Source organism: Pyrus communis, chromosome 16 (genome assembly GCF_963583255.1).
Source record: "Pyrus communis chromosome 16, drPyrComm1.1, whole genome shotgun sequence".
NCBI classification, from domain to species: domain Eukaryota; kingdom Viridiplantae; phylum Streptophyta; class Magnoliopsida; order Rosales; family Rosaceae; genus Pyrus; species Pyrus communis.
This window is the reverse complement of record NC_084818.1, coordinates 3,750,188-3,878,009: the sequence shown is the minus strand read 5'-3', so window position 1 is coordinate 3,878,009 and position 127,822 is coordinate 3,750,188. Positions and strand designations below refer to the sequence as shown.

The window sequence follows — 127,822 nt, the reverse complement described above, 5'->3', positions numbered from 1 at the left end:
ACTAATAACCAAAGCAAAACTTTAACGAAATGGATATCGAATAAACAGCATCAAAGGAGTATAAATCGTTTTCTGGTCCAATTGCCGGCTTATGTGAACGATTATAAAAGAACAGCACTTGATATGGCACTAAAAACTCTCTACCAGACAGTATAAATTGAAGCTTATCAACCATCAACAAGCATGCTCACTTCCAAATAAATTATCAAATTCAACGAGTCAAAATTACAAACAATAAAAACAACTCAGAGGCTTCTTAATTAAATTGGGCTGATTCTGATTTTCTCATACAGATCAAAGCACAACCCAGAATTCCAATTCGTAGACAATATATGTAGAGAGAGAGAGAGAGAGAGAGAGAGAGAGAGAGAGAGAGAGACCTCAGGGCCACCATGCTACTATCAGAGCTTAGGGTATACACAAAAATAATTTACGCTTTGCTACCATGCTGGTGCAATAGCAAGATCTTGCACACAGTTTAAATGATGGGATATGTATATTAAAAAGTTAATAACTTAAAAAATAAAAAATTTCACAACTTACATAAAAACACGTGGTGTACCATCCGTTTTCCCGTCACAACTAAAAATTTCACCATGAACTCAACCACCTGCACAACCCCGGGCAGTCCACCAATGACTCTAATTTACTCAGAGTTTTAATTTGCTAACGACTTAATTTATTTATTTATTAAAGGGTAATTAAAGAAAATCTAGTTGTGAAGTCCTTGTAGTTTGTATTGACCAGTATTGACGGATAAGAAGGGTAGTATGGTCAAAAAGGTGGCGCTGAAGTGAGGCAGTTAGTATATTTGGAAGTTAGTTAGAACTAGAAAAATTGCCCGTGCTTCGCTACGAGTTTTGGAACTATTATCCACAACAGGCATGAATAATTTGCGTAGAAAGGTGCACTACAAAGTATTAGTCAGCTCATGTAATACATACAAATTTTCAAGCTATTATCCACAACAGGCATGAATAAATTGCACAAAAAAATATTAGTCAGCTCATGCATAACATACAAATTTTCAAGCTTTGAATTGCCTTGTTCGCAAGTCAGTATTCTGTTCTGTTTACAACCATTGAACTTATTATGTGAATCCAAAGTGGAAAAGCCAGGAAGACATTCACAAACCCAAATCAAACTCACCAAATCTGACATTAAAGAATAAATTATATAAAGTGACATATTGAAAGAAACTCAAAAGAGATTAGAAAGAAAAAGAGATTGCACCGGAGGAAGTGGGAAAGCGAGGAGAGACGCAGGTGTAGAGGTCAATGGAGAAAGCCACTGCCAAGAAACCCAAGCTTAAAGAAGCCCTCTTTGATGCGACGGAGCAACATGCTAGGCAATACAGAAAACAAATGGAACAAAACTTTAACCAAACAAAAGGAATAAGCAATTATTAAAATATTAGATACATTAGATGAAACAATTTAATAAAACTCCAGGAATTATTTGTTAAGACACATGAAATTCCCTATTTAAGATTCTAGATAGAATGGAAAAAACGTAACTGAACTAACGATTAAGAATTGAAGTTACTTTTGTTAACATAATAACATTTATTTGCAGGGGATTGATATCGTTTATATTTTATTGCATCAATGTATATAGGGCTTGTCACTTTATAATGAGTTACACTACAGTCTCCTTCGATTTTACATGTATATATTTTGGTGAGAGATACAAATAAGGATAACTTGGTACGAAAACACAATACGACATCTTTTAACATAAAAAATTAAAAGCGAAAACAAAAATGGCAAAGATAAAAATCAAAATCCAATTAAATAATCGAAGAAAACAATAGAAATATCCATCAAGAATTTAAAAAAAATAAATTAAAAAAGGGGAATTATACCAAATCCTTGGACGAAGGCACAAATATAGCCCCGAAATCCTAGAAGAAGTAGATGGTTCGTTTTACCCCAAAAGCTCATAAGTGAAGAAAGAAGACGACGACCCAGTTATTCGTTGGTAGTGATTTGCATCTGACCCATTTAGAAGACGATATATGCGTCTCAATTGCTTCCCACCAATCCGACTCTTCAACTTCAAATTATTTAAGCATTTTTAAGCAAATCCAGAATGACACATCTTTCTCTAACAATAAAACGCAATTGCATTGTCTCTCTTTCTAGAAAATATAAAAAGTTTCAAATTCATGCACACAGAGAGAGTACTTTAATTTTTTTTTTATATAACATGAGATGTGGATAATATTATTTATCCAAAAAAATATGTACAATTTTCTTTGTTAAGTTCTTCGATTTAAAAATCTCAATTTCACAAACATGGCAGAATTTTAATGATCTACAATATACAGAAAAACAGTATTATCCAGCATAGAATAGAGCAGAAGAAACTATAAAAAAATATCTAGCATTACATCTTAGGTATATTTATGAAACACAGATTTGATGTGTGTGTAAGTAAATCTTTTAGGGTTGTCAATTGGCTAAAAAATATATTGGAAAATAATCAAAAGAAAACACTTTTAGTTGGTTATAAATATTTACCAAGGTCTGTTCACCAATGAAACTCAGTTCATGTGGAATTGGGGGAAAGAAAAGGTTCAAAACTCTAATCATCCAAATAGAACCTATTATGTTAAAATGGTTCTTGAATAAGGTCAGCAGTGGTATTTACAAAGAAACAACGATGTTAACTCTCAGTATCTAACTGGGCAATTTTCAAACTTTTTGTAATAATTTTTCAATTCTAACAGGTAATTCTCCACTTAATTGTTTAATCTTTTAATTGCTACAAGCCTACAAGTATATTGTCTTTCGAACATTCTAATTTTCCTTATGACCATAGCCCTTAATTATTGTTAAAAAAGTATTGAAGAGTCGTATTTTTTCTATGACTCTGGCTGTAATGAAGATTTTCCACAGTGATCAGGATGGTAAAGGGTTATAGATATCTAATTTTATTCATATGTGTATTCTTTCTCATTTGCTTTTCTACTCATATGAACTTAAACTTTAAACTAAACCAATTTTAGGGTTTTACAACATTTCAAGCACACTCCTACAGTCGGGAATTCTCCCTATGTCTCTCCTCCATTCTCTTCAATGTTTGATTGATATTTTACTGTTATTAGGTTTTCCATTTTGGTTTTTGCCTCAATCAGAGAGAGAGAGAGAGAGAGAGAGAGAGAAATGTCTTGCAAACAATCAATTGGTGTGCAATTTGTGAGGGAATTTGCTCCATTCTTTCTTTCGGTTATTTTACGTTTTTGGTAATTAAACTTTTTGTTTTACTTTGTCTTTTTTATTTTGTTATGTTCCTCTAATCCAGGAATTCGACCTATTAATATTTTTGTAAATTTTAATTATGTTTATAAGTGTTGGAAAGTGGATGCTACTTGCTATTGTTCATGGACTTTAGATAGGAACTTGCATTTAAAATCTCATGTTGTTTGACAATTGCATGAATAACATTTAAATCATTACTTTACGCAAAGTGAAAACGAAAAACATTACAACTTTTTAGAACATGCATGGTAAAGAAAAAGTTCATCGTTATACAATACATTTAAAATATATCTTGACAATTACAATAGAAGAAAAACTATCATAATACACCTTTAGGGATGTGTAGCGTCTGTGATGCAAAAATGCTTAACGTGCGTGCGGAGAGGCTAGTTCTTTATAAATTACTTTAGTCTAAAGTAAGATTTGAAATTGGCACTGTTTAAATGAACAGTGTTTGAATCCGAATTTTATTCTATTTAAGACCACGCCACTACTTTTCAGAGTGGCCTATGTGTTTGGGTCTGAATTTCAGTTTAATTACGATCATGCCAATGTCGGCTTCTGGTTTGGTATTGATGTGCTTTGGAAAAAAAAATTATTTCTGCTGTGCTGAGAGAATAAACTCGTTTTTGCTACTTTACGTTTTCAGTTTTTTTTTTATCCAAAACTGTGAAAATAAGCTTTTTTTAAGTGTTCATCAAACATATTTTTGAACTCAATTCTTTTTTATATTCACTTTTCATAAAAGGAGTTCAGTACCAAACCAGTAGGTTTGGATATTTCAGCTTTTTTACGAAGCTGCCATTGTTTCGAATGACGGGAATGCCCGTTTAGGGTTAACATTGCACGGATGGGGGTAAAAGTTGGGTGGGCATTGTTGTCAGTTTGGGTTTGGGACAAGTTAGGATTGTATTCGGTGCGATCGACCGGTCAGTGTGGGATTTGGTGAGGGGAAGGCATGCGGCTTACAGAGAGGAGGAGAGATAGAGGGGGAGGGAGAGAGCGTTCTCAGCACGCTAGCAGTTTTCGTTCAGATCCAGGTTTGTTTTTTTTCCCTTAAAATTTAGATTTTTTTTCGCCATTTTATGTTTCGTTCAGATCCGGGTCCGTTTGGTTGCCGAGAAATTCACTTGAAATTTTTCGTTTTGTTGGGTTTCAATTTGTTATTTGGGGTCGCGTCTGGGATGAATTGCTTGCCGGCATTTGAATTCGGCTTCTGGGATTGCGAAATTCTTCGATTCAAAGTATTGCTTGTCGGCATTTCATAGATCACATTATGCATTATGTTAGTGAATCGTGCTGAGAACATGTCAATCATATTTAGGTTCTGTGCAAGGAAGGGGACATATGAATCCTGCTCTTGATGATTCAATATGTCATCAAACATTACTTAGGCTTATAATTTCATACAGAAATCGAAAACCCATTTGGTGAGCCCTTGAGTCAGGGGCTACGCTAGAACATTTGGAATGAGAGTGGTCAAAGCCAATCATGTTTTTGTATTATTTTCGAGTTGAAAAATTAGGTTTTGCTTCATAAGAAGTTCAAATTACACTCTATTGGGTCTGAGACTTGGAAACTCAATATCTTTGTGATGTTAGATTAACATAGTTAAACTATATTTTCCTTTGATGGACATATCTAAATTTCTGTATTTGCACTGTAAGGATGTCTTATCTGGTGAAGTGTTCAATATCCTTCTGCTAACTGATTTAATAGGTTGAATTTGTATCCAAGGTTTTCTTCCAATATGGTCTGAACTATTTTGTTTAATTAACGAAAACAGGTCACTTCTCTCTATGGGGGTCCCTTAGAGTTTACGTTTATCTTGCAAAGCACAGAAGACTTTGCTTATCGGGCTGCATCTATGCTACTATCATGGTTTCTTTAATACGCAACAATAATCATGGTTTCTTTAATATAAGAAGAACATCCAGGACAAGCCATATATAATATACGCTTGGAAGCACAAGTTTAATGCATAACATTTTTTAGGTTACATGTGTTCCCAGAATGATCTGTTTTACGTTTAACTTCATTTCCTTGCAGGACGAGGTTGATGTTAAGATTGTTGTGGCTGGTATTTCAACAACCTGCAGTCAGAAAATTCACAACCAATTGGTATGTACCTGATTAAAATAATTTACGCTTTGCTACCATGCTGGTGCAATAGCAAGGTCTTGCACAGTTTAAGTGTTATCTTATCAAATCATTATGTACCTATAATTGTTCTATATGACGAGTTTCTTTTCTTTATGGAATACAGGAATATAAATTTATTACTAAGTCTTAATGGTGTAGGGTATATGTAAATGAATTGAATTAGAACTCACATTTTTGTTTTCTGTTTTGTAGCTGCCTTGATCATTAGTTGGTGATATTTGAGAGATTGGGTCATCTGGTTGTTTGGATTTAAGTGGGATTGAGGTTATATTTGCCGCTTTTTGTGATTTGGGTCTGGGTTATGGTTAAGTTATTGCTATTTATTCTTGGTATTTGCTGAAATTTGTGTTCAATTAGTTTGAGTTCTGTAATTGGTTTGTGTTCGTTCATATAACCTTCTGTTCTTGGAATGTGATTTAGTTGTGGCTCTTTCATTTGATTCTTAATTCTTTATGATTCAGCATTAAGTTGATATTGATGATGAATTTTTCCTGGCGATTAATGCTTTCATGTTTAAATCTTAATAACTATACTTGCTTCTCTTGGGTGTATGTTTTGCCGGTCATGAAAAACTTTCGGCCAGTCTTTTTGCACCACTCTTTCGCACTTTTTTCCGTGGCTATCATGTTTCTCTCTGACCTTATAACTTTTGCCTTCATTCACAGCAAAAAACCTTGCGGCGAGCAAACAGGCATAACCAATTCTGCCAGAATTGCTGGAGAATTCCACAACCAAGGTCATCGAGTACGGCCGGAAGCATGTTGAGGGTCGAGACGGCGATAGCACCGATGTTGGCAAGAGCGGCGATCCCTTTTCAAGGTACGGTCTTCACTGATTTGAAGTTTTAGTTTGTTTGTGATTTTTTTTTTCTTTTGGATTTGTAATTTATCCTTTTGTACCTGACAATTTGTGATCCAAAATTTTTTTCACGCGTTTTGATTTTCCTGTGAATTTGTATGGGTTTAGATTTTTATTGTTAATTTACTGATGTTGGGGGATCATTTTGGCTTCTAGATTGGTTTGAACATTTTTCTGTCTTTGTTTTTTCCTTTGTGTAGTTTTGTCAGATTGAAGTGTTCTTTGCAATTTGAGATTTAATTGAAGTGTTTAGGATTATCTACATATATATATAATCAATGTTGAAATTTTAAACTAAATCACTATGCTGCAATCGAACCCACAGATTGTTGGGTCCAAAAGAAGGAGTGAACAACATGAAATTGGCTTTGGGTAAGCTTCCACTCTCTTCTGTGTATGATCTCTTTGAGAAGTGATTTTGGTTTGTGCTTTCAAAAAAGATGATGGCAATTTCATATTTGGACAGAGAAAACAATAGGCATGTATAATGAAGTGGAATTTTTCGTGGTATTATCAACATGCATGTTATAAAGAATTCTTCATTTAATTTTTGGGTTGTGTGTTTTGTGCTGTTTCATTTGTGAGTTGTGTGTTTTGTTGTATCTGATTCCGGTATCTGATTTGAGTATACGTCATTGAAGAATGTTAATGAATCCAAACATAGGTTTTGGGGTGTTCTTGCTAGAAAAGCCAAAGACATTCTCGACGATGATGATAATGGAGTTCAGGATTATGATTCACCCCGAACAACAAGGACGGATATGCTGTCTATGCCAACAAGGGGGTAAGGTGAGATATAGTTTTCGTCATGTCTTTATAGTAGCTTGGCATTTTCCAAGGACTTTTAGTTGCTGCTGCATTGTTGAATACATTAAGAATGATCCGGTAAACCAGAGAGGGAGTCATCAGCTTATGGATCTGTTAACACATCCAATGTGTTGTAATCTTTTCGCTACTTAAACATGTTAAGACATCAACTCTAAAAAAAACTTTGGTCTGCTACTTTACTTATGGTGCTGTTGGTTTACTCCAACGAGAATACCTAGCTAGGATAGCCTTTTCTTTATGTCTTAATTATTGATAGTGCTATCATCATGGCAGGCTATGTTGGAGCAAAAACTGTGCAGGCAAAGACATAAGAGTGATGGATTTTGGAATGAAATGCAGAGGATATCATTTTGTGCTGCTTAAGTTAAAGTTTCCTCTTCTGTTATATTTGTGTGTTGGATATTGTAGAAAATTAATATAAGTTGTATATTCATGATAACTGGCTGATTAAGATTACTTACAAGGGGTCTATATGCACAGGAGAGCTCAGCATGAGGGTGCTGTTGGTTTACCTTGCCTGGAAGTGTTGCAGTGCGGGGTTGTTCAAGAAAAAAGGTTTTAAAGGATCCTTTGCAGATGCAAGATCTTCTGCTAAGGTATGGGAATTCCTATTGTTAAATGATAACATTGTAATCCGAGTGTAATTAGTTTAGGGATTTTTTTTTTTTTTTTCTCTGTGAAATGTTATTTACAATGTCAGAATGTTTCTTTGAATTCAGTTGCTAAGGTTTCTTTTTATAATTTTCCCTTTTAAGACATTTGCATTTTTGTCCAGATTGTGTGAACCGTTGCTTCAGCCAAAACAGGTGCTCTCTCCATTTTTCATCTCTTCCATACTCAAACCCTAGCCGCTCCACCTCTCTCTCCCACACATAAGCAAACTCCATCTGAAAGCCGAAGAATCCAAAGGTAAATCCCTTCGAACTCTTCGATTATCAACCAGATCTCAGACTGTTTTTGGGATATACACTACTATTTAATATAGTGTTAGTTCAGTAGTTTAATCCTAAGACCTAGCTCATGAGACATCGGAATTTCGATTGACTTAGCTTTTGTCCTATGCCTTTTTTGTAGGAACAACAGGGATTGTAGACTACACAAACTTAGAAGATATGAAGTACGCGGTAAGTCCTTTTACTTTCTCACTCCAGAGTCCAGACATTCATATTTTCTATAACCTGCTATGGAGCATGGGTACTAGGTTGTTGAATATTGCTTTTTCAATATGTCGATGTGTCTGAAGCGTCTTTAAGAATCTCAAACTTCATAAATAATTTCCATGCAGATCAAAAAGCTTGATGGCTCTGAGTTTTGAAATGCTTTTGACCGCCAATCTGTTCGCGTATGAATCTTACAAGCTGAAAATTTATTTTCTTTCCTCCTGTATTTTATCTTTTGCTCTGTTGGGTTTTTTTCCAATAACTCAAAGGGCCGAAAGGTATTCCCTTTCCATATTCTTCTCTCCCAATTTCTTTAGGGTTAATTTCAATTTTCTTATGCTATTTGCAGTGGTGCTGTTTAGGGTTTAACTATTTGATTTCACAGATTCATTTCAGACACGGTAAATAGTTACATTTTAAATTCGTATTTCATAACTTGGTTGCTTGATTCTAATGTCGATTCGTTACAACAGAAGTGAACTTTTTCTTTCAATAATTTAATCTGATGCAACTCTGTTTTTGTTCTCTCATGTCTAGGTTGGTCACGGACATGGGGAGAAGAGCACTTTGGAAATGGGTACGAAGGGAAATAAACTTGCTGAACTGCATTGGCATCTATTGTTCTGGTTTTTCTTTGACAAGTTAACTTGCTCTCTCTTTGCAGTAAGGTGCACAAATATGGAAAAAGCACGACAGGGGAAAGCTGGGATATTGTTGTGGATGAGGAGACCTATTACGAGTGAGTCTGGACTTGGTTCTGGTTCTGTCTACATATAGTATGTTGAAGCTCCATTTCTTGAAATAGCTTGCATATTGTAGGTTGATTCACATTCATTCTGTTTACGAGAAGGTCCATTTCTTGAAATAGCTTGCATCCTTATTGCTGGTCTGACCATCATTCTGTGGCTAATTGTGGTTGTCTCAGATTGCACGGGCTAATTGTGGTTGCATCCTAGCTAGCTACGAAGGGTCTTTAGTTTTAGCCACGACTTGTATGAAGGACTGTTCCCAGTTCCTGGTGGGGTTGTGAATATGACTCTACAGATGGACTGCAGATGGACTAGCTTCTAAAATGGCAGTATGTATAGTTCAACCCTTCTTATCATCTTTGAGTAAGAAAAATCAAAGCATTAATTATTCTGCATGAGTTTTCATGCATTCACCATCGTGTGAATACATCAGAGTTTTTGGCCAAATTTTCCACATAAAATTTAGAGAGTTTTAAAGAAATACTCCTGGTACTCGATCTTAGCTACGACTTGTATGAAGGACTGTTCCCGGTTCCTGGTGGGGTTGTCAATATGACTGGTCTTAAAGTTCTGTCCCTACAGATGGACTAGCTACTTAAATGGCCGTATGTACAGTTCAACCCTTCTTATCATCTTTGAGCAAGAAAAATCAAAGCTTTAATTATTCTGCGTGACTTTTCATGCATTCACCATCATGTGGAATATATCAGAGTTTTTGGCCAAATTTTCCACATAAAATTTAGAGAGTTTTAACGAAATACTCTTGGTACACGGTCTTAGCTACGACTTGTATGAAGGACTGATCCCAGTTTCAAATTATTCCACATGTAAATAGAAAAATTGCATGTAAATCGAACAATGTTTCATAATCTTTTGTATGGTGGTACGATTGTTGATCAAAGCCACAAGAACTTTGTTGGTCTAATCTTTTTTGCATGTAAATAGAAGTCTGATTTTTTGTGTGTATACAAGCAACAGTATCATTTAAATGCTTTTAATACCCGCAACATCGCGTGGGCAATTGTTGCTAGTTATAACCAAATGTATGAAATTGAAATGTTATAGAAATGTTGTACGAGGTTACAATTGGAGAGATTTTTCAATGTGACCGGAACATGGGATGATACATCACGTGTCACTATATAAATGATAGAACATGGGATGAAAAATTTTTCGTAACAATTGTACCAAAATTTAAAGAAGTAAATTGTAATTTACCCTTTTTACTTTCACTTGCACATTTACCTGTTTGACGCCCAGCTTAGGTGGGCGTATTATATCCCAATAAAAATATCACATCCATCAAAAAAATTAATTTTTCATGTATATTAATGCAATGTATTTGAAGGAGCGACGATTCCCAATTCCAAGTGGGGTCTTAAATTAACTTGTGTCTCTATAGATGTGGACTAGCTAGTCCTAAATAGCCGCTTAGTTTAATCCATCTTATCATCTATGAAACTTTTGTCCAAGATTCCAAGAGTCCGTCCGACGACTGCTACTCTCATTGATGTGCACCGATTTGAAAATGCGGTCTCATGCCGTAGAGGATGGTTTAGAAAATGCGGTCTCATGCCGTAGAGGATGGTTTAGAAAAGGTGAGGCTCCCTACTATATATAGGTAGCACTACTCTGGATCCTTCATTGCTCATACACATCACCTGCTTCATACACTTGAACTTTATGGAGAGAACCATGAGAGTTGTTTTACTACTAATCAGGTTTCTAGCCATTGCAACCATTACTTTCAGTATTGGTTTATGCAATGGAATTCCCGGTCGGCCTCCGCTTTGCAAAGAAAGCGAAAGACAGGCACTTCTGATGTTCAAGCAAGATCTCGAGGACCCTGCCAATCGGCTTGCATCGTGGGTTGCAGAAGAAGATTCAGACTGTTGCAGTTAGACAGGAGTTGTCTGTGATCACATGACCGGTCACATCCACGAGCTGCATCTTAATAATTCCGAACCTTATTTGGAGTCTTCCTTCCGTGGTAAGATAAATCCTTCTTTGCTCAGTTTAAAGCATCTCAACTACTTGGACTTGAGTCAAAATAATTTCAGTACAACACGAATTCCCAGTTTCTTTGGTTCTATGACAAGTTTAACACACCTTAATCTTGGATACTCATGGTTTGATGGAGTAATTCCTCATAAACTGGGAAATCTCTCCAGTCTACGCTATCTCGCTCTCAGTAGTTACACTCTGACGGTTGAGAACCTTCGGTGGATTTCTGGTCTTTCTCTGCTAAAACACTTGGACTTGAGCCATGTAGATCTTAGCAAAGCATCTGACTGGTTGCAAGTTACAAACATGCTTCCTTCTTTGGCAGAGTTAATTATGTTTGATTGTCAACTTGATCAAATTCCCCATCTACCCACCGCAAATTTGACTTCCCTGGTTGTCCTAGATCTTTCTAGAAACAGTTTTAATTCTTTGATGCTGAGGTGGGTTTTCAGTCTTAAAAATCTAGTTTCTCTTCATCTCAGTGATTGTGGTTTCCAAGGTCCAATTCCTAGCATTTCACAGAATATCACATCTTTGAGGGAAATTGATTTGTCATACAATTCTATTAGTCTTGATCCGATTCCCAATTCTATTCAGAATATGACTGGTCTTAAAGTCCTTAATCTTGAGGGGAACAACAATCTCGAGTCCTTGCTTCTTTCTTACAATTTATTACGCGGTGAAATATCGAGTTCCATTGGAAACATGACATCCCTTGTCAATCTTTACTTGGATAATAATCTGTTGGAGGGGAAAATCCCAAATTCTTTGGGACATCTTTGTAAGTTGAAAGTTCTTGATCTGTCAGAGAACCATTTTACGGTTCGAAGACCATTCAAAATCTTTGAAAGTTTGTCCAGATGTGGTCCGGATGGAATAAAGTCATTGTCGTTGAGTTATACTAATATATCAGGTCCCATTCCAATGTCACTAGGAAATCTGTCAAGCTTGGAAAAATTGGACATATCTAGAAATCAGTTTAATGGAACTTTCACAGAAGTTATTGGTCAACTCAAAATGCTAACGGATTTGGATATATCTTATAATTCGTTAGAAGGTGCAGTGTCGGAAGTTTCCTTTAGCAACCTTACAAAGTTGAAGCATTTCATTGCAGAAGGAAACTCATTAACTCTGAAAACTAGTCGAGATTGGGTTCCTCCTTTTCAACTTGAAATTTTGCAGCTGGATTCCTGGCATTTGGGGCCTGAATGGCCGATGTGGTTGCGGACACAAACGCAATTAAAAGAACTAAGCTTGTCTGGTACACAAATTTCAAGTACTATTCCAACTTGGTTTTGGAACTTAACTTCCCAAGTACAATCTCTGAATCTCTCTCACAATCAGTTGTATGGGCAGATTCCAAATATATTTGTTGCTCCATATTCAATGGTTGATCTTAGTTCTAACCATTTCACTGGTGCATTGCCTATTGTTCCCACCTCATTAGAATGGCTAGATCTTTCCAATTCATCATTTTCTGGATCTGTTTTCCACTTCTTCTGTGATAGGCCGGATGAAACAAAGCAACTTTATGTTCTTCATCTCGGGAACAATTTTCTCACTGGAAAAGTACCCGATTGTTGGATGAGTTGGCAATACTTGAGCTTCCTAAATTTAGAAAACAACAACCTAACTGGGAATGTCCCAATGGCCATGGGATACTTGCAACTTCTGGGATCCCTGCACTTGCGCAATAATCACCTGTACGGAGAATTGCCACATTCCCTGCAGAACTGTACCTCGTTGTCAGTTGTTGACCTTAGTGAAAATGGGTTTTCCGGAAGCGTACCAATATGGATAGGGAAAAGCCTTTCAGGATTGCATGTTCTTAACCTTCGTTCAAATAAGTTTGAAGGAGATATTCCTAATGAAGTTTGTTATTTGAAAAGTCTCCAGATATTGGACCTTGCGCATAACAAACTCTCAGGAATGATACCGAGATGCTTCCACAATTTGAGCGCATTGGCTAATTTTTCAGAATCATTTTCTCCAACTAGAATGTATGGGGCTAATTTTACAGAGAATGAAATCTTGGTAACGAAAGGGATAGAAATGGAATATAGCAAGATTCTGGGATTCGTAAAGGGCATGGACCTTTCATGCAACTTTATGTATGGAGAGATCCCTGAAGAACTTACCGGCCTCCTCGCATTGCAGTCCCTCAATTTATCGAATAATCGCTTCACTGGAAGAATTCCTTCAAAGATTGGTAATATGGCACAGTTAGAATCTCTCGATTTTTCCATGAACCAACTTGATGGTGAAATTCCTCCAAGCATGACGAATTTGACATTTCTGAGTCACTTAAACTTGGCCTACAACAATTTGACGGGACGAATTCCGGAAAGCACTCAACTGCAGAGCCTCGATCAGTCGAGCTTCGTCGGCAACGAACTATGCGGAGCTCCACTCAACAAGAATTGCAGCACGGATGGGGTGATACCGCCACCAACAGTTGAGCAAGACGGAGGAGGTGGATACCGTTTACTAGAAGATGGGTGGTTCTACGTGAGCTTAGGAGTTGGATTCTTCACGGGGTTTTGGATTGTGCTTGGTTCTTTGCTGGTAAACATGCCATGGAGCGTTCTTCTTTCACAGTTGCTGAATAGGATAGTGCTTAAAATGTATCATGTAATTGTTGAATATGTTTAGCTTTGTTTTGTACTTTGCGTAAGTTTGTTGGCATTTTCCTTGCTGTGACGAATATGCCAGTATGGTTGTGTTGTATGATTTTGTCAAATTTCGTCGTCTTGTTTCATTGTATTTTCTTTCAGGTTTGGCTTTAGAGGGATTAGGTTTCATGTCCCCCCTCCCTTGTATAATATTTATTTTCATTTCTAGAGGGGTAAGGTTTATGTCCCCCCTTCTTACTCAATGTTGTTTTTCTCCTTTTCTTGGCATTATGAGGGGTAAGGTTTATATTCTCCCCTGACTAAATGTAACTTATTTGTTTCGTTATTAATAAAATATCCCTCGTACCGTCGAGGTTTTCTTAAAAAGTAAAAAATATAAAAAAAAAATCCCATATAAAATTAAAAGACTTGTTTTCTGAACAAGTAACTCTTAATTCAGCAGAAGCAAATTGAATGACAAGAGAAATGTGTGAAAATGGTTTAGGGATAATTAATTATTAGCAAACTCATATTATTCACATTATTTCGTGGTTGTATTTTTAATTATTTTTCATTTACAATTTTACCCCTGGATCTTTCTTTTGTTCTCTCTCTTCTCTCTCCCCTTCTTCGTAGTACTTCTCTCTCTCTCTCTCTCTTCTTCGTACTAATTCACGTGACACTTCTCGCTCTTCTACGAGAAAACCCAATTGCTATGCAGCTTTGAAATGCTCGTGGAGCAAGCAAAATGATGACGACGGAGTTAGCAAGTTCCTATGTTATTTAGAGGCACTCTTTGTCACAAAGCATTCGTATTGATGCCAATATACGCAAAGTTTACAAACTTGAAACATGATACATTATGAAGCAACTTTGTTCCTAGAATAAATAAAATCGACTTGACATGTATCGATCTGTAGTTGCTTAACATCCTAAGCATAATGGTTAAGAACAGGGGTCTGTTTAAATTCCTGAAAAGAACTTAATAAGGGCATATATTGCATGCACAAAAGACCTGGAAACAAAGTTTTACGCCATGAAAGAAGAAAAAAGAAATGCCAGAAGTATAAGGATGGTACATCATCTCTGCGTGTGGATGAATGCATCATGTGTGCTACAACAACAGTGAAGGAAGAACAGAAAGTTCCGCAGAGTCCAACTCCAGTACTCTACATGAGTCTCCAGCATTAGCGAAACCTCATCTCATTTGGTTTGTTGCCCCTAATGCTGTGGTTGAGCCTGCATGTTTTACATAGGCTAACAAATATCCTGAATGGCGACGGGCAATGGCAGAAGAGTTTAATGCTCTTTTGCATACTGGCACATGGTCCTTGGTTCCATTTCTTCTATCCATGAATGTTCTTCCAAATAAATGGGTATATCGGATCAAATGGCATTCTGATGGTTCCATACAGCGATATAAGGCTTGACTAGTCGCAAATGGCTTTCACTAGCAAGAAGGTATAGATTACGGCGAGTCGTTCAGACTGGTTGTCACTCACGCAACAATCAGACTCATTTTCTCGATTGCACTTCACTACAATTGGCCTATCCGACAACTTGATGTTCAAAATGCTTTCGTACATGGTTCTTTGGCAGAAGAAGTTTATATGCGACAACCTTCAGGTTTTGTGGATCCTCAGTTTACATCACATGTTTGTAGACTGCAAAAATCATTATATGGTTTGAAACAAGCACTTCGTGCCTGGTTTCAATGTTTCTCCCAACATCTTGAAGAACTTGGGTTTCAGGCCTCAGTAGCAGATTCTTCGCTGTTCACCTTCTTTAATGGATCCACAGTTATCTACTTGTTGATATATGTCGACTACATCCTTGTTACGGGCAATAATCGATCACATATATTTCGGTTCATTCAACAGCTTGGCCAAAAGTTTTCTATGAAGGATCTAGGTCCTTTGCATTATTTTTTGGGAATGGAAATTACACGGACATCCACTGCCATGTATCTTTCTCAATCCAAGTACATCATGGACCTTCTAAAGAAGACCAAAATGTTTGATGAAAAACCTCTCACCACTCCTGCTGCAACTGGCCGTAAGTTGAGTATATATGACAGAGAACCTTTGTCAGATGGCACTAATTTTTAAAGTATAGTCGGTGCTTTCCAATATCTTCTCTTCACGAGACCTGATATTGTTTTTGCCGTCAATCAAGTCTGCCAATATATGCATTCCTATCTCAAGGTCACAGTTTGGATAACTCAAGGACTCTTCACCAAATAGAGAACCAATGCATTCCTATCTCTTCTTAGACTCTATCAGTTTATATTTGTAATTTGAATTCACTTGTAATCCGCTATTTATACTGTAACAGACTTTTCTTGTAATCTCTATATAATGAAGTCAAAACCTCACTCATCATCAATTGAGTTGAGCTTATGCAATCAGTCTTTACAAACCCATTTTAAATTCTTTCAATAGAGTATTGGAATCTTAATCAAGCGAATTATTAGAACTGGCGTGTTGAATTCACTTGTAAGGGAACTGGATCTGGCTCGCCTGATGACTACCCAAAACTCACCATGTGCCCACGAGTCTTCAACGTTGCCAGTGATCCCTGAAAACGATATCTATTGGTAAGAATTCGTAGTCCATAATAAATGTTATGTATCAGATAATGTCGAATGCCCTTAACTAACTGAGTTAGCAGTCACTTGTGTCGATTTTGGAGTTGGTCAAGCATATATATGCAGCAACATTTGAGTAAATCATGACACACTTACGGAGATTAAGAAAAGTAAAACTTATACCTCAAACGTATCCTTCCCTACGCCATCATAGACAACATCAACGCCATTGTCGAAAGTTATTTCTTTCACACAAGCGACAAAGTCCTCTTCCTTATAGATTATGACATGGCGGCATCCATCCTCCTTGGCTTGACCTGGCTTCTCTTGAGTTGATACGGTTCCTATGACAGTGGCACCAATGGCATTAGTTCACAGGCATAAATGGGATCCAACTCCACCGACAGTGTGAACAAGGACCATCTGTCCAGGTTTGACCAGTATAATTAACAACACTCGAGTCATATCTAATAACTTCAAGTAACAATTGCTTTTGAAAAGGAATGGCCAGTACGCGTGTTACAAATGCAATTGTAGAATGTAGTAATGTTATGATAATACGATTATTGACCCTTTAATTAAAATTTGTTGTTAAGAATAATTTTAAAATTGTTCTTGCCACATTTATTTTCAAGGAAGATTAAAACGAGCAAATGCAGCTGCACAAGTATAAAACTACCTTGAAACAACGGTGTAGTAGACACTAGACATTGAGCTGTGTCGGTCAAATTGCGTATATTTCAACTATGATCATGATCAAGAAGTATAGGTTAGCGCAAAGAGTTTTTATACTGTGATTTAGGTTTGTATGATGACGTTGAAAGTCAGAGTTTTTCACAGCCTTGCACTCTAGATCCGAAGACGCTTGTGTACAAGACCATGCAACCAACCTTGTTATGTATTTTCTTCTCATTTACTTGTCCTTTTTTCTTTTTTTTTTTTTTTTTTTTTTTTTTTGGGAGATTGAATGTTGGGATTTTCTATTTTCCCTTTTGATTCTATTTTTAAAAATTTTGACCTTTCTCTGCCACTTCGTTGAAAAGTGAAAAGCTTTTGAAAATGTTGGGATTTTCTATTCATTGAGTATGCTGCCGATTTTGCTCCTGCTTGGTTTGTATACTTTCATTTTGATATACGCGTGTTGCCCATGAGGGTATTCGAGAGATTTTTTAGTGTGATTGTCACACGAAGTGGTACACCACGTGTCGTTATATAAATGATAGAATATATGTGCTAAAAAGTCGATAACCTAAAAAATAAAAATTTCCACCACTTACATAAAAACACATGATATACCACCTGTGTTCCCGTCATAACTAAAAATTTGTCGAGGGTATTCCTCCTCTTCTTGACTCTTCAGCTTCACGGGTGGCACTCTTCGTCTTTCTACTTCTCCAGTTTTCTTTCTCAGAAAACTAAAACAACACTTCTCTCAAGTTCGAATCCCAAAACCAAAATTCATCCGGTATATATATCCCAAGACGCAAAAGGACCAATTGGCGATTAAATAAAATAGTTTCCAATAAGATGATAGACTAAATGAATAAATTTTCAGTATGATTGTTACACGGAGTGGTACAATACGTGTTTTTATATAAATGGTGGGATATGTGTATTAAAAAGTTAATAACTTAAAAAATAAAAATTTTCACCACTTACATAAAAAAGCGTGGTGTACCACCCGTGTTCCCGTCACAACTAAAAATTTCACCATGAACTCAACCACCTGCACAACCCCGGCCAGTCCACCAATGACTCTAATTTAGTCAGAGTTTTAATTAGCTAATGACTTAATTAATTTATTTATTAAAGGGTAATTAAAGAAAATCTAGTTGTGAAGTCCTTGTAGTTTGTATTGACCAGTATTGACGGATAAGAAGGGTAGTATGGTCAAAAAGGTGGTGCTGAAGTGAGGCAGTTAGTATATTTGGAAGTTGGTTAGAATTGGCGGTAAAATTAGTTAGAGCTGCTAGTACTAGTAGCTTAAGAGATAAGGCAGCCATTGAGCTATATAAGTGTGTAAGAATCTTGTAGTATTCATTCGAAGAAATATACAGAAACTCATAACCTCTGCTCTCTCTGCAATTCTCTTTCATTCTCTCTAAGTTTGCTCCATTTTCTGACAAATACGATATTTTAAACTACTGTAATCTAAGGAGAACGAATTCTTGGCCTAACCACGTCTGCAAGAGCAGTCTTACTTGACTGGTATATTTCAACAAATGGTTTTGGACTTGTACGGAATATGTAGGCAGTGGTTGCAATCACTACCACTACCAGACAACTTCAGGCAGGACCATAAGCGTTTGTCTGAACTCTGAAGAAAGTTAAGGGCCTGTTTGGCCGCTCTTCAGCTGCCATTGCCTGGTTTAACAAACCCTTTTGTACTTAATCACTCTTTTTTGCTGCTTTAATATCTGCTTTGCCGTTAATCGCAAGCACTTAAACTTGTCAACCGCTGCCACCCGTTGGTACCCTGCCGGAGCTACTTGGTATGTTAGTCCGGATGCCGCCGGAAGTGGCGGTGTAATGCATGATTAATGTATACATGTTTTGTAATTTTTGGTTTACAGATAATACAGTATTGCCATTTAATTATTAATATTAATAGCATATGCTAAACAAATTAATTATTGTCATATTATACAAAGTGATTTCAAAACTATTTTCATTTTTGGTAAGAGAGACTTGGAACTAATACAAAGAACAAAAATAAACAGAGAATGTGCAGAAGGAGAAAAAAATGTGTGCGGAAATCGTTTCCCGAATTATTTTCAAGTGAATGGCATGAAAGCGAAAAAAGAGAGACTACCAAAAACAATAGTGTGCGCCAGTCGGGCACCTTGGCATGCTTCCCATGTCACTCTAGTTACATTGGCACCCTACCACGTCTCTCTCACGTGATGAGAGAGACATACATTATGTGGTACATACCCTGCTGTTTCACAGAAACAGTTTTGCCTTTCAGCAGAAATGCGAAAAATACAATTGCCTTTTTTGCTTGCTTAACAAGTCTGTCTGTCACTAAAGTTGGAGATAACATCATTGCATTTTGCAAACCAACTCATATTAATCTGTTCACAAAGAACAGCAGTTGAGGCAGAAATTTTAGGGTATAAGCACAGCCGAGCCGGATGTTTTCCTGTTCTCGAGGTCTGCATGAGCTTGTGCTGCGTGAGACAATGCGTATTTGTGATTTACTCGAACGCGCAACACACCTGATGCAACATTAGCAAATACCTCTGCCACAACCTCTAACAATTTGTCTCGAGCTGCAGTGTACTGGAACAGGGCCGGCCTGGTCAGGGACCGGAACAATTGTACCTGATGCTTGTCCGAAACTCACCACGTATCCACGAGTCTTCAAGCATGCCAATGATCACTGCAAACAATGCCCCAATTAAGTACTAAATATAAAATTCACCATCAAGAAATTAGACTAGCTAATCTTCTGAACTGAAAAAATCAAAGGGTAACCAGCATTTGCTTTAACAGTTTCATAAAACTAGCTCGAACGGAACAGTATAGAGATTTGCTATACCTGGCCTAGCATTGAGAAACTTCAACGCTAGATTAGGTAATAAGCCACGGTAAAACAGAAGCAGTAATAGGCTGTGTTGATACTCAATGAAACCAAGAACATCAAAGGAACGGTGCAGAAGGAGAACCTAGAATCATTTCTGTAAGTTCAGTATAAAATTGAGGGATGAAAAGTAAGATTTACCTGAAAGGTATCCTTCCCTACAGAATCATAGACAACATCAACGCCATTGTCAGGTGTTATTTCTGTCACTCGAGCAACAAAATCCTCTTCCGTGTAGACTATGACATGGCGACATCCATCATCCTTGGCCTGAGCTGTCTTCTCTTTAGTTGATACAGTTCCAATGACAATTGCACCAAGCGCATTAGCCCACTGGCATAAAAGGGATCCAACTCCACCAGCTGCTGCGTGAACAAGGACTGTGTGTCCTGGTTCGACCTCCATAGCAGCACAAAATTCAGATCAAACAACAAAAGCAGCAGCATTGAAATTTATAAACAACTTCTAACACTGAATCAACCATGTTAAGATAATGAAATTTCACATTCAGGAAGCATTTAGTTACAACTTGACCACCAATATTTGTCAGTTGATTGTACTTTTTCGACACATAAATCACATAGTTAACAAAACAGAAAATCGTAACAACCTTGAAAGACTGGCGTAGTAGAACCTGAGCTGTCATACCCTTAAGCAATATGGATGCTGCAACAATAGGATCAATTGAAGGAGGAACGGGCACCACTTTGTTTTCAGGAAGAATCTGCTCTTCCGCATATGACCCCATCGGAGTGCCAACATAGGCCACCAGATCTCCAACTCGCCTGCCTGTTACTCCAGGTCCTACGGCTGTCACAACTCCACAAGCTTCCATACCTGAAATGAAAATTGATTTGTTAACGAATAGGGTTTATCCGTCAGCCTTCTGATCAGGAACTGGAAGGACAAAAGAAGGCTGGACTCCAAGTTATTGAAGAATAGTGACGTTGAGTTTTTCGACCATTTCTCTTAGGATTAGTCAGTTCTATTTCAAACAGCAGGAATGGCTAATCTGGTTTCATGCCCGACATTCTTTTAGGTTTGAAAAATCATTCTTGATCATATCTGAAAACTGTAATCTCACGCAAAATGTTTACGCAAGAAACTGTTAAGAAAAAACTAAACTTAGAAATTATGCCTTCAAAGAGTGGACTAGATGTCAATCCTTCCTACATTTTAGAACTTGGAGATGAAGCAAAACCTGGGGAGAAGGGCATTGTATCAGCTTTATAATAAAGTCCTTTGCGGAAGTATACATCGATGAAATTAACCCCTATATACATCGATGAAATTAACCCCTATCGCCTTGTTCTTCACACGAACCTCCCCCTCCTTCGGCTCTCCTATTTCCACATCTTCCCATTTCAAGACCTAGCAGCATTACATCACATAATTAAGTGAAATGGGGATAAAAGCATTGGAAATTTGGAATAATGACATGTAGCTGAACCAGATTGCAGATCAAAGAAAAATACAATAAAAGTTTACGAACTCAAATACTATAAAAGTTTACACTTGATATGAATACACTTGATATAGCCCTACATAAACCATAAATACAATAAAAGTTTACGAACTCAAATACTTCAAGGCCTTGCTGGATGTCTATGATTGAACTGGATTGAAAAATCGCTTAGATTCATTAAATGTATGTCAATGAAAGAAATTGGGAAGGCAGGAGAAAGATTAGTCACGAAGAACATTCCAATCGCCAAAGAAATGGTAGGATTGGAAGGGATAAGCTTACTTGATGACTAATCTTACTTCTACTTTCAACTTTGACAAAATTTAGAAGTTGACTTCCATTTCTTCCTTCAGCATTGAACCTGGTGAGCTATCGAATCCAATCAAATCCTCGACGACAAATGAAAACTAACCTTCTCCGGATTAGTCCGATGAATACAATGGCATAAGAAATCATGTACTCTTGGGTAAACGCAGAAAGGCTATCTCTTTCAGCCTGTTACCAGATTTCCCATCAACCAACTTGGATTTATTGTAAACAGAAATAGTTTACAAATGAAATCAGGCACATAAGATTGCAACTGACGAACAAGTCTTCATTTTGTGATCACCAATTCAAACATTCAAGTTACCCAAAAAAATACAGGAGAGAGAGAGAGAGAGAGAGAGAGAGAGAGAGAGAGAGAGACCTGAGGACCACCAAGTTCATGAACTCGAATGGCTTTCACCATCTTTGTTGGCAATACTGCTTGATTTCTGGGTATTTTCCGGTCAAAAGTGTGATTTCTAGGTGATATCCCTTAATAATTGGCCTAACTCTTGTCAATATAAATGAGAAAGTGAATAATATCATGTTTAACTTTTTAATGTAAAAATGTGTTTTTTCATTAAAGTAAACAGTATGGTGGGCTTTTCGTTAAAACTCCCTATTTTTTTAGTCTATGTTTCGTACACGGGATTTGGATCCTCGCCGGATCCCGTTCCTGGGGATCCTAGGGATCAAGGAACGCGGACCGTTAATCAAAAATCGTGCAGTTACAATTTTTTCATTTTTATATTTTTTACGAAAAACGAGACTTTTTTAATTTTAAAAATATAAAAAGTATTTAATTGGGGCCACACGATTTTTTACCGTGTGCGTTGATCCCTAAGATCCCCAAGAAGGAGATCTGTCGAGGATCCAAATCCTCGTACACGCACCTGAAATCATAAATTGTAATGATTTTAATACTCATTTCATGTTAAATAAACTCGTAATTATAAGCACATTAAAACTATAAATTTTGATTACAAACAACACAAATTGAATATCTAATGTTGTTTTTTTTTTCCCTCAACAAAGGATATTAATATTAAGGAAAGAGGGTGAGTTTATCATCTGGGCTAGGAATAATGTGATTTAAATTCGCTTTTGATGAGAATCAAACTTAAGACCTCTCACTTACAAGTAAAGATGAAATCATTAGACCGTAATATTAAGTGGCATTATCTAATGTTGTTAGATATGGATATTCTTTTGTTCAAAAAAAGATATGGATATTCTTTATTTATTTATTATTACATTGAGCAACAAATGTATATTTAATATAATATTTAAGCCCAAAATTTAAATATCTTATTTATATGTTACGTTATTTGAGTAACCACTATTAAATTTAAATATCTTTAAATTATTGATTATAAGTGTTTACAAATGAATTATAATAGATTTTGCACGGAAAAATATATTTGAAGAACATAAATATGATAATTTGTTGTTATGTTAAAAGAAATAAAAGAAACATTAGCAAAAAATATAAATAAATAAAAATTGAAAAGGGAGATCGGTATGATTTTAGCGATTCTTTCTTCAAGAAGTCGCTATCTGGACACCAACAAGGTTTGTGGATGATCGGTAGCTAAGTAACGATCATATCATTTTCTATTTTATTATTTATTTTCTGTTTTTTTCTTCCTACATTACTTTATTTAAATTCAAATATCTTTATATTTAATGTATATCCTCATTTTTTGGGCCCTGGCCCTCCTCGTTTTGTGTGCCTTATTTATCCGACACTGAGCTTACCTCAGTTTGCACGATGAATCCTGCCTCGTTTTCGATGCGTAGAGCCTACCTCGTTTATGGAGCCCTTCCTCACTTTCCATGCGCCAAGGTACGTCTTGTTTTGCGTTTGTCAAGCCCCCCTAACGCCCAAGTTTTTTTGTTAAAAATTCAAATTGTTTATTTTGGCAAAATATTTTCGGTGAGCATTAAGGAAAACTTTATAAGGCATATGGAAACAATATTACGGTTTATTGAGCAATAAATATAGTATAACATCTAAGCCGAAAACTAAGAAAATAAGTGACAAATATAATAATGAGGTCCAAAACATTGTTAAAATGGAGACTCCTAGAAACAATAAAAATGAGTGACATGAGAGAGAAGTCCTCTTCCACCATCTTCTTAATTCTCATGAAGAATATGAACATGAATTATGAGACCACCCTCCCAACCACTTATCTTCATTGGCATCTGGGAGGCTTATCTCCCATTTCAACTTGACCAATTCTAAAAATGTAAATTATAGTTACCTGACTAGAATTTATAGGGACTTGAGGGCACATAGTTTCAAAAAACCAGCTCTTGGAGCCCAAGGTTTTCATGGCAAGGATTGTGTGTTCGCACATGTGCATGCTTCCCACGTCACTTGGTTACATTGGCACCCTCGCATGAACTCCACGTACTAGAATTAGAGGGCTCATACATTAAAGTAATGTATTTTTTTTTTTTCCTGTTTTTTTCTTCCTTCACACACATGTTACCAAAATATCTCTCTCAACTCCCACGCTCTCCTCGCACAATTTTATCTAGCTTCTCTCTGTTCCATATATGTTTTCCCTCTTTTGAAATCTTTTATGTTTACGCACTGTGTGTGAGCTTCTCACTCAAAAAATAGTGTATGAGCTCATTAGTATTTATTACCTAAAAAAAAATTGGAGATGTAATATAGATACTCTAACGAACTGGTACTACGATTTAGTGGTTTTCCTTTTTACTTGTGAGCGAGATGTTTTAATTTAAGTTGAATTCGATGACTAGTTAGTGGTTGGTCCATTGTATGGCCTAACCAAATCCCCAATCCCTTAGAATTACGTTGTATAAAAGAAATACCAAAACTGCAAAAGTTGTTGTCCCTTACACGAAAGTTCAAATCCCTCTCACCTAGATTATAGTGATTTTCAAATCCCTCTCAAGAACAAGGATTTCAGTTCTTCAGCTGGATCTAAAAGAGTTTACATATGATGTTCCAAAAGTTTTAGCTCAAAACTACTTTTCAGATAATACTTAGAAATCAATAACGATGCAAAAAAGTTCAGCTCTTTTTATTGCTAGCTTAATGAGTTCATTTCTTGACGTGTACGGTAGGAGACATCCATCGCAGTCGGATATCCTCATCAACCTGAAGCCCTTATTCGCTTTAGACTTAGGGGGTAAGCACAACAGATCCAGATGTTTTCCTGTTCTCCAGGTCTGCGTGTGTCTGTGTTGCTTCGGACAGCGAGTAGGTGTGATTCACTCGAACCCGCAATGTACCCGATGCAACATTGGCAAATACCTCTCCTGTAGTCTCTAACAGTTCATCTCGAGTTACAGCGTAATGAAAGAGGCTAGGCCGAGTCAAGAAGAGGGATTTTGCTGTAATAGCCGATAAGGGAATCGGATTTGGCTCGACTGATGACTGCCCAAAACTCACCATGAGTCCACGAGTCTTTGAGGTTGCCAGCGATCCCTGAAAACAATATCTATTGGTAAGAATTCGTAGTCCAAAACAAATGTTATATATCAGATGAAGTCGAATGCCCTTGACCAACTAAGTTACAAGTCACTTGCGTCGATTATGGAGTTGATCAAGGATATGTATGCAACAACATTTGAGTAAATCATGACATAATTACGGAGATAAATAAGAAGAGTAAAACTTATACGTCAAAACGTATCCTTCCCTACGCCATCATAGACAACATCAACGCCATTGTCGAAAATTACTTCTTTCACACGAGCGACAAAGTCCTCTTCCTTACAGATTATGACATGGTGGCATCCATCCTCCTTGGCTTGAGCTGCTTTCTCTTGAGTTGATACGGTTCCTATGACAGTGGCACCGAGGGCATTAGCCCACTGGCATAAAAAGGATCCAACTCCACCAGCGGCTGCGTGAACAAGGACCATGTGTCCATGTTCGCTGCATAACGACCCTCAAGTCGTATCTAATAACGACAAGTAACAAAAGTTTCAAAATTTGAAAAGGGGATGGCCAGTGTTATAAATTCAATTGTAGAATGCAGCAATGTTAAGATTATTGAAGCCCTTTAATTAATTATATACTTTTCTGTTCAGATGAATTATAAAAATGTTCTGCATTGCCACATTTGTTTTCAAGGAAGATGAAAAATGAGTAAATGCAGTTGCACAAGTATTAAACTACCTTGAAACAACGGCGTAGCACACAGTGAGCTGTCATCCCCTTAACCAAGAGGGACGCTGTAACTTTAGGATCAATGGAAGGAGGAACGAGCACAGCTTTGTTTGCAGGAAGGACCTGCATAGGCTACAACATCTCCAACTCGCCTGCCTGTTGGCCCTGGTACTACAACTGTAACAACTCCACAAGCTTCCATACCTGAAATCAATTTCGGTGGCTACTGTTATCTGGTCTTCCCATTTCAAGACCTAGCAGCATTGCATCACAAAATTAACTGTACCAGATTGCATATCAAAGAAAAATAAGGAGCAAAGGAAACTTCTTTCAAGGAAAACAAACTGAAGTAAAACTCGAAAAGAAACGGGTTTTGAATAATCAGTTTCAAAGGTTGTGTATGAACACACTTGATATGGCTCGAGATAAACTATAAACACAATATAAACACTTTATATGCTTTTGGACTGAAAAATTGCTAGACTTAATGTATGTCAAAGAAAGATATTTGGAAGGCAGAAGAAGGATTAATCATGAAGAACATTCCAATCGCCAAAGAAATGGTAGGATTGGAAGGGATAAGCTTACTTGACTACTTCTCCTACTTTCAACTTATGGTTCGTCTGAAAGTGCTTTTAGAATGATCGCAAGCGTTTTTGATAAAATTGATTTTGGATTCCAAAAGCACTTGAAAGAAGCATCAAATATATGTTTCTTGCAGGAAGCACTTAAAACGTTTTTTTAAGATTCACTTATATTTTTAATAAGAATTGGTTTCCAAAATATTTTCACAAAAACCACTTTCTGTTATTTTAAAAATACTTCCAAATGGCCTTTAGTCAAAATTTAGAAGTTGACTTCCATTTCTTCTTTCGACATTGAATCATAGTGAGTTATTGAATCATAGTCAAAATTTATCAAATCCTTGACACCAAACAAGAACTAACCTCTTCCGGATTAGTCCGATGAATACAAGGGCACAAGAAATCATGCACTCTTGGCTAAAAGCAGAAAGGCTATCACTTTCAGCCCCATCAAACAACTTGGATTTATTGTGATCACCAATTCAAACATTCAAGTTACCCAAGAAAATACAGGGGAGAGAGGGAGACTTGAGGACCACCAAGTTCATGAACTCGAATGGCTTTCACCATCTTTGTTGGCAATACTGCTTGATTTTTGGGCACGAACCATTTTCCGGTCAAAAGTGTGATTTCTTGGTAATTATCCCTCAATAAATAGCCTAACTCTTGTTAATATTATAATGTTGGATTTACATCTTTTTTTAGTCTATGTCTCTCGTACACGCACCTGAAATCATAAATTGTTTTTTTTTTTTTTTTTTTTTTTGTCAAAAAATCATAAATTGTTAAGTCTATACTACTTATTAATAGATTATCTATATATATATATATATATATATATATATATATATATATATATATATATATATAAGGGAGAAGCCCAAATAGGTGAAGCATTTCAAAATGCCAAAAATGCCTCTATGTTTTCTTCACTATTAAACCTAAAAAATTTCAAAAAACTAGGACAAATTTGTAAAAAAAATAAAATAAAATAACTACATAGAAAACTTTAATCGAAAAACGCAAATTAATTTTTTTTTACTATATATGTAAAAAACGAATATAAATACAAAAAAAAAAAAAAAACAAATATGAAAACTTTAATGGAAAAACACAAATTAATTTTTTTTACTATATATGTAAAAAACGAATATAAATACAAAAACCTAAAATTAAAAAAGTTACAGTAAAAATTAAACATAAGAAAATTTAAAATAATGTTGAAATGAAAACAAAAAACTTGAAAGAAAAACATGAACGTTCTTAACCAACCCTCACAAACTGATACGCAGTAGTGGGCAATTTAAGAACACAAATTTAAAATAAATAAAAAAATCATCTTTACCAGATGTGTAAAAAACAAATTAAAAAAAAACACTGGAATTAAAAAAGTTACAGTATTGTTCAAAATAAAAGTTACAGTAAATATAAAAAAAGAAAATTAAAAAAAATTAGAAAAGAGATCGAACGTGCATAACCGTCACAAACTGTTGCAGTAGTGGGCAGTCTTCTCCTCCAAAGATTCCACGATATGAGTTTGGTGGGAGGTTCAACACTAATCATCCACATACCACCAGTATTTAGAGATGAATAAGAACAACATTAATCTCACTAATAACTTGCAGTTTCTTTTTCATCGGTTTATGTTCACACTCACAGAAAAAAAAAAAAATTGTTTTCTCTTTAACTCCAAAAGGCTCTTCCGCCTTCATTAGTCAATTTTCCCAAACAGATTAACAAAATTGCCATGGAAAATCATGTATCCAGAAAAACAGTTGCATGTATCATCAAATCTCTCACCTTCTTTTTCTCTTTTTGGTTTGATCTGAAATTTGGATTTATTTGTGAGTTCTTTTTTTTTTAAATTTTGAAAGGGAAATGCGGGATATGATAGAGATGTAAGCAAATTTCCAATCTTCATCTATCTACGTTTTGGTATGTAAATTTTTTATTTTGATACTCTATTATTTTTTATAGAGATTAGCTTGACAATTGTTTGATGTTCTTTTAGCATGGAACATGGTCAGTCAGGCAATGACTATGAGGAATATGAGGACGATGAGGATGGTGAAGAGTATGAAGAGGAAGAGTATGATTCCAAAGAGTTTCACCCCCACTACATTTGCATGTTGCAAATTTTTAATTTGATTGAAATCCTCCATCTCATCACTCTCTTTTTCAGTATCTAACTGGCCAATTTTAAAACTTTTTGTAATAATTTTTCAATTCTAACAGGTAATTCTCCACTTAATTGTTTAATCTTTTAATTGCTACAAGCCTACAAGTGTATTGTCTTTCGAACATTCTAATTTTCCTTATGACCATAGCCCTTAATTATTGTTAAAAAAGTATTGAAGAGTCGTATATCTTCTATGACTCTGGCTGTAATGAAGATTTTCCACAATGGTCAGGATGGTAAAGGTTTATAGATATCTAATTTTATTCATATGTGTATTCTTTCTCATTTGCTTTTCTACTCATATGAACTTAAACTTTAAACTAAACCAATTTTAGGGTTTTACAACATTTCAAAGCACACTATTACAGTGGAATTATCCCTATGTCTCCTCCTTTCTCTTCAATGTTTGATTGGTATTTTACTGTTATTAGGTTTTCCATTTTGGTTTTTGCCTCAATCAGAGAGAGAGAGGGAGAGAGAGGGAGAGGGAGAAATGTTCTTGCAAACAATCAATTGGTGTGCAATTTGTGAGGGAATTTGCTCCATTCTTTCTTTTGGTTATTTTACGTTTTTGGTAATTAAACTTTTTGTTTTACTTTGTCTTTTTTATTTTGTTATGTTCCTCTAATCCAGGAATTCGACCTATTAATATTTTTGTAAATTTTAATTATGTTTATAAGTGTTGGAAAGTGAATGCTACTTGCTATTGTTCATGGACTTTAGGTAGGAACTTGCATTTAAAATCTCATGTTGTTTGACAATTGAATGAATAACATTTAAATCATTACTTTACGCAAAGTGAAAACGAAAAACATGACAACTTTTTAAAATGTGCATGGTAAAGAAAAAATTCATCTTTACACAATACATTTAAAATATATCTTGACAATTACTATGGAAGAAAAACTATCATAATACACCTTAAGGGACGTGTAGTGTCCGTGATGCAAAAATGCTTAACGTGCGTGCGGAGAGGCTAGTTCTTTTATAAATTACTTTAGTCTAAAGTAAGATTAGAAATTGGCACTGTTTAAATGAACAGTGTTTGAACCTGAATTTTCTACTATTTAAGACCACGCCACTACTTTTCAAAGTGGCCTATGTGTTTGGGTCTGAATTTCAGTTTAATTACGATCATGCCATTGTCGGCTTCTGGTTTGGTATTGCTGTGTTTTGAAAAAAAAAAACTGTTTCTGCTGTGCTGAGAGAATAAACTCATTTTTGTTACTTCACGTTTTCAGTTTTTTTAATCCAAAACTATGAAAATAAGCTGTTTTTAAATGTTCATCAAACAAATTTTTGAACTCAATTTTTTTTATACTCACTTTTTATAAAAAAAAGTTCAGTACCAAACCGGTAGCCGGTAGGTTTGGATATTTCAGCTTTTTTACGAAGCTGCCATTGGTTCGAATGACGGGAATACCCGTTTAGGGTTTAACATTGCACGGTCGGGGGTAAAAGTTGGGTGGGCATTGTTGTCAGTTTGGGTTTGGGACAAGTTAGGATTGTATTCGGTGGGATCGACCGCTCAGTGTGGGATTTGGTGAGGGGAAGGCATGCGGCTTACAGAGAGGAGGAGAGAGAGAGGGGGAGGGAGAAAGCGTTCTGCAGCACGCTAGCAGTCTTCGTTCAGATCCAGGTTTGTTTTTTTTTCCCTTAAAATTTAGATTTTTTTTCGCCATTTTATGTTTCGTTCAGATCCGGGTCCGTTTGGTTGCCGAGAAATTCACCTGAAATTTTTCTTTTTGTTGGGTTTCAATTTGTTATTTGGGGTCGCGTCTGGGATGAATTGCTTTCCGGCATTTCAGTTCGGCTTCTGGGATTGCGAAATTCTTCGATTCGAAGTATTGCTCGTCGGCATTTCATAGATCACATTATGCATTATGTTAGTGAATCGTGCTGAGAACATGTCAATCATATTTAGGTTCTGTGCAAGGAAGGGGATATAGTTTTCGTCATGTCTTTATAGTAGCTTGGCATTTTCCAAGGACTTTTAATTGCTGCTGCATTGTTGAATACATTAAGAATGATCCGGTAAACCAGAGAGGGAGTCATCAGCTTATGGATCTGTTAACACATCCAATGTGTTGTAATCTTTTTGCTACTTAAACATGTTAAGACATCAACTCTAAAAAAATTTTTGGTCTGCTACTTTACTTATGGTGCTGTTGGTTTACTCCAACGATAATAGCTAGCTAGGATAGCCTTTTCTTTATGTCTTAATTATTGATATTGCTATCATCATGGCAGGCTATGTTGGAGCAAAAACTGTGCAGGCAAAGACATAAGAGTGATGGATTTTGGAATGAAATGCAGAGGATATCATTTTATGCTGCTTAAGTAAAAGTTTCCTCTTCTGTTATATTTGTGTGTTGGATATTGTAGAAAATTAATATAAGTTGTATATTCATGATAACTGACTGATTAAGATTACTTACAAGGGGTCTATATGCACAGGAGAGCTCAGCATGAGGGTGCTGTTGGTTTACCTTGCCTGGAAGTGTTGCAGTGCGGGGTTGTTCAAGAAAAAAGGTTTTAAAGGATCCTTTGCAGATGCAGGATCTTCTGCTGCGGTATGGGAATTCCTATTGTTAAATGATAACATTGTAATCCAAGTGTAATTAGTTTAGGTTTTTTTTTTTTTTTTTTTTTCCTGTGAAATGTTATTTACAATGTCAGAATGTTTCTTTGAATTCAGTTGCTGAGGTTTCTTTTTATAATTTCCCCTTTTAAGACATTTGCATTTTTGTCCAGATTGTGTGAGCCGTTGCTTCAGCCAAAACAGGTGCTCTCTCCATTTTTCATCTCTTCCATACTCAAACCCTAGCTGCTCCACCTCTCTCTCCCACACATAAGCAAACTCCATCTGAAAGCCGAAGAATCCAAAGGTAAATCCCTTCGAACTCTTCGATTATCAACCAGATTTCAGACTGTTTTTGGGATATACACTGCTATTTCATATAGTGTTAGTTCAATAGCTTAATCCTAAGACCTAGCTCATGAGACATCAGAATTTCGATTGACTTAGCTTTTGTCCAATGCCTTTTTTGTAGGAACAACAGGGATTGTAGACTACACAAACTTAGAAGATATGAAGTACGCGGTAAGTCCTTTTACTTTCTCACTCCAGAGTCCAGACATTCATATTTTCTGTAACCTTCTATGGAGCATGGGTACTAGGTTGTTGAATATTGCTTTTTCAATATGTCGATGTGTCTGAAGCATCTATAAGAATCTCAAACTTCATAAATCATTTCCATGCAGATCAAAAAGCTTGATGGCTCTGAGTTTTGAAATGCTTTTGACCGCCAATCTGTTCGCGTATGAATCTTACAAGTTGAAAATTTATTTTATCTTTTGCTCTGTTGGGTTTTTTTCCAATAACTCAAAAGGGCCGAAAGGTATTCCCTTTTCATATTCTTCTTTCCCAATTTCTTTAGGGTTAATTTCAATTTTCTTATGCTATTTGCAGTGGTGCTGTTTAGGGTTTAACTATTTGATTTCACAGATTCATTTCAGACACGGTAAATAGTTACATTTTAAATTCGTATTTCATAATTTGGTTGCTATATTCTAATGTCGATTCGTTACAACAGAAGTGAACTTTTTCTTTCAATAATTTAATCTGATGCAACTCTGTTTTTGTTCTCTCATGTCTAGGTTGGTGAAGGACATGGGGAGAAGAGCACTTTGGAAATGGGTACGAAAGGAAATAAACTTGCTGAACTGCATTGGCATCTATTGTTCCGGTTTTTCTTTGACAAGTTAACTTGCTCTCTCTTTGCAGTAAGGTGCACAAATATGGGAAAAGCACGACAGGGGAAAGCTGGGATATTGTTGTGGATGAGGAGACCTATTACGAGTGAGTCTGGACTTGGTTCTGGTTCTGTCTGCATATAGTATGTTGAAGCAGTCAAAAGGATTTCAGGGGAACCAAATATAAATAATTTAGATTACATCTTCTGGTATTGCTCTTACTGTAAAAGTAATTTTGATCTTTCACTTTTTGATGAAGGGCTGAGCTGTGAATTAAACCTCGAGAAAGGCCACCTGGCGTCTACCCTGCCCTTGATTTTGGATCGTCGTCGCTTTCAGTTGGTGAACCACCAGATGAATTTTCTCCAATATCGTGCGGCTCAAAAAAATTTGTATGTGTTTACGCATATTTTTGTGCTCTGAATAATTCTAATCAAATTCCATTGCTCCTAAGCTAAGTCTGAATTTGTAGCATATAAGGGAAGGTTAGCAGATACTTGCCAATTATCCAAAGCTGGATACTAAGGTCTTTAAGCTTAATATCTTTTTGTAGGTGTAGCATCTGCTTGGAAAAAGGTTTCAAGTTTAATGTCTGTATGTGTTATTACTCTTCACTGATTGTCAAGAACCAGGATTAAAGAAAAGCATCCTTTAAAGTTTAAACTGGAAGGGGGCAGGTTATAAATTACAGGTGAAATGAAACTAGAAATATATAGTCTTATGATTTGTGTCTAAAAACATAATAAATGATATTACATCCATCCATGTTAATAATAAGATTGTTATTTATGTGGTTATGAGTTTCTAGTCTCTTTGATTAAACATTTTCTTTCTCACTCAGGGGTTCACCATGAACCACCTCTTTTTGGATCAGCTATTATACTTGAATATGATTATCAAGTATAAACATTTTCTTCAGTCATCAAATTATGTAGCAGTAGCCAAATATAAACATTTGAAATAACGTTGCTTAAAAGAGCAGCTTTAATCCGAACTCAATTCTTTTCGGGGGCATATTGTGGGTTGATTCACATTCTGGGGTGTAATATAGTTGGTGTGTTGGGGCTGATTGTGGAGATTCTGATTACTCGAGAAGGTCCATTTCTTGAAATAGCTTGCATCCTTATTGCTGGTTTGACAATCATTCTGTGGCTAATTGTGGTCGTCTCAGAATGCACGGGCTAAATCCTTATGACCTAATACTTCTGCCGTCCATGATATTGGATTTATTGCCATGAATGCACATTTGCCTTCAGAAGGCAATTTGATGTTCCTTTCTATGCTACTTTGTTATTGCCAGTTTGCCACTATCTTGGGCTAAGATCTAACCTTTTCACTTCCCTTGAGTTAAGATCTAACTTTTTCACTCTAACGGAATGTTCCGTGCAGACTGGGGGTTATTACATAGCATTTTTACTCACTTAAAGAGATCTGTTTTACTTTCTGATCAGTTTGAGTGAATAATTCCTTGTGAACTTGGAAATCTCTCAAGTCTAAGTGTTGTGCACCTCGGTTGATATGAATTTTGAGATATTAGAAGAGCAAATGATTGTTAGAGTTGTGGATTAAATCATTTACTTGTTTGATAAGCCTAGCTAGCTACGAAGGGTCGTTAGTCTTAGCCACGACTTGTACAAAGGACTGTTCCCAGTTCCTGGTGTTGCTGGTGAAATGGTATGGAATTTGTTTATGGTATGGAACTTGATGATGTTGAAATGGTATGGATTTTGTTTATGGTTTTACCAATTACACAAACTGAGTCGTTTTTGCTCTTATCGGTTGGAGTTTTATGAGTTGTATCTGGTGTGCCTTGCCATGAATAGTGAAGGATCATTGACTCTGTACTTCTTAGCAGTAGCTGGATAGTCTTTCATATACAATGATAATGTTTTGAGGCATTTCAAATTATTCCACATGTAATAGTTTTGAATTCAGAGTTTAGTCTTTCAATTTCAAGCTGGCATATGATCTTTGAATATTATCATTCTAATTTTCTGAAGGTAAATAGAAAAATTGCATGTAAATCAAACAATGTTTCATAATCTTTTGTATGTTGGTACTATTGTTGATCTAAAGCCACAAGAACTTTGTTGGTCTAATCTTTTTTGCATGTAAATAGAAGTCTGATCTTTTGTGTGTATACAAGCAACAGTATCATTTAATTGCTTTTAAAACCCGCAGCATCGCGTGGGCAATTTTTACTAGTTATAACCAAATGTATGAAATTGAAATGTTATTATAGAAATGTTGTACGAGGTTACAATTGGAGAGATTTTTCAATGTGACTGGAACAGAGGATGGTACATCACGTGTCACTATATAAATAATAGAATACATGTTAAAAAAATAATAATTTAAAAAATAAAATTTTCACCACTTATATAAAAACACGTAGTGTACAACTCAGTTTTTAGATCACAATGAAAAAATTTTCGTTACAATTGTACCAAAATTTAAAGAAGTAAATTGTAATTTACCCTTTTTAGTTTCACTTGCACATTTACCTGTTTGACGCCCAACTTAGGTGGGCGTATTATATCCCAGTAAATCACATCCATCAAAAAAATTAATTTTTCATCTATATAAATACAATGTATTTGAAGGAGCGACGATTCTCAATTCCAAGTGGGTTCTTAAATTAACTTGTGTCTCTATAGATGTGGAGTAATAGCCGCTTAGTTTAATCAATCTTATCATCTATGAAACTTTTGTCCAAGATTCCAAGAGTCCGTCCGACGACTGCTACTCTCATTGATGTGCACCGATTGAAAAATCAAAGCATTAATTATTCTGCATGAGTTTTCATGCATTCACCATCGTGTGAATACATCCGAGTTTTTGGCCAAATTTTCCACATAAAATTTAATCCTCTCAACTTCCTAACATTATCAAACATTAATTTAATCCTCTGAAGATTAATTTATTCCACATGTAAATAGTTTTGAATTCAGAGTTTGGTCTTTCAATTTCAAGCTGGCATATGATCTTTGAATATTATCATTCTAACTTCCTAACATTATCGAACAATGTTTCATAATCTTTTGTATGTTGGTACTATTGTTGATCCAAAGCCACAAGAACTTTGTTGGTCTAATCTTTTTTGCATGTAAATAGAAGTCTGATCTTTTGTGTGTATACAAGCAACAGTATCATTTAAATGCTTTTAAAACCCGCAGCATCGCGTGGGCAATTTTTGCTAGTTATAACCAAATGTATGAAATTGAAATGTTATTATAGAAATGTTGTACGAGGTTACAATTGGAGAGATTTTTCAATGTGACCGGAACATGGGATGGTACATCATGTGTCACTATATAAATGATAGAACATGGGATGAAAAATTTTTCATTACAATTGTACCAAAATTTAAAGAAGTAAATTGTAATTTACCCTTTATTAATACAATGTATTTGAAGGAGCGACGATTCTCAATTCCAAGTGGGTTCTTAAATTAACTTGTGTCTCTATAGATGTGGACTAGCTAGTCCTAAATAGCCGCTTATTTTAATCCATCTTATCATCTATGAAACTTTTGTCCAAGATTCCAAGAGTCCGTCCGACGACTGCTACTCTCATTGATGTGCACCGATTTGAAAATGCGGTCTCATGCCGTAGAGGATGGTTTAGAAAAGGTGAGGCTCCCTAGTATATATAGGTAGCACTACTCTGGATCCTTCTTTGCACATACACATCACCTGCTTCATACACTTGAACTTTATGGAGAGAACCATGAGAGTTGTTTTACTACTAATCAGGTTTCTAGCCATTGCAACCATTACTTTCAGTATTGGTTTATGCAATGGAAATCCCGGTTGGCCTCCACTTTGCAAGGAAAGCGAAAGACAAGCACTTCTGATGTTCAAGCAACATCTCGAGGACCCTGCCAATCGGCTTTCGTCGTGGGCTGCAGAAGAAGGTTCAGACTGTTGCAGCTGGACAGGAGTTGTCTGTGATCACATGACCGGCCACATCCACGAGCTGCACCTTAATAATTCCGACTCTGATTGGGATTGCAACTCTTGTTTCGGTGGTAAGATGAATCCTTCTTTGCTCGGTTTAAAGCATCTCAACTTCTTGGACTTGAGTAGAAATAATTTCAGTACAACACGAATTCCCAGTTTCTTTGGTTCTATGACAAGTTTAACACACCTTAATCTTGGATACTCATGGTTTGATGGAATAATTCCTTATAAACTGGGAAATCTCTCCAGTCTACGCTATCTCAATCTCAGTTATAACGATCTGAAGGTAGAGAACCTTCAGTGGATTTCTAGTCTTTCTCTGCTGAAACACTTGGACTTGAGTTCTGTAAATCTTAGCAAAGCATCTGACTGGTTGCAAGTTACAAACATGCTCCCTTCTTTGGTAGAGTTAGATATGTCCTATTGTCAACTTGATCAAATTCCCCATCTACCCACCACAAATTTTACTTCCCTGGTTGTCCTTGATCTTTCTGAAAACTATTTTAATTCTTTGATGCCGAGGTGGGTTTTCAGTCTTAAAAATCTAGTTTCTCTTCGTCTCAGTGATTGTGGTTTCCAAGGTCCAATTCCTAGCATTTCACAGAATATCACATATTTGAGGGAAATTGATTTGTCATCCAATTCTATTAGTCTTGATCCGATTCCCAATTCTATTCAGAATATGACCGGTCTTAAAGTCCTTAATCTTGAGGAGAACAACTTCAATTCTACCATACCTGAATGGTTGTATAGCTTGAACAATCTCGAGTCCTTACTTCTTTCTTACAATGAATTACGCGGTGAAATATCGAGTTCCATTGGAAACATGACATCCCTTGTCAATCTTCACTTGGATGGTAATCGGTTGGAAGGGAAAATACCAAATTCTTTGGGGGCATCTTTGTAAGTTGAAAGTTCTTGATCTGTCAGAGAACCATTTCACGGTTCGAAGACCATCCGAAATCTTTGAAAGTTTGTCTAGATGTGGTCCAGATGGAATAAAGTCGTTGTCGTTGGGGAATACTAATATATCAGGTCCCATTCCAATGTCACTAGGAAATCTGTCAAGCTTGGAAAAATTGGACATATCTAGAAATCAGTTTAATGGAACTTTCACAGAAGTTATTGGTCAACTCAAAATGCTAACGGATTTGGATATATCTTATAATTCGTTAGAAGGTGCAGTGTCGGAAGTTTCCTTTAGCAACCTTGCAAAGTTGAAGCATTTCATTGCAGAAGGAAACTCATTAACTCTGAAAACTAGTCGAGATTGGGTTCCTCCTTTTCAACTTGAAATTTTGCAGCTGGATTCCTGGCATTTGGGGCCTGAATGGCCGATGTGGTTGCGGACACAAACGCAATTAAAAGAACTAAGCTTGTCTGGTACACAAATTTCAAGTACTATTCCAACTTGGTTTTGGAACTTAACTTCCCAAGTACAATCTCTGAATCTCTCTCACAATCAGTTGTATGGGCAGATTCCAAATATATTTGTTGCTCCATATTCAATGGTTGATCTTAGTTCTAACCATTTCACTAGTGCATTGCCTATTGTTCCCACCTCATTAGAATGGCTAGATCTTTCCAATTCATCATTTTCTGGATCTGTTTTCCACTTCTTCTGTGATAGGCCGGATGAAACAAAGAAACTTTTTGTTCTTCATCTCGGGAACAATTTTCTCACTGGAAAAGTACCCGATTGTTGGATGAGTTGGCAATCCTTGAGAATCCTAAATTTAGAAAACAACAACCTAACTGGGAATGTCCCAATGGCCATGGGATACTTACAAAATCTGAGATCGCTGCACTTGCGCAATAATCACCTGTACGGAGAATTGCCACATTCCCTGCAGAACTGTACCTGGTTGTCAATTGTTGACCTTAGTGAAAATGGGTTTTCTGGAAGCATACCAATATGGATAGGGAAAAGCCTTTCAGGGTTGCATGTTCTTAACCTTCGTTCAAATAAGTTTGAAGGAGATATTCCTAATGAAGTTTGTTATTTGAAAAGTCTCCAGATATTGGACCTTGCACATAACAAACTCTCAGGAATGATACCGAGATGCTTCCACAATTTGAGCTCCATGGCTACTTTTTCAGAATCATTTTTGTCACTGTTTAGCATTGGTTTGTCTGCTATTTTAGAATCATTTAAAGTTCAAGAGAATGCAATCTTGGTAACGAAAGGGATAGAAATGGAATATACCAAGATTCTGGGATTCGTAAAAGGCATGGACCTTTCATGCAACTTTATGTATGGAGAGATCCCTGAAGAACTTACCGGCCTCCTCGCATTGCAGTCACTCAATTTATCGAATAATCGCTTCACCGGAAGAATTCCTTCAAAGATTGGTAATATGGCACAGTTAGAATCTCTCGATTTTTCCATGAACCAACTTGATGGTGAAATTCCTCCAAGCATGACGAATTTGACATTTCTGAGTCACTTAAACTTGGCCTACAACAATTTGACGGGACGAATTCCGGAAAGCACTCAACTGCAGAGCCTCGATCAGTCGAGCTTCATCGGCAACGAATTATGCGGAGCTCCCCTCAACAAGAATTGCAGCACGAATGGGATGATACCGCCAGCAACAGTTGAGCAAGACGGAGGAGGTGGATACCGTTTACTAGAAGATGGGTGGTTCTACGTGAGCTTAGGAGTTGGATTCTTCACGGGGTTTTGGATTGTGCTTGGTTCTTTGCTGGTAAACATGCCATGGAGCATTCTTCTTTCACAGTTGCTGAATATGATAGTGCTTAAAATGTATCATGTAATTGTTGAATATGTTTAGCTTTGTTTTGTACTTTGCGTAAGTTTGTTGGCATTTTCCTTGCTGTGACGAATATGCCAGTATGGTTGTGTTGTATGATTTTGTCAAATTTCGTCCCTCTTGTTTCATTGTATTTTTCTTTCAAGTTTGGCTTTAGAGGGGTTAGGTTTCATGTCACCCCTTCCTTGTATCGTTTTTGTTTTCATTTTTAGAGGGGTAAGGTTTATGCCCCCCTTTCTTACTCAATGTTGTTTTTCTCCTTTTCTTGGCATTATGAGGGGTAAGGTTTATATTCTCCCCTGACTAAGTGTAACTTATTTGTTTCGTTATTAATAAAATATCCCTCGTACCATCGGGGTTTTCTTAAAAAATATAAAATATAAAAAAAAAATCCCATATAAAATTAAAAGACTTGTTTTCTGAACAAGTAACTCTTAATTCAGCAGAAGCAAATTGAATGACAAGAGAAATGTGTGAAAATGGTTTAGGGATTAGTTACCTATTAATTAAGGGGTGTGATATCCATACATCCCATTTTACTTCTCACACACCTTTTTAATTTTCGGCCGTCGGATCGGATGAATTGAAGAAGATCAACGGACAAAAATTATCAAGAGGTGTGTGAGAAGTAAAATAGGGTGTGTGGATAACTCACCCCATTAATTAATTATCAGCAAACTCACATTATTCACATTATTTCGTGGTTGTATTTTTAATTATTTTTCATTTACAATTTTACCTTTGGATCTTTCTTTTGTTCTCTCTCTTCTTCGTACTAATTCACATGACACCTTTTGCTCTTTTACGAGAAAACCCAATTGCTATGCAGCTTTGAAATGATTGTGGAGCAAGCAAAATGGTGATGATAGAGTTAGCATGTTCCTATGTTATTTAGAGGCACTCTATGTCACAAAGCATTCGTATTGATGCCAATATACGCAAAGTTTACAAACTTGAAACATGAAGCAACTTTGTTCCTAGAATAAATAAAATCGACTTGACTCGACTCAACATGTATCGATCTGTAGTTGCTTGACATCTTAAGCATAAGGGTTAAGAACAGGGGTCTGTTTAAATCTCCGAAAAGAAAATAATAAGGGCATATATTGCATGTACAAAATCCGAATCCTGTACTCTACATGAGTCTCCAGCATTAGCGAAACTTCATCTCATTTGGTTTGTTGCCCCTAATCCTGATGATCGGCGCTCCACTAGGGGCTATTGCATTTTCCTTGGAGATAATCTTGTCTCTTGGAGATCCAAGAAACAGCGAGGGGTGTCTTGCACAAGCACTGAGGCCGAGTCTAGACAACAGACCTATATGGCAGCCACTTTATCTTGGTTTTGCCATATCTTTCATGACCTGCACTTTTCTCTTTCTCCACCAAAGTTATGGTGCGACAATATTAGTGCACTTGCAGTAGCTTCTAATCCTGTTTATCAGGCAAAGATGAGACACATTGAAGTTGACTATCACTATGTGCGAGAAAAGGTTGTTCGCAAAGAAATTCAAGTTGGCTATGTCGCAACTACTGATCAGATTGCAGATCTTCTCACAAAGGGTTGTCCTCTGCTTGTTTCAGTTATCTCCTCTCCAAGCTTCCTGTTCGTAAACGCCCGCTTAGCTTGCGAGGGCGTGATAAACCTATTATTCCTACATGTACTTCAGGTCAGCAATCCACATCCCTGCATTTTGAATCACCTAAGTCCCGCTCACCAAGTCAAAGTTAGTTTGGATAACTCAAGGACTCTTCACCAAATAGAGAACCTAACGCAGTCCTATCTCTTCTTAGACTCTATCAGTTTATATTTGTAATTTGAATTCACTTGTAATCTACTATACGTTTATATTGTAACATACTTATCTTGTAATCTCTATATAATAAAGGCAAAACCTCACTCATCTTCAATTGAGTTGAGCCTATGCAATCAGTCTTTACAACCCTAGCTTAAATTCTTTCAAGTAAAGTATTGGAATCTTAATCAAGCGAATTATTAGAAATGGTGCATTGAATTCACTTGTAAAGGAACTGGATCTGGCTCGCCTGATGACTGCCCAAAACTCACCATGTGCCCACGAGTCTTCATCGCTGCCAGCGATCCTTGAAAACAATATCTATTTGTAAGAATTCGTAGTCCAAAATAAATGTTATATATCAGATAATGTCGAATGCTCTTGACCAACTGAGTTAGAAGTCACTTGCGTCAATTTTGGAGTTGGTTAGGCATATATATGCGGCAACATATGAGTAAATCATGACACACTTATGGAGATCATAAGAAAAGTAAAACTTAAACCTCAAACGTATCCTTCCCTACTCCATCATAGACAACATCAACGCCATTGTCGAAAGTTATTTCTTTCACACGAGCGACAAAGTCCTCTTTCTTCCACACAAATGCCATTGTATAATTTGAGTAGGCAGCTACCACCAGAATTGAACTTCTCATTTATTTTTTTCTGGGTAAAAAAAAAAAAAGGTGAAAAGGAAGGTGATTGGAAATCACTCCCAAAAAGCGAAAAACATTTGACTGAGGGGTAATTTGTTTGAGATCGTGAAATATTTTTTATATTAATAAATGTTTTGACTCCGGGATTTGAATTTACTCTCAGAAAACATAAAATGACATTTTTACCTTCACATCATCAAACAAGGCTTATTGCTCATACTTCACACAACTATTGGTCTCCAGTCGAATGAGGCAGGTGGTTTAACGGTAGCTGCTAACTATGATTCATGTGGACCTGTTAAGGGAGTAGACCATATGGGTAGGAACTACTATGTTATCTTGTTTTCTAAATTCGCTTTAGAGACAGACGGTGCACTCTTTCAAGGAACAAGTGAAGAGAAAAAAGCGTATTGGTGGAAAATTTTTAAATATCTCACAACGGCACGGATCCTATATACGGAGATATCCAAAACTTGCATATTCCTTGTTATTAACATATCAATGAGACCTACAAGGGATATGGGAGTACATATAACTCCTTCCATGCCAGTTTTTAAGCACAAGAATGGCTTGTAAGGGAAAGGTGTTTCTTGGAATGTCCATATGCTCCAGATGAATGGACGAGTAAGAGACCCATACAAGCACAATCTTTGGTGAAAGCTATAGGGTCCCCGTGCGCGGCGTACTTTAAGGTTTGTCTTTCTTGAATACTTTGAAAAGTCAAGGCAGTAGAACTAGCGCCAAAATTTCGGTTGGTCGAATGGATACATATAGACAGGTTGGTTGATCGAGTGGCTCAATTGCCTGTTCTGTGCTCAACCCTAGTTCCTCGACAGCACCTTGAGGTGCATTTAGTTGTCTTACATGAGACTAGGGATATTCTTCACTCCATGGCACCTCTCGCGCATTCATTCTTCCTGCCGTTCCAGACGTGACACCCTTTATCATTATCATCTACCACCGTTTCTTTCCTCTCGGCTATTCATGCATGAAGATCGTCATATATATGCTTGACTTCGGTTACCAGTGTTATAGGTAGGAGTACATTATGGCAGATCAATCACCCGGGTAAACCAACCCTCCTCCAAGAAGAATTGTTTTGGTGACTTATTGTTTTACTTCCTGATCAGTTTGAGTGAATACTTCATTGTGAACTTGGAAGTCTCTCAAGTCTACGTGTTGTGCACCTCGGTTGATATGAATTATGTAGATACTAAAAAAGCATATGATTGCTATGTTATCCTTTGAGGGTGTACAATTAAAACACTTATGTGGAGCCAAAAATAATCTCAAAAATCATGGAGGTGACACATGTACTTTTAGCAAAAAAAAAACAAGACTGCCCTTATTAAATAAGCTGGGAATCCCAAGCGCAGCTCAATATCCTAGGACTACTCAGAGCTCCACTGCACGTAGAAAAAGTCGAAGGTATTTAGTGATAGAATTATCCCTAAATCCTATCATAAATGCATTCCCAATTGAAGATAAACCCTATCAAGTAATTATCCCAATTATATTTAATTAGGGATAATTACCTTTAATTTCAAGATATTATTTACACAATATCTTGGGAACATTCTCACCAAAATCAACCCTAATTGCTGGCCAATTCTCCTATAAATACCCAATTTCTCCACAAAAAAATGGTATGCATTTTCTATGCACAGAAAACCTTAAGCACTCACTCTTATCATAGAGACTAACTTAGGCATTGAAGATCCATTGGCCAAAACCGCCTCCTCCCACTCTTCGTGGACTCATGAGGTTTTTGGTCTTTGATCAAAAGGGTTGATTGTTTTGCAGGAACATTTTCATCAAGACTGAAGACGTTGAAATTTGCATCGACAACTCATGCATGTAATTAATGCACGTAAAAAAATCAAACCTTAACCTAATGAAGCTTTAGCAGCAACCATAGAAAGTATTGCACTGAGAAGAAACACACTAAGTCTTCTATTAACTCTTAGCCGTATGACAATGCTCTATGGGAAGCTTTTGTGTTATGTGTTCTAGGGTTTATAGGGACCGATATTTATTAGTGTTCTAAAAAATGCTCTAGGCGCTAGACAGTGGTGCTCCGCCACGATTAACCCAAAATCGTTTACTAAATCGGGAAAGCTATTAGACAACGAAAGGCGAATGCCTAGGCGGCCTAAACGGATGCTGGGCAGGCTAGACGGAAGTTGGACGGTCTGGGGAAATATGACCGTCTACCCAGAAGCAAGCGGACGGTGGCCAATTTGGGTGCTCTGCACCTCACAGTCTTCTCTCCCCGAGTCTCGTCGTCTCCCTCTCGGTGTGACGATTGTATAAGATACGACAGAGAGAGTATGGATCTGCAATTACAGATGTGGTGATATGGCTGACAGCGGCAATGGTTTTTGCAGTAAGTAGCTTAGGGTTTTTTTGGAAAAAATGTGAGTTAATGATTGGGAATCGGGAGGCTGGTACAAGTATCTTGGTGTATTCTTTCATTCTAATAGGAAATATAGAATAATAAATGGATTAGATAGCTTTGGGTTTTTTGTTAGGGTCCATTGCGCCCATCTATAATGGACTGGACAATTCTATTCAAGGGTGAAACAAGGAATACAAGGCCCAACCTTACATTTTATTAATGAAAAAGGCCCAAAAAAATTTATAGGCTTAGAAAATGATACAAAAGGGCTAAAATTTTACATATTTTCTTACACATATTTTTCTTTAAAAAAAAAACATATTATTCAATGTTTATTTACATATTAGGTAGTAAGTTGAATTAATTTATATGATGGATAACAAAATTACTTAAATCCGCCTAATCTACCTAGGCCCCCACCTAAGCACCTAGGCGCTAGGCCCCAGCCCGCCGCTCGACTAGTATCTAGCATCTTTTAGAACCTTGATATTGATATAGGCTAAAAGCTAGGGCTTCCGTCCATAAAAGAAACCTAAACTTACTTTCTTAGCTTCCAAGTTAAGTATCATAATCATATCCAATTTAGGTTTCCAACAATCCTACTTCCAATATAAAACACCCCATTGATATCTCTAGAAATCAAATCACAATCAATATTATTCTCTAATTATACATTATAATTACATATATATAAAGGTTGATTTATGTTGGATAAATCCATCATATTAGAGTTGTGGATTAAATCATTTACTTACTTGATATGCCTAGCCAGGAGCCTACGACCCGTGTGAAGGACTGTTCACAGTTCCAGGTGGGGTTGTGAATATGACTGGTCCTCATGTTCTGTCTCTACAGATGGACTAGCTCCTTATCATCTTTGAGCAAGAAAAATCAAAGCTTTAATTATTCTGCATGAATTTTCATGCATTCATCGTATGGAATATATCAGAGTTTTTGGCCAAATTTTCCACATAAAATTTGATCTTCTCAACTTCTTAACATTGTCAAACATTCAACGAGAGTCAGACTGACTCATTCATAGGCATGGATTAAAAAACGCGTACGTTCTCCAGCCGTTGAGGATGGTTTAGAAAAAGGATGGTCAATAGCTTTGAATGTTCAGGGAGGAGTCTGGGGCATTGGTTGCTGCTGACCCAATAACATATAAAATTCTTTTTTTGAAATTTCATTTGACCTCTATATTAACTACGACAAATGAAGCAAGGAGATCTTTAATCAATATATTTTAAATTGACATCAACCAAAACTACATTAATTGTTTGTGTTTTGTTTCACTTAAAAAAATTAGCACGTTAATTCTCAAACAAGCTAAGGACTTATCAAACACGCAAACGCCTTCTCCACCAATATATATATCCTAATTCAAAGCTTCTGTGGTGTTTAAGTTCATTCAGTCACTGTTTATCGCATTTGGTTGTATCACAAAATCCCAATCATATCAGTATTTCTCTCAACTTGGATTTATTAGGATTTTTAAGGTTTTTGTATTGATTGATTGATTGGGAATGAGTTTTTTGCAGCAAAAAAATTTAAAAATTGGCAAAACAATTTTTTTTCCTTCAACCGGATTGAAAGCCCCATCAAGGTTTTTATCAAGGCCCATTGATGGACCCTATCCTCTTTTGTGTATGTATCTTTCTCATCTTAATGCATATCACACTCTTTTTATAAATAAAAAAAATAGTCATTATAAGTAAAAGTATGATCAATTTTTAGAAAATTATTTTATGAGCCCATTATAAATTTCTCGCTCCACCACTAAACTTGCAATCATATATGAGCCTCATATGGGAACTTCATGAGTCTCAATATATTTTAAAGAGTATTTTCAAAATACAAATAATGCTTGTTGAAATTCATGGTAACTTTTCCTTTCCCTTCAAAACCATTTATTAATTGAATTAAAATTCTAGTTAAAATGAGTATTTCAAAATACAAATAATGCTTGTTCAAATTCATGATAACTTTTCCTTTCCTTTCAAATCCATTTATTAATTGAATTAAAATTCTAGTAAAAAACGTTGGCTGGCACTATTGCAACCATTCCTCTCTTCATTTGATTTATTTTATTTTATTTTATTATTATTATGAGGATGAAAAGGATTCGAAATTATTACAATAATTAAAGGGAGGGGGAGTTTCGAACCCGACACGCAGGATTAAAAACCTAACACTAGAATATTAAACCACATGCTTCATATTATTATTATTGTGCCAATTATTTCGTTAATTCTCCAACTTTATATACATAGTAAATCTCCAAAGTTTATGATCTTTCTTTCCTACACCGAATGGAAGATCCACCCTTTTCTTTTCAAATTGATCCAATATTGATCGGAGTTCTTTTTGTATGCTATAATTATTCTCTCTCCATTACAAATTGACTAATTTAAATCTGGGGAAATTAAACTTTAAAAAAACGAAAATAATTAATCTACACAGATTTGTAATGATCTTCATTTCTTTCGGTAGGAAATAACTGGATATGATTCATTCAATTTCTATTACTTTATTCATATGCCAATTAGAAAATAAAAAAAAAGCAATAAATACAAGACAATGCAGGGAAGTTGAAAATGAGCGGCGGCAAGTTCAGCTTTCTGGGCATAACATTTGTGCCCATTGTTGAACATTGTTGGCAAAGGATTATACTGGTTTCTTGGTTACCTCCAACGTGTGGATACTGGTTTCTTGGCAAAGGATTATATAACGGATTCACCGTTATCGTGACATCTTTATTCATTAATAAATTGTTATATATATATATAACGTCTCAGGCTTGATGGACTCACTTTGCTAATGTTTCAGCCCAAATATTTTCATTAATTGGTTTAATTCCTGTTAATTTTGAATTACGCATTGTAGTGTTGGATTCACAAACTTTTTAATTCTCCACTTTCAATTGAATAAACAACGTGGTATGTATTTCAAACAAACAAGATTGAACATCTAATTAATGATTTGTTCATCTTCTTCTGGCAAGCAAGAAAAAACTAGTTATACGATGCGGCCATGTTTGAATTGCGCGACATAAACCAAATTTTCCAATTGCAAATTTGGTGATAAATAAATTAATTTCAATAAGTGAAAAACTCAAATAGATTACATAATTTGATTTTTTTTTTAAGGGGATTAGCTCGTGGGTAAGCTACAGTAGTCCACCTCTTCGGAGGTCGAGAAGACTTGCAGAGACAGTTCAGTCATCATCTGACTACCATTGTGTGATTCAATATCACTAAAAATCGAACCTATGACAAGGTGTGTGGAATGCGAATCTGAAAATGGTGAAGCATTTGTAATTTCAAAATTTCCCCCTCCATACATATTTATTTTTATCAAACCCTCCATACATATAACAATTGGAAAAATTAACTTAATTAATATGGGGTAAAACAGTGGTCTACGATTTTGGTCGCAATTAATTTGAAGAGTGAGATGGAGATCTTGGTGGTGTTGATTTAAAAAGGGGGTGTGATATCCACACACCCCTTTTACATTTCACACACCTTTTTAATTTTCGGCAGTCAGATCGGAGAAATGAAGAAGATCAACGGACAGAAATTAACAAGGGGTGTGTGAAAAGTAAAAATAGGTGTGTGGATAACACACCCCTTTAAAAAGGAGGCCTCCTCATTGGAGGTGTTGGTGAATAGCGCCATGCAGCAGTCAAAGGGTGTTGTGTGCAAACTCTGGTCATTTGGTACTTCTATTTATTACTTCTATTTATTAAAAAATTAAGACGAAAAAAAAGTGCAAGATAATTATTTTGAAGTGTCAGTAGCGATTATCTGAGAATGAAATTAAGAAATGTGGTCAAGTTCTTCATACTAGTTGAATTTGCTAAACCATCACCTGTTAAAAGAGAAAGAAAAGAAGTTATAAACATTACCAAAATTGTATCAATCTTAACGAAGACATCAAAAAACAAAAATTGGAAAAGAAAATGAAAATTGTTTGAAATCCAAATCAAAATCTCTAATTGGGTGGCATGAAAGGGAAAGGGGAGAGACTCTCAGCAACAATAAAAATGAGTAGCATGGGAGAGAATTCATGTTATGTCATCTTCTTAATTTTATGAAGAAGAGAAGATGGACATAGATTGTGAGATCGCCCTCCCTACCACTCATCTTCACTGACCTCTGAGAGATTTATCTCTCATTTCAACTTAGCCAGTTCTAAGAATGTATGTTGTGGTTACATGGCCTTAATTTATAGAAACTCAGGGGCACACAGATTCATAATTCATGAACTCCACGTCACTCTCATAATGCTACCAATCTCAAGAAAAACATGTGTATTCACGTGATAAGAGAGATGAAACGTCTAAATTTGACTTGACAATAAAGGAAAATAATCTAAGAGCCATAAGGGTTGGTGAGTAAGTTGTGAGTTTCCTTTTCCTTATGAGACCCATAAGGACTGGTGACTAGAGGCCTGGTTTGATGTACTTGGATCTGATATCTCGTAGTTGGATTCACCTTGCACATTTTCCAGCCCAAAAAATTTTCAACTAATGTCCGACCTTATCATAAGCATAGTTCAAAGCATGTGATATTTTATTGGATATCGTGCTGGATTTTTATTCATGCCTCGACGGTTTGATGTAGTATACTGTATATGCAATACAAGGAAAAAAATATTGTTCTCAATTCGTAAAGTTCTGAGTTTTGTTCATACAAATCACCTCTTTTTATGTCGATGGAAATTAATCGAGGTTCATTACATCGCATGTCTCTTGAAGTTTCGGAACCGGAAGGCGATGTTCCGTCCCTTATTCCTAATTTTCTTCACACATACCGCAAAGCTTTTGAAATGAACAAACCAACTCGTACATGTTCGCTTCCGACCTAGGGTATAAGAACAATAGATCCAGATGTTTTCCTGTTCTCAAGGTCTGCGTGTGCCTGTGCTGCTTCAGATAATGAGTAGGTGTGATTCACTCGAACCCGCAATATACCCGATGCAACATTAGCAAATACCTCTCCTGCAGCCTCTAACAATTCCTCTCAAGTTACAGCGTAATGAAAGAGGCTAGGCCGAGTCAAGAAAAGTGATTTCGCTGCAATAGCTGATAACGGAACTGGATCAGGCGCACCTGATGACTGCCCAAAACTCACCATGTATCCCCGAAGTTTTAAGACTTCCAGTGATCCCTGAAAACAATACCTCCCGATAAGAATTCATAGTCAAAAACATTACTTATCTATTAGATGATGTCAATGTTGGAGTTGAGTAGTTTGGATAAATCATAACACGCTTATGAATATAAGACAAGTATAACTTACCTCAAACGTATCCTTCCCAACAGAATCGTAGACAACTTCAACCCCATTGTTGGATGTTATTTCTTTCACACGAGTGACAAAGTCCTCTTCCTTATATATTATGACGTGGTGGCATCCATCCTCCTTGGCCTGAGCTGCCTTTTCTTTAGTTGATACAGTCCCAATGACAGTCGCACCAACGGCATTAGCCCACTGGCATAAAAGGGATCCAACTCCACCAGCTGCTGCATGAACAAGGACTGTGTGTCCAGGTTCAACCTATATAACAAAGGTCGAGTCAGATCTAATAACAAAAGCAACAAAGGTTTCAATTTTTCAAAACATTCATAAAATTAGGAAAAACGATGGCCATCATTAGGCATGCAATTGTAGAATGAAGATATGTTGAGATTAACAAAGCACTTCACTTTTCACACTTAGCTGAGATTAACTCCATCATAACGGAAACAAGAAGCGTACCACAAATGAAAAAGTGAAAGAGAAGGAATGGCAGTTTTCCCTTGTATCAGATATTTAAAGGAACAGATTAATAGAGAGAGAAAGCTTCTCAACTTCTATGAGTGCTCATGATTCGCACATGAAAGGGTTACACACAACTCAGCTTACGTTGCCGAAACAGGGACAATAGCTAAAATTGGTTTAGCAGTACACTGAATTTCATTTACTGATTTACATTTGCTGGCAGTGACCAGTATTATTAGTAACAAATATTCACCTTGACAGGAACAGTGTGTGTATGAAACAAAGAGCTCTACAAAAACATAATGCAATTCCACATTTATTTTCAAGAGAGATTAAAAAAAGCAGATGCGGGTACATGTGTAAAACTACCTTGAAACAGCGGCGTAGTAGAAACTGAGCTGTCGTACCCTTAAGCATGAGGGAGGCTGCAACTTTAGGATCAATGGAAGGAGGAACAGGCACAGCTCTGTTTGCAGGAAGGATCTGCTCTTCCGCATATGAGCCCATTTGCTGACCAGCATAGGCTACAAGATCTCCAACTTGCCTGCCCGTTAGACCTGGTCCCACAGCTGTCACGACTCCACAAGCCTCGACACCTGAAATCAGTTTTGGTTTATACATAAAGAGGGTAACTAGTAACTACATCTGCAGTGCCCGATAAAGTTTCAGATGTATATATACACAATCAAAATATCGGTGGGAACTGTTATCTGATTTCATGCTCTGCATTCTTGTTTTTAAGTTCATCCCAATCATTCCTAACCATTTGTCGAAATTTATACTCACCGGAGAAGTTACCCAACATTTTTAATAAAATTTGGATACAAGATAATCTTGGTTGAAATGCATCTCCATAATCTCAAAAATGAATTTTATTCAACTATTGGTGGGAACTGTTATCTGATTTCATGCTCTGCACTCTTGTTTTAAGTTCATCCAAATCATTCCTCGAAATTTATACTCACAGGAGAGGTTTACAGTTTACACAAAAACTGTCAAGAAACCCAAAATTTTTAATAGAACGTTGAAATGTATCTCCATAACCTCAAAAAATGAATTTTTATTCAATAAGTGAACTTGTTGAAATGAAGCAAAACCTGGGGTGTAGGGAAGCGTAGCAGCCTTATGAAGGCCTTTGCGGTAGTACACATCAATGAAATTAATCCCAATGGCCTCATTCTTGACACGAATCTCGCCATCCTTTGGCTCCCCTACTTCCACATCTTCCCATTTCAACACCTAACAAGATCACATTGCAAAAGTAAGAAAAACGATTGGGAATTATTGGCATAAACTAATAACCAAAGCAAAACTTTAACGACATGGATATCGAATGATCAGCATCAAAGGAGTATAAATCGTTTTCAGGTCCAATTGCCGGCTTATGTGAACGATTATATAAGAAAAGCACTTGATATGGCACTATAAACTCTCTACCAGACAGTATAAATTGAAGCTTATCATCTATCAACAAGCATGCTCACTTCCAAATAAATTATCATAGCACAGATTAGAAGCAATTCTCAAATTCAACGAGTCAAAATTACAAACAATAAAAACAACTCAGAGGCTTCTTAATTAAATTGGGCTGATTCTGTTTTTCTCATACAAATCAAAGCACAACCCAGAATTCCAATTCGTAAACAATATATGTAGAGAGAGAGAGAGAGAGAGAGAGAGAGAGAGACCTCAGGGCCACCATGCTACTATCAGAGCTTAGGGTATACACAAAAATAATTTACGCTTTGCTACCATGCTGGTGCAATAGCAAGATCTTTCACAGTTTAAGTGTTATCTTATCAAATCAATATATACCTATAATTGTTCTATATGACGAGTTTCTTTTCTTTATGGAATACAGGAATATAAATTTATCACTAAGTCTTAATGGTGTAGGGTATATGTAAATGAATTCAATTATAACTCACATTTTTGTTTTCTGTTTTGTAGCTGCCTTGATCATTAGTTGGTGATATTTGAGAGATTGGGTCATCTGGTTGTTTGGATTTAAGTGGGATTGAGGTTATTTGCCGCTTTTTGTGATTTGGGTCTGGGTTATGGTCAAGTTATTGCTGAAATTTGTGTTCAATTAGTGTGAGTTCTGTAATTGGTTTGTGTTCGTTCATATAACCTTCTGTTCTTGGAATGTGATTTAGTTCTGGCTCTTTCATTTGATTCTTAATTCTTTATGATTCAGCATTAAGTTGATATTGATGATGAATTTTTCCTGGCGATTAATGCTTTCATGTTTAAATCTTAATAACTATACTTGCTTCTCTTGGGTGTATGTTTTGCCGGTCATGAAAAACTATCGGCCAGTCTTTTTGCACCACTCTTTCGCACTCTTTTTCATGGCTATCATGTTTCTCTCTGACCTTATAAATTTTGCCTTCATTCACAGCAAAAAACCTTGCGGCGAGCAAACATGCATAACCAATTCTGCCAAAATTGCTGGAGAATTCCACAACCAAGGTCATCGAGTACGGCCGGAAGCGTGTTGAGGGTCGAGACAGCGATGGCACCGATGTTGGCAAGAGCGGCGACCCCTTTTCAAGGTACGGTCTTCACTGATTTGAAGTTTTAGTTTGTTTGTGATTTTTTCTTTTGGATTTGTAATTTATCCTTTTGTACTTGACAATTTGTGATCCAAAATTTTTTTCGCACGTTTTGATTTTCTTGTGAATTTATATGGGTTTAGATTTTTATTGTTAATTTACTGATGTTGGGGGATCATTTTGGCTTCTAGATTGGTTTGAACATTTTTCTGTCTTTGTTTTTTCCTTTGTGTAGTTTTAGTCAGATTGAAGTGTTCTTTGCAATTTGAGATTTAATTGAAGTGTTTAGGATTATCTACATATATATATATATATAGTCAATGTTGAAATTACTTTAGTCTAAAGTAGGAGGGGAAATCGCACTATTCATATGAACAGTGTTTTGGACGACATTTCAGTTTATTTACCTGATTGCCACTCAGATGCTTTAACCAGTTTTCTCTTAATTTACAAAATTGCCACTTAGGCTTAAGGACCAATTTCCAGCCGTTGGCTGCATCTCAGCTTTTGACTCGGCAGGAGAGAGGAGGGGGACATCACGGCTGACAAATTGGAGAGAGACGATCGCTCCCATTTTTGACTCGGAGACAGCTGGGTGTGCCTGTGGCGAGCGGAGAGAGGGGGACAGAGCGACTACAGAGGAGGGAGACACAGGGCCTGACAGATTGGAGAGAGATGGGAGCTACGGGTTTGGATTGAGTGAGAGAGATATTTAGGTGGGTGCTCTGACAGGATCCATGGGATTTTCTACCATTTTAGAGAGAGATGGACAGGGAGAGAGATACAGAGCGGAAAGCATAGGTGTGTGTATTCTTTGCGTCTTCCGAAAACGCTAGAAACCTAAAACATTCTCAGCTGCTCTGCAACGGGTTGGCGACTTCGATCATGCGTCCTACAGTCCGCATCGATCTCTTCCATCTATGCTTCGTGATCCCTTCGATCCCTTCAAGAGGTAATTAAATCTCACTTCTTTCTCTGATTCGTACCTTATTCTCACTGTTTTTCTCGAATTGTTTGTTTTTCTTGGATATTGTTGTGTTTCGATCCCAAATTTTTTCGTATTTGAAGGGATCTTATTTCTGGTATCTGATTTGTGGAGGGTTTTTTATACTTTTAAACGTGGGGTTGTGGGTGTTTTGTCCAGGGAGCAAAATTTATCTGGTTAGGCTTTTTCCCTTTGAAAATTAATAGATGTTCAAATTCGGAACCGTGAATTATTAATTTATTTGTTGTTGCGGTAATTTAGGCACTTGAAAGCGAGGCAATCATGGTTAGATTTCATGTGGTTCATGAAAGACTCGGTCAGGCTTTAGAAGGTTTGCCTGATGAACTTTACCTATCAGATGAAGTTGAGGAACAGGCATATACATATATGTCCCTTTTATCCATTTTCAAGCTAATGCTTCCCATGTGTTATTTCATTTTTTTTCACACAGACAGATCTTTTTTCAATTCAAACTATTCTCGCTTTGCTGCACACGTTTGATATAAGTCCGTCTGGGTTTGACGAGATTCAGAGTACTTCTTATCAAATTGTTTGCACGGACCACTACGAGGTAGACATCCTCCAAACCCTCTACATAGCATTGAGGTAAATCCCACTTCTGCTCTGCTTCACAAATTATTTGTTATTTTCCGTAATATATTTTGATTTCTAGAACTGTAATTTCAGATTATTGCCCTTTCGACTCCTCTCCCAGTGCCTCAAGCCAAAACCAAACCCAGCTCCAGTCCTCTACAAATCAAACCTCACAAAGTAAAGCACTCTGATTTCATTTTTTATTTCTGGTCCAGTAACCTTAGGTAAAACGAAGAACTGTATAAATCCTCATGCATGTGGTTTGTTCTTTTGCAGAATCCGAGATTGGAGGTGATAAGTAGCTGGTTTTAGCTTCTGAGGCAGACACTTGAAGAAGGAGCAAAGATGAATGCATTAGTGGCAACGAACAGACACTTTAAGTTTGCTGCTCGGCTTTTGGGATTGGACTCCAAGCTTGAGAAAAGTTTACTTATACCATTTAGGGAAATCAAGGTAATTTTGCATATAATCGCCCTTATGTATATCCCTTACTCTTAATTATAGGTAGATTGTGTGTATTGGTTTTGACCCCTTTTTTTCATTACCCTATTATTTGTTGTTGTCCTCACCCTGTGAATCAAATGCTGAGTTTTTTTTTTTTTTATCCTTCTAAAATACATTATGCATCTGGTTTTTGTTCATTCACATATGATGCACTGTTAATCGTTTCCTAACAAATCTGTTTATGTATGTTATTTTCTGTTTGGTTTGATTCACAGGGATAGCTTTTTTTATGGTTGTTGTTGTTAGAAATAGATTTAATTTTTTATGCCTTTGAACAAACCCTGTGAATCAAATGCTCTGTTTTTTCATGCTTTTTTATGGTGGTTGTTGTTGTTGTTGGTTTGTTCAAAACAATATGTTGTTGTTAGAAATAGATTTAATTTTTTATGGTTGTTATTTTCTGAGGATCATTCATGGTCACCATTGAAAACAAGTGTGATTTGTTCTTCGCCATCATATTTCAAATCAAAATTGGTTCTGTCATTAATAATTCAAATGATCAGTTCTTTTATTTCAGAGCAATATTTTTTCTTTATCGGTTTATGTAGATTGGTTAGCGTTCGATAGTTGATGGATTGATGCCTAGAATCCTACTACTAATTTTGGGCTACAGTCTTGACCATTATTTACAGCAGAGATGTTGTTTTGAGATTAAGAGACCTTAGGAAACTATCATACAAGACTATAGTTACAATTGAATATCGTTTTGGAGTTCATAAGAGGAATGTGTTTATGGAAGTAAATATCTTCTTTTTCAATAAAAACAACAAATATATTGATCTTCAAAACCAGGGTTTAGGGTAGACTGTCGTTCAATGTATAGAATTTTACCCCTTTTATTACTTTTTTAATATTTCAATCCTCTTTCAGAATACTAATCCGTAAACTTATTAAATTTATTCACCAGGTCATTTTTCTTTCAATCCCGAAGTTCGTATTTCAGGAACTTGGATGGTTGGACACAGCAATTCGCCCTTTGGCTTTTGAGGTATATTTATTTGCTGTTGTTATGGTGGAATGTGCAATCGTTATGTCTTAAGTTGAGCCTGGTTCTTTAATAAAAACAACCAAATGTATTGACTTTTGCATGTGTTTCGCGTGAGAACACCAAGTTGTGATGTGTTTGCATAGTGGTTTGAATCTGTGCTTAGGTTGGTTTGAAACTCAGGTTGGGTTATGGTTTTGTTCAATTTTAATTTCATTCTCTGGTTTTAGTTTCTAATGAATGAAGAGAATCATTCTCAATGACTACTAGAATGGCATCCTGTATAGCTGCTATTGCATTGTCATGCAAAACTTCACGCTTATTGGTGGTTAATTGTAGGTATATGTGACCATTGTCTTTTCAATTGGTAAAAAATCTTCTCTAACTTCTGAAAATTCATGGTCAGCATTGAAAAGAAGTGTGATTTGTTCTTGGCCATCATATTTTAAATCAAAATTGGTTCTGTCATGAATAATTTAAATGATCAGTTCTTTTATTTCAGAGCAATATTTTTTCTTTATCGGTTTATGTATATCGCGTAACGTTCGATAGTTGATGGATTGATGCCTAGAATCCTACTACTAATTTTGGGCTACAGGCTTCACCATTATTTACAGCAGAGATGTTGTTTTGAGATTAAGAGAATTTCACTTCTGCATGAACTTTGTGCACTTTGAAATCTTTATTTTGGGCTCATTCTTATAACATCTTTGGAAATATTTCAAAACTTGACTCCCTTTTTCTTAGTCATGATTGCTATTATCTTTTTAACCAGGTCATGAGAAAAGTTAGGGTAAGCATGTACGAGTATCAGCTGGAAAGCATGTTTGTTCACCACATGAGGCGGATAATTGTTCAGCTGTATATGGATTTGCTTTTGTTGGACTGTGCTGCTTTAAAGTTCTGGATTGGTGCTATCAGTGAAGATGCCCCCCTGTGCTGCGTTGGGGACTTTCTTGATTCAAGTATTATTCACTTGGTTTTCTTATTTTCTTACAAGTTTTCATTTGAAAAAAAAAATTGCTTCATTCATATGCATTCTATGTTGCTACTGAGGTTTACAATTTTTTTACTTTTTGCTTTTTATTTTTCCTCCTCAGGTAATATTTTCCTTTTACTGCATATTGTATCTTCTATTTGGGAATGCCTCTGTTTTTTTAACTTGCTGAGAATGCCTCTGTCAAAATTTTAAGGGCCTTTCTTTGTTTCATCCAATCATTTTCTTCATTTTCTATGTCCAACTATGAAGCATTTTTTTTTTATTGATATAAAGACCTTTTCTTTCTCCAATTATGCCTCTGTCAACTCTTTTTGATTTAAATGCACTCATTTAGCACTCACATTTTTCTGATAGAGTAGATGAAAAAGAGGGAAACATGGATTATATATGCGCCTTCACTTTGTTTTCTTATACGTCCTACTGTTATGAGATTAAATTTAACAGACATCCATACTAACAGCTTCGGTTTTCAAATTTGTAGAAACCAGCTGTGATATGTTGCAAGAAAGACTCAGAAAAGAAAATACCTCTACATACCGAAGATTATGTCCAACTTTAGCATGCTTGAAACCGGTATGCTATGCCATCAGCTGCTTCTAATTTTGTAAACAGTTAATACTATCTTAAAATTGAAATGCCAATGATTTGAAGCTCATGACTGAATTATTATAGTTCTGTAAGATTTATTGAATACTTTTTTTCAAATTGTCTCTTGCAGCGGAATCACCGCCACCAACAGCTATGGCTGCGCAGTTCGTCGTCGTCCAGTATTCCTCCGAAATTCAACTCTCTCTTTACTCTCTCCGACTCAGTGCGTCTCTATTCTTCCAGGTACACCCATATCTATATCCCAAACGACTCTTTATATGCATCTATTTGTTAGAGAAGGCTTTTGCCCTTTGGGTTCAATTTTATCTGCTGTCTGCGTTGGATTTGATGTCTTCTCAGTCCTTATTTTTTTATCCAGCAATGGAGCTTGCATTATCACTTGAGAAATTGGCAAATGAAAGCTGCTTCACTTGCAGAGTGTAAAACATTCATTGTTATTGTATGATGTCTTCTTAATATAAGATGATTAGGTGTAGGTGATTATATTTTGTACCAGTAACATGGGTTGGTTGGTGTTATGAATTAACAATTATGTGATCGTGAGACAATTGTGCAAAGATAAAGTATTGGATTGGTGTTTGGTGTGGGTGCAAGTTGTGCCGGATTAGTGCTTTGGAGCATCATTTTTGAAAAATCATATGGTCAAGTCAGAGAAAAATGTTAGTTACTTGCTTATATACTGTAAAGATGCTTGGGCTGGTATATGTATTTCCACATATTGTATTGGCAGCCACAAACATTTGTGTTTTATCCGGCAGTGTGATGCCATTTTTATCCCAACAGGTTCTGGAAGTGATCTCTGTTTCTGTTAACAAATGTGTGTAGTTTCCTATTTTTTTTCTTCTTTTGGCTGGAAAGTAATGGAGAAGATAAAATTTGAAAGACACAGTTGTGGTAATCCTTGAGATAAAAGTAGATGATCCAAGTTTTACTACATATATTTCAAGGAATTAATGTTGGATGCAAAGAACAATGTTATAGTTTCACCAGCATACGTCCAAATATTGTAAGTTTGGGACTTAACCTAAGGTGCAGTTAGCAAGACCACTTACAAGTTATAAATGTTTTTTTTTTTTTTTTTTTTTTTTTTGGGGGGAAGCAGTTGAAAAACTTGATATCACCTTTGCATTTGTATGTTATCAATGTAAAGATTATTCTTTTGATCAGTTAGATGTCAGTTTTATAATCAATGCTTTGGTTAACTATAAATCCACACACCGTTTTCATAAGATTTGTTTTTCTGCCAACATGTTAATTTTGCTCAATGATAATGCCATAATTGGAATATTTTTTATAGAAATGATGTAATGGGTTAATCTGAAATTTCGAACTGAACTCTTACATGACTGCTATTGCACATGCTCCTCTTTTTTGGTTGTTGGGTTTTATTTTTATTTCATTTTTTGGTAAATGCAATTGTTGGTTTTGCAAAGAACTGACTTCTATCTTATTTTTAGTTCTCTATGCATGTAGTTTCACCTTTTTTGATCTCGAGTATCTGGTTGGCTTTATTTATCAAGCCCAGGGTTGTGATTCTGGATGCTGACATGATTAACCACACTTGGTGCGGAGAAATGCAAGCATGTTGCAGCGTATTATGGGTATATTGCTACTACTTTTTTTTCCCCCTTTCTGTAAATGATACTAGATTTTAACCAAGACCAGATTGTATCAAACAAAAGCATTGTTTTCCAACTGGTATAAAACAAGATTCTTTTCCACCAAAAAAAGACTAGGTATCCATATTGTATCGTTATTTTCTTTATAGTATAAACCTGTTGAATCAACCATAGAATTGGTTTTGGAGTTTTCGTTTGATCAGAGAGTGTTTTTTTGGGTGAAAGTTTTAATCGGTGAGACTCGGATGAAAATGGAAGAATTTCTCTAAGAATCAGACCCTATGCATTCTTACTGTTTAATGCTGAGAGTTTCTATTCTGTTATATTATAATGGAACCAATGCAGGTTTACTTCGACTACATGAGGAGCTTCAGAGTTAAATTTGATGAGTTTTTTGAGGAAGGAATGATATCAGAAATTGAAGTTGGATTAGGTCCGTGTGGAGAGCTATGGTATCCGTCTTATCCTGAACGGCATGGTTGGAAATATCCTGGTATTGGTGAATTCCAGGTACCTTAACAAATGGTGATCCCTCCTTTCATTAGTGGCATGCATAATAGCTAGGGACTAAAGGTTATTTATAAATGTTTAAGTTAATAGCCCTTCATTCATCTGTGGTTATGACCTTAAGCCTGTAGCTCATTTGATTTTTTACTTCTATCTGAACTTTGAAGTAGTTCTCTGATTCAACCTGGTTTAGTCGATCCCCTTTTGTCGCGATGCCAATTTACGGTTCTTATCATGTAAATTGGTTGAATGTTGCTTCTATTTCTTATGAAAACAGAGAATATTTTGCAACCACGTCTTTTGTAATCAAGAACGTTCAATTTTGTCCTGTTAATTGTACAATGTCTTTTCATATCAGCTATGTTGAATGTATATAAAAACCAAGCTGCTTATCTTACTGACCCCTTTCACTCATCTATTCCTTTGTCCATTCATGGTTATGTTTAATTTATTCAGGTTAAATGTGTCTTATTCATGCAGTTTAGGCTGGTGCATTCAAGTCCTGCAGCAACGCGCTGGCATATTTTCTAGTTTTAAACTAAATCACTATGCTGCAATCAAACCCACGGATTGTTGGGTCCAAAAGAAGAAGAAGAAGAAGGAATGAACAACATGAAATTGGCTTTGGGTAAGCTTCCACTCTCTTCTGTGTATGATCTCTTTGAGAAGTGATTTTGGTTTGTGCTTTCAAAAATGATGATGGCAATTTCATATTTGGACAGAGAAAACAATAGGCATGTATAATGAAGTGGAATTTTTCGTGGTTTATCAACATGCATGTTATAAAGAATTCTTCATTTAATTTTTGGGTTGTGTGTTTTGTGCTGTTTCATTCGTGACTTGTGTGTTTTGTTGTATCTGATTCCGGTATCTGATTCGAGTATACGTCATTGAAGAATGTTAATGAATCCAAACATGGGTTTTGGGGTGTTCTTGCTAGAAAAGCCAAAGACATTCTCGACGATGATGATAATGGAGTTCAGGATTATGATTCACCCCGAACAACAAGGACGGATATGCTGCCTATGCCAACAAGGGGGTAAGGTGAGATATAGCTTTCGTCATGTCTTTATGGTAGCTTGTCATTTTCCAAGGACTTTTAATTGCTGCTGCGTTGTTGAATACATTAAGAATGATCCGGTAAACCAGAGAGGGAGTCATCAGCTTATGGATCTGTTAACACATCCAATGTGTTGTAATCTTTTCGCTACTTAAACATGTTAAGACATCAACTCTAAAAAAAACTTTGGTCTGCTACTTTACTTATGGTGCTGTTGGTTTACTCCAACGATAATACCTAGCTAGGATAGCCTTTTCTTTATGTCTTAATTATTGATAGTGCTATCATCATGGCAGGCTATGTTGGAGCAAAAACTATGCAGGCAAAGACATAAGAGTGATGGATTTTGGAATGTAATGCAGAGGATATCAATTTGTGCTGCTTAAGTAAAAGTTTCCTCTTCTGTTATATTTGTGTGTTGGATATTGTAGAAAATTAATATAAGTTGTATATTCATGATAACTGACTGAGTAAGATTACTTACAAGGGGTCTATATGCACAGGAGAGCTCAGCATGAGGGTGCTGTTGGTTTACCTTGCCTGGAAGTGTTGCAGTGCGGGATTGTTCAAGAAAAAAGGTTTTAAAGGATCCTTTGCAGATGCAGGATCTTCTGCTAAGGTATGGGAATTCCTATTGTTAAATGATAACATTGTAATCCGAGTGTAATTAGTTTAGGTTTTTTTTTATTTTTGTTTATTTTTGTTTCTGTGAAATGTTATTTACAATGTCAGAATGTTTCTTTGAATTCAGTTGCTAAGGTTTCTTTTTATAATTTCCCCTTTTAAGACATTTGCATTTTTGTCCAGATTGTGTGAGCTGTTGCTTCAGCCAAAACAGGTGCTCTCTCCATTTTTCATCTCTTCCATACTCAAACCCTAGCTGCTCCACCTCTCTCTCCCACACATAAGCAAACTCCATCTGAAAGCCGAAGAATCCAAAGGTAAATCCCTTCGAACTCTTCGATTATCAACCAGATTTCAGACTGTTTTTGGGATATACACTGCTATTTCATATAGTGTTAGTTCAATAGTTTAATCCTAAGACCTAGCTCATGAGACATCAGAATTTCGATTGAATTAGCTTTTGTCCAATGCCTTTTTTGTAGGAACAACAGGGATTGTGGACTACACAAACTTAGAAGATATGAAGTACGCGGTAAGTCCTTTTACTTTCTCACTCCAGAGTCCAGACATTCATATTTTCTGTAACCTTCTATGGAGCATGGGTACTAGGTCGGTGAATATTGCTTTTTCAATATGTCGATGTGTCTGAAGCGTCTATAAGAATCTCAAACTGCATAAATAGTTTCCATGCAGATCAAAAAGCTTGATGGCTCTGAGTTTTGAAATGCTTTTGACCGCCAATCTGTTCGCGTATGGATCTTACAAGTTGAAAATTTATTTTCTTTCCTCCTGTATTTTTGTTTATCTTTTGCTCTGTTGGGTTTTTTTCCAATAACTCAAAGGGCCGACAGGTATTCCCTTTTCATATTCTTCTCTCCCAATGTTAATTTCAATTTTCTTATGCTATTTGCAGTGGTGCTGTTTAGGGTTTAACTATTTGATTTCACAGATTCGTTTCAGACACGGTAAATAGTTACATTTTAAATTCGTATTTCATAACTTGGTTGCTTGATTCTAATGTCGATTCGTTACAACAGAAGTGAACTTTTTCTTTCAATAATTTAATCTGATGCAACTCTGTTTTTGTTCTCTCATGTCTAGGTTGGTCACGGACATGGGGAGAAGAGCACTTTGGAAATGGGTACGAAGGGAAATAAACTTGCTGAACTGCATTGGCATCTATTGTTCTGGTTTTTCTTTGACAAGTTAACTTGCTCTCTCTTTGCAGTAAGGTGCACAAATATGGAAAAAGCACGACAGGGGAAAGCTGGGATATTGTTGTGGATGAGGAGACCTATTACGAGTGAGTCTGGACTTGGTTCTGGTTCTGTCTACATATAGTATGTTGAAGCTCCATTTCTTGAAATAGCTTGCATATTGTAGGTTGATTCACATTCATTCTGTTTACTCGAGAAGGTCCATTTCTGACAATCATTTTGTGGCTAATTGTGGTTGTCTCAGAATGCACGGGCTAATTGTGGTTGCATCCTAGCTAGCTACGAAGGGTCTTTAGTCTTAGCCACGACTTGTACGAAGGACTGTTCCCAGTTCCTGGTGGGGTTGTGAATATGACTCTACAGATGGCCTACAGATGGACTAGCTTCTTAAATGGCAGTATGTATAGTTCAACCCTTCTTATCATCTTCGAGTAAGAAAAATCAAAGCATTAATTATTCTGCATGAGTTTTCATGCATTCACCCTCGTGTGAATACATCAGAATTTTTGGCCAAATTTTCCACATAAAATTTAGAGAGTTTTAACGAAATACTCCTGGTACTCGGTCTTAGCTACGACTTGTATGAAGGACTGTTCCCAGTTCCTCGTGGGGTTGTGAATATGACTGGTCTTAAAGTTCTGCCCCTACAGATGGACTAGCTACTTACATGGCCGTATGTACAGTTCAATCCTTGTTATCATCTTTGAGCAAGAAAAATCAAAGCTTTAATTATTCTGCATGACTTTTCATGCATTCACCATCGTATGGAATACATCAGAGTTTTTGGCCAAATTTTCCACATAAAATTTAATCCTCTCAACTTCCTAACATTATCAAACATTAATTTAATCCTCTGAACAAATTAAAGAAAGATAGTTTTAAAGTTGAATCTGATCTGGAGATAAAGTTGACAAGTATTATTACACGGCAACTTGATGATGTTGCTCTCATTGGTGATGTATCTTGATTGGCTGTGAAATGGTATGGAATTTGTTTATGGTTTTACCAACTACACAAACTGAGTCGTTTTTGCTCGTCTGTTGGAGTTTTATTAGTTGCCATGAATAGTGAAGGATCATTTACTCTCTACTTCTTAGCAGTAGCTGGATAGTCTTTCATATACAATTGGATCATGAGAATGTTTAGTCTTTCAATTTCAAGCTGGCATATGATCTTTGAGTATTATCATTCTAATTTTCTGAAGGTAAATAGAAAAATTGCATGTAAATCGAACAATGTTTCATAATCTTTTGTATGGTGGTACGATTGTTGATCCAACGCCACAAGAACTTTGTTGGTCTAATCTTTTTTGCATATAAATAGAAGTCTGATCTTTTGTGTGTATACAAGCAACAGTATCATTTAAATGCTTTTAAAACCCGCAACATCGCGTGGGCAATTGTTGCTAGTTATAACCAAATGTATGAAATTGAAATGTTATAGAAATGTTGTACGAGGTTACAATTGGAGAGATTTTTCAATGTGACCGGAACATGGGATGGGATATGACGTGTCACTATATAAATGATAGAACATGGGATGAAAAATTTTTCGTTACAATTGTACCAAAATTTAAAGAAGTAAATTGTAATTTACCCTTTTTACTTTCACTTGCACATTTACCTATTTGACGCCCAGCTTAGGTGGGCGTATTATATCCCAGTAAAATTATCACATCCATCAAAAAAATTAATTTTTCATCTATATTAATACAATGTATTTGAAGGGGCGAAGATTCCCAATACCAAGTGGGGTCTTAAATTAACTTGTGTCTCTATAGATGTGGACTAGCTAGTCCTAAATAGCCGCTTAGTTTAATCCATCTTATCATCTATGAAACTTTTGTCCAAGATTCCAAGAGTCCGTCCGACGACTGCTACTCTCATTGATGTGCACCGATTTGAAAATGTGGTCTCATGCCGTAGAGGATAGTTTAGAAAAGGTGAGGCTCCCTAGTATATATAGGTAGCACTACTCTGGATCCTTCATTGCTCATACACATCACCTGCTTCATACACTTGAACTTTATGGAGAGAACCATGAGAGTTGTTTTACTGCTAATCAGGTTTCTAGCCATTGCAACCATTACTTTCAGTATTGGTTTATGCAATGGAAATCCCAGTCGGCCTCCGCTTTGCAAAGAAAGCGAAAGACAGGCACTTCTGATGTTCAAGCAAGATCTCAAGGACCCTGCCAATCGGCTTGCGTCGTGGGTTGCAGAAGAAGATTCAGACTGTTGCAGTTGGATAGGAGTTGTCTGTGATCACATGACCGGCCACATCCACGAGCTGCACCTTAATAATCTCGATTCTGATTGGAAATGCAACTCTTGTTTCGGTGGTAAGATAAATCCTTCTTTGCTCAGTTTAAAGCATCTCAACTTCTTAGACTTGAGTAACAATGATTTCAATGGAACACAAATTCCTAGTTTCTTTGGTTCTATGGCAAGTTTAACACACCTTAATCTTGCATTCTCATCATTTGATGGAGTAATTCCTCACAAACTGGGAAATCTCTCCAGTCTACGCTATCTCAATCTCAGTAGTTCCCTTAATCTGAAGGTAGAGAACCTTCAGTGGATTTCTGGTCTTTCTCTGCTGAAACACTTGGACTTGAGTTATGTAAATCTTAGCAGAGCATCTGACTGGTTGCAAGTTACAAACATGCTTCCTTCTTTGGCAGAGTTAGATATGTCTAGTTGTGGACTTGATCAAATTCCCCATCTACCCACCGCAAATTTTACTTCCCTGGTCGTCCTTGATCGTTCTAGAAACAGTTTTAATTCTTTGATGCTGAGGTGGGTTTTCAGTATTAATAATCTAGTTTCTCTTCGTCTCAGTGGTTGTGGTTTCCAAGGTCCAATTCCTAGCATTTCACAGAATATCACATCTTTGAGGGAAATTGATTTGTCATACAATTCTATTAGTCTTGATCCGATTCCCAATTCTATTCAGAATATGACTGGTCTTAAAGTCCTTAATCTTGAGCGGAACAACTTCAATTCTACCATACCTGAATGGTTGTATAGTTTGAACAATCTTGAGTCCTTACTTCTTTCTTACAATGAATTACACAGAGAAATATCGAGTTCCATTGGAAACATGACAGCCCTTGTCAATCTTCACTTGGATGGTAATCGGTTGGAAGGGAAAATACCAAATTCTTTGGGGCATCTTTGTAAGTTGAAAGTTCTTGATCTGTCAGAGAACCATTTCACGGTTCGAAAACCATCCGAAATCTTTGAAAGTTTGTCTAGATGTGGTCCATATGGAATAAAGTCATTGTCGTTGAGGTATACTAATATATCAGGTCCCATTCCAATGTCATTAGGAAATCTGTCAAGCTTAGAAAAATTGGACATATCTGTAAATCAGTTTAATGGAACTTTCACAGAAGTTATTGGTCAACTCAAAATGCTAACGGAATTGGATATATCTTATAATTCGTTAGAAGGTGCAGTGTCGGAAGTTTCTTTTAGCAACCTTACAAAGTTGAAGCATTTCTTTGCAAAAGGAAACTCATTTACTCTGAAAACTAGTCGAGATTGGGTTCCTCCTTTTCAACTTGAAATTTTGCAGCTGGATTCCTGGCATTTGGGGCCTGAATGGCCGATGTGGTTGCGGACACAAACGCAATTAAAAGAACTAAGCTTGTCTGGTACAGGAATTTCAAGTACTATTCCAACTTGGTTTTGGAACTTAACGTCCCAAGTAGACTATTTGAATCTCTCTCACAATCAGTTGTATGGGCAGATTCAAAATATATTTGGTGCTAAATATTTAGTGGTTGATCTTAGTTCTAACCATTTCACTGGTGCATTGCCTATTGTTCCCACCTCATTGTGGTGGCTAGATCTTTCCAATTCATCATTTTCTGGATCTGTTTTCCACCTCTTCTGTGATAGGCCGGATGAAACAAAGCGACTTTATGTTGTTCATCTCGGGAACAATTTTCTCACTGGAAAAGTACCCGATTGTTGGATGAGTTGGAAATTCTTGAGCTTCCTAAATTTAGAAAATAACAACCTAACTGGGAATGTCCCAATGTCCATGGGATACTTACAATGGCTGGAATCACTGCACTTGCGCAATAATCACCTGTACGGAGAATTGCCACATTCCCTGCAGAACTGTACGGAGTTGTCATTTGTTGACCTTAGTGAAAATGGGTTTTCCGGAAGCATACCAATATGGATAGGGAAAAGCCTTTCAGAGTTGAATGTTCTTAATCTTCGTTCAAATAAGTTTGAAGGAGATATTCCTAATGAAGTTTGTTATTTGAAAAGTCTCCAGATATTGGACCTTGCGCATAACAAACTCTCAGGAATGATACCGAGATGCTTCCACAATTTGAGCGCATTGGCTAATTTTTCAGAATCATTTTCTCCAACTAGAATGTATGGGGCTAATTTTACAGAGAATGAAATCTTGGTAACGAAAGGGATAGAAATGGAATATAGCAAGATTCTGGGATTCGTAAAGGGCATGGACCTTTCATGCAACTTTATGTATGGAGAGATCCCTGAAGAACTTACCGGCCTCCTCGCATTGCAGTCCCTCAATTTATCGAATAATCGCTTCACTGGAAGAATTCCTTCAAAGATTGGTAATATGGCACAGTTAGAATCTCTCGATTTTTCCATGAACCAACTTGATGGTGAAATTCCTCCAAGCATGACGAATTTGACATTTCTGAGTCACTTAAACTTGGCCTACAACAATTTGACGGGACGAATTCCGGAAAGCACTCAACTGCAGAGCCTCGATCAGTCGAGCTTCGTCGGCAACGAACTATGCGGAGCTCCACTCAACAAGAATTGCAGCACGGATGGGGTGATACCGCCACCAACAGTTGAGCAAGACGGAGGAGGTGGATACCGTTTACTAGAAGATGGGTGGTTCTACGTGAGCTTAGGAGTTGGATTCTTCACGGGGTTTTGGATTGTGCTTGGTTCTTTGCTGGTAAACATGCCATGGAGCGTTCTTCTTTCACAGTTGCTGAATAGGATAGTGCTTAAAATGTATCATGTAATTGTTGAATATGTTTAGCTTTGTTTTGTACTTTGCGTAAGTTTGTTGGCATTTTCCTTGCTGTGACGAATATGCCAGTATGGTTGTGTTGTATGATTTTGTCAAATTTTGTCGTCTTGTTTCATTGTATTTTCTTTCAGGTTTGGCTTTAGAGGGATTAGGTTTCATGTCCCCCCTCCCTTGTATAATATTTATTTTCGTTTCTAGAGGGGTAAGGTTTATGTCCCCCCTTCTTACTCAATGTTGTTTTTCTCCTTTTCTTGGCATTATGAGGGGTAAGGTTTATATTCTCCCCTGACTAAATGTAACTTATTTGTTTCGTTATTAATAAAATATCCCTCGTACCGTCGAGGTTTTCTTAAAAAATAAAAAATATAAAAAAAAAATCCCATATAAAATTAAAAGACTTGTTTTCTGAACAAGTAACTCTTAATTCAGCAGAAGCAAATTGAATGACAAGAGAAATGTGTGAAAATGATTTAGGGATTAGTTACCTATTAATTAAGGGGTGTGATATCCACACATCCCATTTTACTTCTCACACCCTTTTTAATTTTTGGCCGCCGGATCGGATGAATTGAAGAAGATCAACAGACAAAAATTATCAAGAAGTGTGTGAGAAGTAAAATAGGGTGTGTGGATAACACACCCCATTAATTAATTATCAGCAAACTCACATTATTCACATTATTTCGTGGTTGTATTTTTAATTATTTTTCATTTACAATTTTACCTTTGGATCTTTCTTTTGTTATCTCTCTTCTGTCTCCCCTTCTTCTTTGTAGTACTTATCTCTCTCTTCTTTGTACTAATTCACATGACACCTCTCGCTCTTTTACGAGAAAACCCAATTGCTATGCAGCTTTGAAATGATTGTGGAGCAAGCAAAATGGTGACGATAGAGTTAGCATGTTCCTATGTTATTTAGAGGCACTCTCTGTCACAAAGCATTCGTATTGATGCCAATATACGCAAAGTTTACAAACTTGAAACATGAAGCAACTTTGTTCCTAGAATAAATAAAATCGACTCGACTCGACTCAACATGTATCGATCTGTAGTTGCTTGACATCCTAAGCATAAGGGTTAAGAACAGGGGTCTGTTTAAATCTCCGAAAATAAAATAATAAGGGCATATATTGCATGTACAAAATCCGAATCCTGTACTCTACATGAGTCTCCAGCATTAGCGAAACTTCATCTCATTTGGTTTGTTGCCCCTAATGTTGTGGTTGAGCCTACTTGTTTTACATAGGCTAACAAATATCCCGAATGGCGACAGGCAATGGCAGAAGAGTTTAATGCTCTTTTGTGTACTGGCACATGGTCCTTGGTTCCATTGCTTCCATCCATGAATGTTCTTCCAAATAAATGGGTATATCGGATCAAACGACATTCTGATGGTTCCATACAGCGGTATAAGGCTCGATTAGTCGCAAATGGCTTTCACCAGCAAGAAAGTATAGATTGCAGCTAGGCGTTCAGTCCGGTTGTCACTCATGCAACAATCAGACTCATTCTCTTCATTGCACTTCACTACAATTGGCCTATCTGACAACTTGATGTTCAGAATGCTTTCTTACATGGTTCTTTGGCAAAAGAAGTTTATATTCAACAAACCTTCAAGTTTTATGGATCCTCAGTTTCCATCACATATTTGTAGACTGCAAAAATCATTACATGGTTTGAAACAAGCACCTCGTGCCTGGTTTCAATGTTTCTCCCAACATCTTGAAGAACTTGGGTTTCAAGCCTCAGTAGCAGATTCTTCGCTATTCACCTTATTTAATGGATCTATAGTTATCTACTTGTTGACATATGTTGACGACATCCTTGTTACGGGCAATAATCCATCACATATATCTCGGTTCATTCAACAGCTTGGTCAAAAGTTTTCTATGAAGGATCTAGGTCCTTTGCATTATTTTTTGGGAATGGAAATTACACAGGCATCCATTGCCATGTATCTTTCTCAATCCAAGTACATCCTGGACCTTCTAAAGAAGACCAAAATGTCTGATGCAAAGCCTCTCACCACTCCCGCTGCAACTGGCCGTAAGTTGAGTATATATGATGAAGAACCTTTGTAAGATGGCACTAATTTTTGAAGTATAGCTGGTGCTCTCCAATATCTTCTTTTCACAAGACCTAATATTACTTTCACCGTCAATTAGGTCTGCCAATATATGCATTCACCCACTACTACTCATTGGGCTGCTGTTAAACGCATATTCTGATACTTGAAGGCCATTTATGATCAGGGCATTGTCTATAAACCTAGTCATCTCACACTCACTACATTTGCCAATGTGGACTACGATGGAGATCCTGATGATCGGCGCTCCACTAGGGGCTATTGCATTTTCCTTGGAGATAATCTTGTCTCTTGGAGCTCCAAGAAACAGGGAGGGGTGTCTTGCTTAAGCACTGAGGCCGAGTATAGACAACAGACCTATATGGCAGCCACTTTATCTTAGTTTTGCCGTATCTTTCATGACCTGCACTTTTCTCTTTCTCCACCAAAGTTATGGTGCAACAATATCAGTGCACTTGCAGTAGCTTCTAATCCTGTTTATCAGGCAAAGATGAGACACGTTGAAGTTGACTATCACTATGTGCGAGAAAAGGTTGTTCGCAAAGAAATTCAAGTTGGCTATGTCGCAACTACTGATCAGATTGCAGATCTTCTCACAAAAGGTTGTCCTCTTCTTGTTTCAGTTATCTCCTCTCCAAGCTTCCTGTTCGTAAACGCCCGCTTAGCTTGCGAGGGTGTGATAAACCTATTATTCCTACATGTACTCCAGGTCAGCAATCCACATCCCTGCATTTTGAATCACCTAAGTCCCGCTCACCAAGTCAAAGTTAGTTTGGATAACTCAAGGACTCTTTACCAAATACAGAACCCAACGCAGTCCTATCTCTTCTTAGACTCTATCAGTTTATATTTGTAATTTGAATTCACTTGTAATCTACTATACGTTTATATTGTAACATACTTATCTTGTAATCTCTATATAATAAAGGCAAAACCTCACTCATCTTCAATTGAGTTGAGCTTATGCAATCAGTCTTTACAACCCTAGCTTAAATTCTTTCAAGTAAAGTATTGGAATCTTAATCAAGCGAATTATTAGAAATGGTGCATTGAATTTACTTGTAAGGGAACTGGATCTGGCTTGCCTGATGACTGCCTAAAACTCACCATGTGCCCACGAGTCTTCATCGCTGCCAGCGATCCTTGAAAACAATATCTATTTGTAAGAATTCGTAGTCCAAAATAAATGTTATATATCAGATAATGTCGAATGCTCTTGACCAACTAAGTTAAAAGTCACTTGTGTCAATTTTGGAGTTGGTTAGGCATATATATGCAACAACATATGAGTAAATCATGACACACTTATGGAGATCATAAGAAAAGTAAAACTTAAACCTCAAACGTATCCTTCCCTACTCCATCATAGACAACATCAACGCCATTGTCGAAAGTTATTTCTTTCACACGAGCGACAAAGTCCTCTTTCTTTCACACAAACGCCATTGTATAATTTGAGTAGGCAGCTACCACCAGAATTGAATTTCTCATTTATTTTTTTTCTGGGTAAAAAAAAAAAAAAAGGTGAAAAGGAAGGTGATTGGAAATCACTCCCAAAAAGCGAAAAGCATTTGACTGAGGGGTAATTTGTTTGAGATCGTGAAATATTTTTTATATTAATAAATGTTTTGACTCCGGGATTTGAATTTACTCTCAGAAAACATAAAATGACATTTTTACCTTCACATCATCAAACAAGGCTTATTGCTCATACTTCACACAACTATTGGTCTCCAGTCGAATGAGGCAGGTGGTTTAACTGTAGCTGCTAACTATGATTCATGTGGACCTGTTAAGGGAGTGGACCATGTGGGTAGGAACTACTATGTTATCTTGTTTTCTAAATTCGCTTTAGAGACAGACGGTGCACTCTTTCAAGGAACAACTGAAGAGAAAAAAACGTATTGGTGGAAAATTTTTAAATATCTCACAACGGCACGGATCCTATATACGGAGATATCCAAAACTTGCATATTCCTTGTTATTAACATATCAATGAGACCTACAAGGGATATGGGAGTACATAAAACTCCTTCCATGCCAGCTTTTAAGCACAAGAATGGCTTGTAAGGGAAAGGTGTTTCTTGGAATGTCCATATGCTCTAGATGAATGGACGAGTAAGAGACCCGTACAAGCACAATCTTTGGTGAAAGCTATAGGGTCCCCGTGCGCGGCGTACTTTGAGGTTTGTCTTTCTTGAATACTTTGAAAAGTCAAGGCAGTAGAACTAGCGCCAAAATTTCGGTTGGTCGAATGGATACATATAGACAGGTTGGTTGATCGAGTGGCTCAATTGCCTGTTCTGTGCTCAACCCTAGTTCCTCGACAGCACCTCGAGGTGCATTTAGTTGTCTTACATGAGACTAGGGATATTCCTCACTCCATGGCACCTCTCGCGCATTCATTCTTCCTGCCCTTCCAGACGTGACACCCCTTATCATTATCATCTACCACTGTTTCTTTCATCTCAGCTATTCATGCATGAAGATCGTCATATATATACTTGACTTCGGTTACCAGTGCTATAGGTAGGATTACATTATGGTAGATCAATCACCCGGGTAAACCAACCCTCCTCCAAGAAGAATTGTTTTGGTGACTTATTGTTTTACTTCCTGATCAGTTTGAGTGAATACTTCATTGTGAACTTGGAAGTCTCTCAAGTCTACGTGTTGTGCACCTCGGTTGATATGAATTATGTAGATACTAAGAAAGCATATGATTGCTATGTTATCCTTTGAGGGTGTACAATTAAAACACTTATGTGGAGCCAAAAATAATCTCAAAAATCATGGAGGTGACACATGTACTTTTAGCCAAAAAAAAAACAAGACTACCCTTATTAAATGAGCTGGGCATCCCAAGCGCAGCTCAATATCCTAGGACTACTCAGAGCTCCACTGCATGTGGAAAAAGTCGAAGGTACTTAGTGATAGGATTATCCCTAAATCCTATCATATATGCATTCCCAATTGAAGATAAACCCTATCAAGTAATTATCCCAATTATATTTAATTAGGGATAATTACCTTTAATTTCAAGATATTATTTACACAATATCTTGGGAACATTCTCACCAAAATCAACCCTAATTGCTGGCCAATTCTCGTATAAATACCCAATTTCTCCACAAAAAAATGGTACGCATTTTCTATGCACAGAAAACCTTAAGCACTCACTCTTATCAGATAGACTAACTTAGGCATTGGAGATCCATTGGCCAAAACCGCCTCTTCCCACTCTTCGTGGACTCATGAGGTTTTTGGTCTTTGATCAAAATGGTTGATTGTTTTGCAGGAACATTTTCATCAAGATTGAAGACGTTGAAATTTGCATTGACAACTCATGCATGTAATTAATGCACGTAAAGAAATCAAACCTTAACCTAATGAAGCTTTAGCAGCAACCATAGAAAGTATTGCACTGAGAAGAAGCACACTAAGTCTTCTATTAACTCCTAGCCGTATGACAATGCTCTATGGGAAGCTTTTGTGTCATGTGTTCTAGGGTTTATAGGGACCGATATTTATTAGTGTTCTAAAAAATGCTCTAGGCGCTAGATAGTGGTGCTCCGCCACAATTAACCCAAAATCGTTTACTAAATCGGGAAAGCTATTAGACAGCGAAAGGCGAATGCCTAGGCGGCCTAAACGGATGCTGGGCAGGCTAGACAGAAGTTAGACGGTCTGGGAAAATATGACCGTCTACCCAGAAGCAAGCGGACGCTGGCCAATTTGGGTGCTCTGCACCTCCCAGTCTTCTCTCCCCGAGTCTCGTCGTCTCCCTCTCGGTGTGACGATTGTATACGATATGACAGAGAGAGTATGGATCTGCAATTACAGATGTGGTGATATGGCTGACGGTGGCAATGGTTTTTGCAGTAAGCAGCTTAGGGTTTTTTTTGGAAAAAATGTGAGTTAATGATTGGAATCGGGAGGCTGGTACAAGTATCTTGGTGTATTCTTTCATTCTAATAGGAAATATAGAATAATAAATGGATTAGATAGTTTTGGGTTTTTTGTTAGGGTCCATTGCGCCCATCTATAATGGACTGGACAATTCTATTCAAGGGTGAAACAAGGAATACAAGGCCCAACCTTACATTTTATTAATGAAAAAGGCCCAAAAAAATTTATAGGCTTAGAAAATGATACAAAAGGGCTAAAATTTTACATATTTTCTTACAAATATATTTTTCTTGAAAAAAAAACATATTGTTCAATGTTTATTTACATATTAGGTAGTAAGTTGAATTAATTTATATGATGGATAACAAAATTACTTAAATCTGCCTAATTTGCCTAGGCCCCCACCTAGGCGCCTAGGCGCTAGGCCCCAACCCGCCGCTCGACTAGCATCTAGCGTCTTTTAGAACCTTGGTATTGATATAGGCTAAAAGCTAGGGCTTCCATCCATAAAAGAAACCTAAACTTACTTTCTTAGCTTCCAAGTTAAGTATCATAATCATATCCAATTAAGGTTTCCAACAATCCTACTTCCAATATAAAACACCCCATTGATATCTCTAGAGATCAAATCACAATCAATATTATTCTCTAATTATACATTCTTATTACATATATATAAAGGTTGATTTATGTTGGATAAATCCATCATATTAGAGTTGTGGATTAAATCATTTACTTACTTGATATGCCTAGCCAGGAGCCTACGACCCGTATGAAGGACTGTTCACAGTTCCAGGTGGGGTTGTGAATATGACTGGTCCTTATGTTCTGTCTCTACAGATGGACTAGCTCCTTATCATCTTTGAGCAAGAAAAATCAAAGCTTTAATTATTCTGCATGAATTTTCATGCATTCATCGTATGGAATATATCAGAGTTTTTGGCCAAATTTTCCACATAAAATTTGATCTTCTCAACTTCTTAACATTGTCAAACATTCAACGAGAGTTGGACTGACTCGTTCATAGGCATGGATCAAAAAACGCGTACGTTCTCCGGCCGTTGAGGATGGTTTAGTCAATAGCTTTGAATGTTCAGGGAGGAGTCTGGGGCATTGTTTGCTGCTGACCCAATAACATATAAAATTCTTTTTTTGAAATTTCATTTGACCTCTATATTAACTACGACAAATGAAGCAAGGAGATCTTTAATCAATATTTTTTAAATTGACATAAACCAAAACTACATTAATTGTTTGTGTTCTATAATTAGCACGCTAATTCTCAAACAAGCTGAAGACTTATCAAACACGCAAACGCCTTCTCCATCCAAACAAAAAAAAAAAAATATATATATATATCCTAATTCAAAGCTTCTCCGGTGTTTAAGTTCATTCAGTCACTCTTTATCGCATTTGGTTGTATCACAAAATCCCAATCATATCAGTATTTCTCTCATATTGGATTTATTAGGATTTTTAGTGTTTTTGTATTGATTGATTGATTGATTGGGAATGAATTTTTTGCAGAAAAAATTTAAAATTTGGCAAGACAGTCTTTTTCCCTTCAACCGGACTGAAATCCCTGTCAAGGTTTTGATCAAGGCCCATTGATGCACCCTATCCTCCTTTGTGTACGTATCTTTCTCATGTTAATGAATATCATACTCTTTTTATAAATAAATAAAAAATAGTCGTTACAAGTAGAAGCATGATCAATTTTTAGAAAATTCTATTTTATGAGCCCATTATAAATTTCTCGCTCCACCACTAAACTTGCAGTCATATATGAGCCTGATATGGGAACTTCATTAGACTCAATATATTTTAATGAGTATTTCAAAATACAAATAATGCTTGTTGAAATTCATGATAACTTTTCCTTTCCTTTCAAATCCATTTATTAATTGAATTAAAAATCTAGTCAAAATGAGTATTTCAAAATACAAATAATGCTTGTTGAAATTCATGATAACTTTTCCTTTCCTTTCAAATCCATTTATTAATTGAATTAAAATTCTAGTAAAAAACGTTGGCTGACACTATTGCAACCATTCCTCTCTTCATTTGATTTTTTTTATTTTATTTTATTATTATTATGAGGATGAGAAGGATTCGAAAGTATTACTATATTAAAGGCGAAGGAGAGTTTCGAACCCAACACGCAGGATTAAAAACCTAACACTCTATACACTAGGATATTAAACCACATGCTTCATATTATTATTATTATTATTGTGCCAATTATTTCGTTAATTCTTCAACTTTATATACATAGTATATCACCAAAGTTTATGATCTTTCTTTCCAACACCGAATGGAAGATCCACCCTTTTCTTTTCAAATTGATCCAATATTGATCGGACTTCTTTTTGTATGCTATAATTATTCTCTCTCCATTGCAAATTGACTACTTTAAATCTGGGGAAATTAAACTTTAAAAAAACGAAAATAATTAATCTACACAGATTTGTAATGATTTTCATTTCTTTTGGTAGGAAATAACTGGATATGATTCATTCAGTTTCTATTACTTTATTCATTTGCCAATTAGAAAATAAATAAATAAAGCAACAAATACAAGACAATGCTGGGAATTTGACAATCCCGGTGGCAAGGTCAGCTTTCTGGGCATAACATTTGTGTAATGGTGAACATTGTTGGCAGAGGACTATACTGGTTTCTTGGTCGTGTGGATGCTGAACGGGTGAATAATCAATATTTATAACGAGTTCACCGTTATCGTGACATCTTTATTCATTAATGAATTATTACGTAAAGAAAAATTTACACATGACAACGCATCTAATTAAGCACATAAATTTTACATGATAGTAAACTCATTCTATATAACATATCAGGCTTGTTGGATTCACTTTGCTAATGTTTCAGCCCAAATATTTTCATTAATTGGTTTAATTCCTGTTAATTTTGAATTACGCATTGTAGTGTTGGATTCACAAACTTTTTAATTCTCCACTTTCAATTGAATAAACAAGTGTGGTATGTATTTCAAACAAACAAGATTGAACATCTAATTAATGATTAGTTTTCTGATAAAATGCACCAAACACTCATCTTCTTCTGGCGAGCAAGAAAAAATTAGTCATGCGATCCGGCATGTTTGAATTGCGCTGCATAAACCAAATTTTCCAATCGCAAATTTGGTGATAAATAAATTAATTTCAATAAGTGAAAAACTCAAATAGATTACATAATTTGATTTTTCTCTAAGGGGATTAGCTTGAGGGAAAGGTACGGTAGTCCACCTCTTCAGAGGTCGGGAAGACTTGTAAAGGCATTTCAGTCATCCTCTTACTATCATCGCGTGATTCACTATCATTAAAAATCGAACCTATGACAAGACGTGTGGAATGTGAATTTGAAATTGGTGAAGCATTTGTAATTTCTTTCATCAAGCCCTCCATACATATATAACAATTGGAAAAATTAACTTAATTAATATGGGGTAAAACAGTAAATTAATATATGCGAATTAAAACCACTCCACATTGGGGTAGTTACAAACTTTTTTTTAAGTACGCTTGTGACAAGAGATTAGTGTCTACATTGATTATGGTCGCAATTAATTTGAAGAGTGAGATGGAGATCTTGGTGGTGTTGATTTAAAGGAGGCCTCCTCATCGGACAATGTTAGTGAATAGCACCATGTAGCAGTCAATGGGCGTTGCGTGCAAACTCTAGTCATCTGGTACTTCTCTTTATTGAAAAAATTAAGACGCAAAAAAGTACAAGATAATTATTTTGAAGTGCTAGTAACAATTCTCGAGAAAAATGTGGTCAAGTTCTTAAAATCTAGTCGAATCTGCTAAACCATCAAGAGAAAGAAAAAAAAATTATAAACATTACCAAATTGTATCAATCTTAACGAAGACATCAAAAAACAAAAATTGGAAAAGAAGATGAAAATTGTTTGAAATCAAAATCAAAATCTCTAATTGGGGTGGCATGAAAGGGAAAAGGGAGAGACTCTCAGGAACAATAAAAATGAGTGGCATGGGAGAGAACTCATGTTATGTCATCTTCTTAAATTTATGAAGAAGAGAAGATGGACATAGATTGTGAGATCACCCTCCTTACCACTCATGCTTCCCACATCATTCGAGTAACGTTGGTAATCTCTCATGATTCATGGACTCCACGTCACTCAAGTAACGCGAGCAATCTCGAGACAAACGTGTGTGCATTCACGTGATAAGAGAGATGAAACGCCTAAATTTGACTTGACAATAAGGGAAAATAATCTAAGAGCCATAAGGGTTGGTGAGTAAGTTGTCAGTTTCCTTTTCCTTATGAGACCCATCAGGGTTTGTGACTAGAGGCCTGGTTTGGTGTACTTGGATCTGATATCTTGTCGTTGCGTTCACCTTGTACATTTTCCAGCCCAAAAAACTTTCAACTAATGTCCGACCTTATCATAAGCATATTTAAAAACATGTGGTCCAATATTTTATTGAATATCATGCTAGATTTCTAACCATGAGTCGTTGGTTCTACGTACCATATACAATACAGGGAAAAAAAAATATTGTTCTCAATTTGTAAAATTTTAAGTTTTGTTCATACAAATCACCCCTTTTTATGTTGATGGAAATTAATTGAGGTTCACTACATCACAAATCTCTTTTTAAGGTTTACTTTATTTATAAGAAAAACTAATGAAAATTACTTGAAAACTTTGAGTTTTAACGATAAGGACAAAATAAAAGGTAAAATGAATAGTATTAGGATTGACTTTTTAGTGTAAAAATATAATTTTTGTTAAAATAAACAGTACCGTAAATTTTTCATTAAAACTTTCTTATGTATAACACAACATATTACAAAAAAGAAGGTCCAAATACAATAAACACACAAACAAAAAGATGGACCTCGATAGTAACCCCAACAGCCTAAAACATAGTTTAGAGCCCTAAACAGGAAAAACACCAAAGCAAACCCTAGCAGGTTTCTACCTCTGCCATCAACCCGCTCGCCGAACGAACAACCCTTGCACCCATCAAGAAATCAAAATTACCAAAGCCCAAAGCTGGATGAAAACAGAGCTACAACAGGACCCCAAAACAGAGCCCCAAACTCCTCCACAGCACACCACAGCAGTAAACCGCCACAAATCGAAGGAAGCTAGCGGGAAAAAACCCACTAGCAACAGTGCCAAAAAGGTAAACTAATTGAAGGAGATGGTGTGAACACCCGAGCCAAAACTCTACTCAGCTTCTGGGAGAAGCACGATAAATCGCATTGAAAAAAGGTGGGAGCCAAGCCGGACTGTGAGATCGAAGAAGGATGAAGCCGATCCGGATAGGGGAACGTGGGGGGAAGGAGGGGGAAATGGTGGAAAGAAGGAGAAAAGGTGGAAAAGGTGGAAGGAAGACGAAAGGAAACAAAGGGGAAAAGTGGAAGAAAGGAAGAAATGGGAGAAGTTGGAAAAGGGACTGAGCTCAAAGAAAACAGATGCAAACAGGCCACTAGGCGGGGGTACATGGAAGATGAAGGAGAAGGAAAAGGAAAGAAAAGGAAAAAGGAGAAATGAGAAGAGAAGGACTGCCACCGACCCTAGCTAGGGTCGGCGGCTGCAGGAAGAACAAAGTGGAGGACACTCACACACACAACACGTATAACAAGTTTCGGAACCGGAAGGCGACGTTCCGTTCCTTATTCGTAATTTTTTTCACACATACCACAACTCGTATATGTTCGCTTCAGACCTAGGGGACAAGAACGATAGATCCAGATGTTTTCCTGTTCTCAAGGTCTGCGTGTGCCTGCGCTGCTTCAGATAATGAGTAGGTGTGATTCACTCGAACCCGCAATATACCCGATGCAACATTAGCAAATACCTCTCCTGCAGCCTCTAACAATTCCTCTCGAGTTAAAGCGTAATGAAAGAGGCTAGGCCGAGTCAAGAAGAGTGATTTCGCTGCAATAGCTGATAATGGAACTGGATCAGGCGCACCTGATGACTGCCCAAAACTCACCATGTATCCCCGAAGTTTTAAGACTTCCAGTGATCCCTGAAAACAATACCTCCCGATAAGAATTCATAGTCGAAAACATTACTTATCTATTAGATGATGTCAATGTTGGAGTTGAGTAGTTTGGATAAATCATGACACGCTTATGAATATAAGACAAGTATAACTTACCTCAAACGTATCCTTCCCAACAGAATCGTAGACAACTTCAACCCCATTGTTGGATGTTATTTCTTTCACACGAGTGACAAAGTCCTCTTCCTTATATATTATGACGTGGTGGCATCCATCCTCCTTGGCCTGAGCTGCCTTTTCCTTAGTTGATACAGTCCCAATGACAGTCGCACCAAGGGCATTAGCCCACTGGCATAAAAGGGATCCAACTCCACCAGCTGCTGCATGAACAAGGACTGCGTGTCCAGGTTCGACCTGTATAACAAAGGTCGAGTCAGATCTAATAACAAAAGCAACAAAGGTTTCAATTTTTCAAAACATTCATAAAATTAGGAAAAACGATGGCCATCATTAGGCATGCAATTGTAGAATGAAGATATGTTGAGATTAACAAAGCACTTCACTTTTCACACTTAGCTGTGATGCTTTTCTCATTTCTGTAGACTGTCCATCGTAACGGAAACAAGTAGTGTACCACAAATGAAAAAGTGAAAGAGAAAAGGAATGGCAGTTTTCCCTTGTATCAGATATTTAAAGGAACAGATTAATAGAGAGAGAAAGCTTCTCAACTTCTATGAGTGCTCATGATTCGCACATGAAAGGGTTACACACAACTCAGCTTACGTTGCCGAAACAGAGACAATAGCTAAAATTGGTTTAGCGGTACACTGAATTTCATTTACTGATTTACATTTGCTGGCAGTGACCAGTATTATTAGTAACAAATATTCACCTTGACAGGAACAGTGTGTGTATGAAACAAAGAGCTCTACAAAAACATTCTGCAATTCCACATTTATTTTCAAGAGAGATTAAAAAAGCAGATGCGGGTACATGTGTAAAACTACCTTGAAACAGCGGCGTAGAAACTGAGCTGTCGTACCCTTAAGCATGAGGGAGGCTGCAACTTTAGGATCAATGGAAGGAGGAACAGGCACAGCTCTGTTTGCAGGAAGGATCTGCTCTTCCGCATATGAGCCCATTTGCTGACCAGCATAGGCTACAAGATCTCCAACTTGCCTGCCCGTTAGACCTGGTCCCACAGCTGTCACGACTCCACAAGCCTCGACACCTGAAATCAGTTTTGGTTTATACATAAATAGGGTAACTAGTAACTACATCTGCAGTGCCCGATAAAGTTTCAGATGTATATATACACAATCAAAATATCGGTGGGAACTGTTATCTGATTTCATGCTCTGCATTCTTGTTTTTAAGTTCATCCCAATCATTCCTAACCATTTGTCGAAATTTATACTCACCGAAGAGGTTACCCAAAATTTTTAATAAAATTTGGATACAAGATAATCTTGGTTGAAATGCATCTCCATAATCTCAAAAATGAATTTTATTCAACTAGTGAACTTAATGAAATGAAACAAAACCTGGGGTGTAGGGAAGCGTAGCAGCCTTATAAAGGCCTTTGCGGTAGTACACATCAATGAAATTAATCCCGATGGCCTCATTCTTCACACGAATCTCGCCCTCCTTTGGCTCCCCTACTTCCACATCTTCCCATTTCAACACCTAACATGATCACATTGCAAAAGTAAGAAAAACGATTGGGAATTATTGGCATAAACTAATAACCAAAGCAAAACTTTAACGAAATGGATATCGAATAATCAGCATCAAAGGAGTATAAATCGTTTTCGGGTCCAATTGCCGGCTTATGTGAACGATTATATAAGAAAAGCACTTGATATGGCACCATAAACTCTCTACCAGACAGTATAAATTGAAGCTTATCATCTATCAACAAGCATGCTCACTTCCAAATAAATTATCATAGCACAGATTAGAAGCAATTCTCAAATTCAACGAGTCAAAATTACAAACAATAAAAACAACTCAGAGGCTTCTTAATTAAATTGGGCTGATTCTGTTTTTCTCATACAAATCAAAGCACAACCCAGAATTCCAATTCGTAAACAATATATGTAGAGAGAGAGAGAGAGAGAGAGAGAGAGAGAGAGAGACCTCAGGGCCACCATGTTCGTGGATTCGAATGGCTTTGACCATCTTTGCTGCTGGTGGTGATGCTGCTGCTTCAGTGGCAACTGATCTAACTGCTACTGATGATCTCTGGGTCCTGAAAGGTAAACAATTGATGAAATTGTTGCCGGAAATCTGTGAAAAATGTGTGAATTTTGGAGCTGGCAGCAACTGGAAGTGGGGCGGTGGACTTGTGATTAAGAAATGGGTTAAACTTAAACCGCGGTTCTGGAAGCCAATTGGAAGTAAACCCATTTCGGTTTTGACGCTGCCGATTTGATTTGTCGTACATCGGAATTGTATCCAGTCTGAGATAGCGGCCAGATGAAGAAAGGCCACCTGCAGGGTTTTGTTTCAGCCCAAAAGAATGGCAGGCCCAATCATTTTGGAGGGAATGTCCCTTGAGGATGGACACGTGGGTGGCCATGATTTTGACACGTGGGTAGTTGAGGGAAGACGGATCAAATCTCGTGTGTACTGTGTGGAATGTGGATCACTCTCTCAACTATATTTCAAGAACAAGGAAAATAAATTGTACTTGGTATCAAATGTTTTTTTTAGTACATTGATATTTTTACATTAGAAAAAATAAGGAGTTCGGCTAAACAACACAATGAGCAGCCTAATTTGATATCGAATTCGACATCCACGATATTCGAACCTAAGACCTCTTACTTTTAAAAGAAAAAGAATATAAACAGACTATAATACTGAGTGGCTGAATGTACATTAATGTAAAGATGCAAACTTTCAATATGTGACAAATGTGAGTTGTGGCATTAAGCCATAGTACGTGACATTACAACATAAAACGTTACTTGATAAATTAGACGTACCAATTTATGTATAACGGGACCATCCACCTCAATATATCCGTATAAGAACAATCCTCTCTCTCTCTCTCTCTCTCTCTCTCCCCCCATTCCGTTACTCTCCCGCTAACAACTTTCATCCCATCACAACGCCTACGCGCCAAACCCAACGTCACCCCAAACAGATCCAACGGCCAAGAAATTCCAACCCCAACAACCAAGAAACACATCCGACGCTCCACGTTAAAAACTCAGTTAGGCAACCAATCAAAACGCCTATCATTCAAAGTCACTGTTCCTCCGGTCTCCCACGCGCCAAGACAAACGCGCGTGAAGAAGCCGCCGCGCGCGAGATTATCGGGTTCATGCAGCAGAACGCAAAGCTCAGCAGAGGCAAAACGACGTCGAGTGTCCGCAGCGATCACTGTATTTATGAGATTGCAGACAAACAAACCCGCATGAACGTCCGAATAATGCAGAATCGAATTTACCCAGCGGTAAATTCTGGAAGGTTGTTTGGGTAAATCGGTCTGCATCCCGCAGGCTTTATAAATATCTACTGCGGTGAAAGTGTGTGAGCTTTTGGTGGAAGCTTGGGTTTTTAACTGAGTGGTGATTTCTCTGTGGGAGTGTGAAAAGAGTGAGCTTTTCCTTCGATTTTCTTGGAGAGAATGAGCAAGTACTTGGAGAAGAAGCAAGTCCAAAAAAAGCCAGAATGCAAAAGCACTTTTTTGGCCACATATGCGCTGCTCTCCTCTGCTTCTGCTTCTCCTTCTTCCTCCCCCGTTTCTTCGCTCGGTACGTACTTTCATCGAACACATTGTCTTCATCTCTTTACCGTTTCGTTTTCATTTTTTTTTCCTGATGTGATGGTTTCTTTTGTGTATTTTGCAGATACTATCGAGCACATTAAAGTCGGCTGTTTCTACCAAATGGACCAATCCAAGCTCCATGGAAGAACAGTACCAGAGCAGCTCAGGGCCGTACGGATCGTCATGGTACTATTTCATATTTTCATTACCCATAAAACCTACTGATAATTTTCGCCATTGAATTTGAATCTGGTTTATATGTTTCAGTTTTTTATTTTATTTTTTTTGTTGGTTTCAATCAAATGGGGTTTTTTATTTGGGGTCGTTTGATATGTATACAGGTGAGTGCGAAGGGAGCGTTTAAAGTGGCGGTGAGGTTTCCGAGCCTTCACTCTCTCCACGCTCATATTCCCGCAAAGGGGTATCTAAAACCAGAAGCCAAACAGATTCCGGCGCTCAACGAGAAGTATGTGATGTCCCCGGAAATGGCGTCGGAGGTGCTTTACCGGAGAATCCCACCTCAGGAGATGGTAGATCGGAGCAGCATTTGGAGCTTCTGGGCCGTTCAACCTCCGTTGAAGAATAACCCGAGAAGCACGTTGTCGAGCCCAGCAGTAAGTGGCGGAGGCGGAGCCATTGCTAGCAGCGTGGTTCCTAAAAAGGGTCCGTGTTGGTCCGAGCTCACGTTCGCCGGAATGGTGAAGTGGGGCAAGCGCCGGCAAATTCGCTACCTCCGCAGGCACGAGTCGTCACCGAGCTCTGGCTCTGACGATGAAGAAACGGAGAAGGGAAAGGAGGTAATGGAGCTGGAGGAAGATAGCGATGATGGTTTCACTGAGAAAGTAGTAACTGTGATAGACGAAGACGATGGCATTGAAGAAGAAGAAGAAGGTGAGGAGACAGAGGAAGAAGCTGCTCCTCATGTTCTGCCATGGAAGATGAACCTCCGGAGTCGGAAGCGGAAGCGTCCCGATAATAAGAGAAAAATCAAATCTCCAACCCAAAAGCGATCAAAATCCAGAGCAAAGCCTCCGAATCAGAATAACCATATTGTAGCAGTTCCTGATCGCAGCAGCAGAAAATTGGCTAAAGTTAAACACACAGTAACAAGATGGTCAGCAGGAAGGTGAGAATGAGATTAATACAGTAATATCATTAATTGGGTTTAATAATCTGTTAATTATATTAACTGGGTCGATTTTTGGGTTTAATAATCGTGGGTTCTTGACTTGATTTGGGTTTTTTGCAGGTACAAGCTGGCGGAGGAGAACATGTTGAAGGTGATGAAGGAGAAAGGGGCGGCGATTGGGAACCCAATACGGCGGCCGGCGCTGAGAGCGGAGGCTCGGAGGCTGATTGGAGACACGGGGTTACTGGATCATTTACTCAAACACATGGCGGGCAAGGTGGCGCCCGGCGGGACGGAGAGATTTAGGCGGCGGCACAACGCCGATGGGGCCATGGAGTATTGGCTGGAGAGTGCTGATCTGGTCCACATCCGGAAGGAGGCTGGGGTTCAAGATCCTTACTGGACCCCTCCGCCGGGGTGGAAGCCCGGCGATAGTCCCACCCAGGACCCCACTTGTGCAAGAGAGATTAAGAAGCTCCGTGAAGAAATTGACAAGATTAGAAGGTAGTTAAACACGTTTTTAGTCTCTTAATTATGGTATTTAGTCTCTTAACTGTTCGTGACACACTCTGGATTTTTACAGGGAGATGAAGGAGTCCAAGCAGCAAGGGAATGCTGGTTTGGCTATGGTGACCGCTTCAAATTCTAATTTGACCGGTGTTGACTTGGATCGTGACGGTTCATTAATCCAGATTAAGGTTGTGACTTTGTTCATGATTAAGTTTGATTATATTTTCTTAATCTTGATTAAGTTCTGTACTTAATGCTTGATAGGGTTTTATCACTTTTGCAGGAGGCCTGTGCAGAGGTAGAGAAGAAGATAGCTAAGATGGATGAAGAAAGGATGGAGTTTGTGACCAAAAAAGAAGAACAAATGGTGGAGGTTACTCAATCTTTGTCCGGAATTAAGGTAATTAATTGACCCCCTAATTATCTTAATTATGTCTGCCTTAATTGCGTTTAATGAATGCATTGATTGGTGGAGGTTTAAATGTTAATGCAGGAGAAAATCAGGATGTTCGAATCAGGCAAGGAAGATGCAGTCACAATTTCAGGAGCACCACCACCATCGGAAGCAAAACCAGCCGGTGAGAAGAAAGAAGAAGATAAACTAAGCGGCGGAGACAAGGCGGCTGCGGCGGCGGAGTGCAAGGCGGCAAAAATAGAGAGGCTGAGGAGTGGGTTCAGGATATGCAAGCCGCAAGGCACGTTTCTCTGGCCAGACATGGGCAGCCCCACCAACATTCCTAGTCCTTCTTCCCAGATTCTGGCCCCACCACATGACCTCTTTGTGGTCCCCACCCCACCCTCATCCTCCTCCTCCGCCCCCCGCCCCCTCATCAGCCCCACCACTCCCCCTGTGAAGCCGGTGGCTGAGCGGCGCCCAGTGACCACCACCACATTGTGCAATGTGACCACAATACCCTCTTCAACTCCTATTGTCGCTCCTCCACCTGTCCTGGCCCCAGAGACCCAGAGTTCCACTACCGTCACCATCAGTAAAACCCTACTCATAAACCTCAACGAGCTCCCTGCAACAACAGCACCAAACCCTAACCCTAATCCCCAAACCAGCTGTGAAGCTATCACTACCCTCACCACCTACCACAGAAGACATCACCATCTTCTGCCACGTGTACGTCTCTCACCCCCTTCTCCTTCTTAATTGATCATTTCCTCAGCCCAAATTATCTAATTAAATTAAACTAATTACATTATTTTGTGTGGAAATTAATGCGCAGATGGTGAAGGAGGAGGAGGTGGAGGTGGACGAAACTGCAAGAAACGGTGATGATCAGCAGAGGCGGTGCGCCTCTCCTGCTTCCACGTGGAACGGAGAGAAATGGTGGATGGCTGTGGGAACTCCTAGCACTTCTATGGAGGGTTGATTTTGGACCGTTGGATCCATCTAGCAGCGGGAGCTAAATATATATGGGGTATACTTTATAGGGCTACTTTATAATTATAGGAAATTGGCGGTTATAGAAATAACTGTATCTAGGTATACATGATGATTAGGGATTTTGCACTATAGTCCAAAAATTAGGTTTTTTGCTGGCTTTATTCTAAAATTGCTGGTATGCCGTTTTGGATAAAGATTGGTTTTGTCCAAGTGAGAAAATCAAAAGGAGGCTAAATTCTGTCACACACACGTGTGAGCGTGGGTAATATGATTAATATTATGTATAATAAGGCAATGATATGTGTCTTTTTTATTAATGCTTACTTTTAACTATGGCTTTCAAATTAGATTTTATTCTAACTTTGTTCTTGTAATTAAAAAACCATTACTTTACTCTTTAAAGCGCAAAATTTTCTCCGGTTTGTCTCATGGAACTCAATTTGGATGGGAAGCCTCCTTAACCGCTTGCAGTTGACAATTTGAAAATACTAAGCTTTGGAATTGCATCATCTTCAACTTCCAACTCTTCCAAATTTTCCAACAATTCGAGTTCCAGAAACACAAATTGGGGAAGGCTGTTGGAATTGAAGAGAACTTCAGTTTATTCCCTTGGTAGGAAGAAGTGTTTAGCCTGAGAACAAATAGATAAGGCAAATTTGAACCATTTTATTGCTAGTCCATTATGAGACTAAATTCACCCCCACCTTTTTAGTGTTGATAATATCATTTGTTAAAAATAAATAAAAAAATTCTCTAAAAACCTAAGGGCCTGTTTGGTATCCTATTTGAAATTTTTTGTAATTTTTCAAAACATTTTTTAAGAACATTTATTGAAAACAATTTTCTTTGAGACTCAAAAACTTGATTGGTTTACGATTTAAAATTATTATATTTTACGACTTAAACTAGACAAAGAGATCTAAAATGACGGGGTCGCATGAGATGGAGAAAGAAGAGAGAAGATCAGACAAGATATAGAGGAATATGAGTGAGAGAGAATGAAAAGAGTGGATTGGATGAGAGACGAAAAATGTGTAAAAAAAAACGAGGAAAGAGAAAGAAAAAAAGAGAGATAGATTTGGAGTGAGATGAAAGAAGGGAGAGAAAAGAAAAAAATAAGTTTTTAAGTTTAAAAACTCTAAAAACTCTTTTTATTTTTTATTTTTTTTTAGATAACAAATTATATTTTTTAGTTAGTTTTAAGTTCAGTTTTTGAAAATAATTAGTTTTAAGTTCAGTTTTTGAAAATAATCCTACCAAATAAATTTTTAAGACCTAAAACTTGAAAATTGTTTTTTAATTTAAAAAGTTGAATTCAATTTTTTAAAATAATCATACTAAACAAGTTTTTAAGGTCTAAAACTTGAAAATTGTTTTTGAGTTTAAAAAATTAGATTCAAGTAAAGTACCAAAATAGGTCCTTAGATGTTTGGTTTAAGAAATTCAAAAACCAAGAATCTAGATCAAAATGCCATTCTGAAGCAGCTGGGGTGTCACAAATTTCAGTTTCTTTCTACGGTAACAAGAAGGTTTTAGCCCGAGACTCATGCGTGTAGGGCAGCTTACTTAATGACGCAGCCAACAGAAGAGAGTTGAGAAAGTGATGGGAACACAGCCGTCGACAGACTACAACGACAGCCTTGGCCAAGGAATCGAAAAGTTGGTAACGTCCAAAGACATCAGAAAAGTGTCGATGATGACCATAACACCGTCACACAAGATTCTCTGTGTATCCATTCACGTGTTATGATATAAGTAGAAGACTGATTCATATTAACAGGTACCCAAGAAACTCATTGTATCACATCAACTTCAACATAGTATATATTCATAGGCTTGCAGGACCATGAGGGAACCCATAAACAGTTACAAACTAAAACCCATAATATATGTCCCAGATCCATATCTCAATCAAAACCAAACCATAGTACTCTACAAATTATAAGTCGGTAGAATCCATATCGGAGGTACATCGGTCTTGCTCATCAGAGTCCCAGCATCTCTGTGGAACGGATTTTCTAAAAGCCTCTGTTCCTCGACGCTGTAGACGCGCCATAATCAAAAGCTCTACTTGGTCCAAACGCAGGATGATCATGAATGAAGTATATGCAATTTGCTCGATATCCCAACTCTGAAGCACAAACAGATATTGAAGAGTTTTTTCCCAGAAACAAAGCAACGTCACCTAAAGTGTTCTTCTCCGTCCACTCACCCTTGCTGATATTTAGTTCAAAGACTTTGAATCTTTTTGTCTTTGTCCCATGATAGTCATAACGCGCCATGTACCTTCGAACCATCAGTATTGTTTTCTCATTACAAACCACAAGATATTCCTTGCGAATATAGTCCACATCGAGCACATATTCGCGAAAAACCACTTTTTTCACAGGTGACACAGACTGAGTAGTAACATCAAAAGAATAGAGTTGACGGAAATGATCAACAAGATAGAATCTGCCTTCAACTTTAAGAACTTGAACGATAAAAAACCTTCTTCGCTCAACCGTTTCCGTTTCAGGGAAATAAGTCCAATTACTGTCTTTGTTAAGTCGAATAAAAGCCAATTTCGCAAACATGACCATAACAATGCAGTTGTCGGCATTTAGTATTGGATCTTCTGAAATTGTAGCCTCGTAGACCAAAAAAAATCCATGATGAAGCTGATTCAAATCTGCAGGGCTTACCGGAGGAAGGCGAATTATTGACTTTTCATGATCCCTTCTCCCTCCAACACCAAAAAGGAGTGGATTTATCAGCGACACAACACGTTTCTCATCCACAACAATTAACCATCCTTTTGACGACCCACAGAATCGTTGCCTTCGCAAATTCAATTGGGTTTTAAGAACCTTGTCATCCACCGGATTGTATAAATGCCACTCATCTTTCTCTGCATCAGCAGAAATCAAGATCATAGGGGCTGTCGTGACGGCACAATGGGTCTGTATATCCTTTGCAGCCGAACGCCATGACCTGCAAACAAAGCTAAATTCTTTTGGTGTCTCCAGTCTCTCTACAACTAAATTTAAAATCTCTCTCGGCAACGCAGCCCAATCTGACATGAACCAAAAGAAAAAAAACACTAGTCAGCCGAGCTGATGATGAAGAATAAACCGATGTTCCTATATTCTTTGATCAGCATGTACCAGTTCACAAACTAAACAGATATCAAGATAAAGCTAAAAAACCCTAATTGAACACAAACTAAACAATTTGATTTATCGATCTAAGGAGAAACAGTAGAATTTCATCAAAAACCAAATAGCTTCAATAAGAAAACGTACCTCGATCCATAGATTCTAACTCCACAGCAAGAATTTTTAGTATTTTATTTTATTTTCAGGGAAAATTAGAAGAAATTGAAGGCGGCCGCTGCCGCTCCCGCTCCTTAGGGTTTGATTAGGGGTTTATCTTGCCTTCCGGAGCGTGGGATGCCTCAGCCTTCAGAAAAATAAATAAATCAATCACCTTCTTTATTTAAATCTCCCAAACACTTAAGCAAACATCCTTTATTCCTGTAGCCAAACACTCACCTTCTTCCTCGTCAAAGCACACAATCAGACAAACACTTTCATTTTCATATCTTAAAAAATCATGGCAATCTAACTGTGGTGGAAGATTCCATTTCCAGAAGCCCAATCTGGTAATCCATAAATATGGGTTCCTTGATTTTCATACGGAGAGGACCATGGCTCGTGGGGTTGGGTGCTCTTGTTTTCACGGTTTTCTACTCTTACGTGAGATCCAGATTTTACAACGATGAAGGTGCCATGAGTTCCGGCGAGGGAAGGTGGCTGATGGTGGTGGTGAAGACGCTGATCTGTCGTGGGAGACGACCGTGGCCGATGGTGGTGGCCTGGTGGGAGAGGACCGTGGTTGGTGCCTAGTGGTAGTGGACCGTTGTCGGTGATTGTGCAGCGAGGACGGTGGGAGAGGACCGTCGCTGGTGCTGGTGGCTTAGGTCATCTCCAATCCAATCGAAAGGTACAAAGAGCCGAAAATAGTCTATCTCCGACCGAGGACAAACCAGAGAGCTCGTGGGCCCCACGAAATTTGAAAGGGCCAAAAGGTCAACCGGCTCTCAAGGGAACCAGCCAGCCAACCCTGGGCGGGGCTAGGAATTTAAGACTTGCTATCAGATATAACCGACAGCATTGTTATTAATCTTGTTGGTTATATCCCATAGGAATTCTTAAACAAATTTTTGAATCCAACAGCTAGCTGATGCCATTTACCGTTGGATTCAAAATTTATTTTATTTGGTTTTTTGGGCCTTTTTTTTTAATTATTGAAAATTCTAATTTTTTTTTTCTATAAATACCTAAACCATTCCTTCATCATTTCTCACAAATTTTTCACCATTTCAATTCTCATATTTTCTTACCACTTTCAAAAATATTTCCTTCAATTATTTCAATCATTTTCAAATGGCCTCGTCAGCAATAAAAGGTAGGGCTTGGACCCGAAAAGAAGATGAAGCTTTTTGCAGGGCTTATAGATGGGTGTCGGAAGATAGTGTGAGGGGGAGTTCTCTAACAAGTGAAGGTGTTTAGACTCGTGTGTCCAAAAAATACTTAGAGTTCTACAAATGCACCACTCCACTGAATGTCTGAAACCACGAGAGTTGTTCTTCAAGATGGAAAAAACATCTTCACCCAAATTTGAACAAATGACATCAAACACTGTTAGCAGTCGCAAGTAGACATGAAAGTAGCGTTAACTACTACGATGAAGTAAGTGTTTTCACAATTTATTTTAAATATTTAATTATATTACATTTAATTTCATGAATTTACTTTCCTTTAATTTTTGTAAATATATTTAATTATATTTCATTTAATTTCATGAATTACTTTCCTTTAATTTTTGTAAATACATTTAATTATATTACATTTAATTTCATAAATTAATTTCCTTTAATTTTTGTAATTATATTTTCTAGGTACGCCAAGCGGAGGAATTGTATATGAAGGGCAGCTCAAAACCCTTTCAGTTTCACGGTTGTTGGGAAATTTGTAAAGATTGAGTGTTATTTGAAGATCCACCTCAACATAGAGTAACTCCTACGCCGGTGTTCGGAACTGCATCATCAGCTGCAGATATGGATGAAGATGGATCTCCTACCATTCAACAAATAAGGGAAGAAAATTCGTCTTCGGGTGAAGGTTCCATTCCTAGGGCTATGGGACGAAACAAGGCCCGAAGTTTGAAGGAAAAGGGCAAGGCAAATGATGATTACACCGCTCAACAGGAAGTGACGATCTCCTTGCAATTAATGGCGGAGCAATATGCCATTGCCGCGGAAGAAATGAACCGTAGGCATAAAGAACGGGCCAAACAATAACAAGAAGAGATGGATGATAAGAATATGGGAAGGAACACTTCGAATTACACTCCAATGAGTAAGGCCTATTTTGATAGGAAAAAAAAAAGATATTATGACCCGATGGCAGTTGTTTATCTCTGACTATACTCCTACAATGGCGGATGATGAATATGATGTTGATTATGGATATTAAATTTAAGTTGTTATATTTTTAAATTTAAGTTAATGTTGTTTTTTTGTGACATGACTAAAACGATCTATATGGCCCTTTGGCCTTCGGTTGGAGATGGAGACAAATATGATCATGTACTGTTCATTAAAATATTAATATCTTGGAGGACCAGATGACTAATTCAGTTGGAGATGGTCTAAGATCTCAGTGTATTTGGTGTGAATGAAGATGGGCGTTTGGCTAACACAATAGTGAATGTGTGCCTAAATAATTGGTTAAGAATTTGAAGATTAAGTTTTGCCAAGTGTCTTTATTTTATTGTGCCACATAAGATAGTGTGCATATTGGGTACTTCTCAGAGAATACCCAAGTATTATCCTTAGTAAAAATGTATGCGCACTCCGCTGCGAGTTTTGAATCCATAACCACAATTTAACACACCAATTTTTAAATTATTTATAAACCAATCAAAGCAGTTGAATCTATATGATAAAATAAGTCTTTTAGTTACATCTACATTCTATTGAATTTACATTAAAAGCCTATGTACAAACAAAATACGTATCCCAGCTATATACAATCTCATGAGTTTTTCACATGAATTGGAGAATGATGGTTGTTTAATTGTACCTAAAGAGCAGTAGTAGTTGTCGGTGATGTGGCTAAAATGCACCTGCACAGAGATTCAAAATTGAGTCATGATTCCCTGTACTTGTAGCACAAGTAGAAAAGGAGGTGCTGCAAGACAATCTATTAGTGATAAATAACTCTTATCAAAGCTCTACTAAGAATTTACCACATGTATCACAATGACTTCATGCATATATACTTGCAGAAGCGTGGATTATACCTTTTCATCTTGGATTTGAGAACTTGGCGTCGTCTTCGATCTCGAGGCTTCTACTCAGAGAATACATACATGAGACAGTCATCTTCTATTTTTCCCTAATATACATACATGAGAATACATACATGAGACAGTCTTTGATCGGAGATGAAATTCAAGACAGAAAGTGAGAAAATTTAATAGTGAGTGTGTCGGCACCAAGATCAGGAGGTTTGGCATCCTGACTTGCAAGAGCTCCATTTATGAAGAGCAGCGAAGATGGAGGGGCGGATCTGACCATGGCACGATTTCAGGAACCAAAATCAACCCTAACCCCCATTTTGGCACCCCTACTCCTCCATCTCTCTCCCTCTGTACTAAAAGTGATGAATCATAGAGCAAAAACCCAAAAACCAAAAGCCAAAAGCCAACGATTAAAAAAAGCGAAAAATCTATGAGGAATGAGGATGCATTGCTCTCGGTAAGCATCAAACCACCTGTATTCTGCAACATTTCAAATTTTCAATTCTCTTCCTTTGTTTTGTTTATGCAAAGCATAATAGAAGAAACGACATACATTTATGTTTTGCATGTTTGCCGCTGATGAACACAAGCCAAACGACAAGCCGTCTTAGGATGTCCTCATCGTAGGTTCACCGGCTTCATTGTTGCCGGCTTGTTGTTTGGCTTTTGAACCTGCAACAACGGACATCTTAAGACGGTGACATACCACCTTGTCAAAAAAAGATAAATGTTATCTTTTTTCTCAATGAGCTTTAAGTTTAGGTTCTTCACAACCTAATGGCGTTACAAGTTGTAATTAAACTATGACTTAATTGATAAAGATTGAACGGTATTTTGGTATGCCAAAGGCTTTTTTTTACCGTTCCCAACTTGATAATTACTATATGTCCAATCTATTAAGTGTGAGGTTTTATCACAAAAGGTTTCAGTATTAGTTAGAGTGGGGTAATCTTATTTAAAGTCATAATCGTTAACACCGATGTGGGATAACTAACAGCAGGTGTATCATCGAATTTATTATTTCGTGTTGGTGAAGAAACTAAGAAATTGGCAGTCACTCTTTAGGTGGTGTACCATATTGTCTCCTTTGTGTACTGTCTGTAAAACAACTTTTAAGGATCTTAACCCTATTGATAGGCGACATCTCGCTTAGACCGGCTAATTTAGCTATGTATATTTTGAAAGAAAGAAAAGGCGATATATGTTCATGTATTTTACTTTTTCTACCATAACAACATCCCTATATATAGATGTACATTTACAGTAGCCGAGTAAACTGGTAGTGATCCACCTCTTTCTGTGTCCCTCAATCTTACACTCGCAGATCTCTGCATCTAAACAAGTAGAAGGAAAAAATGACAAGTTTCCGCTTCACGGAGACCTTTATGGCGATCGCCCTCTTCTTCTCTACAGCAGCTGGAAATCCTTATGTGAGTACTAATTACCTACTTATAACGTTCAGCTAACCGTTGTCGTTAACCCCTCTATCCTACACACAGTATGAATTATATATATATATATATATATATATATATATATATATGTATGTATATGTATGTATGTATGTGCAGGACAAATGTGTGTACACAATTTATGTAAAGACAGGGTCGATCATCAAGGCAGGCACAGACTCAAAGATAAGCATGACCCTCGGTGATTTCTCCGGCCGGTCTGTATGGGTGCCGGATCTTAGGTCATGGGGCCTAATGGGGCCACACTACGACTACTTTGAGCATGGCAACCTGGACGTGTTTAGCGTACGTGGTCCATGCATGGATGCACCAGTGTGCCGGCTCACGCTCACCTCCAACGGGTTTGGTGCACACGCCGGGTGGTACTGCGACCATGTGGAGGTTACTGCCACGGGGCCTAACACTGCATGTTCGAAATCCATATTCTATGTTCAACAATGGTTGTCCAACGATGTTGCTCCATATCAGATGACTGCAACTCGCGATGCATGTAATCCGTGGAATGTCAATGCCGGTGCAGATCAGCGGGGGAAAGATGGGAAGTTTGTTGTGGAGTATCCCAAGAGATATGCTTGATTGTTATTTGTTGGGATGAATAATGACCAGTTGAATAGAAGTATTTAATTTGGTGCTTTGGTTCGTCGGGATTATTTATTTTTTATTTTTTATTTGGATCCGAAAATGTTTTGGTGTTCTTTTCTACTTAGAGGAAATGGTCCTGATCTGTAGTTGGGAGTTTGTTTTTTCGGAGGCTTAATTATCATTAATCTATGAAAAATTAACAATGTTGATCTCATTTTGTTCATTCACTATTCCAAATACAAGTTAGTTCGCTTCACCATTCACGGGTAAACTTAATTTTGGTCACTGACATTGATGTGGTAATGCTCTAGGTTCGATAGTGTAAAATGCGAATCTACTTGATTGTGGCCATGAGTAAGGTGTAATTCCCAACTAGCCTCCTTTAGGTCCGAAAAGAGTGGTAATCGTGGTTCGCCGCTAGTTATCCTCTTTTTTTAAAAAAATAAAAGAAAAGAGATATATTAACTGTTCGGGTGTATGACCTAAATCCATCTGCTTTTCAGTGGTCATATATGTCAATATGTGAACAAATGAATTTGTATATTATTTGATGTGGCAAGTGAAGTGTACATATCATGTCAACGAATGAATTTATTTTATTAGACGATTGTATACATCATGCATTACCTGTCTCATACAATGGTACCCCAATATGGTATAAATATGTGGTTTCCCCAACATTACTTCTGTAAAATAAGTCAAAATTTAGTGTTCATTTATCGGACTACATATTTGTTATCCACATACATAGAAAGAACGCCATTCCATGGAGACGTTCTTGTGTAACGCCATCGACTGTGGTGAGCCATAGGTGTGCTTTGAGAGGGAGTGAGACACAAAATGAGGCCGAATGAATGAACCTAACAAAATCAAGTTGTGGGGGTAGAGTGTGGTTTTTGAGTCTTTTTGATCCGTAAGGACACATGGTCTGATCCAAACCCAGAAGAATTCCTCCCTTGCAAGGCCCTTTACTCCCATCCTTATAATTCCTCTTTCACTTATAAGTGAGAAGTTTTAAGTTTAATTTTCGTTAAAGGTGAGTTTGAACCACAGTATTGTTGGCTCATTGTGAGGATATGCCCACACCCTCTCCTTAGTATAGATAATATCGTTTGTTAAAAAAAAATACATGTATGGCCAGGCGGGCAAAAGTTTGTCTTAAAATAATCAACACTTTATGTCTTTGACACCATATTGATCATATCCATATTAAAGTTGAACTTAAAGAATGATTTGACAAAAATTAAGGGCATTTTTGTTATATTTCTTATTTAATGGAGATTTTGCATGAAATGACCAAAATGATTGACGATGGACAAACTCAGGGACCAGTTTATCGCTTTTAAACCTTAGAGACCAAAATGAGGAGTTATGTCAATCTTAAGAATTATTTTGGCTAAAAAGCCAATCAATAATTAAGTGGTCTTTCATGTTAGCTTTAAAATATTTCTTAAAGAAGAAAAAAGCACTCGAATTCAAAACAATTTATGAATCGTTCGAAGGTGTTTTTAAGGAATCGTTTGAAGGTGTTTTTAAAATTGTTGAAAGTATTTCTGATGAAATTTTTTAAAACTATTTCTTAGTAGATATGCAAGTGAATTCTAGAAAAGCACTTGAAGTGCTTCATGAAACATGCAATAAGCACCAGTTATCCATCTAACCAAATGTTTGTTATTTTGGTGTTCGGGTACTATTTCAAACTCATACCTTATCTTTGAAATATTACAATTTAATACACAGTCATTTGATTTAGTTGCAATATCATACCTCCATCATATAATTTGTTAAATTAACCGTTAAGTGATGACGTATTAAAAACATAGTCACATTTTTGTTAAGGTGGATGCCAATTTTCACAATGTGAATAAACATAAAAAAAAAAGGTTTAATTAATAAAAATTATTAAACAAAATTAAAGATTAAAAATGGGGCCCACCCCTTCTTCTCAGTCATCCTTAGGACCACCCACACATACCACATCCGATGCCCCCTTCCGCCCCGAACTTCTCAGTTCTGTTCGCACGACAATTGCAGCTATGCCTTTTTTTTTTTTTGTATTCCGATGGAAACCCACGTCAGTTTCTACTCCCTTAGTCTCTCTGATTATCTTCTTTTCTTGCTTAAATAATGATCAAAATCAGATTCTGAATCTCACATCGATATTGATTTCAAAAAAATTACTGAAAATTGATGTGAGATTCAAAACCCCAAAATTTTGTTCATATTTTTGCAACTTTTACTCATGAATTATTTGTTCTCTGTAGGTCTTTAACCGTCAGGTCTTCGCTCTTCAACCTTTTATGGATGCTGCAACCAATAAAGATCATAACTTTCGTCCGACCTAGGACGCAAAGTTTCCTTCCTTAATGGTGTCCCCAAGGTTTCTCTCCTGAAGATGAATTTACGACCCATACAACGGTAGTTCTTTCCTGATTCTTTATAATTTTCTAGACGGTTGAATGGGATAACCTGATCCGTTTCATTCTCAACATCGTATCCGCCACTTCAACCATTTTCATCTCGATCATTGCAGTAAAAGAAATGCTTCATAGAGCAACAAAGTGAAGTAATATGAATCCATGATAAACCAAACAAATATGAAATGAAGTTCGTGTTCAATTGACTGCACAATATGAAGTTCCGTCTCTCACTTCAGTAATACAAAAGCTTCATTATATAAGAGCAGCAAAGAAGTAAATAACTGTTTCAATATGAATTACATAATACTTCCACAAATAGAAGTATTTAATTTTAATTTTCACTTATAGCCCAACGGGCTTAGTACATGTGTCGCATAATCCTTCATTACCTTTCACAACAAGCATTGTTCAATCAAGGCATGAACTGTCACTTAATACTACGGTCTAATGGTATTCCTCTTTACTTATAAGTAAGAGGTTTGAGGTTTGATTCTCGCCAAATGAGAATTTGAATCATATTATTATGGCTAGACCAGTGTAAGACTTAGCTCACTTCCCTACCCCTTAATGTAGATAAAATTGTTAGTTCAAAGAGGAAAAAAAAAAAAAATCAAGGCATGAACTTGTAAAATAAAGCAACCTATCATTTAGTGACAAGGTTAATTTTGAGCCCCAAAATTTCAGTAATCCCATCTCTTCCTAAATGCATTAGAAACTAAAGGGCTTTCAAACCACTGGCGCCAAAGCTTTATCATATCCAATTTTCCATGGTATTAGATTTTGGTCATTTTCCAGCAATATGTATTGTATTTGAATTGTTTTATTTGATTTGATTTTTTGTGCGTCAATTGATTCGAGCATATATTCTCGGTGTATTATTTCTGATGAAAACAATAATAATTAGTTTGTCAAACGTGGTTTGATCGTTGTTAGACATAGATATAAAACTAATTGGCTAAAAAAATTAAAAAATAGAAAAGATAACCCTTTAGTAAATTTGACAGGATTAACTGAATTTCTTTAGTATCTATAATAATTCAAAACATATAATGCAGAAACGTCTTGATAAAGTAAATGTAGCAGTAAACTTCTTACAAACAAGCAACACTAATAAATCATCTGCAAGGAAAACTAGAAGTAAAGTTCTTTATTATGACAACCCAATACTTGAAAACTTATGACCCGTGGAAGCTCATCCTGTGAAGTCAAGCCGTCTAAGATGTCTCAGGAGATACTGAAAATAAAAATAAACAAGCACGAGTAATTAAGTTTTGAAGAAGACATCCAAATTAATCAAGAATACTTTACAAAGAGATACATGCATATCGCTTAATTTAAAAAAGAAAAATAAAATCACATTTGCTTACCATTGCTTAACTGAAGTGCCTCTTGATCAAAAACACCTTCACATAAAACCAATCATTCAAGACATTCAAGAACCTGAAGTACGAGTATCTCCATGGCCTGACGAAAATCAGAATGCCAAAAACTCCCCAAAATCCAACAATAAAACCGAGCCCCATGCTGACGTAAAATCCCCATGTTATAGGCTCATTCTTTTCTTCTTCATCACTGCACATGTTTTGAAGTGGAGGTCCGCACAGTTGAGGATTTCCAGCATAAACAAAGGGATCAAAACTTTGGAGTTGAGTGGTTGGAATTTCGCCAATAAAGTTGTTGTAGGACAAGTACAAGACATCAAGACCATGTATCTGAGCAAGGCTGGTTGGAATTCTGCCATTTATCTGGTTTCTTGACAAATCAAGGGCAACCAATGATTGCAACTTTCCAATCTCTACAGGCAACTCACCCGTCAATTTGTTTCTCGACAGGTTTAACGAAACTAACCCAACAAGATCTGTGATCTCACTTGGAATCTCCCCCGTTAATCTATTGCTCGAGAAATCAATTCTCTTCAGAAGTCCCAAAGTGTTTTTGTATTCCAATGTCTGGTCCATATCAGCTAAAGTGTCATTTATTTGGTATTGACAGGTAGGAGATGAATTTCCTTTCTGTGCCAGAACAGTCAAAGTGCTGAGGCATTTTCGTATTGTTCCAGAGATGTTGTTCACAGACACATCCAAGTTTTGAATGTTTGTTAGACGGCATAGTTCAGGCGGCATGCTTCCGTTGAAGTTATTAGAGGAAAGCACTAGGGTAACACAAATTTTGAAGGCTAACCCCTAACCATTTTGGTATGCGTCCTGATAATTTATTGTCTCCAACATCAATAATTCGTAAATTGGTGCAATTCTTCAAGGATGAAGGCAACTCTCCAACAAATTTGTTGCTTCTTAATCTCAATGATATCATGTGATATAGTGAGCCTACTGTGGCTGGAATTTTCCCGAAAAAAGCATTGTAACTCAAATCAAGGATGACTAGACTGCCTAAATGTGTCAAGCATTCTGGAAGTTCTCCAGAGAGATTGTTGCTTGAGAGATTAAGTAACATTAATCCCTCGTATGCTTCACACAAAATAGAAATTGAACATGAAATTTTATTATTAGAGAGATCCAAAGATGATGGATTCTGAGTTTGAAGCCATTTTGGAAAATACGGACCCATCTTACAAGACCCCAAATATATATGGTCCAATTGAAAAGGTGGAACCCAATTAGAATTGAAGCTTAACACTAGTGAATTGGAGGACAAATACAAAGATGTTAATCTAGAGAGATTGGAGAAGTGGCTTTCCGAAACCACACCTTCCAAAGCATTCATATCCAAATACATCTACTCAAAATTAGACATTTGCCCAATGCTTTCAGGTACTGTTCCTCTCAATTGATTTCCATAGAGATCTAATCCTTTCAACGATGAAAAGTTTGTGAGATTAGGAATTGATCCAGAAAGATGATTGTCTGAGAGTCCTAAAGTCTCCAATGAGTTTTGATTTGGACATGTAGACATTAACATTTGAACCAACATAGAAAGCCGTCCATTCAAAGTGTTGCCGGAAAGGTGCAATTCTTGCAGATTACATAACCTAGAAAAAGATTGCGGAATCCCTCCTTCAATGTGGTTATCAGAGAGAGATAGATAGACAAGAGAGCTCATGTTTCCAAAATCTTGGGGAATTAAACCAGTTAAACTGTTGTAAGAGAGGTCAAGATAAACAAGGCTGGCATTGTAGTTTGACAACCATAATAATATTGAAGGAGAAGTGAATTGGTTTATACTGAGATCAACATGAGCAAGAGATTTAGAAGAATTCATGTTAAAAAGAGTACTGGAATGAATTGGAGGAGAAGAAAGACCACATCCAACCAATGTCAAGTTTGAAAGTTTAGGGTGGTTATTAACTATTTCCAGCCAGTTGGGAACATTACGAAGATTGTTGTAACTCAGGTCCAAATATGTTAAAGAAGAAAGAAAGAGAGTAAGCTTGACCCAAACGTTCCCATCCAAGATTAAGTTGAGTAACATGGTTGGTTCGGTTGCTGCAGTGGACGCCAACCCATTTACAGCAATCTTGCTTGTGTTCTTCTCTTCCCCATGAGGAGAGGACATTGTAGTCATCCACGAGCTTCTGTTTGATAGCCAGGAGTGCTTCTCTTTCCCTCTCGATGCACCTCATCACTCCTCCTGAAGAAATATTATTGGATCCAAGGGCAAGGGAAGAGTTGACACATTGCAGTAGAGTCAGCAACGCAACTAAAGCATGAAAGAGTTTCTTCAAGCGCCCGATTCCGTCACCCTCCATCTTAATTCAACTAAATCAACGAAGAGATAGTTGAAGAATGAAGAAGAAAAACTGTGGTTCAGGATTTGATTTACGAGCAAAAGGAAAGCTGCAAGTGTAGTTCAAATGGTAAGCTCAGATATACAATGATTCTAGACAGCATGATTGTCCTTTTTTTGGGTAAAAAAGACAGCAATAATTGATAAATTGAAGACTTTTTGATGCACCGATCTTGGTAAGTCATCACTCAATTTACTTCCCCACCAAATTTATTGCTTTTTCTAATTCGTCCATGTACGGAAACTACTAATTGAAAGATGCCGTATATAATTCTTCTTTCCCTCAAACTGCTTTTTTTTTATTCAAGGTATTGAAATCTTAGTAAAAAATAATTTTATCTAAACCAAAAAAGTGATCATCTTTTAAGCGAACGACTGAATTTGGATGAAAAATCTTAATCCCTTTAAAAGCGAGGCATTCAACGCACGCTTCAGTAGGTGAGATGTTAAGATAAAAAAGATTAATATTATTGGAACAAATGCTTATAGCACAATCATACTTTTCATGATCATTATGGGGCTTGAGTTTGAGTCTACATCTAGATTTTCTCATTCGAGCAATACTCTAAGGTAATCTAAAATGTGGAGAGGAGAATTCAAACTTTGGGTGCAAGTTCAGGGGGAAGCACACTTCTATAGGCAACTTGCTACACCTCGGTATGTTGGGGGTGACAAATGACTTTGGTAGGCCAATTTCTTGATAGGTATTTTACCACCTGCAAAAGTAGGGATAAAAACACTTAAAAATACTTACAAGAGTACAAGGTTGTCGTAGTATAGCGACTCAAGTAAGGTCGTTTTCCGCAGGGATTGATTGAATAATTTATGTTTAAAACCAACTCTTAATTAATTGTTGAAAACAAAGTTTGGAAAATGTTGATTCTAGAATTTAATATAATAAAAACGAATTTTAAAACAAAACAATTAAAGAAATTAACTAGAGAACAATTTAAAGAAAGTCAATTTGTAAAACCTAGGGTTCAGCCGTTACCCTAACAATCCTTCGTAGTTCTTCTAATTCCTTATGAATTACACATGCATATTTTGAAGGTTAGGTTTTCCTAAAATATGCCCTACTTGGAACCTCCAACATAGAACGTATATCTAACATGCAACCCATCTGTGGCGTCCAGATCGAATGTGAACATGCAAGACTCATTAAGTTTTGTGAAAACCTTTTGAAAAACCATACAACCCTTAAGACGTGTCGTCTATCCTAAGAAGTTACACATATTAACCACAAGAAGCCAGCGCCAATTTCAGGGACAGCCCTCCGCCAAAATTGCATCAAAATACTTTTCTAAATATCCTAATGTTGGCCAATCACTAAGACAATTAGATAGTTTAAAGCACAGTGATTAATAATTCAAAACTTGCATGCATAATATCATAAGCAAATTGAAAAGAAACTACATATTCTTGCTAAGGCTCGTGGCCTAGCACTGGCAAACAAAACTAGTTACTAACAACCATAAAACAAAATATTATTAAAAACATGGATAGAAAACACCTTGAAAATAAACTTCAAAAGGCTCTCCAAAGCCAAAGTATTGTGTTTTCTCTTCGTAATGTTGTGTAGAGAACCCTAATGGCTAACAAGCCTTATTTATACTACTACAAAATAAAACCCTACCTTGAAAATGTTTTAGAATAAAACTAAATGATAAAAGAAAATAAAAGGTTTCCTATTTGAACCATAATTCGGAGTTCTCGGAAAATTAGTCTTTTGACTGACCAAATCAATTCTGATTTGGTCCCAAAAGGTCTCTTTTGAAAGCTGAAGCGTCCCAGACAAAATGAATCTTCCTCAAAATATGTCATATTGACCTCCAAAATACCCAAAACGTCCAGAAATGTCAATTTGGGAAAGCTGCGCGCTGGACCTTAATTTCATCGCCACGGTCAAACGGCTTGATAGAAAAATCTAAAATTTTGATACAATCATCTTGAAAGGCTCGCGAACATCCTTCAATTGGAATCACTGCAAAATTCATCCGTTTGATCGCTTTTTGCTCCAGATGAAGTCCAATGTCTTATATTGAAAATATAATCCAAAGTATCAAAATTCTACCAAAATAACCAATAAATTAATACTAAGATTAGGATAAAATATATGGTATAATATGGACTCATCAGTAGGTACGTCAGATTGTGAATGAGTTTGACCGTGTCTAGTTGTTAAGGGTGATTCAGTGGACACTCAAGAATTGTCTCTAGGCACCCAAGAACGGCTTATGAACAACTAAGAATTTGTCTTCATTGTTGGGTGTTCATAGAATCACCCTTGTGCAGAAGCATATATTTAGAGAGAGAGAGAGAGAGAGGGAGAGAGAGAGGGAGAGATGAACATCCAACTTTTGGGGCTCATTGTTGATTGTTAAAAGCCTCTTCTGCAACGGGAGCTGCAAGGGAAAGAAACATGGCAGCAGATGGCTTACTTGGTCTGGGTTTGCATTTGAGAGAGAGAGGACTATACAACTCCGGCGAGGATACTTCTCAAACAGCCGGCCTCTTTCTGCAATAAAATTGCTGGCATAAATTTCAGTTGATCAAATCTTTACATCATCCATTCTAATATTACAACGTCCACTGATCCCTTTTGAAAACATTACATCCACTCATCCAATATTACAACGTCTGATGAAAACATTACATTCATTTCAATTGATCAAATCATCAGTGAAATCCCCCTTTTTGCTATATCATATAAACATGCATTAAACAACCATTAACAATTGTTTCAATAAAATCGTAATTAACGGTTAAATAGACATAATAATTAACAAATGTATGACATTACAATAAAATCGTAAGTTTGTGTACGACATTGCAATGTTTTAAAGTTGAGATATGAGTTTGCAATTACAATTACACTCAAATTTAAGGATGTAAAATGTAATTTATAGCATTACTCACAAATTGTAAGAGCGTGTCTAACTGAGATTGCAGGGAACACACCTCTATTAAAAAAAAGTGTTAGCGAAAAATTTTATGTGTCTAAATAATATTGCTTTACAAATTATTAGAACATGTCGTGTATAGAAGTAGAAGATGTAAGGGCCCAGCTTGGGTACTAGGTAGCTTTTAATAAAATTATTTAATTATTTATTTTTAATCTTAGCTATTTATTTTCAATAATATTAATATTACGTAGAATTAAAAAAAATTAAAAAACTAATGAAAAAGATTTAAAAACTTTGAGTTTCAACGATAATGATAAAATAAAGGTTAAAGTGAATTGTACCAGAATTGATATTTTAGTATAAAAATGTAACTTTTCGTTAAAATGAACAGTACTAAAAGTTTTATATTAAAATCTGCTTAAAAAAAGTGTTTCATGTATCTCCAAAACTATATCCGATCATTAAACGGACCGAGTGAGTTCTCGTACGAAGACAGAACCGGATAACCTGATGGGCTGGACCTTGGGTGCTACTTTACCCCATTTACAATTGGCCCAATCCTCCTATAAATTGTCAGAGGCGCGTCGTCCCGCACCGCTTTAACACATCTGTAAGCTTCTCCAATCTCAAATCCATGGAGGCTGCTCTCCAATCAAACCCTAACCTTCCTCCTCCAATCGAATCCCTAGATCCTCACCCTCCTCATTCCGATTTCATTCCTCCTCCCCCTACAGAAGCCCTAGCCTCAGATTCTAATGGCCCATCTCAACCAGCGCCCACTGAAACCCTAGCATCCTATGCTCAAGACCCCTCCACGAATCCCAATACCGCTACTGAGAACGGTAACTCGACTGACGCCTGCAAGGTACTTGCTATTATGAAGCCGCTGCTGTCGGAAAACGGATTGACCAACACCACTAGCGGCAACGAAAGGGATGGCTCGGGCGGGGAGGAGGAGACGACCAGCAGGCGCCGTCGCCGCAGCCGGTGGGATCCTCAGCCCGAGTCGGACAATCAGAGTGGTGGTGGCGAGACGGGCAGTGGCACGAGGAAGAGGAAGTCGCGGTGGGCGGATGAGGAGCCGAAGCAGGCGATTCAGCTGCCGGATTTCATGGGAGGTATTGAGTTTGATCCAGAAATTCAAGCTTTGAATAGTAGGTTGCTTGAGATTAGTCGAATGCTGTCTTCGGGGTTGCCCTTAGATGATCGTCCCGAAGGGGCTAGGTCTCCTTCGCCGGAACCTATATATGATAACATGGGAATTAGGATTAATACTAGAGAGTTCCGTGCCCGTGAGAGGTTGAACAAAGAGAGGCAGGAAATTATTGCCCAGATTATTAAGAGGAACCCAGCATTTAAACCCCCGGCTGATTACAGGCCACCCAAGCTTCACAAGAAGCTTTACATACCGATGAAGGAATATCCCGGATACAATTTTATCGGACTTATCATTGGGCCAAGGGGTAATACCCAGAAGAGGATGGAGAAAGAAACTGGTGCAAAAATTGTCATTAGGGGTAAAGGTTCGGTGAAAGAGGGTAGGTCACAACAGAAGAGGGATTTGAAACCTGACCCTTCCGAGAACGAGGACTTGCATGTTTTGGTTGAGGCCGACACACAAGACGCTCTTGATGCTGCGGCTGGGATGGTGGAGAAACTCTTGCAGCCTGTCGATGAGGTGTTGAATGAGCATAAGAGGCAACAACTTAGGGAACTTGCGTCATTGAATGGGACAATAAGGGATGAGGAGTATTGTAGGTTGTGTGGTGAGCCAGGGCACCGTCAGTATGCTTGTCCATCACGTACTTCGACCTTTAAGAGTGATGTTCTTTGTAAGATATGTGGTGATGGTGGGCATCCAACCATTGATTGCCCAGTGAAGGGTACAACTGGGAAGAAAATGGATGATGAGTATCAGAACTTCTTGGCTGAGTTAGGGGGGACAGTTCCTGAATCTGCAACTAAGCAGACCGCTACATTAGCACTTGGCCCAGGCAACAGTACATCAAGCAATCCTCCTTGGGCTAACAGTACTGGCAGTGCTAGTGCATCATCACATCCAGGCTTGGGATCAATTGGAGTCAAGCCAGTCAAGGACTATGACGAGACAAACTTGTACATTGGATACTTGCCGCCTACTTTTGACGATGATGGTTTGATCCAATTGTTTTCACCATTTGGTGATATTGTGATGGCCAAAGTTATCAAGGACCGAGTTACTGGAGCAAGTAAAGGTTATGGTTTTGTGAAGTACGGAGATGTTCAAATGGCTAATAATGCAATTGCACGCATGAATGGTTATCGCCTAGACCAGCGAACCATTGCTGTCAGAGTTGCTGGCAAGCCTCCTCAGCCTGCTGCGCCTCCTGGACCTCCAGCATCGGCACTGCCCACATACGCGGTTCCCCAGCCTGTTGGTGCCTATCCATCCCAGCAGTTTACCGCAGGTGGTCCTCTTGGGAATGCACCACCTACTAGCTACGCGGGTACTCCTGTTCCTTGGGGGCCCCCTGTTCCTCCGCCTTATGCTCCTTATGCTCCACCTCCTCCACATCCCCCTGGTTCAACCATGTATCCTCCTCCCATGGCGGGTCAACATATGGCTCCTTATGGTGCACGATACCCTCCTCCACCTGGGGCACCACCTCAACCGGTGACTTCAAGTGAAGCACAACAGAGTTATCCCCCTCCAGGGGTTCAATCTGAACACAATGTCTCTACCCAATCTCTACAATCTAATATGTATGGAGGCTCCTCAGCACCAATGCCACCAAACGGCCAACACACTTATCCTGCTGCTTCGTATGGTTACTCATCTTACTACAATGCAGTTCCACCACCTCCGCCTCCCCCCGCCCATGTACCTGGATCAACTGCAGACCAATCTCAGAACATTGGTAACGTTCCATGGGCCACGAGTGCTCAGGTTCCCCCTCATGCTTCTTCTGCGGAAAGGACAACTTATGGTGCAGATGCAGAGTATGAGAAGTTCATGGCAGAAACAAAATGATACCTCCAAGCTGATAGGTATGCACTGCACATTTTTGCTTCATTCCTGGTTATACAAATTATAGTTTGGTATTTTGAGTTGTGTTGATTGGATATTTGGTCCAGGGCATTTCATTTTTACAAAAATACCAACCGGTGTCAATATATAGAAATTAATATTCAGCACTTCAACTAGAGACCATTATGCATTAGACTCACAAGGATTTTAACTCGCTCTCTCTTGCTCCCTTCTGCTTATGTGCGTGATGTAGGACGAAAAATAGCTTTGGGTTTCTCACTTTTTATTGGGGTGGGTGAACGATGTGTACTGTTTATTAATTTACTTATAATTTTCCACTTTTTATTTTACACCGGGACTTTCACTTGGTCTTTTGTATATATGAAGGTTGTTTACAGAAACAGATGACCATGCCATCGTTGTCAGTGTGTGATTCCCCAGGAAAGTTCTGGATATCTATCCTGGCTTTTGTACAATGTTTTATATGGTTCTATTTTTCTTGAATTATGGCACTTATACTAATGCGTGATGGAGGCTAACGCAAGCCTTCTTTTCCGACTCCTCTGGATGGAATGAAGAAAAATGTGCATTTTTTTTGTGATTAATTGAATCACCCAAAAAGCTTGTTGTGCAGGGATGATCTTCAAAGTCGCATGGCTAGGATTACATTTTATAGTTTCAGTTCTTATGTTGAGGGGCACACATATCTGATTTTTCTATATTGTGCTGCATAAGTCATTTATATCTTGGTTTTGCAGTACTTGACCCTTCTCCATTGCTATTATGTAAAATTTTGACAGGACTGATGTTTCTTGGAGCTCTTGTGAACCGATTTCTTACCTCTTGCCATGACTTTGTTGAAGTTTGGGACTCACATCTTTAACCTTGCTGTAATGTTATGACCTTTGCAGAGACTTGGGCTGGAGCTTCCATTGATCGTTTCATGTTGGAGAAGTCATCTTTAAACAATATGATTCATATTATTTTGGGTGCTTATGTTGGACGTAATTTTGTTATTTTTCTGGTTACTTTTCTCATACAAATTCTAGCTACTAATTTCCTCCTTGTTCAAATTTCGTCTGAACATCCATTATTTGGTACTAATGTTTTGTGATGTTATGTTGGGTTGCATAACTAGTTTTGTTGCTTTGCCTAACGGTTTTCCCTCTCTAGTTTCTATTGTAATCCAATTTTTACGTTAAGGACCCTAATTTTTTCCGCCTGCCGTGGTTTCTGAAGCTGCATCAGTGATGCATTATCTTTCCATTTAAAAGGTAATCACGCCTTGCAACTCAAGGCATTCTTGGTAGGTGGAAGCTAATGTTGTGTTTTATTCATATTATCTGTGTTTTCATATAACAATGGGATATTGATGTTCTTTTCTAGTTTTCCATTGGCAGGTAAAAGAAATCATTCATGTATGTATTGGTTATCACTTGTTTTTAAATATCCAGAGTTTTGGTTCTGTCTTATGGTTTCTTCCATAAATTTTACACTTGTTTTGGCGTCTTAGTAAAACTAACCCTGATCATAACTGAAATTGTCAAGTCTTGAGTGTTGCTATGATATGTTAGAGGACCTGAGGTAGAAAGTGGTCCATTTCGGCGAGTTTGAATATGCTAGGTGGTGAGGATTACTTTTACATTGTATTTCGTTATCTAATTTCTTCAAAGTGGTGGTGTTACTAGGTTTGCCAGATCCTCATGGATGAAGCCACTAGATACATACAGCATGCTTATATTCTTCTATCGAGTTCAATCATCGTTCCTAGGTGTCGCCCCGCTTTTGAGCTTTGATTGTGAAGGAGGAAAAGAACCTGTGTAACTTGTTAGAAATAGTCCAATTGTGATTGTGATTCTGGGTACTGTACATTTCCGGCAATGTTAACCAGTTTCTAACACATGTTCCTTCACGCCTCATTTTGTTGTTTCATTGTGTTGAATTGGCCCTCCCATTTCTCACTCTTACCATGCATGTACAGGCTTCCCTTTGAAGCCTTGTAGGGAGAGGTTGGTTCTGTGGGGGATTAGATATGGGGTGGTGGTTGTGGGGGGCCGGGGTTCTGGTGTTCCGGGAGGGGAAGAGGCGAAAACGCAGGTCTTGGCTTTTTTTTTTTGGGAGTTTTAACGAAAAACTCTTGGTACTGTTCACTTTTAACAAAAAACCACATTTTTAACTTTCCCTGTTACTATTCATTACATCCTTATTTGCAATTTTTCATTAAAACTGAAGTTTTTTTAGATTTTTTGTTAGTTTATTTTTTTTTTTTTTTAACCCGGTCGTAGCAAAAACCCACCGTGCAGATCAATCTAACGGCAATAGTAGAATGTGCATATTGACATGTGCACAAGAAAAATCGTTTATACTCGATCTTCATCTTCAACAACCAGTTCTTTGATATGTGCCAAAACTTGAAATTGCTTATTGTGGTAATGAATGAGATTGGGCACTATGTGTTAAACTATACAGCTGCGTCTGAGGCCGTGAAAACTAAATGACATTTTACAATTGGAATTTTAATCAATATGAGAACAACGATCGGTTTTTATGGTTATGGTAACACTCGAGACAAAAGCGATAATGATTTGTGGAGAGGGGAATATGGATTGGTATTTAGAGACTTGGCCAAATAGATATCGCATCGTGGCATGCTAAAACATTGCTATTAGCCCCGGCAATAACCTCGCTTCTAAATTATTTCGAAATAATAGGCAAAGTGTTGGCAAAATGCATGTAACAAAAAAGGATCTAGGAAAGAGTAGATCCTGGAGCCTTAAATTATTTTTTTGGAAATTACAACAACATAGTAGACAATTATATATGAAGGGTTCTTACTGGTAAGAACGCATTCACTGATTGAGTAGAAAATTTACATAGGTTATTACCGGTAAAAACACTTGCAAATATTTAGCTCTACTTTTGAACATGTTCTTACCGATAAGAACACGTGTAAATTTTCAGCTCTACTAATGAGCGTGTTCTTACCGGTTAGAACACGTTTATATATGACTACCATCCTGTTTTGTACTAATTTATAAAAATATAATTTTGGCCTCGGTCTAGCCTTTCTTAGATTCTTTTATAAAAATAAAAAATAAATGAAAATAAAAATAAAAAATCTTAAATAGTAGGCAAAGTGTAAGAAAAATGAATGTGATAACAAGCCTCACGAATTGTCGATAGAAGGCATGGTGTGTCATGAATTCTTCTAGCCTTTATGAAGGTCTGTAAGATTGATACAACTACCATAATTTAGTTTAATTATTCTATGTTTAGTTATTTCATTTAGCATTATTCTATTATATGGCGTTTATATTGAGTGGTGCTATCCACACACCCATTGTTAATTTTTGTTCTTTGATTTTTTTCAATCAGTTGATCCGCTGGTCGGAAATTTAGAGGGTTTATGAGAAGCAAAAAAGGGTATGTGAATAGTCCAACCTTCATATATAATTATTTAAGTGTCTGGATACACAGCCTTATAGCGTAATTGGGCAATCGTCAAGTCCACTCGACCTCGGTTCGATTCCCGCCCTCTTTCTCTTTTTTCCCAATTTTTATTTTTCGTCCTTCTTCTCCGGCGAGAAGGCCATGGATAACGACGATCCCTCTCACCGTCGCAGAAGGGTAACTTCCCGCTCTTTCTCTCTCTCTCTCTCTCTCTCATCAAAATTCTTGTTCAATTTCACCAGAACTCCATCTCAGATCTGAAATTCTTGTTCTTCTTTCCAGCCTAGGTTCATTCCCAGAGTCCAGCCACGCAAGAAGCTTGGACCAACTGCCCCCACTCCGTAACTCTCATAATTTCACCCTCCAATTTCCATTTAATTTCATTTTTTTGTCAAAATTCATAGCATTATTAGTCTTTTATTTGACATTTTTGAGTTGCGAATCGCTGCAGCGACGTCGGCGACGGCGGCGATGGTGGTCAAGAAACTCGCCAGGCCCAGACTCTGCTGAGTCAGCACAATGTAAGCTCGCTCTCTCAGCTTTCAACTTCTTTTCTTTCTTTATTGCTGTCCGTATTTTGATTTTTCATTTTCTTGGTTTTTGTAGGTGATTTTTTTATTCATTTGTTATTTCTTTTAATTCTTGGGTTTTTTTTCTTTAAAAGAAAAAAAAAAAAAAAGGAGATTAAGTGGCTTTTGGCTTTTTTGAAAAGTTAAATAAGGCTGGTTGGGGTCAAGCGTACGATTTGGTCATAGGGTGTGTTTGGTACGGACCGTATGGTATTAAATTGGACAATCATAATGTGGTAATTTCCTTTTTGGAGGTTTAGGGTTTGGACTTTAATTTTCGACATATAAAAGATACGGAAAGAAAAATAATTTACTTTTGGATTTGGCGGTAAAAGGAGATGGTTTGCACACGTGGGTTGGGCCAATTGGCGAAAAAAATGTGCTCATCCTTTTTGCATTCAAGTTCGCATTTTTTTTTGCTCTCAAGTTTGAGTCGCCGTGCCCGTATATAGACTAGTTTAGAAATGGAAACATAATATGTTTTGCCATTACGTGCAGCTGGAATGTTGTTCTGAAGTCAATAACCTGGAATTATTCTTACTTTCCCATGATGTCTAGTTTGCTTTGACAATGTGTTGGATAGAATGTGATATTTGATAACTCTCGATTTCTTTCAATTCTATAAGATTAGTTGAACATGATTGATTCTTGTTCTTGAATTTACAGGAGAGAAGACGGGGAGTCGAAAAGAGATGTAATTTCTCATTAACTTTGCTTGCATATTAACTTGGCGTATCACATGCCGTCTTTAGATTCAACATGGTTTCTTATAACTACGAGATTGGTTATAATGTTACTTATCCGAAAATGTGTCGAGTACAATAGTTGCTTTAGATTATCCTGGATTCGCTTTCCGTTCATGTTTTCTGTTCATCTGCAGCTTCACTGCAAGTTGCGTTTGGTCCTGGAGGAGCAGGTGCGTCCTCAACTTCTATCGGAACATTTGGAGCTGTAAAGGACGGCAATGATGGTAAAAGCGGCAGCGTAGTTCTCAAGGACTCTGAAGATGATGAGCAAAACCTCTCAACTTTTCCTTCAGCCTCTACTGAAGCTGAAACGGATGTAACCATGGAAGATGCTATCGATCCAGAAGCAGAACCACTTCACACTGTCAAGAATACAGAATGTTGGGTAAGAACACGCGGCATATATGTCGCTACTGTAAGATGTGAGTGTCAAGGAGAATGACTTCTAGTTCTCATCAATCTTGTAGCTTAGTTTTAAGTTATCAAGTTGAGAAGGTTTCGGACTTAATTGGCTGGGATTGAGAGTCCTAACATATATGCAAACTAATCAGATAACCTTATCATGTTTTGACAAGAGTTCATAATGGAATAGGACTGTATTGAATCCTAATGAGTGTAGCAATCCGGGTATCAGTTGATAGGCCTGATACCTAGGATGGTTGGCTATATATTGGGACGTCCCTGCACTCACAGCGCTATCCCTTTTCCTGAGCAAACCCTATTCTAGCTGGATATAGCTGCTGAGTGTAGAAGACTCCCGATATCCCTTCTTGCTGATGTCGAGCACTTCTCCAGGTAAGTTGTTCAATTGTATTTACGTATGCATGTCATCGTGTATATGTGATTCTATGCATGCAGTGTTTAAAACTCCAACATGTGGTATCAGAGCACACACTGTCGTGTTTAGAATCCTTTCACGCACGAGTAAACATTGAGTGATTGCACGATCCTGACATAAGACTTCCGCACATAAAGCTAATACAGTTATCAACTATTCAATGACATACATCACGTTTAGAATTATATATATATGTGTGTGTACATGTTTTGCAAATTCTTCTCCAGGAGCACAAGCTGTGTTCTCAGATTTCGAAGAATCAAACTACTGTCAATACATGATATGACAGTCGAATCTTGGATCATGACCAATTTCAACTCAAAAGTGTTTGTATCATGATTCAAATTATCAGTTCAAAATTGAACAGAATGATTAAACTGATGATGAATATGTTTTAAGATAATTCCAAAGAATTCTAATATTCAGTCATGTTTAATTGGAGTATAAGTGAAATACAAAATTAAAATTGATGCAATTTTATCTGCTCAAAAGTGTTAAAATTGTATCGCTAAAGAGAATTTTGTATTTTGGTTATGCAAAATCTAATATAATCAGTTTTGCGATCCAAAGATGCAACTGGTATTATATGTTTCTGATGCCATTAATTGTTCATATCGTGAACTCTTAATGAAGAACTTATGAGAACAAATACTAAAGCTTATGTTACTTCTCCAGCTATGACTTCTCTTAACTTCTCCAATATTGAAACGCTAACTGGATCCAACTACAAAAGATGGAAGGATGACATGGAGATAGCCCTTGGTATGATGGATTTCGATTTGGCCTTAAGGGAAGACAAACCTGCAGCAATAACAGCTACAAGTACAGCAGATGAAAAACTAAAGTTTGCTCAATGGGAGAAGGCAAACAGAATGGCTCTTATGATTATGAGGAGGGCCATGACAAGCAGTGTGAAAGGTGGCATACCAAAGAGTGATAGTGCAAAACAATTTTTTGATGCAGTGGGAAACAAATTTAAGGAGTCCGAGAAAGCTGAAACGGGGAATTTTCTCACAAAACTGACATCCATGAAGTTTGATGGTGTTGGTAACGTAAGAGAACACATACTGAAGATGTCAGACATTGCACAAAAGCTGAAGGAACTTGAGCATCCAATTACAGATCAGTTTCTAGTGCATATGGCGTTGAATTCATTACCTGCACAGTATGGTCAGCTAAAAGTGTCATATAATACTCAGAAAGCAACCTGGGACATTGATGATCTGATTTCCATGTGTGCTCAAGAGGAGTTGAGATTATCAACTGACAAGGTGGAGACTGTGAATCTTGTTCACACTACTGCAAAGGGCAAACGTGTTGCAGTTGATCAGTTTCCTATGCCTGCTGGTAAGCAGAAGAAAATGTTACATTTTTCTTCTTTTAAAAATGCTAACCCCCTTAATCGATCTCAAAAGTTTAAAGCTAATTCTGAAGAACCAAAGCCTTGTTATTTCTGCAAAGAAGTTGGTCATCTAAGGAAAGATTGCATTGGTTTTAAAAATTGGCTTGTTAAGAAAGGTAATGAAATTAATGTTTATGTTTGTTTCGAGTCAAATTTGATTTATGTTCCTCCTTTTAGTTGGTGGTTTGATACTGGTTGCTCGATTCATATTACAAATACCTTGCAGGGATTCACAAACCTAAAGGAGAGAAAAAATGAAGTTTACAATGTTTTTGTTGGGAATGGGAGCAAGGTTGCAGTCGAGTCTGTTGGCAGTGTCTCTTTAAAGCTTTCTTCTGGTTTTATTTTGTTTCTAAGTCCAGTACTCTATGTACCTTCTATGAGAAGGAATTTGATTTCAGCTTCTAAATTAGTTAAATCAGGTTATACTTTTATTGGAGACAATGAGAGTGTAAAACTTTTTCATTCGAATAAATTAGACACCTTGCTTGGTTATGCTTTACTTCACAGTGATATGTGGCAACTGCAGTGTAACTATTTACATGAATGTTTCACAGTTTGTCACATTGGTTCCAAAAGATTATCTTCAACTGAAAACTCTCCTATACTTTGGCACAAAAGGCTCGGACATATATCCAAAGAAAGACTTATGATTTTAACTAAACAAAATCTCATTCCAAATCTCGATTTTCTAAGCCTGCCAAACTGCATTGATTGTCTTAAGGGTAAAATGACCAACACCAGGAAATTAGGATCCACAAGAAGCAACCAGCTCTTAGAAATAATTCATACAGATGTGTGTGGCCCTTTTCCAAATAAAACAATCTGTGGGAACTCTTATTTTGTTACATTCATTGACGACTTCTCCAGATATTGCTATGTCTATCTAATATCTGAAAAATCTTCTGTTCTTGATTGTTTTAAAACATATAAAACTGAGGTAGAGAATCAACTAGAGAAAAATATCAAAATAGTGAGATCGGATAGGGGTGGTGAGTATTTTGGCAGGTTCACAGAAACTGGACAACACAAGGGAGCTTTTGCATATTATCTTGAAAGCTCGGGGATCATTGCTCAGTACACCACTCCAGGGACTCCACATCAAAATGGAGTGGCAGAAAGGAAGAACAGAACCCTCAAGGACATGATTCGATCTATGTTTTCGAGGTCTACACTTCCCATTTTTCTGTGGGGAGAAGCACTTAGAACAGCCAATTACACACTCAATAGGGTTCCAAGTAAGTCTGTCAAAACTATACCTTTTGAAGCTTGGACAGGAAGGAAGCCAAGCTTTAATCATTTCCATGTATGGGGTTGTAGAGCTGAAGCACGTTTTTATAATCCTCACGAAAGGAAGTTGGACCCGAGAACTGTTACTTGCAGGTTTATAGGGTATGCAGACAAGTCCAAGGGTTTTAAGTTCTACTGTCCTGATTCTCACACTAGAATTCAGGAGACAAACAATGCCAAGTTTATTGAAGATTTGGAAGAAGAGACAGTGCATCATAGCACTTCTGAGTTCGAAGAAATTGAAAATGAAGATGGTCAGCCCTCTACACAATCTGATGCATCGTTACTTGGCACTCAAGCAAACTTGATCACTCTCCCAATTGTTCTACCAACTTCTTCATCCGCTAACACTATGTCCTTTTCTGAAACTGTGCATGCTTATGGTCCTGAACCTCAAGTCCCCGAAAGCCAAATTCCTGAGGCAGAAGCTCCACCATTGCAACAAGTGCAATTGCCTCTTAGACAGTCAAACAGGCAAAGAAAACCGGTAATTCGACCTGATTTTGTGTGTTTACAAGAGACTGAATATGACATAGGAGATGATGATGATCCTTTAACATTCAATCAAGCTATCAATAGCTCACAAGCAGGTCTATGGCATGCAGCTATGGTTGAAGAACTTGAAGCTATGGAGAAAAACCAGGTTTGGACTTTGGTGCCTTTTTCAAGCTATGCTAAGCCCATTGGTTGTAAATGGGTGTTCAAAACCAAAAGAAATGCAAGGGGAAAGGTTGAAAGACATAAAGCTAGACTCGTAGCTAAGGGTTTCACACAAAGGGAAGGAATCGATTATAATGAAACCTTCTCACCAGTATCATCCAAAGACTCCTTGAGGGTGATCATGGCATTAACAGCCCATTTCAACTTGGAATTACATCAAATGGATGTAAAGTCGGCCTTCCTTAATGGTGTTTTAGATGAAGAAATCCTGATGGCTCAACCACCAGGTTTTGAGGAGAAAGGGAAAGAGACTATGGTTTGCAAACTCAACAAATCAATCTATGGTTTAAAGCAATCATCCAGACAATGGTACATCAAATTCGATCAAGTGGTTTCTGCTTTTGGTTTTGAAGAAAACAAGATTGATGACTGCATATATCTCAAGGTCAGTGGCACGAAATTCATATTTTTGGTCTTGTATGTAGATGATATTCTCTTAGCAAGCTCAGATTTGAGTCTTTTGCACACCACTAAGACCATGTTAACCAAGAGCTTTGAAATGAAAGATCTTGGTGAAGCGCATTTCGTCCTTGGCATTGAAATTGAGAGAGACAGATCGAAAAGGATGCTGAGGCTGTCTCAAAAATCTTATATTGACAGAATCATGAAGAGGTTTAACATGGAAAAGTGCGCAGGTGGTGAGCTTCCCATAGCAAAGGGTGATAAGTTTAGCCTGGATCAATGCCCTAAAAACGATCTCGAAAAAAATGGAATGAACGACAAGCCTTACGCATCACTTGTTGGCAGCATCATGTATGCTCAAGTATGCACAAGGCCGGATCTAGGGTTTGCAGTTAGTGTTCTAGGTCATTTCCAGTCTAATCCTGGTACTTCTCACTGGACTGCAGCAAAGAAAGTACTAAGGTACTTAAAAAGAACAAGGAACCTTGCACTGGTGTACCAGCAGGTTGAGAAGTTGGAAATGGTGGCTTATTCTGACTCAGACCTGGCAGGCTGCATTGATGACAGAAAGTCTACAAGTGGATACGTTTTTCTTCTTGCTGATGGTGCAATTTCGTGGAAAAGCTCCAAGCAAAAGGTGATTGCTTCTTCAACTATGGAGGCTGAGTTTATTGGTTGCTACACTGCCACCAAACAAGCAATCTGGTTGAAAAACCTCATTATGGGACTGAAGGTGGTAGACTCAGTTGAAAAATCGATAACTATTTACTGTGATAACAAGGCTGCAGTTTTCTTCTCTAAAAACAACAAGAGGTCCATTGCTTGCAGGTTAATGGATATCAAGTACTTGCGCGTAAGGGATGAAGTCAGAAAAGGGCTGATAAACATAGTGCATATTGGAACGGATCTTATGGTAGCTGATCCAATGACTAAAGGCTTACCAGTGGGAGTGTTCAAGAAACATGTTCACAACATGGGAATGCGAGAGGACTTTGATTCTGTTAATGAGTGGGAGTAGTAAACTCATTGTGTTATGTATGTTTCCTTTCCGTTTAAACTGAATGCTTCCATAATGTTTTGATTCTCATATTATGCTATAATAATGATATGAGCCATACTTTTGTATGAGGCTCAGTTCAGGAGTTGAATTTTGGTTATCAACCTGAAAATTTCGAATTCTGTCAAACAACACAGTGCTTATGGTATAGGTATTGGTAATCATAACGCGCACATGTAGAAGAAATTACATACTGCGTTTATGATTCTATATTCGAAGCCATAAGTGACAGGTTGTTAAAGGTGTAATTGCAGCTTTCGGGGACTTGTGATCACCTCAATCTTAGCCCATGTAATATCATTCTTCTTGGACACTCAAGTGGGAGAATGTAAGATGTGAGTGTCAAGGAGAATGACTTCTAGTTCTCATCAATCTTGTAGCTTAGTTTTAAGTTATCAAGTTGAGAAGGTTTCGGACTTAATTGGCTGGGATTGAGAGTCCTAACATATATGCAAACTAATCAGATAACCTTATCATGTTTTGACAAGAGTTCATAATGGAATAGGACTGTATTGAATCCTAATGAGTGTAGCAATCCGGGTATCAGTTGATAGGCCTGATACCTAGGATGGTTGGCTATATATTGGGACGTCCCTGCACTCACAGCGCTATCCCTTTTCCTGAGCAAACCCTATTCTAGCTGGATATAGCTGCTGAGTGTAGAAGACTCCCGATATCCCTTCTTGCTGATGTCGAGCACTTCTCCAGGTAAGTTGTTCAATTGTATTTACGTATGCATGTCATCGTGTATATGTGATTCTATGCATGCAGTGTTTAAAACTCCAACAGCTACGTCACTCTCTCTCTCTGTATTGCTCTCTCACAAACGATTCTCTGGTGCTTCTGCAGGATTATGAGAACACATACTATCCCACTACTCTCCCTCTCAGGCAACCCAACTCTGGAGACCCAGGTATTCTTTTTGAAAGCTGAAAACCATTTCGGCTTTCCTTATGCAGTTAATGGCACTTTTAGTTTATAGCCATCTTGTAATTCATTGATCTTTTGTTTTGCTTTTAGAAATCCTTAATGAGAGTGAATTTGGGGAGGATGCTGAAAAAGAGTATGATGAGAGCACTATAAATCCTGCTTCAGAACTCGGGCTGCTGGTGCGTATTGGATTAGTAACTTATTTCTGATGTAACAATGTTAAACACTAAACAGAGTGATATATTTGATTGGCTGTTACTAAACTTGCTTGACAGGAGGAAAAAGAGAAAGCGAAGTTGTTATTCATTCAACTTCCTTCCATTTTGCCATTGACTTCGAAGCCAGCAGCTACTGCCACGGGCAAAGACAAAGCTGGAAGCTCAACATCACTGGAGAGCACGGGTGCTCCAGAGAAGGGATGCAGTTTGGAAGAGTTGCCTGCCGGATATATGGGTAAAATGCTAGTTTACAAGAGCGGAAAAGTCAAGCTGAGGCTAGGAGATACCTTCTATGATGTAAGTCACAGCCATTAACTTTCCTTAAACTGAAAGAAAAGCACGATTATAGAAACTTTTTATCATCTTTGTCTGGTTATATGTATGTTAATCATTCCGTGATCAAGTTCAATAACGTTTAGTTTACTTACCACTTGCTCTTTCTGTTTCACAATCCAAAGAACGATGATTTCGTGTCATCTGCCCGGCACAGAATAGTTTTTCATTAGATTTGACCTCCCACGAGTACGAGCTAGATTCAAGTATTATGAATGAGAACATAATGTTCATTTTTGTGCTTACGATACGCAGGTTGCACCTGGTTCAGATAGCAAGTCTAATCAAGATGTTGTGGTAGCCAACACTGTAGAGAAGAAATGCACCGTTCTCAGAGAGCTACGCGAGCGAGCTGTTGTAATTCCTGATGTGGATTCCCTCCTAAATGTGATTAACAGGAATTGAATGCAGGGATGTTACAAAAATTAGGTGCATTTTGAAGTGTAATGGGGGAATTATGCACATGAAAAAGCTGGAAATGGTAGATATGTAGAGGAAAATCTTGAGGAGTAAATATGTTGCTAGAATTACTGAAGACTGAAGGTGCCAAGTGTAATGAAATGTAAGCGGTTGTAGGTAAAAATTAGTAGGTCAGACAGAAAAATTCATCTGGCTAAACAGTTTTACTGACTCCATGTGGTTAAACAGTTAATGTTTGAAGTTTTTTCAAGTGAATCCATCTCTTTCAGGATAACTTTTTTCTTTTTACTGAGTCCATGTGATTAAACAGTTTTATTTTTTGCATGGAAAGGTATAGTGTAGATCACAATTTTCTGTTTGACAAAGCTTCTAAAAGGCGACCTCAAATCAATAACGCTTTCCACTTCGTGAGGGTCAAGGGAGGACGTCTATTATACGCAGGTTTACCAAAAGTTGTTTCTACAACTCAAACATGTAACATTTTGATCACAAAGGAACAACCCTTTGTTTTGCGCTCGCCCTATAACAAAGCTATATTTTAATCTACTTAAATCTACAGGTAGGGAACTTCAACTCGGATAAATCTACCATAGGGAATTCGAACTCGGATACCTAGTGATTAGACGTACTTGGCCTTTCAAGTGCATCCCAGAAAAAGAAAATTAAAATTGCATAGTTGGACCTCAACTATTCGGTAATTACCGATTCGGTTGCAATTGTTACCAAAAGATTCAGGTGGCAACGCAAAAATACTGATAATATTACAAAAAACCATAGCTAATATCCATAAATCCCCACATTGGAGGCAACTTGCTAACTCCAATGTACCAAGCACTGGAAGTTTATAACAAAACATAGTTTGAAACATAGAATGCCTAACAATGGAGTGGACAACTTCAACTGCAAGTCATCCAATGGAGATATGCTAGCGATGTCGTCGGATTAGGGTCAAGCCTTGTGGGTTCGAGTAACCACCACAATCAACAGGACCACAACGGAGAGCATGAACGATTTTTTCAGCCTGTCCTCAAAGCGATTGCTGGGTTCTGCTTTCGCGTTTTCCCTGCTTGGAGGTTGAAATAAGTCGCCCATGACCTTCGTAATTTTCTCGATTGCTTCCATGACTTTTGCCATGGTATTTTGAAAGATCCACTTGACAATGTTTGTTGTTTTATCGTTATCATCAGAATTCTCATCTGGACTCTCGGATTTATTGTCTTCATCTGCGTATATGATGAAAAATTCACATCGAACCTAACATAAGTCACGAGCACATTCCTTCAACCTTTCAGCATTGACAAGGTATTTCACTCTCAACTGTTACATACTTTCCAGCTGCTTAGTATATTGCTCTCTTTTGGATTTTCTAGTATATTGCTCTAACTTATAATTTCATCTAACTAAAGCCAGCAAGAAAACACGTAAAAGAGGCATCAACATCGAACAAAAAACATTTTTCAAATCTTGATTAAATGCTAGAATATCTTCCTTATATAAATTCAATGAACTATAGTCTATAGATTATAGTCCTTGCTGAAATCCAAATCATACCAACCTGCGTAGAAAGATTCCCGGAGCTCGCGCACCACCTCATTGTTCATTACCGCATCCCAAACCGCCCTATCAGATGACAAGGAGATCACCATTCTCTGCTCAACAAAAAACCCTTAAGACATAATTATAAAAAGTTCATATGAGATTAGACAATACAAAGCAGGTGCTATTATATTGCATCCTCTGCAATATAGAAATTAAAAAAAGAACAGCTTTCTGGAATAATTTGCAAATTTTTTTTTTTTAAGAGAGTTAATGGTCTGAATAAATTCAAAATAAAATTGAGAAAAAATATATGAAAAAAAAGACTCGTTCTGGTAAAAATAAAATGGTCAACAAAGAAAGGGACCTGCACAGAAGACTCGGTCTGCAAGAGATGGAAAGCATCATAAACTCTTTCAGAACCATAAGACTGCAACATCTTTGAATTATTAGAAAAATGGGCAGAGGGCTCCATCCGATCTAATTCTGACCCAGCTGAAGATGCTGGGTGCACAAACCCAGCAGAAGCCCTTGTAATTTGATCATCCACAGCGCTGTCTGACTCAGAACCAAACTTATCCCTGATGAAGGGACTGATAACCCTACCAATCACAAAACCCCATTTCATCAAACAAGGCATGATTAGTATAAAATGCAACAAGGCAGGCAGTTAATCGTTGTTTTCATTCGACAAGATGGTAAACTAATCTAAGTTGTGGGGTGCGAGATTCAAACTCGAATGCAATAGGTCATGCACAGCTGTCCTCATCAACTAACCTGACCCACATATGTCAGCGTAAAAATTATTTTTATGACAAGATGATAAACAAATCTAATTTACACGCAAGAGAATTCTAATAAGTTCAACAGGGCATGAAAATTGTCTTGACCAACTGAACTAATTTACATACGGCTCTAAAACACATAAAGTAAAATAACATAAAGGGTTTTTGTTATCTGAGACAAAAGAGTATTGAGTTGCTTACTGTTGAAGGGCAGAGACAGCACTGTGAACTTCATCCTTGGAAGGAACAGGTCCAAGAACAAAATCATCAAGAAACCCGCGTGAAACTCTCTCATCATCCTCACTGCTAATGCCATTATCCAGAGTCACCCAATCAAAATCATCAAAGCGAGGAGAAGAAGGCCAGCCCGGCGTGCCACAATTGGAAGCCAGAGGAATATTGCACGAGGCAAAAGGTGAGGTGGGTGAGGAGAGAGAGAGGTTGTGGGAAGAACTGGGCTTCTGGGTGTGCCTAGAAGTGGACGTGGTGGTGGTGGTATTAGCAGCAGCAGAAGAACTGGAAGAAGAAGAAGAAAGGGGTTCTTGAATTGGTGGGCCACCAGCAACAGTTCTGGTGACTGCTGCCCTACTCACAGTCCTAAACACGCTTCCTCCTCCACCTCCTCCGCCCATGCTTCTTCCACCAAACATCACTGAAATTCCTTATGGTTTTTTTCTTCTCCTTTTTTAGTTCTCAGACTATGAATCTCTGTCGTCCCTTTTCTACGTTATCTAAATCTGGGAGGAGGCAGGATTGAGTGGATTCCTTAGTTTGTCAGGCTCTGAGTCTCTGACTCGTTTTCTGTTGATATTCTCGAGGTCATGAATGTGGATAGGGTTAATAAAAAATGGTTCAGAGTTCCATTGGCGTCACAACTTCTAGGTATAAAAGGAAGACTCCACGTTTTGGTTCTTAGTGGGAGGTGGCTTCGCTTCCCCCATATCTTTCTGTTGTTAATTTATTCGTTTGCTTGGATATATATATATATATATATATATATATATATATATATATATATATATATGTATCATTCCTTATATTTTGTGTTGTTATGTACAATACGTTTAACCTAAATAAAAATACTTCAATAACATATGTGGACTTTGGCCGGTTGATTAGGATATGAAACCTATTATACTGGAGTTGTGATTTTCCTCTCGATAGCAAATGGGGTATATTCTATATACCACAACAAAGATACACTATTAGAAACACATGAACGAAATATAGTAGATTGTCCTCTAAATATATTATAGCAAGCAAGTGATGAATTTTTCTGATAGTTAAGATATTTATGTTCAATTTCTTGGATTTAAATCCTCTCTTTTTCTCTCCCCTGCCCTTTTCTTCAGGTGCGGATTCATTCATTGACCCTAGTAGTCCCAGGACCACCGGAAGCCTAAATAAGCGATTATGAGGACCTCTGAGGACCATCCAATGGTCTATGCAAGTGGTGAAGAGAGAAGATCATCATGGTTGTTCAACAGAAGCTTTGAACCAAAAAGAAAGATCTATTTTAGACAAAGAGGAAGACCATCATGGATCTTTTGTTCTTGGAATAAAAACTCTCTCTCAATTTCCAACGTGACCAACCACACCCCCCCCCCCCCCCCCCCCAACCTTAATTTTTATTATTTTAATTGTTGTCAAAAAAAATTTTTAGGTTGCCCTTAATTTTTTTTAATTATTCTCATAGATGACAAATTTTTTTACATTAAATGTGGGGGGGGGGGGGGGGGGGGGGGGTTGGGCTAAACCACATAATGGACAACCTAATTTGGTATGGAATTCGTCATCTATGAGATTCGAACATAAGACCTCTCACTTACAAATGAAGAGGAATACCACCAGACCGTAGTAATGAGTGACTAATTGTTGTCAAATTAGGTTGTGCAACTTAACATTTTATTTAATAAAGAGGGGGTGTATTACTCAACCAATATTTTTATACCATATATGTTTGACACCTTTTTTTTATTTATTTTTAAATTCACTATAAATTAAAACAGCCTTTGAAAAATATTTTGTAATGTACTACGAACTCGTAACTTGAACTTTCATATCATAACATCAAATTCACTAAACTAGTAAAACAAAAATTCTAATATTTTTATGTGTTATATGTTAAATAATAAACACAAATTCTCAATACAATTTTTAAGAGTAAATACACACTTATTTATATCATATAGAATGAATTTACTTAAATCCGCCTATACACCTAGACGGACCTAGTCTTTAGCCCGTCACCCAATGAGCGTCTAGCGTACCACCCAATATTAAAATCCTAAATCTACCACTACCCTCCACTAATGTAAATTAATATAATACTCCCTTTTTTTCAAAATATATCTATATATACACACACACACACGAACGAAAGTAGAACTTTGCGAAAACAAAAGGGAATATAAACAAATTTTGGCCATATACACATTTTACTATGAATGCATCCAAAAATAGATATTTTCTTCCTTTGTTTTAAAATTTTGTTGCGAAGCCACTTAGTACTACAGTCTAGTTGTATTCCTCTTCATTTGTAAGTGGAAGGTCTTACGTTCGATTTTCGCCAAAGGCGAATTTGAACCACATTATTATGGTTAGTCTAGCGGTATTCCTTTTTACTTATAAGTGGGAGGTCTTACGTTCGATTCTCGTCAAAACTCTTGGCCCAGATAATTAGAACCCAGAAAATTTTGCACAAGTTTGGGCTAAAAATCACCACCAGGGAGGCCCAATTTGGGAAATAGAAAATATTACTGAAAACCCTAGCTAGTTCCGAAACCTATATAAACGTCCAAGTTTTAGTAGAAAAAACGGGAGAGGAAGGAGGAGATTGGTCCAATTTGACATTGAGTACTGAGGATTTCTTCAATCCGAACAAGTCTCTTTTTCTCGGTTTTTCCATTTTTCTAAGGTTGTATTTGACTACTTAATGATGTTGTGGTTTTGGCTGATGAGAAAAACTTGGCGAAGTTAAGAAAATATTTGAATATGATTTCCGTTGCATTTCTTTACAACCCCTGAAGGTGAAACTTAAGATTTGAAGATATTATTTTGCTCGTATTCTATAGAGGAGGAAGCCGTCCGAGTTATGCGGTTCTCGCAGCTGTACGTTATACCGCCAGCATCCTTCTATTGTGCAGATCACTCATCTCCCGCGCCCCGATAAGGCTCGCCAATCGTGTTGGAAATTCAACTCAAAACAAGTTGGTGCTAGCCATTGTTGAAAAACAATGTCAAAGTTAGGCATGGAAAGTTAGGCAATATTAGGTATGGTTGAATAAAAATTATTAGGTGCAATTAATGTGTTTTGTGTGGTAATAAATAATCTTAGTTTAATCATTTGGTTTGCTATAAATACCCAAGTTCTCAAGCATTGTAAATCATCCCATCCAAATCCCACTTCCAATTGTGAAGAAGCTTGTAAGCTTTCTTATTCCAATAGTTTGTAAACCTTTTTCATATATCAAAGTCCAAGTGTTTTGCCAAAGCTTGTTGCTTCCCTCCTTTCTCTATTTCTTTCTTTGTCCAATTTTATTTGAGAGTGCAAAGTGAAAGAGGTGTGATAGAGTTTGTAAACTTATCACCCACATATTTTGGTATTGAGTTAGTAAACTGTCAAATACCAACAATTGGTATCAGAGCCAGAATACCATTCTGGCAGGTGCAGCAGTTATGGCGTCCAACTTAGTGCAACTCCAAGTTCCCACATTGAAGAAAGAAAATTATGAAAGATGGTGCATCCAATTCAAAGCATTGTTTGGATCACAGGAGCTATGGGAAGTTGTCAGTAGTGGGTATGTTGTACCCACTGCCGAGCAAGAAGCCGTATATACTGCGGATCAAAGGAACATTCTCAAGGACTTACGAAAGAAGGACCAAAAGGCGCTGTATCTTCTATACCAGGGTTTGGAAGATTCAACGTTCGAGAAGGTTGCAGAAGCAACAACGAGCAAGCAAGTATGGGATACACTCAGTACAATCTACAAAGGAGTAGATCGAGTCAAGAAAGTGAGGTTACAATCACTTCGAGCAGATTTTGAAACTGCTCATATGAATGAAGGGGAGAGCATCTCCGACTATCACTCAAGGCTCATTGTGATAGTAAATCAGATGAGGAGAAATGGCGAGAGACTCGATGAAGTACGAGTTGTGGAGAAGATACTCCGGTCACTCACATCTAAGTTTGAGCATGTGGTGACTGCCATTGAGGAATCCAAGGATTTGGAGGTGATGAGCGCAGAAGAGCTACTAGGATCCCTCCTAGTTCACGAGCAACGCATTCAGAAGAATGCAAGCCCCACAACGCTAGAGCAAGCTTTGGAGTCAAAGTTGAATATTGACAAACCAAATAAAGGTCGTGGGCAGTGGAACTCACGTCGTGGGAGCTCATCCAACCGTAGCCGAGGACGAGCCCGAGGAAGAGGTCGAGGCTATGCACAAAATCAAGGTCAGTCTCAGGAGTGGAGATCTACTCGAGGAAAGGCGCATATCCAGTGCCACAACTGTAAGCAATATGGACATTATGCAAATGAATGTTCACATAAAAATGGTGAGCATGTCAACATGGCAGAATCAAGTGGAAATACTGATGAAGAACTTACAGTCTTACTAGCACACCATGATTCCAGTAGCCAACAAGATGTTTGGTATTTGGACTCTGGTGCAAGCAATCACATGTGTGGAAAGAAGGAGTTTTTTGCCGAACTCAAAAAAGGGGCCTATGGATCTGTAAGTCTTGGTGACTCCTCAAAGTTGCCAGTTGAAAGCAAAGGGAAGATCAAGATCATCCAGAAGGATGGAAGAGAAGAATACATCTCCGATACCTACTACATACCAGGTATGAAGAGCAACATTCTGAGCATTGGTCAACTGCTCCAGAAAGGGTACATTATACATATGGAGAACATGCTTCTCACTCTCAGGAATGCAAGGAGAAAACTTATTGCACGTGTTCGAATGTCAAAGAACCGGATGTTTCCGTTGAATTTGAACACAAAGATTGGAAGCTGCAACATCGGTGTAATGGAAGATGAGTCATGGAAATGGCATCTTCGATTTGGCCATCTTAATTTCAATGGCCTAAAGTTGCTGTCAAGTGGAGGAATGGTTCGTGGTCTACCCCAGATTGAAGCCACACGCCAAGTATGTGAAGGTTGTGTGCTTGGCAAGCAAGCACGACTATCGTTCCCTGTTGGTGATACATGGAGAGCAAAGGCACCACTGCAGTTGGTGCACACAGATATATGTGGTCCATTGGATCCCATGTCTTATGGAGGTAATAGGTATTTTATTACCTTCATTGATGATTTCAGTAGAAAGACTTGGGTCTATTTTCTCAAGGAGAAGTCAGCTGCCCTAAAAATTTTCAAGGAGTTCAAGGCACTCACAGAGGCAGAAAGTAACCACAAGCTTGTGGCTGTGAGATCAGATAGAGGTGGAGAGTACACCTCCAATGCTTTCCAAGCATACTGCAAGGAGCAAGGAATTAGGCATCAACTTACTGCTGCCTATACCCCACAGCAAAATGGGATAGCCGAAAGAAAGAATCGAACCATCCTTGACATGACAAGGTCCATGCTTAAGGAGAAGAATTTGCCAAAAGAGTTATGGGCAGAAGCTGTAGCTTGTTCGATTTATTTGTTGAATCGATGTCCAACAAAGAGTGTCAAGAGGATGACACCACAAGAGGCTTGGAGTGGATACAAGCCGAATGTTACACACCTAAGAATTTTTGGGTGTGTTGCATATGCTCAAGTTCCAGAAGCCAAGAGGAGGAAACTTGATGATAGAGGTGAGAAGTGTGTGTTTGTGGGCTATAGTGAAGAGTCCAAGGCATACAAGCTCTACAACCCACTAACTGGCAAACTAGTGGTTAGTAGAGATGTCATCTTCAGTGAGGAAGAGACATGGACGTGGAACAACAAAGAAGTCAGTAAAGAGAAGATCGTCTCCACTAATTTTGAAGAACCAGAAGTTGTACCACCGATTGAGCAACAGCCTGCTCAAACAATCACAACAACTCCAGTGCACAGAATTGCAAGGAGTGGTCCTACATCTAGTGAGGAAGGCAGCTCCTCAACTCCAGTGAGGTTAAGGAGTCTCACAGAGATTTATGGACAAGAAGAAGAAGAAGAAACCAACCTTTTCTGCTTGTATGCAGACCACGAGCCTTTCTCATTCAATGAAGCTGTGGAAGAAGATTGTTGGAAGAAAGCCATGGAAGAAGAGATCCATGCCATCGAGAAGAATGACACTTGGGAGCTGACAAAGCTCCCACCAAATCAGAAGGCTATTGGTGTCAAGTGGGTTTACAAGATCAAACGCACTGCAGATGGGAGTGTGGATCGATACAAATCAAGGCTTGTAGCAAAGGGCTACAAACAGAAGTATGGAGTGGACTATGATGAAGTCTATGCTCCAGTTGCGAGACTTGACACGGTAAGATTGCTAATCTCTCTTGCCGCACATCATAAATGGAAAATTTATCAACTAGATGTCAAGTCAGCCTTCCTTAATGGAGTACTTGAGGAAGAAGTGTACGTGGAACAACCGGAAGGCTTCCAAGTACAAGGAGAAGAAGATAAGGTGTATCGTTTGAAGAAGGCTTTGTACGGCCTCAAGCAAGCACCACGAGCTTGGAACTCAAGGATCGACAACTACCTTCACCAAAATGGATTTCAGAAATGTCCATACGAGCATTCAGTTTACATGAAGAATGGTGAAAAAGGGGAGTTCTTAATTATTTGTCTCTATGTAGATGATTTATTGTTTACAGGAAACAATGAGGCAATGTTCCATGAGTTCAAGCAATCCATGTTCAGTGAATTCGAGATGACTGACAATGGATTAATGTCATACTTTCTTGGCATAGAAGTGAAGCAAGAAAGTGATGGTATCTACATCTCTCAACAAAGGTACATGAGAGACATA

At 37.5% G+C, this 127,822-nt stretch overlaps 9 protein-coding genes, 1 long non-coding RNA gene and 5 pseudogenes across 15 annotated transcripts; 8 read left to right on the top strand and 7 right to left on the bottom strand.

Moving 5' to 3' along the window:
• The first annotated feature begins 6,662 nt into the window (after window positions 1-6,662).
• On the top strand, window positions 6,663-13,995 carry LOC137721207 (receptor-like protein EIX1; annotated as a pseudogene).
• A 4,880-nt stretch (window positions 13,996-18,875) lies between these two features.
• On the bottom strand, window positions 18,876-22,294 carry LOC137720938 (uncharacterized; annotated as a pseudogene).
• Window positions 22,295-24,738: 2,444 nt separating this feature from the next.
• On the bottom strand, window positions 24,739-26,885 carry LOC137719504 (uncharacterized; annotated as a pseudogene).
• Window positions 26,886-35,676: 8,791 nt separating this feature from the next.
• Window positions 35,677-39,317, top strand: LOC137720610 (receptor-like protein EIX1; annotated as a pseudogene).
• Window positions 39,318-48,578: 9,261 nt separating this feature from the next.
• On the bottom strand, window positions 48,579-81,410 carry LOC137721209 (uncharacterized). Of its 3 annotated transcripts, XM_068460311.1 has the most exons (6): window positions 81,280-81,410; window positions 81,044-81,155; window positions 80,449-80,590; window positions 79,912-80,135; window positions 79,061-79,318; window positions 77,670-78,928 (listed from the first exon to the last, which is right to left on the bottom strand). In XM_068460311.1, exons 1-6 carry the CDS (start codon window positions 81,348-81,350, stop codon window positions 78,623-78,625), a joined length of 1,113 nt encoding a protein of 370 aa, XP_068316412.1. In that variant the 5' UTR covers window positions 81,351-81,410; the 3' UTR covers window positions 77,670-78,622. The 3 variants fall into 3 exon arrangements, with proteins under 3 accessions (XP_068316413.1, XP_068316412.1, XP_068316410.1); XM_068460312.1 differs by lacking the exons at window positions 77,670-78,928; window positions 79,061-79,318; window positions 79,912-80,135; window positions 80,449-80,590 and adding exons at window positions 48,579-49,009; window positions 49,142-49,399; window positions 49,973-50,199; window positions 50,701-50,842 and having other exon boundaries at window positions 81,044-81,410; XM_068460309.1 differs by having other exon boundaries at window positions 81,044-81,410.
• LOC137721454 (uncharacterized) lies at window positions 52,594-57,560 on the top strand. The gene is made up of 9 exons (XM_068460550.1): window positions 52,594-53,110; window positions 53,405-53,474; window positions 53,595-53,749; window positions 53,831-53,914; window positions 54,014-54,190; window positions 55,149-55,229; window positions 56,002-56,191; window positions 56,708-56,799; window positions 56,945-57,560. The coding sequence occupies exons 5-9, from the start codon at window positions 54,083-54,085 to the stop codon at window positions 57,107-57,109; spliced, it is 636 nt and encodes a 211-aa protein (XP_068316651.1). The 5' UTR covers window positions 52,594-53,110; window positions 53,405-53,474; window positions 53,595-53,749; window positions 53,831-53,914; window positions 54,014-54,082; the 3' UTR covers window positions 57,110-57,560.
• On the top strand, window positions 59,530-62,343 carry LOC137721210 (uncharacterized). Of its 3 annotated transcripts, none has more exons than XR_011066614.1 (10): window positions 59,530-59,589; window positions 59,907-60,005; window positions 60,318-60,640; window positions 60,829-60,962; window positions 61,128-61,177; window positions 61,339-61,395; window positions 61,559-61,610; window positions 61,747-61,786; window positions 61,874-61,948; window positions 62,107-62,343. It is a non-coding gene; the product is annotated as an uncharacterized lncRNA (long non-coding RNA). The 3 variants fall into 3 exon arrangements; XR_011066613.1 differs by having other exon boundaries at window positions 59,902-60,005; XR_011066612.1 differs by lacking the exon at window positions 59,530-59,589 and having other exon boundaries at window positions 59,601-60,005.
• Window positions 63,726-67,146, top strand: LOC137721205 (receptor-like protein EIX1). Its single transcript, XM_068460308.1, has one exon. The coding sequence runs from the start codon at window positions 63,890-63,892 to the stop codon at window positions 66,908-66,910; it is 3,021 nt and encodes a 1,006-aa protein (XP_068316409.1). The 5' UTR covers window positions 63,726-63,889; the 3' UTR covers window positions 66,911-67,146.
• A 1,131-nt stretch (window positions 81,411-82,541) lies between the features above and the next one.
• LOC137719652 (protein DYAD-like) lies at window positions 82,542-85,700 on the top strand. The gene is made up of 8 exons (XM_068458688.1): window positions 82,542-82,668; window positions 82,765-82,868; window positions 83,024-83,808; window positions 83,932-84,315; window positions 84,395-84,509; window positions 84,605-84,721; window positions 84,815-85,447; window positions 85,554-85,700. The coding sequence occupies exons 1-8, from the start codon at window positions 82,542-82,544 to the stop codon at window positions 85,698-85,700; spliced, it is 2,412 nt and encodes an 803-aa protein (XP_068314789.1).
• A 1,434-nt stretch (window positions 85,701-87,134) lies between these two features.
• Window positions 87,135-89,793, bottom strand: LOC137721373 (F-box protein At2g26160-like). The gene is made up of 3 exons (XM_068460467.1): window positions 89,248-89,793; window positions 88,999-89,155; window positions 87,135-88,769 (listed from the first exon to the last, which is right to left on the bottom strand). Exons 2-3 carry the CDS (start codon window positions 89,006-89,008, stop codon window positions 87,733-87,735), a joined length of 1,047 nt encoding a protein of 348 aa, XP_068316568.1. The 5' UTR covers window positions 89,009-89,155; window positions 89,248-89,793; the 3' UTR covers window positions 87,135-87,732.
• Window positions 89,794-93,375: 3,582 nt separating this feature from the next.
• On the top strand, window positions 93,376-94,110 carry LOC137719978 (PLAT domain-containing protein 3-like). The gene is made up of 2 exons (XM_068458963.1): window positions 93,376-93,492; window positions 93,634-94,110. The coding sequence occupies exons 1-2, from the start codon at window positions 93,418-93,420 to the stop codon at window positions 94,108-94,110; spliced, it is 552 nt and encodes a 183-aa protein (XP_068315064.1). The 5' UTR covers window positions 93,376-93,417.
• Window positions 94,111-97,909: 3,799 nt separating this feature from the next.
• Window positions 97,910-100,247, bottom strand: LOC137719503 (receptor-like protein EIX2; annotated as a pseudogene).
• A 3,547-nt stretch (window positions 100,248-103,794) lies between these two features.
• LOC137720228 (splicing factor-like protein 1) lies at window positions 103,795-107,255 on the top strand. 2 transcript variants are annotated; one of them, XM_068459270.1, is made up of 2 exons: window positions 103,795-106,210; window positions 107,102-107,255. In XM_068459270.1, exon 1 carries the CDS (start codon window positions 103,818-103,820, stop codon window positions 106,191-106,193), a length of 2,376 nt encoding a protein of 791 aa, XP_068315371.1. In that variant the 5' UTR covers window positions 103,795-103,817; the 3' UTR covers window positions 106,194-106,210; window positions 107,102-107,255. The 2 variants fall into 2 exon arrangements, with proteins under 2 accessions (XP_068315371.1, XP_068315370.1); XM_068459269.1 differs by having other exon boundaries at window positions 106,991-107,255.
• A 12,069-nt stretch (window positions 107,256-119,324) lies between these two features.
• On the bottom strand, window positions 119,325-120,787 carry LOC137719516 (uncharacterized). Its single transcript, XM_068458561.1, has 3 exons — window positions 120,469-120,787; window positions 120,121-120,214; window positions 119,325-119,788 (listed from the first exon to the last, which is right to left on the bottom strand). Exons 1-3 carry the CDS (start codon window positions 120,739-120,741, stop codon window positions 119,514-119,516), a joined length of 642 nt encoding a protein of 213 aa, XP_068314662.1. The 5' UTR covers window positions 120,742-120,787; the 3' UTR covers window positions 119,325-119,513.
• Window positions 120,788-121,083: 296 nt separating this feature from the next.
• LOC137721167 (flocculation protein FLO11-like) lies at window positions 121,084-121,518 on the bottom strand. Its single transcript, XM_068460274.1, has one exon. It carries the CDS (start codon window positions 121,516-121,518, stop codon window positions 121,084-121,086), a length of 435 nt encoding a protein of 144 aa, XP_068316375.1.
• Window positions 121,519-127,822: the final 6,304 nt, after the last annotated feature.

What these genes read in the sequence shown, in the direction of transcription:
- LOC137721205 (XM_068460308.1), top strand. Translation starts at nt 63,890, where the DNA reads ATGGAGAGAACCATGAGAGTTGTTTTACTGCTAATCAGGTTTCTAGCC.
- LOC137721454 (XM_068460550.1), top strand. Translation starts at nt 54,083, where the DNA reads ATGAATGCATTAGTGGCAACGAACAGACACTTTAAGTTTGCTGCTCGG. An exon ending in TTCGCCCTTTGGCTTTTGAG is followed by an intron (nt 55,230 to 56,001) that starts GTATATTTATTT and finishes CTTTTTAACCAG; the next exon opens with GTCATGAGAAAAGTTAGGGT. An exon ending in TGGGGACTTTCTTGATTCAA is followed by an intron (nt 56,192 to 56,707) that starts GTATTATTCACT and finishes TCAAATTTGTAG; the next exon opens with AAACCAGCTGTGATATGTTG.
- LOC137721209 (XM_068460309.1), bottom strand. Translation starts at nt 81,313, where the DNA reads ATGGGTTTACTTCCAATTGGCTTCCAGAACCGCGGTTTAAGTTTAACC. An exon ending in ACGAACATGGTGGCCCTGAG is followed by an intron (nt 80,591 to 81,043) that starts GTCTCTCTCTCT and finishes TGATCATGTTAG; the next exon opens with GTGTTGAAATGGGAAGATGT. An exon ending in TTGGGAAGGATACGTTTGAG is followed by an intron (nt 78,929 to 79,060) that starts GTAAGTTATACT and finishes TATTGTTTTCAG; the next exon opens with GGATCACTGGAAGTCTTAAA.
- LOC137719978 (XM_068458963.1), top strand. Translation starts at nt 93,418, where the DNA reads ATGACAAGTTTCCGCTTCACGGAGACCTTTATGGCGATCGCCCTCTTC. An exon ending in CAGCAGCTGGAAATCCTTAT is followed by an intron (nt 93,493 to 93,633) that starts GTGAGTACTAAT and finishes ATGTATGTGCAG; the next exon opens with GACAAATGTGTGTACACAAT.
- LOC137719652 (XM_068458688.1), top strand. Translation starts at nt 82,542, where the DNA reads ATGAGCAAGTACTTGGAGAAGAAGCAAGTCCAAAAAAAGCCAGAATGC. An exon ending in GTTCATTAATCCAGATTAAG is followed by an intron (nt 84,510 to 84,604) that starts GTTGTGACTTTG and finishes TCACTTTTGCAG; the next exon opens with GAGGCCTGTGCAGAGGTAGA. An exon ending in ATCACCATCTTCTGCCACGT is followed by an intron (nt 85,448 to 85,553) that starts GTACGTCTCTCA and finishes ATTAATGCGCAG; the next exon opens with ATGGTGAAGGAGGAGGAGGT.
- LOC137720228 (XM_068459270.1), top strand. Translation starts at nt 103,818, where the DNA reads ATGGAGGCTGCTCTCCAATCAAACCCTAACCTTCCTCCTCCAATCGAA.
- LOC137721167 (XM_068460274.1), bottom strand. Translation starts at nt 121,518, where the DNA reads ATGGGCGGAGGAGGTGGAGGAGGAAGCGTGTTTAGGACTGTGAGTAGG.
- LOC137719516 (XM_068458561.1), bottom strand. Translation starts at nt 120,741, where the DNA reads ATGCCTTGTTTGATGAAATGGGGTTTTGTGATTGGTAGGGTTATCAGT. An exon ending in AGACCGAGTCTTCTGTGCAG is followed by an intron (nt 120,215 to 120,468) that starts GTCCCTTTCTTT and finishes TTTGTTGAGCAG; the next exon opens with AGAATGGTGATCTCCTTGTC. An exon ending in CCGGGAATCTTTCTACGCAG is followed by an intron (nt 119,789 to 120,120) that starts GTTGGTATGATT and finishes TCATATACGCAG; the next exon opens with ATGAAGACAATAAATCCGAG.